General features: G+C 42.9%; 10 protein-coding genes across 17 annotated transcripts in view; 8 read left to right on the forward strand and 2 right to left on the reverse strand.

Annotated features, from left to right (window-relative positions):
* The first annotated feature begins 1,337 nt into the window (after nt 1-1,337).
* LOC120065824 (sphingomyelin phosphodiesterase 3-like) lies at nt 1,338-20,438 on the forward strand. Its single transcript, XM_039016873.1, has 7 exons — nt 1,338-2,708; nt 11,796-11,871; nt 15,794-15,952; nt 16,115-16,204; nt 17,179-17,242; nt 19,663-19,822; nt 20,337-20,438. The coding sequence occupies exons 1-7, from the start codon at nt 1,338-1,340 to the stop codon at nt 20,436-20,438; spliced, it is 2,022 nt and encodes a 673-aa protein (XP_038872801.1).
* A 5,314-nt stretch (nt 20,439-25,752) lies between these two features.
* Nucleotides 25,753-27,493, forward strand: LOC120066655 (C-C motif chemokine 4-like). Its single transcript, XM_039018086.1, has 3 exons — nt 25,753-25,926; nt 26,138-26,258; nt 26,973-27,493. Exons 1-3 carry the CDS (start codon nt 25,857-25,859, stop codon nt 27,085-27,087), a joined length of 306 nt encoding a protein of 101 aa, XP_038874014.1. The 5' UTR covers nt 25,753-25,856; the 3' UTR covers nt 27,088-27,493.
* Nucleotides 27,494-28,380: 887 nt separating this feature from the next.
* On the forward strand, nt 28,381-53,810 carry LOC120066192 (septin-7-like). 2 transcript variants are annotated; one of them, XM_039017383.1, is made up of 13 exons: nt 28,381-28,675; nt 36,381-36,477; nt 43,088-43,194; nt 44,656-44,756; nt 44,941-45,075; nt 47,687-47,804; nt 47,888-47,980; nt 48,153-48,249; nt 50,837-50,888; nt 51,008-51,136; nt 51,383-51,518; nt 51,643-51,788; nt 51,919-51,958. In XM_039017383.1, exons 1-13 carry the CDS (start codon nt 28,637-28,639, stop codon nt 51,956-51,958), a joined length of 1,290 nt encoding a protein of 429 aa, XP_038873311.1. In that variant the 5' UTR covers nt 28,381-28,636. The 2 variants fall into 2 exon arrangements, with proteins under 2 accessions (XP_038873311.1, XP_038873310.1); XM_039017382.1 differs by having other exon boundaries at nt 28,637-28,675; nt 36,378-36,477; nt 51,919-53,810.
* A 347-nt stretch (nt 53,811-54,157) lies between these two features.
* LOC120066531 (C-C motif chemokine 4-like) lies at nt 54,158-54,888 on the reverse strand. The gene is made up of 3 exons (XM_039017956.1): nt 54,825-54,888; nt 54,480-54,600; nt 54,158-54,290 (listed from the first exon to the last, which is right to left on the reverse strand). The coding sequence occupies exons 1-3, from the start codon at nt 54,886-54,888 to the stop codon at nt 54,158-54,160; spliced, it is 318 nt and encodes a 105-aa protein (XP_038873884.1).
* Nucleotides 54,889-61,918: 7,030 nt separating this feature from the next.
* On the forward strand, nt 61,919-80,422 carry LOC120066193 (anillin-like). 6 transcript variants are annotated; one of them, XM_039017384.1, is made up of 25 exons: nt 61,919-62,016; nt 62,241-62,338; nt 62,643-62,819; nt 62,967-63,062; nt 63,175-63,350; nt 63,581-63,673; nt 64,669-64,758; nt 66,404-66,518; nt 66,676-67,554; nt 69,382-69,698; nt 72,524-72,618; nt 72,768-72,897; nt 75,330-75,465; nt 75,696-75,887; nt 76,127-76,253; nt 76,570-76,618; nt 76,749-76,805; nt 76,911-76,943; nt 77,062-77,083; nt 77,175-77,284; nt 78,059-78,112; nt 78,401-78,487; nt 78,611-78,718; nt 79,026-79,171; nt 79,369-80,422. In XM_039017384.1, the coding sequence occupies exons 2-25, from the start codon at nt 62,248-62,250 to the stop codon at nt 79,478-79,480; spliced, it is 3,492 nt and encodes a 1,163-aa protein (XP_038873312.1). In that variant the 5' UTR covers nt 61,919-62,016; nt 62,241-62,247; the 3' UTR covers nt 79,481-80,422. The 6 variants fall into 6 exon arrangements, with proteins under 6 accessions (XP_038873312.1, XP_038873313.1, XP_038873315.1 ...); XM_039017385.1 differs by having other exon boundaries at nt 66,407-66,518; XM_039017387.1 differs by having other exon boundaries at nt 62,643-62,813.
* Nucleotides 80,423-91,256: 10,834 nt separating this feature from the next.
* LOC120066196 (anamorsin-B) lies at nt 91,257-104,327 on the reverse strand. The gene is made up of 9 exons (XM_039017393.1): nt 104,139-104,327; nt 93,325-93,487; nt 93,000-93,143; nt 92,828-92,907; nt 92,572-92,740; nt 92,406-92,482; nt 92,196-92,317; nt 91,907-91,988; nt 91,257-91,781 (listed from the first exon to the last, which is right to left on the reverse strand). Exons 2-9 carry the CDS (start codon nt 93,479-93,481, stop codon nt 91,671-91,673), a joined length of 942 nt encoding a protein of 313 aa, XP_038873321.1. The 5' UTR covers nt 93,482-93,487; nt 104,139-104,327; the 3' UTR covers nt 91,257-91,670.
* LOC120066194 (ubiquinone biosynthesis protein COQ9, mitochondrial-like) lies at nt 104,168-107,672 on the forward strand. Of its 2 annotated transcripts, none has more exons than XM_039017391.1 (9): nt 104,168-104,292; nt 104,808-105,069; nt 105,244-105,379; nt 105,489-105,631; nt 105,761-105,845; nt 106,156-106,356; nt 106,627-106,782; nt 106,940-106,993; nt 107,259-107,672. In XM_039017391.1, exons 1-9 carry the CDS (start codon nt 104,235-104,237, stop codon nt 107,292-107,294), a joined length of 1,131 nt encoding a protein of 376 aa, XP_038873319.1. In that variant the 5' UTR covers nt 104,168-104,234; the 3' UTR covers nt 107,295-107,672. The 2 variants fall into 2 exon arrangements, with proteins under 2 accessions (XP_038873319.1, XP_038873320.1); XM_039017392.1 differs by having other exon boundaries at nt 106,156-106,260.
* Nucleotides 107,673-108,099: 427 nt separating this feature from the next.
* LOC120066197 (DNA-directed RNA polymerase II subunit RPB3) lies at nt 108,100-114,223 on the forward strand. Its single transcript, XM_039017394.1, has 9 exons — nt 108,100-108,296; nt 109,978-110,027; nt 110,150-110,218; nt 110,310-110,362; nt 110,471-110,599; nt 110,698-110,749; nt 110,864-111,032; nt 111,143-111,217; nt 113,789-114,223. Exons 1-9 carry the CDS (start codon nt 108,211-108,213, stop codon nt 113,931-113,933), a joined length of 828 nt encoding a protein of 275 aa, XP_038873322.1. The 5' UTR covers nt 108,100-108,210; the 3' UTR covers nt 113,934-114,223.
* A 3,783-nt stretch (nt 114,224-118,006) lies between these two features.
* Nucleotides 118,007-121,249, forward strand: LOC120065825 (diacylglycerol O-acyltransferase 1-like). Its single transcript, XM_039016874.1, has 11 exons — nt 118,007-118,137; nt 118,234-118,321; nt 118,436-118,476; nt 118,558-118,643; nt 118,760-118,812; nt 119,439-119,448; nt 119,607-119,710; nt 119,981-120,022; nt 120,110-120,154; nt 120,912-120,974; nt 121,073-121,249. The coding sequence occupies exons 1-11, from the start codon at nt 118,007-118,009 to the stop codon at nt 121,247-121,249; spliced, it is 840 nt and encodes a 279-aa protein (XP_038872802.1).
* Nucleotides 121,250-122,143: 894 nt separating this feature from the next.
* The window catches only part of LOC120066199 (NEDD4-like E3 ubiquitin-protein ligase WWP2), a 41,370-nt gene continuing 22,055 nt past the window's right edge, over nt 122,144-141,458 (forward strand). The window contains exons 1-10 of the mRNA XM_039017395.1: nt 122,144-122,210; nt 123,247-123,328; nt 124,077-124,230; nt 124,382-124,503; nt 124,876-125,013; nt 132,225-132,306; nt 133,516-133,661; nt 133,851-134,070; nt 134,185-134,274; nt 135,778-135,952. Coding sequence (XP_038873323.1) covers nt 123,259-123,328; nt 124,077-124,230; nt 124,382-124,503; nt 124,876-125,013; nt 132,225-132,306; nt 133,516-133,661; nt 133,851-134,070; nt 134,185-134,274; nt 135,778-135,952 — 1,197 coding nt within the window. The 5' untranslated portion in view covers nt 122,144-122,210; nt 123,247-123,258. The remainder of the gene's footprint in view (nt 122,211-123,246; nt 123,329-124,076; nt 124,231-124,381; nt 124,504-124,875; nt 125,014-132,224; nt 132,307-133,515; nt 133,662-133,850; nt 134,071-134,184; nt 134,275-135,777; nt 135,953-141,458) is intronic.

Consider the following 141,458-nt stretch of genomic DNA (forward strand, 5'->3'; position numbering starts at 1 on the left):
TTTGGCATCAGTCCTAAAAGGACTCACTAACTGCTTTGTTATCCTAAAAAGTCCATTGACGGGGACTGCAAAGTCCATTGACAGGGACTGCAAAGTCAATTGACAGGGACTGCATAGTCCATTGACAGGGACTGCATAGTCCATTGACAGGGACTGCATAGTCCATTGACAGGGACTGCATAGTCCATTGACAGGGACTGCATAATTCATTGACAGGGACTGCATAGTCCATTGACAGGGACTGCATAGTCCATTGACAGGGACTGCATAGTCCATTGACAGGGACTGCATAGTCCATTGACAGGGACTGCATAATTCATTGACAGCAGCTGCACTATTCTTTCTGTTTCGTGAAACAATGACATTTTCATATGATCCTGATCGATTCAGAGCAGCATACATAATGGTCATTTATACAGTGTTTGTGACACGGTCTTGCCCCAGGGTCACGGTGGCACACTGTCCAGAGTGATATTGCTGTTTGCTGTGCTGAATATGGTTTGGTGGCTCTGGGGTTAGGCTAAGGCCAGTGGCCCTTCAGTGTTTCAATTCATGAATTAACAATTCATGATTTATTTATATTGTGTGGATTTCTTCACTTTCCACTCAACCCTATATTTATATAAGGTTACCCCACTGAGTGCGTCCTGTGTCTGATCATCGTTTACAGCAGTGTTATTTGCTATGAATTCTGCCAATTTATGAACCATGTTTTGGCACTAAACCCATTTGGTGTTTTTGTTGTGTTATGTCAAAAACAAGTCTGATTTTGACTGTTTAAACACACGGAGAATCTATCAGAAACTGTGTATCACATGTGATGCAGTATTTCTAACCATTGGGGGACATTAGGGATATGAACAAGGCCCATTTTGCTGACCACACATTTTCATCACAGTGAGTCATTGCACAGCTGATGCCCCTTCCCTTTTTTCTCCCTCTCTCTCTTCGACTCTCTCTCCCTCTATCTTTCTGTCCTCCCTCTTCTCTCGGCAGGTTCTGAAGCTGAGATGGTACTGAGATTCACATCTTCATAGATCCGCCTTCCTGGTGTCCATGGGTTCCTTCTGACTACAGCAGCTAGTTCTACGTCATCAAGATGATCTCCACCCAGAGACTCTAGTTCCTCATTCCTCCATTGGAGGGCCACTGTGGTGAGGGGAGGGGGAGGGTGAAGGAGCCTCCTGTCATCAGGCAAATAGCTGCAGAGCCTGCTGGTGAAAGCGAAGGGAACCATGTAGTGTTCATTTCTCCACCCAGGGGGGAGGGTAGATTTGAGTCAAGTTTGTTTTCCATTGATTTTAGTGTGAGAGTGTTTTATGTGAGCCAGAGAGGAGATGGTCCTCCACACCTCTCCCTACTCCAGTGCCTTCCTGCAGTGCCTCACTAGCCTGTCATGGGGCTTTATCTTCCCTTGCTACTGGCTGCTGGACCGCCTGCTAGCCTCCTGTGTGGCCACCTCTCTGGAAAAGCGCCGGCGCTCCCAGGACCCCTGCTCCTTTGTGACGCTGTATGTGCTGGTGTCCACTCCGCTCTACCTGCTGCTCCTCTTGGCCTCGCTGCCCTTTGCTCTGCTGGGATTCCTGCTGTGGGCTCCCCTGCAGGCGGCCCGCCATCCCTATCTCTACACCCACCGCCGCCCGAACAAGCACCAGGCCGAGCAGGGGGGCGCGGCATCACTGGCCGACTGGAGGCCGCAAGGCCGCAGCTTCTGCTTCGGCAGTGCCAACGTGTGCCTACTGCCAGACTCCCTGGCACGCTTCAACAACCTGTCTGAGACCCAGCGCCGTGCCTGCGAGGTGGGAAAGCGCATCCGTAACGGGGCCAGCCGGCCGCAGATCAAGATATACATCGACTCCCCGACCAACACCTCCATCAGCGCCGTCTCCTTCAGCAGCCTGGTCACGGGGTTCCCACGCACCTCCTCACTGGACCAGCGGCCTGACAACACAGCCGAGTCCGAACCCCTCACTGAGTGCCCTGTACACAATGCTAGTGCAGACTGCCCAATACACACTGCCAGTGCAGACTGCCCCATACCCACCGCTGGTGACGACTGCCCCATACACCCAACAGGGGACCAGAGCTCCTCAGATTGTCCCGTCCATGTAGCTGGTGGAGAGAAAACACCAGAGTGTCCGCTTCACACTGCTGGTGCCCATAACAGCTCTGACTGCCCTGTTCACACCACAGTGGCCCAGAACTCCCCAGATTGCTCCATGCACGCCTCTGGGGTCCAGATCAGTATCAGTGCACCAGATCCAGACCCCCCAGAGGCCGAGACAGGAAACCACCAAGGCGAGGGTGACGCGGAGAGCCTGACAGGGGGGGTGCCTTCTAACAACACCCTGTCCCACCGCACCTCCATGTTCAAGAAGCACAGCGGCCGCAAGCGGCGCCAAGGCGACGACGGCATCGACCACGAGATCTCGGCCTTCTTCCCTGCCAACCTGGACTTCCTGTGTCTGCAGGAAGTGTTTGACCACCGGGCCACGTCCAGGCTGAGGCGGCAGCTGCACCACTACTTCCCCTACATCCTGAGTGATGTGGGCCGCTACGCCTGGAAGGACTGCTGCTCCCGCTTCAAGTTCCTCAACAGTGGCGTTATGCTGGTCAGCCGCTACCCCATCCTGGACGCCCACTATGAGTGCTACCCTAACGGGCGAGGGGAAGATGCCCTAGCAGCCAAAGGAGTTCTCTTTGTCAAGGTTAGGTGTTTTTTCTCTCTCTCCTAATGATAGCATTGGCAAGTGCTGTAAATGTGTAAAAGGCTGAAGGAATGATCATAATTAGGGTATCACTTTGAGTGTTAACAATAAGTTACTGCTTCTTATTGGACCAGAACATTGGTAAAGAAGCTAAATTTCCTCCAGGCTACATCCTCACATCTGGCTGCTTTTTGGGGTTGGATGTGTTTCCACTGTTGTTAGACAGATATATTCAATCTTACTGTTGCAGAAACTTTGTGAACACAACAACGTTGAATTATTTAGGCATAGTTCCCTGTACCCTTGGCTTGGGGGTAATTGAAAGTTGAAAATCTCTCTTGCAATTTTTTGCAGACACCAGGAAAAAATAAATGCCCTTTTTTTATTCAGTCTCAAATTAAATAATACATAACTGTAGACCTTATTTTTCATTTGAGGGTTGCAGATACAGGACCAATCAAAAGTTTGAACTCATTCAAGAGTTTTTCTTTATTTTTACTATTTTCTACATTGTAGAATAATAGTGAAGACATCAAAACTAGGAAATAACACATATGGAATCATGTAGTAACCAAAAAAGTGTTAAACAAATCTAAATCTATTTTATATTTGAGATTCTTCAAAGTAGCCACCCTTTGCCTTGATGACAGCTTTGCACACTCTTGGCATTCTCTCAACCAGCTTCATGGGGTAGCCACCTGGAATGCATTTCAATTAACAGGTGTGCCTTGTTAAAAGTTCATTTGTGGAATATCTTTCCTTCTTCATGTGTTTGAGCCAATCAGTTGTGTTGTGACAAGGTAGGGGTGGTATACAGAAGATAGCCCTATTTGGTAAAATACCAAATCCATATTATGGCAAGAACAGTTCAAATGAGCAAAGAGAAATGACAGTCCATCATTACTTTAAGACATGAAGGCCAGTCAATGCGGGAACATTTCAAGAACTTTGAAAGTTTCTTCAAGTGCAGTCGCAAAAACCATCAAGCCCTATGATGAAACTGGCTCTCACGAGGACCACCACAGGAAAGGAAGACCCAGAGTTACCTATGCTGCAGAGGATAAGTTCATTAGAGTTACCAGCCTCAGAAATTGCAACCCAAATAAATGCTTCACAGAGTTCAAGTAACAGACACATCTCAACATCAACTGTTCAGAGGAGACTGCGTGAATAATTGCCTTCATGGTCGAATTGCTGCAAAGAAACCACTGCGAAAGGACACCACTAAGAAGAAGAGACTTGCTTGGGCCAAGAAACATGAGCAATGGACATTAGACCGGTGGAAATCTGCCGTTTGGTCTGATGAGTCCAAATTGGAGATTTTTGGTTCCAACCTCCATGTCTTTGTGAGACGCAGAGTAGGTGAACAGATGATCTCTGCATGTGTTGTTCCCACCGTGAGGCATGGAGGAGGAGGGGTGATGATGTGGGGGTGCTTTGCTGGTGACACTTTCGGTGATTTATTTAGAATTCAAGGCGCACTTAACCAGCATGGCTACCACAGCATTCTGCAGCGATACGCCATGCCATCTGGTTTGGGCTTAGTGGGACTACAGTATCATTTGTTTTTCAACAGGACAATGACCCAACACACCTCCAGGCTGTGTAATTGCTATTTGACCAAGAAGGAGAGTGATGGAGTGCTGCATCAGATGACCTGGCCTCCACAATCCCCCGACCTCAACCCAATTGAGATGGTTTGGGATGAGTTGTCCTGCAGAGTGAAGGAAAAGCAGCCAGCAAGTACTCAGCATATGTGGGAAAAACATTCCCGGTGAAGCTGGTTTAGAGAATGCCAAAAGTGTGCAAAGCTGCCATCAAGGCAATGTGTGGCTACTTTGAAGAATCTCAAATATAAAATATGTATTTTTTGGTTACTACATGATTCCATATGTGTTATTTCATAGTTTTGATGTCTTCACTATTATTCCACCTTGCTATTCCCACATCTAGCCTACAGCATGTCTTTGATTATAATTTTGTGGGCTGTCTATTTATACTGTGACAGTATTTATTAAGTCCTAAAACAAGGGGTTCAAATGTGAATTAGCACAGGGCAACAGGAACAAATTGTAGAATATTTAATATTTTTAAGGATAATCTTTTGTTATAGCTGTTTTCGGGCATTCGAGTTGCTCCAGAACTACAGACCGCTGCTATTTCAGAACATGAATTAAGTCATATTTAGCTAGTCTAACCCATTTCCACCAGTGAGCTTCTGGCGTGCCAGCGCCATGCCGTGAGCTGCAGGTGACTGACGAGGCTCCATTGGGGAGACTGATGACAGGCAGAGCAAAGCAGAGTTTGGGTTCATTGATCACTAACCTGCGAGGTTGGGGCTATATGGCTGGGGCTGGGGCTAGGGCTGTGTGGCTGGGGCTAGGGCTGTGTGGCTGGGGCTAGGGCTGTGTGGCTGGGGCTAGGGCTGTGTGGCTGTAGTTGTATAGCTGGGGCTGCCTGGCTGGGGCTGTGTCCGGGGTTGTGTCCCAAATGGCAGCCTATTCCCTTGGTGCCATTTGGGATGCATCCCTGGTTCTGGCTGGGCTCCAGGTCCTGGAGCTCCAGGTCCTGAACCTTTTAGTTCCACCACTCTGACAACCATGTTTGATACCTCCCCTTGCTGCTTATTGATTCACATAACAAGCTCCTATGGCTTTGCCTCTATGTGCCTCCCTCCTCCGTAGGGTCATTCTGGGTCATCATCTCACTCTCTCCAGAGCTCCTGTAGGACTGACCCTTAGCTTCAGGGTCCTCGTGCAGCTTGACCCCACAGACTAGTAGGCTTTATAAAGAATGATGTATCCAAGGGGTCTTTCTCTGAAAGATTGGGAATCTTGTGACCAAACAAACATTATCAAACCACATGGTAATTTTCCTCTAACAATGTATGTTCTTAGCAGACCTACATGAAGTATAAGTGGCAGATTTCATTTGCAATACAAAGTGACAAACTCAGACATTACAAAGACATGAGCTCCGGAGGAAAAGGGAAGAAGGGTGAAAGGGAGGAAGAGATACAGGGAGAGAGGGAGATACAGGGGGTAGATACAGGGAGGGAGGGAGAGAGAGAAATACAGGGAGGGAGGGAGGGAGGGAGAGAGATACAGTGAGGGAGGGGGGAGGAAGGGAGGGAGGGAGAGAGAGGGAGGGAGGGAGATACTGAGAGAGAGAGAGAGAGAGAGAGAGATATATATATATATATATATATATATATATATATATATATATACAGGAAGGGAGGGAGGGAGAGTGGTGGGTGTGTAGAGATACACAATTAATTAAAAATGTCTCCCTGAAGAGCAACCCAGTAATTAAAGCCTTTCGGTCTCAACATTTATCCCTCTTATTATTATTTAAAACCACAAAGTGCAAGGTTGAAGGAGGAGTGTGTGAGTGAGTGTGTGTGCATGCGTGCGAGAGAGCGTGCATCTTTGTGCATGCTTGTGCCTGTTTGTGTGGAGTTTGAATACATTACAGAGAGAACCTTAAAACAGGCCCACTCAGAGTACACATTGAATGGAAATCAATGAAAGAAATAAACCTTAGCTTCTCCCTTTGCTTTTAATGACCAAGAACTCCTTTCAGTGCTGAGGTCGACTCCATTTGTTGATATAAATTACCTTCCTTCCTGGGGATAAAGGGACTTGCTTTTACTCTGCCTGTGTCGATGTGAAAGTCTATTTAAGCATTGGACACAGTAATGGGGTACAGTAGAGGTCTTGGCTCCTCTATCTAGCCTCCATGCTGAGAGAGAAAAAGGTCTGGTTGCAGGAGAATTTAAAGTGGGTCACATAAACTACATGACCAAAGGTATCTGGACACCTGCTCGTCGAACATCTCATTCCAAAATCACGGGCATTAATATGGAGTTGGTCCCTCCCTTTACTGCTATAACAGCCTCCGCTCTTCTGGGAATGCTTTCCACTAGATGTTGGAACTTTGCTGTTGGGACTTTCTTCGATTCAGCCACAAGAGCATTAGTGAGGTCGGGCACTGATGTTTAGCAATTAAGCCTGACTCGCAGTCGGCGTTCCAATTCATCCCAAAGGTGTTCGATGGGGTTGAGGTCAGGGCTTTGAGCAGGCCACTCAAGTTCTTCCACGCTGTTCTCAACAAACCATTTCTGTATGGAACTCGTTTTGTGCACAGGGGCATTGTCATGCTGAAACAGGAAAGGGCCTTCCCCAAACTGTTGCCACAAAGTTAGAAACACAGAATTGTCTCGAATGTCATTGTATACTGTAGCGTTAAGATTCCCCTTTATTGGAACTAAGGGGCCTGAACCATGAAAAACAGCCCCAGACCATTATTCCTCCTCCACCAAACATTACAGTTAGCACTATGCATTGGGGCAGGTAGAGATCTCCTGGCATCCGCCAAACCCAGATTAGTCCGTCGGACTGCCAGATAGGGAAGCGTGATTCATCACTCCAGAGAACGCATTTCCACTGCTCCAGAGTCCAATGGCGGTGAGCTTTACACCACTCCAGCCGACACTTGGTATTGCGCATGGTGATCTTAGGCTGGTGTGCGTCTGCTCAGCCATTGAAACCCATTTATGAAGCTCCCGACAAACAGTTCTTGTGCTGACATTGCTTCCAGAGGCAGTTTGGAACTTGTAGTGAGTGTTGCAACCGAGGACAGACGATTTTTACACGCTACGCGCTTCAGCACACAACGCTCCTGTTCTTGTGAGCTTGTGTGGCCTATCACTTCGCGGCTGAGCCGTTGCTGCTCCTAGACATTCCCACTTCACAATAAGAGCGCTTATAGTTTCCCGGGGCAGCTCTAGCAGGGCAGAAATGTGACAAACTGGCATGTTGGAAAGGTGGCATCCTACGATGGTGCCACGTTGAAAGTCACTGAGCTCTTCAGTAAGCCAATTCTACTGTCATGTTTGTCTATGGAGATTGCATGGCTGTGTGCTCGATTTTATACACCTGTAAGCAACGGGTGTGGCTGACATAGCCGAATCCACTCATTTGAAGGGTTGTCTACATACTTTTGTATATATAGTTGAAGTCAGAAATGTACATACACCTTAGCCAAATACATTTCAACTCAGTTTTTCACAATTCCTGACATTTAATCCTAGTAAAAATCCCCTGTCTTAGGTCAGTTAGGATCACCACTTTATTTTAATAATGTGAAATGTCAGAATAATAGTGGAGAGAATGATTTATTTCAGCTTTTATTTCTTTCATCACATTCCCAGTGGGTCAGAAGTTTACATACACTCAATTAGTATTTGGTAGCATTGCCTTAAAATTGTTGAACTTGGGTCAAACGTAGCCTTCCACAAGCTTCCCACAATAAGTTGCTCTGTCCTCCTGACAGAGCTGGTGTAACTGAGTCAGGTTTGTAGGCCTCCTTGCTCGCACAGGCTTTTTCAGTTCTGCCCACAAATTTTCTATAGGATTGAGGTCAGGGCTTTGTGATGGCCACTCCAATACCTTGACTTTGTTGTACTTAAGCCATTTTGCCACAACTTTGGAAGTATGCTTAGGGTCATTGTCCACTTGGAAGACCCATTTGCGACCAAGCTTTAACTTCCTGACTGATGTCTTGAGATGTTGCTTCAATATATCCACATAATTTCCCCCCCCTCATGATGCCATCTATTTTGTGAAGTGCACCAGTCCCTCCTGCAGCTAAGCACCCCCACAACATGATGCTGCCCCCCCGTGCTTCACGGCTGCCCCCCCCCCCCCCCCCCCCCCGTGCTTCATGGCGTTCTTCGGCTTGCAAGCCTCCCCCTTTTTCCTCCAAACATAACGATGGTCATTATGGCCAAACAGTTCTATTTTTCTTTCATGAGACCTGAGGACATTTCTCCAAAAAGTACGATCTTTGTCCCCATGTGCGGTTGCAAACCGTAGTCTGGCTTTTTTATGCCGGTTTTAGAGCAGTGCCTTTTTTCTTGCTGAGCGGCCTTTGAGGTTATGTCGATATAGGACTCGTTTTACTGTGAATATAGATACTTTTGTACCTGTTTCCTCCAGCATCTTCACAAGGTCCTTTACTGTTGTTCTGGGATTGATTTGCACTTTTTGCACCAAAGTATGTTCATCTCTAGGAGACAGAACGTGTCTCCTTCCTGAACAGTATAACGGTTGCGTGGTCCCATGGTGTTTATACTTGCGTACTATTGTTTGTACAGATGAACGTAGTACCTTCAGGCGTTTGGAAATTGCTCCCAAGGATGAACCAGACTTGTGGAGCTCTACAATTGTTTTTATGAGGTCTTGGATGATTTCTTTTGATTTTCCCATGATGTCAAGCAAAGAGGCACTGAGTTTGAAGGTAGGCCTTGAAATACATCCACAGGTACACCTCCAATTGACTCAAATGATGTCAATTAGCCTTTCAGAAGCTTCTAAAGCCATGACATCATTTTCTGCAATTTTCTAAGCTGTTTAAAGGCACAGTCAACTTAGTGCATGTAAACTTTTGACCCACTGGAATTGCGATACAGTGATTTATAAGTGAAATAATCTGTCTGTAAACAATTGTTGGGAAAATGACTTGTGTCATGCACAAAGTAGATGTCCTAACTGACTTGCCAAAGCTATAGTTTGTTAACAAGAAATTTGTGGAGTGGTTGAAAAACGAGTTTTACAGCGCTAGCTGTGCCAACAGAGACTCTGGGTTCGCGCCCAGGCTCTGTCGCAGCCGACCGCGACCGGGAGGTCCGTGGGGCGACGCTAAGGGAGGGTTAGGGAGGGTTTGGCCGGTAGGGATATCCTTGTCTTATCGCGCACCAGCGACTCCTGTGGCGGGCCGGGCGCAGTGCGCGCTAACCAAGGTCGCCAGGTGCACAGTGTTTCCCCCGACACATTGGTGCGGCTGGCTTCCGGGTTGGATGCGCGCTGTGTTAAGAAGCAGTGCGGCTTGGTTGGGTTGTGTTTCGGAGGACCCATGGCTTTCGACCTTCGTCTCTCCGGAGCCCGTACGGGAGTTGTAGCGATGAGACAAGATAGTAACTACTAACAATTGGATACCACGGAATTGGGAAGAAAAAGGGGGTAAAATTAAAAATTAAAATAAAAGAAACTTCAACTGTATAGTTTATCTTGTCCTTTGGGTTCACATTGAACTTTTACCCTGCTACTAGTTTACTCAAGATGCAAGGAATTCAGATTTTCATAATCATCATTATCATTTATTTATTTTCTAACATGTAGCCTATGTAAAGCACAAACACAAACAGCGCCCACACACCCGCACATGCACCCACACACCCGCACACGCACCCACACACCCGCACACGCACCCACACACCCGCACATGCACCCACACACCCGCACATGCACCCGCACATGCACCCACACACCCGCACACGCACCCACACACCCGCACACGCACCCACACACCCGCACACGCACCCACACACCCGCACACGCACCCACACACCCGCACACGCACCCACACACCCGCACACGCACCCACACACCCGCACACGCACCCACACACCCGCACACGCACCCACACACCCGCACACGCACCCACACACCCGCACACGCACCCACACACCCGCACACGCACCCACACACCGCACACGCACCCACACACCCGCACACGCACCCACACACCCGCACACGCACCCACACACCCGCACATGCACCCACACACCCGCACACGCACCCACACACCCGCACACGCACCCACACACCCGCACATGCACCCACACACAAGCGGTCCTAGACACAAGACCATGATTCCCTTCAGGCCTGTTGTCAGTTTTAGAGCACACACCTACCCAAGCATGGATAAGCCTCTGAAATATTTATACACAGGGACACAGGCAGAGAAAGAGAGAGAAGTGAAAGGAGAGAGAAAGAGAATGGGGAACAGGAACAGAGGGTAAGAGAGTTGGAAAGGGACCTGCTATACAGACTGGGTCAGGGAATGTACAGTGCATGTGTCAGGCCAAGTGGACAGAGGATGGCTCCAAATCTCTGTGGAGGAAAAAATGTCACAGAATGTATTATGTTGTTGTCTAAAACGTAACTCTTGCATTTCACTTTAAAGTCTAGCTAATTGGGCTAATGCTTTACTGTGGTCCCAAGCGTTTTCTATGAGGTCCTTGTCGGTGAGACCAAGCCAAGACTGCGTTCCAGTGATTGGATGACTGCACAGTGACTGAACAGAGAGCTTGAACACACTGTAATCAAATCTAATCAAACCTGCAATCGCCCTGATGACAGAGGAGATCTATTGAACGAGTCCTGAAAGGTCTTTAGATAGATCTTTTCTGACACTAGGTAATACTTCAAAACACTGCACATTTACAACCCACTCAATCGAATACTGTAGTCCATCCCTATTACCTGCACCCAACTGTGTAGTCCACCTGCCCCTGACACTCAAAAGCACCAGTCTATCCATTCAGTATAACCATTTTTGTCCCTGGCTCACAGGCCCAGTGTAATCTGCAGTAAAAGCCTCTCCATTCATTCCAGGATCATCAGTGTTTCTATGGCCATTTCGGGCCTGTAAATCGAAACAGTGGGAGGGAGGGAGGGAGGGAGGGAGGGAGGGAGGGAGAGAGAGAGAGAGAGAGAGAGAGAGAGAGAGAGAGGGAGAGAGGGAGGGAGGGAGGGAGGGAGGGAGGGAGGGAGGGAGGGAGGGAGGGAGGGAGGGAGGGAGGGAGGGAGGGAGGGAGGGAGGGAGGGAGGGAGGGAGGGAGGGAGGGTGATTGTTTTTGGATTGGGCCAATGACAGAGAAAGTGAGGAGCAGAAAGGGGGAAAGTAAAAAAAAAAAAAAGCATGTCAGATTCATATTTATGAACAGTGGCTTAAGGAACAGTGGGTTAACTGCCTTGTTCAGGGGCAGAACAACATATTCTTACATTGTCAGCTCAGGGATTTGATCCAACAACCTTTCGGTTACTGGCCCAGCGCGTTAACCACTAGGCTACCTGCCACCCCAGAGTGGGCAGCATCGAGACAGATGTAGGTCTGTAGATGTACAGGTTACATTAATATATGATATTATGTGGTATTAAATATTTTCTAATTCACTGTTCAATCTGCTTGTTGTCAGAGATATTTAACTTACTATTTTTCTCTCCCTATTCTCTACAGGTGCAGGTGGGAACCTCCCATCAGGAGCAGAGAGTTGTGGGATACCTCACCTGCACTCATCTACACGCCATTGAAGGTATTTTTATGTTTACAGTATACAGTACAGTACATGCTCACACACCAATACATTTTTGAGCTTCTTTGCTAATTGGATCCTAGCTTCTCCTGTCTGAATAGGTCTATGCTGGCGCTGAAGTCTTATATGAATATCAGAGGTAAATGGAACAAATGTTTGGGAATAAAAAAGGGTTTGAGAGTCAAATCAAATCAAAGTTTATTGGTCGGGTACACAGATTTGCAGATACAATAACACAATAATATGCACACAGCAATACAACAACAATGCACATATTATCCAAAAAGTTTTAAAACATCTGAAATATCAAAACCAGCAATGTCAGAGTCCTGAATATACATACAGTTGAAATTAAAACTAGTTTTTCAACCACTCCACAAATGTCTTGTTAACAAACTATAGTTTTGGAAAGTCGGTTAGGACATCTACTTTGTGCATGACACAAGTAATTTTTCCAACAATTGTTTACAGACAGATTATTTCACTTAATTCACTTATAATTCACTGTTTCACAATTCCAGTGGATCAGAAGTTTACATACACTAAATTGACTGTGCCTTTAAACAGCTTGGAAAATTGCAGAAAATTATGTCATGGCTTTAGAAGCTTCTGATAGGCTAATTGACATCATTTGAGTCAATTGGAGGTGTACCTGTGGATGTATTTCAAGGCCTACCTTCAAACGCAGTGCCTCTTTGCTTGACATCATGGGAAAATCAAAAGAAATCAGCCAAGACCTCATAAAAAAAATTGTAGAGCTCCACAGGTCTGGTTCATCCTTGGGAGCAATTTCCAAACACCTGAAGGTACCTCATTCATCTGTACAAACAATAGTATGCAAGTATAAACACCATAGGACCACACAGCCGTCATACCGGTTCAGGAAGGAGACACGTTCTGTCTCCTAGAGATGAACATACTTTGGTGCAAAAAGTGCAAATCAATCCCAGAACAACAGTAAAGGACCTTGTGAAGATGCTGGAGGAAACAGGTACAAAAGTATCTATATCCACAGTTAAACGAGTCCTATATCGACATAATCTGAAAGACCTCTCAGAAAGGAAGAAGCCACTGCTCCAAAACCGCCATAAAAAAGCCAGACTACGGTTTGCAACTGCACATGGGGACAAAGATCGTACTTTTTGGAGAAATGTCCTCTGGTCTGATGAAACAAAAATAGAACTGACCATCGTTATGTTTGGAGGAAAAAGGGGGAGGCTTGCAAGCCGAAGAACACCATCCCAACCGTGAAGCACGGGGAGGCAGCATCATGTTGTGGGGGTGCTTTGCTGCAGGGGGGACTGGTGCACTTCACAAAATAGATGGCATCATGAGGGGGGGAAATTATGTGGATATATTGAAGCAACATCTCAAGACATCAGTCAGGAAGTTAAAGCTTGTCACAAATGGGTCTTCCAAATGGACAATGACCCCAAGTATACTTCCAAAGTTGTGGCAAAATGACTTAAGGACAACAAAGTCAAGGTATTGGAGTGGCCATGACAAAGCCCTGACCTCAATCCTCAATATTTAATTGTTACCTGATTAAATTAATCATGTAACAATGAACTCATATGGGGCACCACGAGAGCGGTTCTTTAAAGAGTTACCATCTCCCGAATTAAACTCTACTTATCACATCTATAAACAGTCAACTTATTCATCATTAACTTTGTTAAAAGTAAATAATAAAATAAGTATAATTTATTTTTGTTATTTGTATACTCAGGTTCCCTTGATCTAATATTAGGTTTTGGTTGAAGATCTGATAACATTCAGTAATCAGAAAAGGGTCAAATACTTTTTCACGGCACTGTATACATATAAAGTGGGTCAAATAGTATGTAAACGTTGTTCAAATGACCAGTGTTCAATGTCTTTATATACATGGGGCAGCAGTCTCTAAGGTGCCGGGCAGAGCACCGTGCGGTGGCCTGCTGGTGATGGCTGTTCAAAAGTGTGGCCTGGAGATGGCCTGGAGATGGCCTGGAGATAGAAGCTGTTTTTCAGTCTCTCAGTCCCCGTCTTTGATACACCTGTCGCCGTCTGCTAGATGAGCAGGGTGAACAGGCTGTTGCTCGGATGGCTGACGTCCTTGATGATCTTCTTGGCCTTCCTATGACACCGGGTGGTGTAGATGTCCTGGAAGGCAGGCAGTGTGCCCCAAGTGATGAGTTGGGCTGAACGCACCACCTTCTGGAGAGCCATGCAGTTGAGGGTGGTGCAGTTGCCGTACCAGGCGGTAATGCAGCCTGAAAGAAAGCTCTTAATGGTGCATCTGTAGAAGTTTGTGAGGGTTTTAGGGGCCTTGACGAATTTCTTCAGCCTCCTGAGATTGAAGAGGCACTGTTGCGCCTTCTTCACCACCGTGTCAGTGGAACCATTTCAGGTCCTTGGTGATGTGCACGCCAAGGAACTTTAAGCTTTTGACCCTCTCCACTGCGGCCCCGTCGATGTAGATTGGGACGTGCTCTCTCTGCTGTCTCCTGTAATCCACAATCAACTCCTTTGTTTTATTGACAATGAATCAAATGGCCACCGCACTATTTACATTGACACCCCTCCCCTCCATTTGTTTTGTACACTGCTGCTACTTGCTGTTTATTATGTATGCATAGTCACTTCACCCCTACCGCTATGTACAAATTACCTCGACTAACCTGTTCCCCCGCACATTGACTCGGTACCAGTACCCCCTGTATATAGCCTCGTTATTGTTACTTTTTAATTATTTTTTACTTTATTTGGTAAATATTTTCTTAACTCTTTCTTGAACTGCACTGTTGGTTAAGAGCTTGTAAGTAAGCATTTCACGGTAAGGTCTACACTTGTTGTATTCGGTGCATGTGACAAATAAAGTTTGATTTGATCTTAAAGCAAGTGGGGACGACAGACTGAGATAGGGAGAGATCTGAGTGATTGTACACGAGTGTGTGAACACAATAGTAGTAGACAGATGGTGTAAGATGGATGGTGTGTGTGTAGTAGCCTACTCTGCGTTCTACCTCAGGGCAGATAAATGGACGCATCAAACCGACACACTTGCTCTGCACACATGCTCTGTTCCCATGGCGATGGGCTCAAACTGTTTTAAGAGTCAGGCCTATTCAAAGCCTCTGGTCTCTGGGTCTCGTTTTTTTCGAAGACAGATCTCCCTGCTATTTTTGGAGCATCCTACACCTCTGATAGTCTGCTCACTGGGCTAACTATAGAACAAGGGCTATTTCTAAAGACAAATGAAATATAGGGAAGAGAGAACAAGAGAGACCTTATTATGTCCTAGGTGATGCTTTACACAGTACAAATCCAATCTTTACAACGAGGCACATTCCTATTGCTGCTTGTTTTTCATGTCCCATTTTCCCCTCCCTCTTACTGCTTGTTCTGTGTGTGTGTGTGTGTGTGTGTGTGTGTGTGTGTGTGTGTGTGTGTGTGTGTGTGTGTGTGTGTGTGTGTGTGTGTGTGTGTGTGTGTGTGTGTGTGTGTGTGTGTGTGTGTGTGTGTGTGTGTGTGTGTGATTTCTGCTTTTACTTCTGTTTATTTTGGCCTTTGCTGCTTATAACCCATGTTTTCATTGTCTTGTTGACTCATAAATGATCAGCATTGAATAGATGTTGTCAAGGGTTCCAGACCACCCCTGCTCTCCCCACACACATATCTGTTTAGTAGCTTGGTCATCCTTGCTGGCCCAGGGAGCCTCCCCATTCCCCAGCCAGCAGCCCATAGTGACCAGTATGCAGTGTGCTGTAAATACTGTTTGAGTACACTCTATGTATTTTTTCTCCCTCTTTCCTTGTGCTGAGGCCAAAGTCCCAGCTAAGCCACTCACATTTTGTATTTCCATCCTCCTAACCACCCTCCTCTCTCTCTCTCTCTCTCCCCCCTATTTCTCTCTCTCTGTCTCTCTCTGTACGTCCTTTAGGAGATGCAGCTGTGCGTTGTGAGCAGTTGGATCTACTCTTGGAGTGGGGGACGGATTTCCGCAAGGCAACGTCCCGCCCCTCAGAGGAGAAGGGTCTGGAGGACCAGGTGGCCTTTGATGTTGTCCTCGGCGACCTCAATTTCGACAATTGCTCTTCAGGTAGCTGGCTCTCTGACTGTGTGAAAAGCTTCTATTCTCTGACATCCTGCAGGAATTGTGTGTTTGGGTGTTGTACCTATCATTCCATGTATCTGGACTAATGACTAGGGGATCTGGACAGACAAGCCCCTCTTTGTTTCTCATCGTATCCCTCCATTTCAGAGGATAAACTGGAGCAGCAGCATTCCCTCTTCACGCAGTACAAGGACCCGTGTCGCCTGGGGCCAGGGGAGGACAAGCCATGGGCTCTGGGTGAGTGAACAGGAGTTTGGGCTGGTACTGGTGGTAGTGGGTGTGCTTGTGTCAGGGAACTAGGCTTTGTCTCTTTGGCAGCAAATCTGGGAACACCTTGTGCAGATCAAAATAAGTACAATAGATTATGAGACATCAGCAATGCTGGCATAAACCTGGAGAATGATGGTCTGGAACTGAATCTAAAGGAGAAGGAACATTAGCAAATCAAATCAAATGTTATTGGTCACATACACATATTTAGCAGATGTTTTGCGGGTGTAGCGGAATGCTTCTCTAGGACACACAGTGATGTTTGGAAAGTGATATGTGTTGTGATGGCAGGGAGATGGTAGGATGGATGTTGGCGTATATTCAACCAAGCCAAGTTTATTGTGCACTAGAGCCAATGTGTAGATACTGTATATGGGAGTTATGTTAATCACTGTGAGTCACCAAGTTCTCCTTCTCATCTACTGCTCATTTAAATGTCGTCTCGCCCTCCTCCTTGTGGGAGACATCATTAGCTTAAGACTACGTCCTCAGAGGTCCTCATTACTGTTACTGCACATTTGTTTGCTGACCACAATTCTCTAAATTAACATTTTAGAGGTCCGGGGAGAGATCTGTTATGTCACAGAGGAGGATACTGGAGTGTTCTTTTTTTTGCCCAACTACAGTTCATCCATTTGTGTTATTGTTGAGTTTTCGAGAAATTATAGAGAGAACAGGCTTCAGAACTACAGGTTTCTATGAGCTGCCATCCATTGTCAGATTACGAAATTGGTCAGGTGAACTCAAATCCCTCCCTGTCAGCTGTTCTCTAACCCAGGTGTGTGTGTGTGTGTGTGTGTGTGTGTGTGTGTGTGTGTGTGTGTGTGTGTGTGTGTGTGTGTGTGTGTGTGTGTGTGTGTGTGTGTGTGTGTGTGTGTGTGTGTGTGTGTATATATATATATATATATATATATATATATATATATATATATTGTTAACAGGAACACTACTGGACACCAGTGGGCTTTATGACGAGGAGGTCAGTTCACCAGAGAGTTTACAAAAGTAAGTAAAACAACCAGTATCAACTCACACACAGACATAATAATAGTAACACGTAGTACATATAATACATAGCACCCAGCTCGCACCTTTGGTTCCTTGGAAATTGTGGGAACATGTGTTTTTGGTTTCACATTGGTTGTCAGAATGAAGCCATATGTTTCCTGACTGGTAAAAAATGATGTTTTTTAAACATTCTGAGAACAGATGTGAAAATGTCACCTGTTCTACGAATGTGCATCTTTAGGTTACAGGAAGGTTCTGACAACTTTATACTCTGTTTCCCTGAAAGTTTTCCTGTGTGGTTTTATTAACGCTCTGAGGACGGAAATGATAGGTTATATGAAGATAATTAAATAACATTCTGAGAACATTCTCTAAATGTTGTCAAAGTTTCGTTATGGTTATATACTACCCATCAAAGTTTTAGAACACCTACTCATTTCAGGGTTTTTCTTTATTTTTACTTTTTTCTACATTGTAGAATAATAGTGAAGACATCAAAACTATGAAATAACACATATGGAATCATGTGGTAACCAAACAAGTGTTAAACAAATCAAAAATATATTTTATATTTGAGATTCTTCAAATAGCCACCCTTTGCCTTGATGACAGCTTTGCACACTCTTGGCATTCTCTAAACCGGCTTCACCTAGAATGCTTTTCCAACAGTCTTGAAGGAGTTCCCACACATGCTGAGTATTTGTTGGCTCCTTTTCCTTCATTCTGCGGTCCAACTCGTCCCAAACCATCTCAATTTGGTTGAGGTCGAGGGATTGTGGATGCTAGGTTATCTGATGCAGCTCTACATCACTCTCCTTCTTGGTCATATAGCCCTTACACAGCCTGGAGGTGTGTTGGGTCATTGTCCTGTTGAAAAACAAATGATACTGTTGTCCCACTAAGCCCAAACCAGATGGCATGGCGTATCGCTGCAGAATGCTGTGGTAGCCATGCTGGTTAAGTGTGCCTTGAATTCTACATAAATCACTGACAGTGTCACAAGCAAAGCATCCCCACACCATAACACCTCCTCCTCCATGCTTTATGGTGGGAAATACACATGCGGAGATCATCTGTTCACCCACACCGCGTCTCACAAAGACACGGCGGTTGGAACCAATAATCTCCAATTTGGACTCCAGACCAAACAACCAATTTCCACCAGTCTAATGTCCATTGTCCATGTTTCTTGGCCCAAGCTAGTTTCTTCTTCTTATTGGTGTCCTTTAGGAGTGGTTTCTTTGCAACAATTCGACCACGAAGGCCTGATTCACACAGTCTCCCCTGAACAGTTGATGTTGAGATGTGTGTGTTACTTGAACTCTGTGAAGCATTTATTTGGGCTGCAATTTCTGAGGCTGGTAACTCTAATGAACTTATTCTCTGCAGCAGAGGTAACTCTGGGTCTTCCTTTCCCGTGATGGTCCTCATGAGAGCCAGTTTCATCATAATTCTTGATGGTTTTTGCGACTGCACTTGAAGAAACTTTCAAAGTTCTTGAAATGTTCCATATTGACTGGTCTTCATGTCTTAAAGTAATAATGGACTGTCGTTTCTCTTTGCTTATTTGAGCTGTTCTTGCCATAATATGGACTTGGTATTTTACCAAATAGGGCTATCTTCTGTATACCACCCCTACCTTGTCACAACACAACTGATTGGCTTTTAACAAGGCACACCTGTTAATTGAAATGCATTCCAGATGGCTACCCCATGAAGCTGGTTGAGAGAATGCCAAGAGTGTGCAAAGCTGTCATCAAGGCAAAGGGTGGCTATTTGAAGATTCTCAAATATAAAATATATATGTTTTGATTTGTTTAACACTTTTTTGGTTACTACATGATTCGATATGTGTTATTTCCTAGTTTTTATCTATTATTCTACAATGTAGGAAATAGTAAAAAATAAAGATAAACCCTTGAATGAGCAAGTGTTTTAAAACTTTTGACCGGTAGTGTATATATGAACATTTTCTTTACACTCTAAGAACTAAGTGTAAAGGTTATTTAAAGGTTTTTGAATAACCTGTGGGAAACATTATGCTGAAGAGCTTAAATTCCCACAGAAGAATGTTGTTTCTTAACATTCTCTGAACCGGATGGAAAGCATTCCTAAAACATGACCAAAATTGAAATGAAATGTAACCATGTTTGAGCTTTTAGGAAACATTCTGTTAAAGTAATGAAATACCAAGAAAATATACATGTTTTCCCCTGTGTTGAGAATGTTCCAAAGCCAAGCAACTATCCTGCACCATTCCCAGAAAGTGGTGGGAAGGTTGTATGCAAAATAACCATAGAACAACCCCGCTCTCACCAAGTTCTAAAAAACATATGGTTCTCAGAACGTTATGTGCAGCTGGCTGTTGAAATCGTTAAGGTGTTTTTAAGTAAATGGTTGATTGTTTTCATTGATAGAGTGATGGAGAATGAGGAGGGGAGGAAGGAATACTTGGTGTTCCCTACCAATAAAAACCAATGTCCTAATCAGAAGGGCAGAAAGATCCCCCTGAAAGGCAACGGGAGGAGGATCGACTACATCCTTTACAGTGAGGCGGTGCAGCAGGACTGGAAAGTGGTACGTTCATTGCCAAATATGGAAACCCTGGCTAAATATCCTCAAGATTCCAAGGAGGTTGAGATGTAGAAACACACAAAATAAGGAGACTGAGCATAACAGAACAACAGCTGATCAAGACCAGATCAAATAAATTGGGAAAGAAGGGTTAGGATAATGTTTTCATCACATTTTGTTTATGGATCAAAGAGGATTAGAAAACCAAATCACTTTATTTGCATAGATTGCAAATCTGTGCTCAACAACATCTCACTTTTCTCATTATGAATCATGGCACTGAACTGCCACCTTGTGATTAAATGTAGCTATGGCAAGAATTCTGAGTGACATACATTTTCAGATAAACCATATTTTCAAGGACATTATGCACAATGGCTCAGAAGATTATGATTTAAAATACGCTGTGTTGTAATCTAGTATTATGATAACGTGATATAATTAATCTGTAATCCCATAATGTTGTTTTATGAAATTATAATGATGTCATGTACCTACTCTCTGTTGCCACCTGCAGGACATTGAAGAGTTTGGCTTCATCACCCAGCTGGCCGGCCTCACTGACCACCTGTCTGTGGCCATGCGTCTGGCTGTGTCCACAGGAGAGGAGGAGCCTTAGGGCCACACCCTTTATACTGCCACGGAGGAAGAACGGGGACCGAAGAGGCAGAGAGAAGGCAAGAAACTCAGGCCTGAGAAAGACAGAGCTTGAAAAAGGAGAAGAAACGGATGGACATAACGAAGAAGAAATAAAGGAGCAGATGCAGAGGAGTCATGTGATCCAGAGAGAACCTGGTGGAGAGAGATAAGAGAGTGGTTGTTGTGTGTGCCAGAGGTCTGGACTGGGCTCAATGCGGACCTGAGGGACTGAGCCAAAGACTCACACAAACACACACAGTCTGAGGTTGACTCACACACCTACAGGTCTCCACCGTACCATGTATCACCTCTGGTCCTCGGGGTCTATCAGCTCCCTGATGATGGAGTCCCAATGATTGACTTACTATGAATAATTTCCTGTATTTAGATACTTTTATGTTTTTAGGCCTCATTTATGTCTGACCTTTTTATGTTTTTACTTTTTGGGCTCGGAAGCGTCTAAACTTTGTTCTTTATTTGATTTAAAACGGTGACATGAGACTTCTCTTTACACATGGAATATAGAGTGTAGCCTGGCTTACTGTGTCTCTGTGTTGGTGTGTTTGTTCCTCTCTTACCAATTCATGGAACCTCAGCATAATGTATTTTTTTTCTAACTCTTTCTAATGGTTTCTATGGTCAACGTACCATCTTTGTAGGGAGTTGAAACACCCACATTTAATATTTTACATTTATAATGGAGGTATTGTATGAAAAATAACATCTGAAAGGGATATTTTCGGGGCCAATCTGACCGACATCTCATGTTTCAGTGGTTGTTTGGTTGTTATGCAGAGCTGAGCAGTGAGGAACACCTGATATGATTAGATAAGAGGAACTTAGTTAGGAGGGCCTGGGTGGGGGAGTGGGGGGGGGGGGGGGGGGGTTCTGCATGGGGAGGGTAGTGAGGATATCAGATGCAATCCCTCAATAAGAATTTTAATCACAGACTGTTTGGGTTGAAAGCCTGGTCTCCAGGGCGATAAGCATGTTCCCCTGACGATGCAATCTCAAATGCTGCCAATGCAATGAGTCTGCATGAAATGCCACCCTGCCAAAACCCACAAACACACACACCTGCACACTCATTACATACACAGACACCATTGGCACTGATGCCTGCCTCATTTGTGACAACACCTTTTTACTCTCTCACCTGTTCTTATTGACACTGTTGCTATTGCTGGCTGTATCACAGGATGATAAGGGATGTGCGTATGTGTGCAGAGCTGGCTTTGGGATATTTGACGACCCCATGTCCCCCTTTAGCATGGTGCATTATTAATAGATCTTATTCCTGGTTATGGCCACAGCAGAGGCGAACGTTTACACACCTGCTTACTTGTTTCAGGTCATGGAGGGATCCTGGTCGGTCAGAATATATCTGTACTTTACTATGTATGTACTCTATGTATGCCCACCTGGCGTTTCTACTCATCTACTATCACCTGGCTGCTTTTATACGCTCTAAAGCCTCTTTATTATTATTATTATTATTAGTATTAGTATTGGTAGGGTTTATATTTGTGCTTTTTTAATACAGTACATGGCCCATCTTGCATTGATCTGTTCCATATTTAGGATGCTGCAGTTCCCTGGTTTAGTTCACAAACTCATAGAGATAACATCTCCCTTGTGCTGGTCTGCCTCTCCAGTCCCTCAGCCTCTCTGCGGTTGGGTCTGTTTTTGAGTCAGGGACTGGGGGGGGGGGGGTTCAAGGGGCAGGCAGGGGGACTGCTGTAGCTGCTTGCAAAGTGTTATGATGATGCTCCATGGCTTCTAGTCTCTCCACAGATAATGCATCACATTGCTATTCTTTTGATTTTGTTCTCTATAATAACTGATGGTCACTGATGGTTTTGTAAAATCATTTTGTGGGGAATGCTGCTTTGGGGTAGCCTCGTTATCTGAGTGATGTGGCAGGGAATTGGCTCTCTTTTTTAAGCTTATTCAACAGCTTATTTTCTTCTGCTTTAAAAAAAAATATATTTTCCCTCTTTGAATCACTGGCTCTTTGTGTCTTCATTTGAGTGTGGAGTATATGTCTGAAGGAGTCTCATTCACCAACAGTCATTCTTTGCCAAGCCTCCAGTGGAAAACACCACAGAAGCCTTCTGTCTCACTGGGACTTAGGGACTGTGTGTGTGCGTGTGCGCGTGTGTGTGACCCAAACTGACCCATAAGTGTGTGTTGTGTAGGTCTTTGTATAGCAAGCGGGCCGAATAAATGTTGCTTTAACTTTGCTGAGCATCAGATACCCAGAGGAAGAGTGATGGGTTACACAAAGACCAGCCAGCAGTGCTTGCGTACCTGTGTCTGAATTTGTTTTCACTACCTCAAGTTGTGTAACTCATGCCCATGAACATACCACAGCTCACAGCTATTTAATGAGCTTCACTGTCTATGAAAGCTTAGTGTTACACAGGTTAATTGTGTTTAGTGCCACATTATATAGGACATAGAAAGGAAATAAACAACTTCTGCATAGAAAGAGAGAAAAGTGACAAGGAAGTAAAACCTTGTGTGTACTTTCCTCGTATGACGTGGACTTCTGCTTTTTAATATCAGGGGAGAGGGGAGTTCTATGTTACACTTGATAAACAACAAAGCACTCTTCGCTGTGACAGCATTCCCTTAAATTAGCTTTTTTGAAAACCCCAAGGAGGGGAGTCCCTGTGAACATAAACCAAAAACAAATAAACAGAGACACAAGGCCAAATGTGAGATAAACATTTGGCCATTTTGGCATCTTTTGCCAACCAGAAGGGTCCATAATAATGACATTCCTCCAAACCAATATCACATGCCTTATAATTTGTATCTAATTTTGAGGTTATTATTGTTTATTCGAGCTTGATGATATGCCCTATATGCTAATGAGTTCTGCAGATTGCGTGTCCAGTCAACCGAACACATATTTGTTGCTAATAAAAAGCAACTCTCATTTATAATGACAACATTCAAGCATAACTACAGTGAATTTAGAGGGAAATCACCTGCTTGTGTAAAACAAAGAGGGGAAATCACCTGCTTGTGTAAAACTTTACATACCACAATATACTGTACGTTAGTGGTGCGTGGGTCATCTGTTTGTTCACCCGCACCCGTCTGCAATTGCTAATAACCCATCCACAACCGCCTGACTATACGTGATGAAGTGAAAATCTGAGGCCCGCACCCAACCCTAACCAGAAACACAGAAAATCCGCTATAGGCTACCGTCAACGACTGCAGAACGATTTTTTGAAAGGGGGTGCAGGATTTGTTATTGCCTGATGTTTCTACTTATAATTTCCGACATTTTGGTAGGCTGTTTGTTAGTCTATTTATCTATAATTAAATTCATGTAGCTTCTCTTCTGTCATTAAATGTTGCCCTAGAAGACTAAATAAATCCTGGCTCAACAGAATCATGTCATAGATCAATATAATTAATGCTTTAATCTAGTTGACATCAGTAAAGTTTTCTCTGTCATCTTTCGAGGAGAAAAAAACGTTTAGGGACTTGGGAGAAAATACAACAATGCAATAAAAAAAAAACAGGAAAGATTTTCTGTGCAAAATGTCTAAATGACATCAGCTTGAAAGGTTGTAAGGAAAAAGAAAGCTGTAAAAACGACCCAAGGTGTTTCTGATAAGATTTCAGTTCGGCTTCGAGGTATATTTTATGTAGTTGAAATACAATCAGCTTTTATTGTGCTTTTATTAGGAAGACAGCACCTCTACAGATGGTATCTAACTGTGCATTGCATTCTCTCAAGATGCAGAAAGAAAGAAATAATATTTCTCCACTCCTGTTCGCATAAAAATGTTGCCTACATTTGGTGTATCATTTTCCTGCAAGAAATGCTTCATTCTGCAGGAGTTATTATTAAGGCTATGTGAGAGGTTATAGACCTACAGTCAGTGTCCAAATGTCAATTTAACCCATCTAAACACTAGAATAGGCTACACTATCTGTAACAGTCAAATTTGTATAACGCCTCACAATCATCACACATAACAGCCACCAGCACCGCTATCATCCTCTTTTACAATTTGACCAAATATTTTCCAAACATTGCTTTTCTGACCCTCCCTTCTCTTTATTTTCTACTCTCCTCTCGCAGCTTTTGTCTTATTGAATTCAACTTCGACAACGTATTTTTTGCCTCCGTGGATTGACATAAAATTTTCTGCCCGTACCCCAAATAATTATTTGACAATTGGCTGTGTAGGCTATTTGGCACGCGTACAGTTAAGCCCTAAAGTTTAGGTTTATGCACTAATACCAGATAGCCTAAATATAACCTGGCACAGAATATGTATTCATTTATTTCAGCATTACAGTACATGAGATCTGAAAAAAAAGGAACGTTCTTAACGGTTCTTCCTCAGCACTTAAGATTCATTGGACAACTCTTGCCTGATAAAGAACCTTTGAGTTAAGTGTGGGTTTCTTGACATAGCATCTACGGTTCTTCCGAATTCTAAAAGGTTCTTGAAATGTATGGTAACCTGCAGATGTATCCCTTTCATACCACACAGCAAATTGGCCAGATTTAACCTCTAAAAGTCTAAGCCTTTGGGGTGGGGGGGGGTTCAGATGTCATACCAAGGATCATTTAGCTATTTGACTTCTAGTTTTAGGACCTCTATAGGTATATAAAAAAAACATTTACCATTGTGTTCGTGAAGTCTCATCTTTCCATAGAGTGGTCATATGACTTCATAGAGCTCGGGCAGGTTCCACTGCAAATGCGGAAGGCCAACATAGGTGGATGTGGTAGATTGAGACGCAGCCCATGCAAAAAAACAGATATCTCTAGTTTAAACTGACGAATTTTGATGGGGATTTTTTATTATGTTACTTAGATTGGCGCACGGGTGCATCAATAGTAAATAGTGTTGTTTTTCAGGGTAGCATTTCTAGTGTTGATTCAATAGTGAATAAAGAGAAACAATACCTTAAAAAATCCATAAATGTATACTTCTTGTGCAATTTATATAGGCTACTTTGAGGTTTTTCTTTCATTACCTAACTCTAAGAATAGTTTTGCTGATCAACAGATCAACAGGCTATAGAAATAAAAGTCCCACAAGTGATGAACTTCTGGTGTAAAAACCAATGGCGAAAAAGGGAAGTGAAATACAGACACGTCATAACGGGAGAAGACAACACACTGATGCATGGGATGAAACCCACCCACATGTACACATACTAAATGTCAATCAGATGTTAAAAAAAAAAAAAAAAAAAGGTGACCGAGACTATCACTTTCTGGATATCCCCCTAACACTCTCACCAGACTATAAAGATTGGTCCTCTGTTCCCTCCACCACACAGCAGACAAGAAAGCTAGAGACCAGTATTCACAGCAGACTTCTCCTCATCTAATCTCCACCCCACCTGAGCCAGCATGTTCACCCCTCGTCTTGCTATGCTGTCTGTGCTTGTTCTTGTACTGAGTGCCATCACATTTAGCGAAGGTAAGAGACAATTGGAATGTTTGTATGTTTGAGTGTGGAAGTGTTTAACTATATGTGTGGGGACCAGACGTCCCCACAAGAATAGTAAAGGAACACAAAATAGGATTTTGAATGGGTCACTGAATTGTGTGTCAGTTATACAAGACTGTGTGTGTGTGCGTGTGCGTGTGTGTGTGTGACCCAAACTGACCCATAAGTGTGTGTTGTGTAGGTCTTCGAATGTCAAGCGGGCCGGAGAAGTGCTGCTTTACCTTTGCTGAGCGTCAGATACCCAGAGGAAGAGTGGTGGGTTACACCAAGACCAGCCAGCAGTGCTCTAACCCAGCAGTTATGTGAGTAAACCCTATTGTACTTATGCTATTGATGTGTGTGTAAGTGGATATGTGTGTGGCGATGAGAGTTAGGCTTATTACAATTTGATTCAAACACTCAAGATGCCGTACCGTATGTAGGAATTGAAATGAATGAAATGTCAAAGAAACAGTGATATGTTGTAAAAGTAGTGTGAAATAGAGGTGTCAGACAGACATAGAGTCATTGATTCAATCATGCTGTGACTGGGATAGTTACAGGGGGTTAGGGTTACCCATTAGTTGCCGAATCCTCAAAGCAATCTGTGTTAGAGATCAATCCACAAGGAGAGACACAACAACCTCTTATCATCCAGGGGTCAAATGCAATGTTTAGACTTTTTTGTGAATTTACCTCTGTTGTAAAATGCAGAATGTGCTATATTCCTCCTTCATTTGATTGATTTTCACATTGGGCATTTTCCTCTCATATAAGCTAATTTTATTTTATTTATTTAACTACGCAAGTCAAACAAATTCTTATTTTCAATGGCAGCCAAACCTAGATGATGCTGGGCCAATTGTGCTGTAGTGACACCTCAAGCACTGAGCTGTAGTGCCTTAGACCGCTGCGCCACAAGTCACGTCATAATCTAAAAAAGGATGGCATGAGTATCAACGGTATCTTGTATGTGCATTTCCCTATGAGGTTCATACTGTTATGCTGTGCTGATAACAGTGTATTTCTATGTTCAGGTTTAAGACCCAGAAGGGGAGACAGGTGTGTGCCAGGCCCTCAGACAGATGGGTGAAGGACTACATCAACATCCTGGACGGCAAGAACTTTGGGAAGCAGACGCCACTCCTGTAACCATGGTGATGTGACCCTCATCTATGTCAACGTCAAAGCAAATCCTTCAAAACCTATTTTATTCCTCGGTTACACAAGAAGGACATGGCCAGAACTCTGCCTCAGAGAGAGCAGTCAAGGTCCTGAGCCAAAACACCACCTGGGTCTATCTGGGCAAATAGATAAGCTAAATGATCTCCATATAACTGTAATGCTATGTATACCTCTCTCTTTACCATTTGATGCCTGTGATCGATAGTCAATATTTATTTTTTGAATCCGTAAAACACATATTTGTGCCGAATGAGTTGTGCATAGTGATGATTAGATTAAATTAGAATGTAGTTCCATAGAATTTCCTATGGAACTACATTCTATAGGCCCATTCTGTTTGATTGCCTTCAATGAATTAAAAATGCATGTGGATAAACCATTCTTTGGTTTTAATGTATCTCTCTATTTTTTCATGCTTACCTGATGAAACAGGACTGTACAAATCTATCTAAACCACATTCAGTTGTAGGCTACTTAATTGTGTCTGTGTCTAACCCTCTCAGCATGAAGAACATGTTATATGCCATTTAGCAGACACTTTTATCCAAAGCAACTTACAGTCATGCATGCATAGTTTGCATATGGGTGGTCCCAGGAATCAAAACCACTACAATTGCCATGCTCTACCAACTGTGAGCTATAAAGAATCACAAAGTGGCCAGCTAATTCTGGTGCTCATCTGCTATCTGCAACTGACATCTAGTGGTGGATTTCTAACTCGTGTGTGTGTGTGCGTGTGCGTGTGCGTGTGCGTGTGTGTGTGTGTGTGTGTGTGTTTGTGTGTGTGTGACGTTCCAAAAATGCAAAAATGTGCGTGGGCCAAAATAACAATTTTACAATCACCAAATGTGCATTCTGACAGAACATAGCTAATAGGCCTAATTCAGCTACTTCAATTGCACAGCCACAAGAGAGCGCAACTAGACCGTGTACGGCGGATGTCAAAAGACAATGTGGGATTAATGTATGTTTCTATTTCTTGATCATCCTGTTGAGAATCCTAAAAAGAAGCACACATGTATGCGATACTTGACCTGTGAAATATACAAATCCAACTGCGCATTTTTGGTTTGTACGTCCAAGGCATTCGTAAAAGATTCGAGGTAAAAGGCTCGGCTGGCCACAATGCCGACAGTTCACCTTTAGAACCAATAGAATTCGGTAGGCTGTCGGATCTTGTCTGACATCACAATTTTAGATGTCTTTAGCCAATAGGCATGCAGTTCCAAAGGAGGACACAATCGCCTTTTGAGATTTGTAGCTTGGGGAAAAAAATCCCTTCTGCTGTTCATGATGTTTTGACTAGTGGTATGTGGATACCACTTACCCAATTTCATTATTTTGGGCCTGTTTAGAGGCATTAGGGGTCTGTTGCTATATAAAAACGTTAAATTGCCTGAATAGGACGTGTCTTTTGAAAGAAGCGTCTCTAACGCTTTTGTTTCGTAGTTTTCTTATTTTTTTGTATGCCTGATTTCTTCGGCTCCTGGGTGGGTGGTGTCACACTAGTACTACAATGATCGAACGACCAGAATCTACAGTTGCCAGCATTGCAGTAAGTGTTAATCTGATCACATTAAATCAATGTTGATACTCTGTCTCGTGTGAACTGGATTTAAAAATTTCCATGAATGAATTGAAACCAATGACTTTATGCAACCGACGTTGTCTCCAACGTTAGAACTCCATTATGGTCCATGGCAATACTATAAGAGAAAGAGGAATGTGACCGAAAATCCTGATTTCATATAGACTATTCCTATTCCTATTCCATATAGCTCTCGGCCAGAGTACGGGTTTATTCGAATCCATTTTCGCTTATAATTGACAAGAAGAGAAGGGTTTCGCGCCCGGTCGTGGGGAGGAATGGACATGCATACTTATGCGCGTTTGAGAATCCACAAGGGAATTTATAAGATGATGTTTCCATTCATTTTTTTGTTTCCATGCCTAGGCAATTTTTTAAATTTGCGGCCGTGATGAAGGCTATTATGTAGTCTTTGATAATGTCATTATAGGCCTAGGCTATAAAAGGTGATCTTAGTCAAATATTGATTGAACATATTCAGTTCATTATTGTATTAGAATGCAGAAAAACGTGATCACTTGACACATTTGCATTGGCTAACAGAGAATCCGAACGCAGTTGCTGTCATCCAGCTAACCCTGGTGTGCTTTTCATTCTGCACCACACACATCTTTATTCACAGTCCTCGGATCTCTCTCTTCTCATTCTCTCTCTCTCTTTCTGTCTCATACACATGTATTTATACCTATGTCAGTCCCTCTTCAAAAGGTCCCCAATAATTCTAGCTTCTACCGTCTGTTACGTGTTAACCCCAGGTGATGAGAGAGCTGAGATTACATCACAGCAAAGTTATATAACCCAGCATGGGTAGGGAGGGAGTATGGAAATTGCTTTGGGGCCATTTAAAATCACTATGTGCCTGTACACATAGTGAACTGTAAACAACAGCAAGATATCAATGTTGGATTGACGGTCATGAAGCCTTTATGTATGTGACCTTTTGCTTGGACCTGTTATTTTCCACCAATAATGTATGTGTGTAAATTGAAAAACTCTTGATTGCCACTAGGGTTGCAAAGGGTCAGAAACTTTCCCGGAAAATTTCTACGAGAAGTTAAGCCCGGGAATTTTGCTTAAATTCATCAAAAAAGTAAGCTTATAACAGTGAACCTTTTTTTGTGGGATACACATAAGGCAATTTTAGGTATTGTGGCATATTTTGGTTAAACTATCCCCAATTCAATGGAATTGCAACCCTCTGCATGCACAGTGCATTTTTCCATCATATGTGCAGCTGATTCTCAAGATCTTGCTCACTAATGAGATGCTATTGAGCCCACACCACTACACTGTCTGAGCCAAGGACTAAATGCTTTCTGGTAAGTTTTTATTACAATACTGGGTGGGGTGAATATATTTTGTATGACATATGTGATTTTTGTTAACTAGTAAATGGTAGCCTACAGCAAAGTGTGTTTAAATCATTTCTAACTTGTTAAGAATTTCTGCTAGTTAGTTTTTGCTACCAAGTGGGTTTTAGCTTGCTTGAGCCTGCTAACTGAGGAGTGTTAATTCACCTGTTTCCATACATGTTTCATTTTAAAACATTTATCTAACAAAGGAGTTGATTAATCTAACTGCTTAACTATTTATCTGTACACGGAATTGTTTTTGTTTTTTTACTAATTTTTTTTACAGGAAAATGCCACGGGCACTATCTGATGTGTGAAGACATTTCACTGCAGCTAATGTAGAAGGAAAAGCTGTGTACATTTGCAAATACTGTGCCAAATCATATGTGAAGAATGCAACAAAGATGCAGAATCATCTGGCCAAGTGCATAACGTTCCCTCAGCGCTCACAACAAGCAACCTCTGACAAAAGTCCCTCTACTTCTATTCGAGGTGAAAATGATGAATCAGACACCTTATTAATAGCAACAGCTCATGGTCCTCGAATAAAAAGTTTTTTTGACTCAATGGAGGAACGTAGTCAGAGAAATGCTGATGAATGTCTTGCTCGAGCTGTGTATGCAACTGGTTCACCTCTGATGCTCACAGACAATGTGTATAAGAAGAGATTTCTGAATGTTCTTCGCCTAGCCACCCCTCCAACCAGACATGCTTTATCTACTAATTTGCTGGATGTTGAGTTCAACAGAGTTCAAGTGAAGGTCAAGCAAATCATAGAGAAAGCAGACTGTATTGCAATCATCTCTGATGGGTGGTTGAATGTTCATGGGCAAGGAATAATTAACTACCTCATCTCCACCCCTCAACCAGTATTCTACAAGAGAGTGACAGACAATGCTGCAAACATGAAGGCTGCTTGGTCTAAAGTGAAGGTGTCCTACCCTCGCATCACACCCATTGGCTGTGCTGCTCATGCATTGAATCTGCTCCTCACAGACATCATGACACTGAAAACAATGGATACACTCTACAAGAGAGCCAAGGAAATGGTTAGGTATGTGAAGGGCCATCAAGTTATAGCAGCAATCTACCTCACCAAGCAAAGTGAGAAGAATAAGAGCACCACATTGAAGCTGCCCAGCAACACCCATTGGGGTGGTGTTGTCATCATTTTTGACAGTCTCCTGGAGGGGAAGGAGTCTCTCCAAGAAATGGCCATATCAGTCTGCCGACATGGACAGCCTTACCAAGAGGATCCTCCTGGATGATGTATTTGGGAGAGGGTGGTAAGCAGCCTGAAACCTATATCAGTAGCCATTGCACAGATTGAGGGTGAAAATGCCATCCTGTCTAATGTTCAGACTGCTTGCAGATGTAAGAGAATAAATCCGTACTGCCCTGCCCACTTCACTGTTGCTCCAAGCAGAGGAAACTGCAGTTCTGAAATACATCAAAAAGCGTGAAGACTTCTGCCTGAAGCCCATACAAATGCCGCAGTGTACATGTGGACCCCAAGTATGCTGGCAAGAGCATCCTGTCTGTTGCAGAGATCAACAAGGCCTATTGTGTCATCACTACCGTGTCTCGCCACTTTGGCCTGGAGGAGGGCAAGGTTCTTGGCAGTCTGGCAAAGTACACTTCCAAGCAAGGGCTTTGGGATGGAAATGTAATATGGCAGTCGTGCCAACATATCTCATCAGCCACATGATAGAAGGGAATTTGTGGATCTGAGGCTCTTTCCCCTGTTGCCTCCATCCTCCAAATCCCACCAACATCAGCCTCCTCAAAGCGCAACTGGTCCTTGTTTGGGAACACACACACCAAAGCACGCAACAAGTTGACCAATACAAGGGTCGAAAAATGTATGGCCATCCGGGCAAATTTGAGGCTTTTTGAGCCTGACGACGAGCCATCCTCAATAAGGTTGGAAAGTGACAGTGAAGATGAGGCCTCAGTCTGATGTTCAAGACATGAAAGCCTGAGAGGAAGACAACCAATGCTTTAGTTTCTAGACTATCATTTTACAGATGAATGTTGAAAATGTTTTTGGGATGTGCGATGGGTCATTCAATATTCCTTTTTTTTGTTCAATGAAATTTCCCATGTGAAGAGTCAATTCATTTAATTAAAGTTCAATTCGTAACAATTACAGTTGAAGTCGGAAGTTTACATAAACCTTAGCCAAATACATTTAAACTCAGTTTTTCACAATTCCTGACATTTAATCCTAGTAAAAATTCCCTGTCTTAGGTCAGTTAGAATCACCACTTTATTTTAAGAATGTGAAATGTCAGAAAAATAGTAGCGAGAGTGATTTATTTCAGCGTTTTATTTCTTTCATCACATTTTGCTACAACTTTGGAAGTATGCTTGTGGTTATTGTCCATTTGGAAGACCCATTTGTGACTAAACTTTCTCTTCCTTCCTTGAGATGTTGCTTCAATATATCCACATCATTTTCTTTCCTCATGATACCATCTACTTTGTGAAGTGCACCAGCCCCTCCTGTAGCAAAGCACCCCCACAACATGATGCTGCCACCCCCGTGCTTCACGGTTGGGATGGTGTTCTTCGGCTTGCAAGCGTCCCCCTTTTTCCTCCAAACACAATGATGGTCATTATGGCCAAACAGTACTATTTTTGTTTCATCAGACCAGAGGACATTTCTCCAAAAAGTACAATCTTTGTCCCCATGTGCAGTTGCAAACCGTACTCTGGCTTTTTTATATCGGTTTTGGAGCAGTGGCTTCTTCCTTTCTGAGAGGTCTTTCAGATTATGTCGATATAGGACTCGTTTAACTGTGGATATAGATACTTTTGTACCTGTTTCCTCCAGCATCTTCACAAGGTCCTTTACTGTTGTTCTGGGATTGATTTGCACTTTTTGCACCAAAGTATGTTCATCTCTAGGAGACGGAATGCGTCTCATTCCTGAGTGGTATGACAGCTGCGTGGTCCCATGGTGTTTATACTTACTACTACTACTGTTGTTTGTACAGATGAACGTGTTACCTTCAGGCGTTTGGAAATTGGTCCCAAGGATGAACCAGACTTGTGGAGGTCTACATTTTTTTTAAATGAGGAATTGGCTGATTTTCTTTTGATTTTCCCATGATGTCAAGCAAAGAGCCACTGAGTTTGAAGGTAGGCCTTGAAATACATCCACAGGTACACCTCCAATTGACTCAAATTATGTCAATTCGCCTATCAGAATCTTCTAAAGCCATGACATCATTTTCTGGAATTTTCCAAGCTGCTTAAAGGCACAGTCAACTTGGTGTATGTAAACTTCTGAACCACTGGCATTGTGATACAGTGAATTAGAAGTGAAATCTGTAAACAACTGTTGGAAAAATTACATTGTCATGCACAAAGTAGATGTCCTAACCGACTTGTCACAACTATAGTTTGTTAACAAGACATTTGTGGAATGGTTGAAAAACAAGTTTTAATGACTCCAACCTAAGTGTATGTAAACTTCTGACTTCAACTGTATATATGTTTTTTCTATTGGAGCGATTTAATCGTTTGCAATTATGTATACTTATGATAAGGTAAAAGGTTTATGTTTCTGTCTCCATATGATATGGTAAATATAACCAATGCAAAAAACATCTATATTTAAATGGTATTAGTATTCATTTGCATATATTCCTGTTAATTCCCATATTCCCATTGATTCCCACGAAAAGTTTCCACCTCTGAATATTCCCCAAAATGTGTAACCCTAATTGCCACAATCGATACAGATCGCATCATTTAGGTGTAGGGTGCTGTGGGTGATTACACCACTGTCACATGCTGATGCACAGACCTGATTACATGAATGTTCTGTTTTCCCTGAAGGAACATGCTATACAGTGGTAAGAAAAAGTATGTGAATCCTTTGGAAATACCTGGATTTCTGCATAAATTGGTCATAAAATTTGATCTGATCTTCATCTAGGTCACAACAATAAACAAACAGTCTGCTTAAACTAATAACGCACAAACAATTACACGTTTTCATGTCTTTATTGAACACACCGTGTAAACATTCACACTGCAGGGTGGGAAAAGTATGTGGACACTTGGATTTAATAACTGGTTGACCCTCCTTTGGCAGCGATAACCTCAGGAGGAATTTTGGACCATTCCTCTTTACAAAACTGTTGGGATGAGGTTTTACAGTTGGGATGAGGATTTGATGTTGGTGTGTTGTGCCTTTTTTCTCCACACATATTGTTGTGTGTTCCTTTCAAACAACTCAACTGTAGTTTCTTCTGTCCACATAATTTTTTGCCACTAGCGCTGTGGAACATCCAGGTGCTCTTTTGCCAACTTCAGACGTGCAGCAATGTTTTTTTGGACAGCAGTGGCTTCTTCCGTGGTGTCCTCCCATGAACAACATTCTTATACAGTGTTTTACGTATCGTAGACTCGTAAACAGACATTGGCATGTTCCAGAGATTTCTGTCAGTCTTCAGCTGACACTCTAGGTTTCTTCTTAACCTCATTGAGCATTTTGCACTGTGCTCTTGCAGTCATCTTTGCAGGACGGCCACTCCTAGGGAGATTAGCAGCAGTGCTGAACTTTCTCCATTTATAGACCATTTGTCTTACCGTGGACTGATGAACATCAAGGCTTTTAGAGAGACTTTTGTAACCCTTTCCAGCTTTATGCAAGTCAACAATTCTTAATCTCTTCTGAGATCTCTTTTGTTTGAGGAATGGTTCACGTCACGCAATGTTTCTTGTGAATAGCAAACTCCAATTTTGTGAGTATTTTATAGGGCAAGGAAGCTCTAACCAACATATCTCATCTCATTGATTGGACTCCAGGTTAGCTAACGCCTGACTCCAATTAGCTTTTGGAGAAGTCATTAACCTTGGGGTTCACATACTTTTTCCAACATACACTGTGAATGTTTAAATGATCTATTCAATATAGACAAGAAAAATACAATTTTGTGTGTTATTAGTTTAAGCACACTGTTTGTCTGTTGTGACTTAGATGAAGATCAGATCAAATTTGATGACAATTTTATGCAGAAATCCAGGTAATTCAAAAGGGTTCACATACTTTTTCTTGACACTGTAGGTAGGCAGAGATGGATATGGGCTTTGCTATAGAGCCTATTTGATGGTCAATATAGCCTAGGTGTTTTTGTCCCTGCTACTACGGATTATCTGGTTTTATAAGCCAATTCTCTGACAGGATGTGCCCTGATTTTCTCCATTGACCTGTTATAATTATTTTTTCTAGCACAGTGATTGCGCTGTTACACTGAATCTGTTAAAATACAGAAGGGGATGGTGAGGAAGGTTTCCCATCTGCCCCTTGGTCTTGTTGTCAAAAAATGGTTTGGGGGCAAGGAGTCTTAGGATTTGATTCGTCATTGTATGTGTAATAACACATTTGTTATCACATAGCCTATAACAATAACACAATATTCAATCAGGGTTAAGGCTTAAACCCCCTCAAATATACCAGCTTCTGATCGATGTGGGGTTAATAAAGCTTGAGATGTGGAAAGGATACACACAAAGATTGTCGTAGAGCTTTTTGGGTTAATACTCCACTAACTCCTTTCCTCAAATGGAAGCATTGAGGGCAATTGCCTGTGCACCTCCGACATACCACAACAATGTGTTTGCTCCCAAAGCAGCCCTGTTGTGTGTCTCCTGACTCTCCTTGTTACTATAGGAGTGAGAGGACATGTTTTCAGGGTGGTAGACAGTGTCTGACTGGGCTGTTGTGTGGGAGTGACTAGTGTGGCCCCTCTCCCTTTTCTACCCCTGTGTTGTCCATTGGGACACGCATGAGAGGTCCTGTGAACAGGGGCGAGCAGTGATCAATTGTGTTTGCCTTATGTAGCGTGAGTGACAACGCGCTGGGAGAGAGAGAGGATGAGATTAGAGTAGGCAGAGGGCGGCATGGAGAAATGCGGTACTCAAGAGAAGGAGAACACACAACTTGGGAACGCGTTGGCTGTCATCTGGTGTGAGATCCACTGTCTCCATGACGACGTCTCTCAGATGATGGATATGATGGATATGATACGACTCGTAAATAAACACAGGAGGATCAGTTAGACTACCTTACCCCCTTCTTCTCCTTTTGTACCTATTTTTTGTTGTAATTTTACTCACCTCAAACCCGTAACCCTGTTCCTGTTTTACCCCACTCTTTCAAAGGTGCTTTGTCACTCCAGGCCAGAGAAATACTAATCATGGCCTCTAAAACCAGCACTTTGTCTCTCTGTGTATCTGTGTACACAAAGTGCTTTTCTCACCCAAGGAGATTCCAGAGTAACTCTGTGTGTGTTTTCTTCCAGCAGAGGAATCTGGAGGGGTATGTGGGGTTCGCCAACCTCCCCAACCAGGTGTACAGGAAGTCAGTGAAGAGGGGCTTTGAGTTCACACTAATGGTTGTTGGTGAGTCACTTTGTCCGCTTCTCTTTTTATGTGTGGGTCTCCCTGGTCGGGTTAATTTTTGTTTGTCTATATGTGTCTGCTTGTGAGTCTGTCTGTCTGTGAAAAAGGAACATGAAGCATGTCATTTGAGGTTCCATATTTGGTTTGAATGCATTGTATGGATCAATGTGTGTTTCCTATTTTTCTGCATGGAATTTAACTAAAAATGTCACACAAAATTTCAGTGAATTTGTTCATTACTTTTTTATCTCTAGCTCTGTGAATTGGTAAACTGAGTGCATTTAAGAATTATTGAACCACAGAATTCCAATGAACTTGGAATGGAATCTGGAGATGAGAGTGGAGGAGTGATTGGTTATACCAGCCAAGTCGCTCAAGATCCACTGCGAAAGTAGACATCCGTCCAGAAAAACAGGACGTCAGGAGATTACTTCAAAACCGGCCACTAGAGGCAACGGTGAATGCTATTAGAATCATGTAGGCTTGGGTTTTGCTTTGTGGACTGTTCTTCGGGTCGTGTGTTCTATCCCAGTGCTAGGCACTTGTTTTTGATGTATATAACTTAACCTGCCTAGACGTAACCTTCGAAATTTGACATTAATGGACAAACTTCTGATTCTTCAGTGAGACTGTGAGAGCTGGTTGGTTATACATGCACAAGCACACATTCACAGACCACAATCACATGTTTATTGAATTGTTAATCTGCATGAGGCGATTGATGTGAGGAAATACAGTATTGATCATACTTCACTGATGTAAGGGCTGTCTTCCATGGGAATCAAGAGTGGATATTTTGGTTTTTGTCTTATGTATGCCAACTGTGCACTCTTGCACTTCCTTTTGACACACACACACACACACACTCTCTCTTTCTTTCTCTCACAGCCAACCAGCATGACATGTCCCACATACAGAATATCTCCCTCTGGTTTGGGTTTCCTGTTTGGTAAAGTAACACTGTGAAAGGGCTGCATGTGCCAGAGGGAGAGTGGCAGAATTCAATGTCAACAGGATTGGATTTCAGCCTTGTTACATATGGGCCTTTCTTTCCTTGTATCTCCAACCACTGCATACCCCAGCTGAGCCAAACATTACACATAACAAATGTGAAGTGTGGAAGAGAGAACAAACACAACAGTGCCTCGAACACAAAGATGAGACACTCACACTCACACAGTATAACTTTCGCATTATAACTTTTACACTTTAAGACACTACTATTGTGAAACTCTACCAGTCACTCATAAAAAGGTTAAGACTTCTGGAGCAATCTCATTCATTCCAGCTCTGACAGACAGACAGGCAGGCACCCTCTCTCTGTGAGAGTTGTAGAAAGTGTTAGAGAATGCACTCCCAGGCTCAGGGCCAGTAGAGCGAGCTGTAGCTGTAGTCGTGAGAAGATTGGCCTGTAATGGAAGCCAGCTGGGTTCACTGTTTTGACAGACTGGGGCTCTTTTTAGGAATCCGCTCGCCTGTTAGAGCCCGGTCACTTGGAAGTGTCTCCACTGTTCCAATGTCACTCTGTGAGACTGACGCCACAGGACTTTGGCTTGGGACATTTTTTTCCCTCCAAAATTCTGGAATGGAAAAAACCTGTTTCCTGGCCTTTTGGCCAGCTGGCAGAATTTCTGTACTGAACTTGGGAAAGATTGGAGCGAGCCGGGCTGCTCTACAAAGCAGGTCGTCTAAATCCATGATATACTATAGGAACAAAGTAGAGGCTAAATAGACTACTGTTACAATTCACCTCACAAGACATAAGAATTTACAACACTTGGAGCTTGAGCTTCTCTTTTATCACAGTCAGTGCCAATAGTAGATCCCAGTCTCTGTTCTCTTCTGTCAGCCATGCTGTTAATACAATTAATAGAATTCACATCGAAATCTCAATATTGACACGTGCAATATCCATATCGCAAGAGGTCCATATTGCATGGAATATTTTGAAATGCCACTCAGCCACATGTGACGTCTGTTTTTAGAGTTGACTCCGTTTGTCGTCTCTCTCCTTCTCTCCTCTCGCAACTCCTTCCCCACACACACACCAAGCCCCGCCCGGTCACTCAAATTGAACCTTTATTTAACTAGGCAAGTCAGTTACGAACAAATTATTATTTACAATGCCGGCCTAAACCGGCCGAACCTGGATGACGCTGGGCCAATTGTGCACCACCCTATTGGACTCCCAATCACAGCCAGATGTGATATGGCCTGGATTTGAACCAGGGACTGTAGTGACACCTCTTGCACTGAGATGCAGTGCCTTCGACCGCTGCGCCACTCGGGAGCCCTCAAGCAGTGCAGTTCCTCATCTGTTAGATTCACTATAAGCTTGTTCTGTTCGGTCAAATGCTTTGCTTCTTCTCATTCTATGATTCAGTTCACACAAGTGTTTTAATCTACACAGAGTGTAGAAAACATTAAGAACACCTTCCTAATATTGACTTGCACCCCCTTTTGCCCTCAGAACAGCCTCAATTTGTCAAGGCATGGACTCTACAAGGTGTCAAGTGTTCAACAGGGATGCTGGCCTTTGTTGACTCCAATGCTTCCCACAGTTGTTTCAAGTTGGCTGGATGTTCTTTGGGTGGTGACCCATTCTTTATACACACAGGAAACTGTTTAGCCTTCTACCATACCCCGTTCAAAGGCACTTCAGTCTTTTGTCTTGCCCATTCACCCTCTGAATGGCACACATACACAATCCATGTCTTAATTGTCTCAAGGCTTAAAAATCATTATTTAAAGGGGGGGATACCTAGTCAGTTGTACATCTGAATGCCTTCAACTGAAATGTGTCTTCTGCATTTAACCCAACCCCTCTGAATCAGGGGATAATAGCTTTCACCTGGATTCACCTGGTCAGTTTGTCATGTTTTGTACGCTCAGTTTATATCGCAAGTCCAATCGCAATATTTGGTCAAAAAAATTGCAATTACATTTGTTGCCCATATCTTGCAGCCCTACCTACCATTCATACTCCCCTACCACTGTCCCATCCCTGTTCCAGGATTTCCCAACTGGCGAACCACGGGTGTCTTTATTTGGCCCCTCAAGTTTTTGGAGTACATTTTGGTTTTATTGTTAGACATAAAAGACTGTAAAAACACCAGGAAATCAGCTCCAAGTAATTTTAGTTTTGGGAATCTGTTCTTGAGTATTCCAGCGCAAAAGAGAGACGTGATTGCATATAAGCAAGGTTTGAATTTATTCTGTTTTAGTCAAATATTATATCTGTTTGTGCTTCTTGTGGTCAATTTGCAGGCTACAAATGATTTGTAATTATGTTCTGGCCCCCCGACCTTCTGCTCAAGAAGAAATCATCCGGTGGCTGAATCTAGTTGATGATCCCTGCTCTATTCTATGGCAATTTATTTTCACCTATTGGTTTCCTCTGGTTCGTCTTCTTCCTGTCATCTACTGACTCTTGTTCACTGACTAAAAAGATAGCGTTACCTCAACAGCGTAGAACCACGAAAAGAAAGGATGTTTTCAGACACATATTTTCCAGGTGAAGGAAATGTCATCACATTGCATCAAGATGAGCCACTAAGAAAAGGAAATGTATTTCACAATGACTTATTCTGGCCCTTGTGCGTGAAACACAGCAGGAGCGCCTTTGTGTGTGTTTGTGTGAGATCAGTTGGACTGCTTCAGGGTGTGTGAGTGACTCTGTGTGGGGGGAGCTGCTGCTGCTGTATAATGCAGTGTGCACATGTCCTGTATGACCTCACTCGTGCTGATTCTGTCAGTTTCTGTTTAGACTCAGGGGTTCAAAGTGAATCTTCTATAGATTACCCGCTCTCTCTCACAAACATCTTGGGAAACTGACTCACATTGACTATACAGACCAGATCTTATAATAGACAGTGGAGTAGCTAGTCCATCTGTAAGCCTACCACAGTATCACATATTTCTGGTATATCATCCTCTTTATCTTCCGCCGTATAGTAGTTGAGGTATGTTTGTGTGTGAGTTGCAGATCTTTATCAGATGACCTTTGACCCTACTGCAGCCATCCCATCTCCTGATTGATAGAGCTTATCTGACCCACTTACACATCCCTTCTCACATTTCCTCTCTCCTCACACACACACACTCTCTCTCCTCCCTTCCCCTCTCTCTCTCTCCTCTTCCTTCCCCCTCTCTCTCTCCTCATATAGACATTAGTGCATGTAGACCAGATGTCTCATTTCACACTCTGTGATTCAGGCCCACATGTCTGTTAGTTAGGGGAGGAGAGCTCTGTGTTGTTTGTCAGTGGAAAAGAGCTACAGGCGTACAGACCAGAAGCACCAGGAGCCCCTTTATGTGGGGTGATGAGGAGAGGAGCAAGGGGTCTGGTGTGGCTGGGCTAAGCAGGGGAGTGTAAAAGGGGCCTGTCAGGATGTCTGGGGCCAGCTGCTACCCCAGGGCTCATTTTTGGTTAGGCATTAGTATGTTGACAGGAAGAGGGAGGAGAGATAAAAGCCCGGAATGTTAGGAATCTCCTGGGAAACATGTCCTGTGTGTCCATCTGTATGTCTGTCCCCATACCCCTGTCAATCTGTCTCGCTCTCAACTGCAGTTACTGTACTTCCATTCCCTCCCTGTCAGTTGTTTTCTCTTCACCTGCCTCTTGGTCTCTCCCTCTCTGTCCCCCTCACTTCCCCTCTTTCATAATGGGAACATTGTAAGGGGCGGGTCACCCAGCCAGCCATCCATCCATGCAGCTTTGGGTCGTCAGGGACAGGGTCTATTTATGGAGAGTGCGTTTCCAGAGATCATGCGGCCCAATATTTAATTAAAACTGAGAGGAAGGCTAATTGGGTTTGACTTGCCCTCCGGGGGTGGGGTAACTACTGCAGAGAGACTATCATTGGCGAAACTGTCGGCTAGTTTGCATCACAGAACGGCCACCATCACAACTAACTGTATGTGGTATGTCGACTGTTGCTGTCCTGTGATTTTGACCACGATGAGTTACCATGAACTCCAAGGTCAGTGGTTGTTATAAGTGGAGTACACTGCGCAGAACATTAGCTGTAATTTGGCTTTCATCCTCTTTGGAGCAGCTCTATGGTATTTGGTTAGTGCCCTGTGTTCTGGCTGGTCTGTTGTGCAGCTGAGGTGGAGTGTTTGGTGAGAAAGAGGGGGCAGGGGGTGTAATTGATCCAGGACCGCAGCAGGAGGAGGATGGAGAGAAGATGCACTGGGGGTTGGATTTTAGATGGTAGGTAAGGTGACCTTGAGTCACCTAAAATGGGTCTGGTTCTTTGTGGTAATAATGGGCCTACTGTGTAAAGGATAATAGATATATGGACTGTTATCACGTTGTGATTGATGTCCTTTCTCGTCCACGTGTTTAGTTAATCATTTCCCTTCATTTATTTTTCTAGCCAACATCAGCAGTCACCCTCAAACTAACAAAGGACGAGGAGGCTCTAGTCTAGGGACCAGAGATAAAAGTTTTTCGGCTATATTTTATACCAGGATTACAATAGAGTTCATATTGCATTTCTGCAAGATAGTTATTTAAAGTGTCCTGTTTTTTTTTTCCTAATCCAGTGAACTCCGATCCTAATTCTGTCCTTCCCATTGTCTATTTCAACCCAAAACGCAGATTAGTGTCACAGGAGCCAGACTCAGAACAGGGCCTCTATCTGAGACTTGTAGATCCATTTTGCATGCATGAGAGGCAGAGAGAAACAGGAGATCCTAGTGCCAGGTTTCAGGGCCACAGAGAGGGGCGGGAAGATGATATGTATGACTGGCTTCCATTAAAATGCCTTCATAACTGCTATCAAGCTCCAGTAATGTAATCTGCAGGCACTCTGTCTGCTCTGCTTTAGATACATGCCCCTGACCCTCTGTTGCCCTCCACCTATTCCCCCCAGAGTAGCGTAGGAGGTGCCTGCCCCTCTATCCTCTCCCCCTCCTGGTTTGGGTGACCTCCTCCAGCACAGGCCCGGTGCTGACAGGTGTACCCAGCAGACAGTGGGTGGGTTTGGTGTGTCTTATCTCCTGCTTAAACAGTGTGTTTTGAAGGGGGCAGGGGGGAACCTGTGAGCTAGTGCTGTTTGTCAGCCAGAGGTGAGCTGCCCAGCGTCTACACCTCAAAGAGAGGGTCTGTGTGAGAGGTCAAGGTTAAGAGACACACTGTCTGGAATCTGAGGATTTGACAACTGGCCAGGACAATTGGAAGCTGTGGGAGATGGAAGCTGTGTGTGTGTTTTATCCTCTGTAGACTAATAAGATCATATAGTCAAACTAACAACATACTGACTGATTCTAATGTCAGGGTGGGAAGAGAGGGTAAGAACGATTAGTGAGGGAGAGAAGGGGAGAGAAGAAATATTTTATTCACTCGGACTTAAAGCTTACTTTCTGGCAGTTAGGCTTTTGGCCTTTCCCAATGAGACAATGAATCAGCTTTTATTTCCTCTGCTGCAATTATCCGGGACAGAAATGATCTTCAAACCCTTGACTGTGACTATGCCACTGCAGGGTATGTGTATGCATGAGTTATTTTGGTGTATGCATACTGCATAGCCAGATAAAAGCCAGATTATATGCTGAATTCCACATTGTGACAATGATGTTACTGACGTCAGATCTCCTCCCATAGGTGAGTCTGGATTGGGGAAATCCACGCTCATCAACTCCCTCTTCCTGACTGACCTGTACTCCAAGGATTACCCTGGCCCATCCCTACGGATCAAGAAGACTGTGCAGGTAGCCTACACCCCCTCCCCCTTCCTCCAAATGTGGAAGTGCAACACAAGCAAAGACCAAAGAGCACACAGCTCTCAGGCCAATACAAACAAACCCAATAACCACTGGATGGTCACAGCGGCCAGGCCACAGGCAGCGCGCCCAGAGCACCAGCAGCCAGAGATAGAGCCCACAGTGTTTTGTCCTTATATGTCCTTGATTAACAGAAGAGGGACAGATGAAGAGGCTGGGGGGGGGGCTAGTTCACTCAATTGATGGGTGCACATTTTAGTTTTTTTTAGTTAAGGGTGTTTGGAGAGATTTATGTGGCCTCTCTTTAGGATGGGGACAAGAAGGGGGGGAGTTGGACTCGGGGGCTCTGGTTCCTCTTGGGGCCTGAAGGGGTCAGTAGGAGGTTAGGAATGTTCCCATGAAACAACACCCAGTGGTGACTTTCCCACCAAACACAAGACTCCCATCCCGGAGGCATCCTGGGCCTCGGCTTTCTGTCTTTGTGATGTATATGCAAAGGCACACACACCAGGGCGGTTTTTGGCTGCTATATTTGGGTTTTGTCGCCATCACACTGAGGTGGGAGTTAGTAACCATTGTGAGTCATCATTTCCTGATTTAGAACCACACTTTTGCAGAGCTGTTTTCAAGAAATTAGCTTGTTCGTAAGAAAGCGTGTGACTTCATTTTGAATGTAGACCGACGTAAGTTGTTTTTCAGATTTGTGAAGGCCTAAGATTCCTGGTTGTGACTCTGGGGTCCCCGTGGTTCCTGCTGATGTGTTTGATCCTCCATTGAAGAGTGCGTCCAATGTTTAGAAATGGAGCTGTTGGGGTTGGCCAAAGCCACAGTGTAAATGTAGAGGGGTAGACTTGGGCCCAGTGTGCTGTGTGCAGCTGTCTGCTGAGGAGGAGAGACAGGGGGAAGAGTATTTATATTCCAGAACAATCTCTTATGTCTGTCAAATGGTCACATTCTGTCTACTCAGATTTCACTCAATTGATGGGTGCACATTTTTTGTTTTTTTGTTTCTCTTTCACTGAAATGGATTTAAAAGCAGATATGCAGGCACACACACACACACTCTCTTCCGAAAGTATTTTGAGTGCTTGATATATGCCCTTTTAGAAAATAATGTGCATCTAAACTAAAGTGTTTTGCAAAGGCAAAGAATGTGTTTCTGCGTGTTTAGAGAGACTGAAAGAGGTCAACACAAAATAACTACCCTTGTGAAAGTATGCAGCAGCCGAACAGAGAGCAACTGAAACAAACCGCAGCGGGAAGCTAATTATGCATTTGTCTCCTAAACCGGGAAAAATCTACCAGCACCATATCACTGTCACAGCTGCCATTTGTTTCCCAGGACTAACATGGTTAAGCTATAGATGAGCCGTAGTGTATGGGGGAGCTGAGAGATGAAATGGGAGCTATGGAGTTATGTCTTAGAGCTACTGTGTTGCTGTTTTGCAGGTGGAGCAGTCCAAGGTTCTGGTGAAGGAAGGGGGTGTCCAGCTCACTCTCACCATCGTCGATACGCCAGGGTTTGGAGATGCAGTGGACAATAGTAACTGGTGAGTATTGGGGAGTGAATGTGAGCATGTATGAAAGATATGGTGGAGTTTGTTTGTTGTGTGGGAGTGTGACTATATGCAATATTCTCTCTGCGTCAATGATAGCCTAAATGTAGAGGTAAACAACATTTTCCTATTTTTCTCTCTCGCTCTTTCTCACCTCTCTCTCATCCCCCCCTCTCAGCTGGCAGCCTGTCATTAACTTCATTGACAGCAAGTGTGAGGACTTCCTGAATGCAGAGTCCAGGGTGAACCGACGACTGATGCCAGACAACAGAGTTCACTGCTGCCTGTACTTCATCGCCCCCTCTGGCCACGGGTGAGTACTGACAGACCTTGGGGGAACAGTCCTTTTGTGATCATGTACCAGTACTACATTGATGTCATAGGATGTATAGTATATACTCATTGATGGCTAAATATATGAAGCCTATGCTACCCACCTTTCCTTGTCTGATAAAGAGACTCGTATGAGCTGAAACACATTTTAGATGATAACAAATGTTGTAATACCATATGTGTACTGTAATTATAAAGTGTTCTCTATGCTGCTTCTGAGTTAAGAGTGGCCATGTATTTCCATGTGCATTAACTCTGTGTTATAGAAGTCATGACGTTGTGTGTGTGTGTGTGTGTGTGTGTGTGTGTGTGTGTGTGTGTGTGTGTGTGTGTGTGTGCCTTTATTGATTATCTCTGCTTGCCTATGTATGTGAGCCCGAACGTGAACATGAATGTATGAGTGGAGTGTAGGCGCATGCGTGAGTTCACATATGTGAGTGGGAAGCAAGACCGAGAGAGATGTAGGCTGCCAATGTTGTGACCTACAAGGTTGCATAACACCCACTAGACAGAGAATGAGATGGAAGCACTCTCACCATCACTGAGCCAGCCAATCAGGAGGAGGCAGCTCACTGAGGAGCCCCTGAGCTCAGAATCCCTGGGAATGGGATGCTTTATTTTCAGCTTAGAAAAATGCCTCTGTAGATAGCCTCCGTAGCAAATCAGCTAGGCCCACTTTTTGTGTTAGGATCTATCCAATCCTACATATTTTAACCAGTCAAATGGTTGCTGTAATTATATGCAGCCATATAAGGAGGACTATGGACACTGACGTGGTTGTGACATTATATAAGATCATGAAAATGTCCGTTGTTAGACCGACACAAGGTAATGCATTAAGAGATCAGAAATCCTGTCAGTCCTTGCCTCTGCTAATGTGGAGACAAATTCAGAACATCCTCTGCCAGGTCTGTCCCTGTCGCTCTCCCCACACTTCATATGCCCCCTTTACTCCTGTGACCTGTAACAGCGGGTCTGTTGCTCTGTATCTGTATATTCCTGGAATCCACAGCCCTCCGCACCACCCCCCATCACCCTTACTGCTTTGCCCCCTCCAGCTCTCCCCTCCAGTCCCTGGACAGAACTCACTCTCTCAGGCCACAGAGAAGAAGAGCCCCTTTGTCCACCTACTCCCTCATCAGCCAGAGTGAGAACATCACAGAGAGAATAACAAAGAGAATCCCTCATGATCCCACCATGACATAATTAGTAGTGGTCACTGACTGGAAAAAAGAAAAGAAAGAAAAATACACTATATATACAAAAGTATGTGGACAACCCTTCAAATTAGGGGATTCGGCTATTTCAGCCACACCCGTTGCTGACAGGTGTGTAAAAATCGAGCACACAGCCATGCGATCTCCATAGACAAACATTGGTCTTACTGAAGAGCTCAGTGACTTTCAATGTGGCACCGCCATAAGATGCCACCTTTCCAACAAGTCAGTTCGTCAAATTTCTGCCCTGCTGAGCTGCCCCGGTCGACTTTAAGTGATGTTATTGTGAAGTGGAAAGTTTTAAGAGCAACAACCGCTCAGCTGCAAAGTGTTAGGCCACACAAGCTCACAGAACGGGACCGATGAAGTGCGTAGCGTGTAAAAAATAATCTCCCCTCGTTTGCAACACTCACTACAAGTTTCAAACTGCCTCTGGAAGCAACGTCAGCTAAAGAACTGTTAGTCTGGAGCTTCATGAAATGGGTTTCCATGGCCGAGTGGCCACACACAAGCCTAAGATCACCATGCGCAATGCCAAGCGTCAGCTGGAGTGGTGTAAAGCTCGCCTCCATTGGACTCTGAAGCAGTGGAAACACGTTCTCTGGAGTGATGAATCAAGCTTCACCATCTGGCAGTCCGATGGGCGAATCTGTGTTTGGCGGATGCCTGGAGAACTCTACCTGCCCTGATGCATAGTGCCAACTGTAAAGTTTGGTGGAGGAGGAATAATTGTCTGAGGCTGTTTTTCATGGTTCGGACTAGGCCCCTTAGGGACATGTTAATGCTACAGCATACAATGACATTCTAGACGAATCTGTGCTTCCAACTTTGTGGCAACAGTTTGGGGAAGAACTTGACGGGCCTGCACAGAGCCCTGACCTCAAGCCCATTGAACACCTTTGGGGTGAATTGGAACGCAGACTGTGAGCCAGGCATAATCGCCCGACCTCACTAATGCTCTTGTGGCTGAATGGAAGCAAGCCCCCGCAGCAATGTTCCAATATCTAGTGGAAAGCCTTCCCAGAAGAGTGGATGCTGTTATAACAGCAAAGGGGGGACCAACTCCATATTAATGCCCATGATTTTGGAATGAGATGTTCGACCATGTGTCCACATACTTTGGGTTATGAAGTGTAAATAAGACAGTGTTTCTTTGGTTCCTCCAGTGTTTTCTTGCCACTGGTGGCATAATGCACTGCGGCAGTTTGAGCAGAACAAGTACTAACTACAGAGAATTATTCAGGACTGTGTCACATCAAAGCATAAGTCAGCCTTTCCTGCCTGCCTGTGTTTGTCTGACTGACTGTATCTGTTTTGACTGTGCAACAACAGAGCCTCAGAACATGTTTTTTAACTGTGTAAAATGCGTTGAAGGCTGAAGCCCCTGGACATTGAGTTCATGAAGCGTCTCCATGACAAGGTCAACGTGATCCCTCTCATCGCCAAGGCAGACACTCTGACACCTGAAGAATGCCAGCTGTTCAAGAAACAGGTGTGTGTGTGTTCATTATTTGTGTTCGCACAAACACAACATGTGTATGGCAATTACTCATGTCATTTTTACCTTCAACTCAGATCATGAAGGAAATCCAAGAACACAAGATCAGGATCTATGAGTTTCCTGACGCCGAGGACGATGAGGACAGCAAGCTCATCCGGAAGATCAAGGTAGTGTCCAATGAGAGTGAGAGAGACTGATGCGGTCATTGGTATCAGTCCACACTAGTCCCTATCTGCCATTTTGTTTTGTCCCTGTCAGTTTGGTTATCTAATAGGTTGTTGATACTGTACAGGCTCACTGATTAACTGTCACTTCTCCCTCTGTCTCCATGTGTGGCAGGAGCGGATGCCTCTGGCAGTGGTTGGCAGCAACGTGGTGATTGAAGTGAACGGCAAGAAGGTCCGAGGTCGTCAGTACCCCTGGGGCGTGGCAGAAGGTAGGTTCAGTATGGGCCTGGCTGGGTTCTCTGTTCTCTGTCTGAGATGAAACAGTGGCATGGTATTGTCTGTGGGTTGTTGTTGTTCTGGAGAATGTTATTTATTAATGTCACTCACTGTGCCATGCAAGTGGATGAAGCACGGACGTGTGGAGACCTAGTGTAGGCAAACTGCATGGCCTCCCAGGAAATCCCCCCCCCCCCTCCCCCAGAGAGTGTTTCTGACAGGGATTCTGGAAAAGGGGGACAGGGTTCTTCTACTAGGGTATCATGGTCTCTCTGGCAGTGAACACTGTACTGTACCACCCCAGGGACCTCAGAGAGAGAGACCTTGACACCCCTTTTTTCACCATTGGCCACAATGAATCGTTGTTGTTGTTCTCCACTTGATTTTCTTTTACTTTAAGTTCCCTGAAATACATTTTTTTCATTTTCAAGTGTTGCTCTGTGGTTGACCGTTGACCGTATCAGTGGTTGACCGTATCAGTCTTTCACTTTTTCATTCTTTCTTTTCTCTTTTTTCTTTCTGTCTATTCTTTTCCATGACTGACAGAGGGCATTTTTGGTAAACAAAACCATCTCTCACATTTGATACCCCTCTCCCTCAGGCCTTCCTCCCCTCTTCACTTTTTGTTGCTGCGACATTAGGTTGATGGTCAAAGTGGAGCTCGTACTAATTTAAAAACCTATAGGCTGTTCAGTGCTAACGCTTCTCCTAGAATAGAGCAACATCACCATCTAACTCATGTTAATAAGTACCTGATTATCTTAAAGGGATACTTTGGGATTTGGCTAATGAGGCCTTTTATCTACTTCCCCAGAGTCAGATGAGCTTGTGGATACCATTATTATGCGTCTGTGTCCAGTATGAAGGAATTTAGAGGTAGTTTCGTGAGCCAATGCTAACTAGCGTTAGCACAATGGCTGGAAGTCTATGGGTATCGACTAACACGCTACATAAAGGGCCTCATTGACAAAATCCTGAAGTATACCTTTTTATATTAAGTCATACCTTTTCCAGAACTGCATGATCTACCTTTATTCGTTTTAGTCATCATTTGGCCACTCGTTAACACTCAATTGTAGAACTGTTAAGAGTTACATTTGCACAAACTTATTGTATACATAGTATGTGAATGTATACATATTTTGCATGCATTATCTACGAACAGTCACTTATGTATATACACTCTGTTGCTCTAAATCCTTGCACCGTGATGCTGTTTGCTGACACTCCCTCCCTGTAGTTCCCACAGGGGGTCCATCACACATACTCCGTTGCATATTGATTCATAGACCATTTTACAATATGTTCTTTGTCATGGGATAAGACATTTTTCCCTGTTCTTGGCTCATTCAATGGAAACCTCCATGCAGGTATCATAATCTAACGACCATTAGTAGCTAAAGCACTCGGGCTTAAAACTCCTGATGGGCAGCTGACCCCATGCGATAGCAGTGATCTTGCTCTCAGTATTGCTCTGTTTTAACGGCAGAGCACTGAAAACAACAGTGAGCAGGCAACAACCATTCAGTCCAGCGTACATCAGGAGTTTTCAGCCAATTGGCCGAGGGTGTGTCTTTCCATTAGAGCTACAACCATGCTTTGTTGTGTCCCTATGACCCTGTGACCCCACCTCAACCAAACCCTCCTCCACTCCCGTCCCATCACTGAGGCTGGCCTGCCCTGCCAGCCCTCATCTCCCCTCATGTAACCCCTCGTTCAGTAGACAGTCAGGGTGGACAGACACGGGTTACAGGGGTCACCTGGGCAGGACCTGGGTTCCTGTGTACCCTCCTCCCTCCCGTCAGAAGTCACTCAGGTAGGTGACAGCAAGGGGCTCTATGCATGCACCTCACGGGTAAGGTGTCCTCCTCCTCGTCCTCTTCCTGAGATCCATAGCTGACAGCGTGACGCACGTTAGGCTTAGCCCCAGATAAGGTGGGGCCTGGGGAGAGGAGCTATGTAGTAAAGGAGCTAAGTTTTGATCAGGAAAGAGGAGGAATCCACATCCTCAGCAGCAGCAGCAGTGTCTCTGCGGTCCTTTTCCAGAATCCCATGTGATCTTTTAACCATGTGTGTGTTTAATCAGCTGAAATATATGTCTTAGAGCAGTGGTCTGTCTGGTCCGTGACATGTCTGTCTGTTGACTACTCTATGTACTGTATACTACTGAATGTGTGTGTTTGAGCAGTGGTCCAGTGAAATGTGTCTCTGTCTTAGTGATAGTTTTAACCATGTCTGTGTGTTCACTGAGCAGACACATTCTTGTTTACAGTCTGTCTGAGCACGGGTCCTTTTGGCCAATGACTTTGTTTGTTGACTGTGTCTGTGTGTTTGACTACCTACCAGTCTCATCAGGTAATTACCTGTAATAGGAATGTACACTAGACTAGCTGAGCGACCCAGTGATTTCTGGCTCCGTGAGTAGAAATTGTCCCTTTGATCCGAGAACCTTTGTAATGTTACCGGGAATTCTGGGAACTGGTGTGTATTCTACCAGTACCCAATGATTGATGGCGATGTGATGAGATCAATCTCTGTGGGTCTCTGACATCTCTCTCTCTCTCTCTCTTCCTGTTTTAGTGGAGAACGGGGAGCACTGTGACTTCACTGTCTTACGGAACATGCTGATCAGGTGAGAGACAGAGGATGCATGTCAATCCTTTTATTCATCCATTATTGTCAGTGATTATACCACGGTATTTACAGTGATATAATTATTTGAGACCCAACTTCCCCAATTCTCTCCTGTAGGACCCATATGCAAGATCTGAAGGATGTGACCAACAACGTCCACTATGAGAACTACCGCAGCAAAAAGCTTGCTGCCGTAACCTGCAATGGAGGAGTGGACACCAGCAAGACCAAGAACCAAATGACCAGGTAGGAGAGAGACCTTAATCATCAGAGGAAATACCATAGATCTGATATGTTCAATAGTAATCAGACAGACAGGCTGAGAAAGAATCTAAAATATGCTGTAAAGCTTATTTCATAGATTAACCTGATGCTTGAGTCATAATGTCATTAAGTGACAGTGACCAGACTGTATTGGTTGGGATGTGCTTCGTTAATCACTGGTCACTGTTAGTGATTCTTGATGTTTGGTCCCTCACCTTTGACCTGTAGGAGCCCCCTGGCCCAGATGGAGGAGGAGCGGAGGGAACATGTCATGAAGATGAAGAAGATGGAAACAGAGATGGAGCAGGTGTTTGAGATGAAGGTCAAGGAGAAGAAACAGAAACTGAAGGACTCTGAGGCTGAGGTGTGTGTGTGTGTGTACACCAATTGGGAGACATAAGGACAGGAGAGGTAGAGAGCCTCAGTCAATTTGGATGTGTGTATCTGTCTGTTTTATTCACAAGTAACACATTTGCCTCCCTTCTCAGCTGGAGCGACGCCACGAGCAGATGAAAAAGAACTTGGAGGTTCAGTATAAGGAACTGGAGGAGAAGAGGCGCCACCATGAGGAGGAAAGGTGCAACTGGGAGGCACAGCAACGTATACTGGAGCAGCAGAAACTTGATGCTTCTAAGTGAGTGTCTGACATATTTAATCGTCCTTGCTCTTATTCTCTCAGACAAGCATATAGTATGTTTTGTCTATTTCTCTCAATGAAATGCAATTTTGAAATATTAAATAATTCCCTTTTTCTCTTTTTACAGGACCATGGAAAAGAACAAAAAGAAAGGAAAAATATTTTAAGTTGAACCTATTCCTCCAATTAAATATTGCAAACTCGTTTTTACATCCCTTTTGATGCTCACACAATCTATGACCCTCAAACCACATATACACACACACACACACTCACGCAAATAAGCCGCGTTCACACTGCACTTAGCTCAGGGCTAAGAGGGTGTTCACGCTTGCACATTCTAAAGTGGGCTAGCTGACCATATTGTACTATTTAGACATTCCATCCCAACCTCTCTTACATGCAGTACATGTCATACATGGACCTCACACATGCATCTCGTTCTAATTCAGTACATACAACAACACAACCCAATGTCACACTCATACACCACTATATACACACACTCCCTCTTTCGGGGGTCTGCCAAAACCTTTTATTTCTATTCTTGACAAGGAGGAAATTATGTCCCTCTGATCTTTTGGAGTTTTACACATGGCAGGCACCATGCATAGCCATCCTTTATACTAGTGTACTACAATCTGTTCTCTAGTCTAGCTAGCTCACCTGTTTCTTCCAGCAGAGGCAGCTCAAGACCATTCACAAGCACACTCCATTGTGACATGTGTAAACACAATTACATACACTCGGACATTCCCTGAACTCCTGGGACATGTGCATGTTAAACACACACTTGTAGGTGATTATTAAGGGTTCGAGTCAGGTGGGAGTGTACAAGAAACAGGAAAATAATTGTTTGGAATTATGACAGTGAAAAGCCAAGTCGAGATGAAAAAGCCAGGTTCAGGAAAGGTGGTGACCTATCTTAAATGTGTGTGTACTTGTGTGTGTGCACGTGCCTGTGTGTGTACAACTGTAAACCATGTGTTTGTGTCTTCTATTTTACTAATAGAAGACACATTTAACGGTATAAACAGTAACATTGTCAGTGTCATAACATTCTCTGGATACTGAAGCAGATAATTATGTCCCTAATTATATAGATAATGTTACACAAATCATATGGGTGTCTAAAACAATGATAACCGTGATTATGGCAATGTCTTATATTGTGAAGTGATGGATTTTGTCAAAGCCCTAAACCTAAAGCCCTATCTATCCATTGTCCCCTCTCTCTGTCTCGTCCCCTGTTCTGAAGACTGTACCGAGAGCTCTAAATGCATGGGTTTGTCCCAAACGCACGGTGAGACTCTGACACTGAGACACATTGTGTGACACCTCTAAACCCTTACCTCTCTGAGGTCCGTCAAGTTTTATTTTAATATATTATGTATGTATGGTTGGACAACTATCCCTTGAATCCAGTAGGATCATTAAGCGGTTAAACAATTATTATTTTAGTGATTTTACAAACCTCTAGAATCTTAAAAGATGCACTTGAAGACATGCAAAAGGGACACAGAAAATGCACAGATAAATACAACACACATAAAACCCCTGTCATTTTCTTCTGGTTCACATACATAATGGAATTGACTGTAAATTGTTATATACTTCACAACTGAACACAAATCCCAGAAGACAACCTCTGACCTACACTGCCTTCACAAGCCACACACACACACACAATATAACTATATGCCAACTGTATACTTTCTCAGGACCAGTCTCTTGTTGCAGGTCTCTGAGTTGTAATAGTCAGAAGTTAGTCCATGGTCTGAGAAGTCTTAAAGGCTCATTTGAGCTAAGGTCTGAGACAAACTTTTCCTAAAGCATTCTTTAACCACTCCCCTATCTAATAGTGTTGAAGGTAGCCATAACTTTAGCAGTTGTTTTTGTTATTGTTTTTTTATATATCTACACTCTTCAGCTTTATTCTGTTCTTCATTTTATTATCATCTGTTCTCTCTAACTGTACATTATTAATATTAAAGATGAGAAGGTTATGCTTAAGTGAAATGTTTCCTCTCCTTTTATTAAAGCAGTGGATTCTTACATACAGTACATTAAAACACAATAACGCTCATGTGCATCTTAACACTCATATCAATTCCATATATTGCAAAATAGTTATTGCTGCATTCAAAGTGATAAACATGTCAGTTTCTTACTGTTAAGTGTTATAGGAAATAGTTCTGAAAGTTTTTATAGTAAAGTGAACATATACAGTAAAACATGGGGTAAGATGATAACCAAAAGTTTGGTGCCATCCAGTGAGCTACATTAAAACTCTGTCTCTGCTTGTATGTCGAGGATAGAGTAGTCTTCATGGAGCTGTTGAGGCTTGAGTCACGATGAGGAGGTTGTCAAGGATGAGTGGAACTCTCAATGCCTCTACCTGTGGCCACAGCTGCTGGCTGCTTGAGCCGGTTGAAGGCTTTCTGTACCCACCGCTCACTCGACCGGAAGCAAATCAATTTCCCCTTGACAGTTTTGACCCTGTAGTAGAGAAATAATGATACAAAGAAAAGGGTACTATTCAGATGGGTACTATTCCTTTTATGACTGTTGCAAGTCAGTGAAGTCACTAGTTCTTTACTCTTCCATAATTGAGACAATGCAAGGGCCTCAAACTAAGCGTTTGTGCTGTTGGACTCTGGCATCAGTGGAAGAGGAACAAACACTTACACAAATGCTGGTAGGGGGCAGCCTCTGTGAGTCTTCTGGATGGAGTCAATCTTATTGCGGGGCACTATCACTCTGAAGAAGCTGAAACAGCAGCTTTCTGGTGATGTCTGCAGTCCAAGAGCTGTGGGGGGTAAGATGGGTCAATTAGAACATCCTTGTGACTATTTCCTAGCATAAGTCATGAGGCAATCAACCCAAGATAAGCATGACTATCTTACAGGTATATAATCAGGATCATAAAAGGATAACTTATCCAAGTGCCCCTATCAAGAGGGCATATAAGCACCCACTTGGGATACATCCTTCTGTTAATGCACAATCCTTATGAAAATGTAATGAACTTACGGGTAGCATAGGAGTGGAACACTGTCAGCAGCAATAACCCAAGAGCCAAGCAGGTAGTCTTCATGATGGTTTGAGATGTCGAAGGTCTGGCTTTTGCCCTGTTGTCTTGGTTCCTCTGTAGTCTGAGTCCGTAAGAGTTACATCTCCCCATATAAATACTGTCCAGATGCATAATGGAACTTCCAGAGTTATATTAATATTTCGTTGAGGAGTATGTGCCATTACACACTACCGTTATAATCTCAAAATGTCACTACGCCCCCATAGCTTGCCAAGTTAACCACTACTGATCAATGGCTGTAGTCTTTATATTCAGTTCCTTTTTGAGAGGTAGGGGACTCTGTAAACATGATGGTGTGAAGATAAGATTCAATGCAGTGCCACCACAGTGCTTACAACTTCTCTCCAGAAACCCTCTGTCAGTGGAAAGCTGATGACGAATCTTCACAAGAAGTGGATCAAGCAGGAAGGGGTCATACTGTATGACAAAGTTTTGCTAAAAATATTTTTTCATCCTACTGTATTTCATCAGCTATTTGAAAACATGCCATCATCAAACAACATCCATTCAGCAGTCCTGGAAGAAGCTGAATCTTCAGATGTGTGACTCTGTATGTTGTCCTCCTGCATTATTTAGTTGTAATAGATCAAATATGGGTATACAATCACAATTACCACAAGCCTTAAAGCGGCAATCAGCAGAAAAAGCAATAACATGTATAGGGTTGGAGAAATGTAACCGCTCTCAAATTCATAGACAGAGCTATGTAAAACATTGGAGTAAAACACAGTTATATTTTGGGTTCTGATGGTGAGACAGTTGAACTAAGCTACATACATAAGTCCAAAAATGGATGTAGTAACTGCAGATTGCCCCTTTAACTGAATTAATATAAACAAAGTATTCACACCCCTTGACTTTTTCCACATTTTGTTGTGTTACAGCATGAATTTAAAATGAATTAAATGTCTTTTTTTTTGTCACTGGCCTACACACAATACCCCATAATGTCAAAGTGGAATTGTGTTTTTTGAAATTTTTACAAATTAATACAAAATTAAAAGCTGAAATGTCTTGAGACAATAAGTAAGTCAACACATACAATTAGCTGTAAGGTCCCTCAGTTGACCACTGAATTTCAAACACAGATTCAACCACAAAGACCAGGGAGGTTTTCCAATTCCTCGCAAAAAAAGGCACCTATTGGTAGATGGGTAAAAAAAAACGCTATTGAATATCCCTTTGAGCATGGTGAAGTTATTAATTACACTTTGGATGGTGTATCAATACAGCCAGTCACTACAAAGATACTGGTGTCCTTCCTAACTCAGTTGCCAGAGAGGAAGGAAACCGCTTAGGGATTTCACCATGAGGCCAATGGTGATTTTAAAACAGTTACGGCTGTGATAGGAGAAAACTGAGGATCAGGGGTGTAGGTAATGCTTCAGGAGCACTCCCTCACCTTTTTCAATTTGAGAATACATGGAGCTGGTAAAACTATTTCTGGAAAATGTATTCTGATTAATTCTATTAAATTACCATGAAAACCATTTAATGACAGACCAAATAAATATGTAGTCTATAGCAGCCTAGAGGTGGTAAATGGTGGTTTCATCTATGAAAATACACTTTATGAATTGATAGTTCACCTCTCTATTTTCTTTTATTCTTTAATAGGGTATATTGTAGCCATGTGTTAAAGCTAATCAAATCAAAGTGTATTTACGATACAGTGTAGTGCAGTGTGCAGTAGTGGTGCGTGGGTAAAATCACTGGGGCAGCCAAGCCCCCCCCCATAATTCATATGCCTTGCTACCATGATATACTGTATTTGCCTAAAGGCTGAGACAATAAAAAGACACAGTGGCAGAATAAATTCAACCAAGCCTTTGTTTTATCACAAAACCAGATAGCAACCTCTGTCCAGTAAAGTATATTGCATGTACAGTAACATGACCTACAGCATAGTCAAGCAAGTTCATATTTCCAACCGTTTCAGACCACAAGACAACTGTTGATTTAGAACCACAGAGTGTTACATTTACATTTGAGTCATTTAGCAGACAGTCTTATCCACAGCAACAATTGGGGTTAAGTGCCTTGCTCAAGGGCACATCGACAAATTTCACCTAGTCAGCTCAGAGATTAGAACCAGCAAATTTAGTCCAATCAATGTAAGATACATATGATGTGGCTGTCCATGGTTCAGATTTCATAGAGTATAAGCTTTTATTTTTTGTTGTCTTAGTCTAAAATGCTTGCTCGCCAAACTTCTATTCATGGGCAACGTTAGCTTCTTAACATTAGCCTTCTACATCTAGCTACATATTCAACGTCCATCCTCTCAGGCCAGGAGCACGACAATGTTTAAATTATTGGTTGGATCAGAATCACCGTTATAATCACTGGCCAGTATGGATAATTAAGTAAAACCACAAGTCCAAATCCCTATCTCCATCCATGGCTAATTTAGGAAAGGGACCATTTTAGCTAGCTGGCTAGCTAGCTACCGGAGGACGACAACAAGATGCAACAATTCTGTCAATGGCGTATGCTCTCAATGGGATTTGATAGGAGTGATGCCAAATCCAAGCTGGCTTCCCTTTACACTTTCAGGACCATTCACAGTTGAGCTCGCTCAGTTTAGCTCAACGCTGATTGGCATTTTTTTTAATACTTTTTTTTGTCAAGGGAAGCAAAGATTGTGCTTCTTGGAGAAATGTCCTCTTGTCTGATGAAACAAAAATAGAACTGTTTGGCCATAATGACCATCGTTATGTTTGGAGGAAAAAGGGGGATGCTTGCAAGCCGAAGAACACCACCCCAACCGTGAAGCACGGGGGTGGCAGCATCATGTTGTGGGGGTGCTTTGCTGCAGGAGGGACTGGTGCACTTCACAAAATAGATGGCATCATGAGGAATGAATATTATGTGGATATATGGAAGCAACATCTCAAGACATCAGTCAGGAAGTTAAAGCTTGGTTGCAAATGGGTCTTCCAAATGGACAATGACCCCAAGCATACTTCCAAAGTTGTGGCAAAATGGCTTAAGGGCAATAAAGTCAATGTATTGGAGTGGCCATCACAAAGCCCTGACCTCAATCCTATAGAAAATTTGTGGGCAGAACTAAAAAAGTGTGTGCGAGCAAGGAGGCCTACAAACCTGACTCAGTTATACCAGCTCTGTCAGGGGGAATGGGCCAAAATTCACTCAAACTTATTGTGGGAAGCTTGTGGAAGGCTACCCGAAACGTTTGACCCAAGTTCAACAATTTAAAGGCAATGCTACCAAATACTAATTGAGTGCATGTAAACTTCTGACCCACTGGGAATGTGATGAAAGAAATAAAAGCTGAAATAAATCACTCTCTCTACTATTATTCTGACATTTCACATTCTTAAAATAAAGTGGTGATCCTAACTGACCTAAGACAGGGAATTTCTACTAGGATTAAATGTCAGGAATTGTGAAAAACTGAGTTGAAATGTATTTGGCTAAGGTGTATGTAAACTTCCGACTTCAACAGTATATTAATGACTTTCCTTGGCATCCATGGATACATGCCACTGGTGTAGTGTAAGTTACACAAGCAACTTATTTAACATCATTGAGTGATCCTGGTGGGTACTCCAATCTTTTAAAATAGCACTCATCTGTTGCCTACGCCTAATAGTCCAACTCATCAAATTATAATTATTATTGCAAATAGAAGGTTATCACTTTTCACAATGGGTCTTTTCACAAAGAACTTTCTTCTGAAACTCTTCAGTCTATTCTTGTTCTGAGAAATGAAGGCTATTCCATGCAAGAAATTGCCAAGAAACTGAAGATCTCAACATCAACAGTGAAGAGGTGACTCCGGGATGCTGGCCTTCTAGGCAGAGTTCCTCTGTCCAGTGTCTGTGTTCCTTTGCCCATCTTAATCTTTTCTTTTTATTGGCCAGTCTGAGATATGGCTTTTTCTTTGCAACTCCGCCTAGAAGGCCAGCATCCCGGAGTCGCCTCTTCACTGTTGACGTTGAGACTGGTGTTTTGCGGGTACTATTTAATGAAGCTGCCAGTTGAGGACTTGTGAGGCGTCTATTCCTCAAACCAGACACTCTAATGTATTTGTCCTCTTGCTCAGTTGTGGGCCTCCCACTCCTCTTTCTATTCTGGTTAGAGCCAGTTTGCGCTGTTCTGTGAAGGGAGTAGTACACAACGTTGTACGATATTTTCAGTTTCGTGGCAATTTCTCGCATGGAATAGCCTTCATTTCTCAGAACAAGAATAGACTGACGAGTTTGAAAAGAAAGTTATTTGTTTCTGGCTATTTTGAGCCTGTAATCGAACCCACGAATGCTGACGCTCCAGATACTCAATTAGTCTAAAGAAGGACAGTTTTATTGCTTCTTTAATCACAACAACAGTTTTCAGCTGTGCTAACATAATTGCAAAAGGGTTTTCTAATGATCAGTTAGCCTTTTAAAATGACAAACTTGGATTAGCTAACGCAACGTGCCATTGGAACACAGGAGTGATGGTTGCTGATAATGGGCCTCTGTATGCCTATGTAGATATTCCATTAAAAATCAGCCGTTTCCAGCTACAATAGTAATTTACAACATTAACAATGTCTACACTGTATATCTGATCAATTTTATGTTATTTTAATGGACAAAAAAATAGCTTTTCTTTCAAAAACAAGGACATTTCTAAGTGACCCCAAACTTTTGAACGGTAGTGTATATCAATTAGATATTTCTGCATTTCATTTTCAATAAATTTACAAAAATGTTAACATTTTTTAATTCTAGCTGTAACACAACAAAACGTGGAATAAGTGAAGGGGTATGAATACTTTCTGAAGGCACCGTCTTTGCATAGTCACACTAGGTCTACTGTATGACAATTATTTTAGGAAACCCCCAAGCATTTTCTCTATCATATGTTCTTCTTTTTTTGTTTGTGTGAAAAGCGTAGGGTGCTGTTTTCCTCTTTTGCAGAAATCTGTGGTGTGGAGCTATCTGTGTCAAGTGGAGATGCTACAGACAGCAGATGTTATCAGATATTTTCACATGCATACAGTAAGATTTTTTAGAAAGTTCTTATCGGGCTGACTCACACAATCACACACATTTTCAACCCTCACCAATTTCCACAGACAATTCATCATTGATATTCTGCAATAACGCAAATGAGAGAATTCTAGACCTCACATGTATGTTCAATAAATGTTAAATGAATGCAGAGAATGTGTTTTGTTTTGGACTATTAGGTTTTGGTTGTAAATTGCAATTAGACAAATTTTACAACCAAGTGTAGACTGCAAAGCGTTGATGACACTGACTCAGGTTATCAACTAATTAAGTTAGTTAGATTAGATATGAATTTATGAAGTTCCTTGCCTCACCCTTTATGGAAGTTCATCATCTAAGATACTCACAGTAATTTTCCACCTCTCAATGTCCTAGTCTGTAATCCCCTGAAGACTTCAATCATTCTAGTTCACAATAACTCTACTGCTTCATACCACAATGGCTACCACCCTGTAGCGCTCACATCTGTAATTATAAAGTAATTTGAAAGGCTGGTTATGGCACACATCAACTCCATCACCCCATTCACCCCCAGACCCACTCCAATTTGCATATTGCCCCAACAAATCCATAGACAATGGAATCTCAATTGCACTCCACACTGCCCTCACCCACCTAGATAAAAGGAATACCTATGTGAGAATGCTGTTCATTGACTACAGCTCAGCGTTCAACACCATTGTTCCCTCCAAGCTCGTCACCAAGCTTAGCACCCTAGGACTGAACACCTTCCACTGCAACTGAATCCTGGACTTCCTGACGGGCCGACCCCAGGTGGTAGGGTAGGCAACATCACCTCTGCCACGCTGACACTCAACACGGGGGCCTCACAGAGGTGTGTGTTTAGTCCCGTCCTGTACTCACTCTTCACCCACAACTCTGTGGCCACACACGACTCCAACACCATCATCAAGTTTGGGATACAGGAAATGTGGGGGCGAGCACGCCCCCATCCACATTGACTGGGCTGCAGTGGAGTGGGTTGAGAGCTTCAAGTTCCTCGGTGTCCAAATCACTAAGGATTAAAAATGGTCCACTCACATGCACACTGTCAGGATGAAGGCGCGACAGTGCCTTTACCCCCTCTGGAAGATGAAAAGGTTTGGCAGGGGCCCTCAAATCCTCAAAAAGTTATACAACTGTACCATTGAGAGCATCTTGACAGCACCGCCCTCGTTCGCAGGACGTTAGAGAGGGTGGTGCGGACAGCCCAGAACATCTCTGGGGCTGAGCTCCTCGCCATCCAGGACCTCTATATCAGGCGGTGTGAAAGGAAGGCCTAGGAAAATCATTTAAGACTCCAGCCACCCAAGCCATAGACTGTTCTCTCTGCTTCCACACAGCAAGTGGTACCGGTGCATCAAGTCTGACACAAACAGGCTCCAGAACAGCTTCTATTCCCAAGCTATAAGACTGCTAAATAGCTAACATAATGTCTACACAGACTATTTGAGTTGACCCTTGTATTTGATTTTAGATTTTTGCACTGGCTCTATGTACAATCACAGGACTCTACATACATACGGACACTGACACTCCAACACACACATAACATGAATACACATTTATACTGACTCTACACACATACACGCACACACATTCACATACAATAATAATTTATTCTGCTGCAACTCTGTTCATCATATATCCTGATAACCTTACCGCTATACATATCTACCTCTATCATTCCAGTATCCCTGCACATTTTAAATATGGTATTGGAACTGACTCTGTATATAGCTTCTTACTTTCTCATCTTCTTATTTTTATTTCTTGTGTTTTTTCTCTGCCTTGCGTTATTTTTAGTGCTACATTGATATTTATTACTTCATTTCGGGGTTTGGCGCTTGCAAGAAAGACATTTCACTGTACTTGTGCACGTGACATTAAAACTTGAAACTTAATCTACCGTAAACACAAGAACAAAATCTTGCGCGCTCGGTCTTGTCGTTATGGTAATTTATTCACCCACCACTGACGCACTTCCAAAAACCCGCTGAAATTCAAAGTGTATTTGAAAAGGCGTCAAATGAACAGCCGTTCGAATCTTTCCGCAGTTTATGCTCAGCCGTGACTTGTTTGCTTGACCTACACGGACACTTCTGTTGAGGTAAGGGGATGTTATATCCGACACATTATAGGTAAATAGCTGAAAGTATGTTCAGCCAGCTAGCAGCAGTAACATTCAGCTATCTATGCATTCTCCAGAGTCCAGTTAGCTTGTAGCTAGCCAGCTGAGTTAGTGTAACCAACCTGCCGAATAAATCAATTAGCTAACGTTAGCTAAGTTGCGTAAACGATAGCTAGGCACTTAATTTGGTGTTTATTTCACAGGAAGATCATGGATGGGGAATTTCGAAGTGGGTTGGCGACAGCTTTGAAGAGACATAGAGATCCTTTGTCTGACACAGAAGACAATGTCCACTCGTCTGGTGAGTGTGTCAACATCACTGCGTGCGCATGAGTGCTTGTTAAACCCCCTAAGGTAGACGTCCACGCCCCGCGAAAATCTAATTAATAAATGAATTCAAAATCAAATGTCAAAATGATCTTTGATATGACCTTAAAACAATTCCATATAGCTAAGCAGACCCCCCACTTCCCTGGCTTAGACAGGTCTTAGACTCTTATTAAAGGCTTGAACAAGTATTAATTAGTCAACTCATGTCATCCATCATCAGTGCAGTGTTGGGGCATACCCATTATTATTGTGAGCTTCCCTTTCCTGTCTTACAGATGTCAATGATGTTCAGAAAAGGCGTCGCCTGGAGGTGTTGGGCGAGAAGAACGTCAGCCCTACAAAGAAGTCTTCAACTAGAGACCGCCTCCGCTGTGCAGAGCTGGTGAAGCCTGACACCCCTGCTCTCTGCTCTGTCCGCTCCAGAGTACAGCAACTAACCCAGAGACGTGAGGGTAAAAGGATAACGCCCCCTCCTAAAATTACCAACTCGCAGCCTGTATACAGTATCGATAGAACTTGAATATGGCAGTATCCGTGCAACACTCAGATCTGTAGTCATTGAGAAACAGTGACTCCAACTGGGGATGTTTTGTTTACAGGAGGGCATGTGCTGGCTCAGAGATGCCTCTCTGATCCAGGGTCTGGGGTACCATCCATTAAATTCCAGGATGGATTCAAAGAGCACCATCTTATTGGTGAGGATTCTTATACATTTACCTTCCAGCTTCTTTACATTCATTGAATGCAAGTGATAACACATCTGCACTAAAGTGGTTAAATGATAGGAGCATCTGGTCTGTTTTTCAGGTGAGGCAGAATTCAGCTCGCGGGTGGAGCGGTTTAGATCCCCCACCACTCCTCAGGCCAGCCCCCTGCCAGCCAACCGGTGGCCCCGTACCCTCTCCAACGCCGTTACCAACTTACAACTGAAACTCGAGGCCAGTGACACGCCCAGCTCCAAACAAGCCTCCCGCATACGCCAGGTCTGTGCCACACACAGGTGAAAAATCTGTCTGTGCCCTTGAGCAAGGCACTTAACCCTAATTGCTCCTGTAAGGTGCTCTGGATAAGAGTGTCAGCTAAATGACTAAAATGTATATGTGAAATGTACCAGGAGTCTTGAGGTATGCAATGCATTCTGAAATGTTGCTGTTGCACAATTCTTAAAATTCCTGTGAAGTTTCTAACGGCTTCTATTTGTCTGACCAATCAGGAGAGGGAGGAGGAGCTGCGTCTCGTAAGGGCCCAGCCAATCACAGAGAATGTCTTCCTAAAGCGAAGCTTCTCTGATTCCTCACTGACTGAGGTAAGTTGTTACCCTCCCTCTTGTGTCTGGTCACAGAATATTGTTAAGTGTTATGTTTGTGGCTTCCGCTCAGCCCAGTCAAAGCTCTTCTCTGTCTTGGCACCTCAATGGCGGAATGAGCTTCCCGTTGACACTAGGACAGCAGAGTCCCTGCCCGTCTATTGAAAATGCCTGTAACTCTACCTCTTCAAACAGTATCTTAAATTATGTGCACAAATTATGATCTGTTTCTCTTAATTGTCTAAAACTCTAAAATCATATTTTAGAACTTGTTGGCAATGGAACAAACTTTCAAGTCATGCCCGCCTGACCCATATTACGATTTATAATGGATCCTTTTTGAATTGTGTAAAGAACAGTAATTGTGTGATGGCGGTTATGCAGGGCTGTGTTTCAAATGAAATGACTACAAGTATACTTGCTCTAGTTCCTCAACAGCACAGCTAGGAGAACTCAAAAAAAGTACCTTTTTATAGTTGAACTCTTTGACATAAAATTGCTTAGGAACTGTGCACACGTTGGAAAGGTGTGTGTGTGGCCACTTGGAGACACCAGTTAGTCCTCTCACTCAAACCCTTATTTAAGTTTTATTTTGCAGATACCACACATTTTCCAGGAATAGGCTTATGTTACTAAATGTATCCAGAGTATTTTCAGATTTTGTTGTAAACAAATGTGACAAAGTACAGTAAATGTAAAATGCACAAAATCTGTTATTTTGTGTAATGTTTGGATTCAGTCCTGTCAGGTGAACTGTTGTGTACTCACCATTTGGTCTAATAATTTTCCCATTATCTCCAAACTGTTCCCTTTCAATTACTACCGTGGTTATGCATTTTCATATTTCTTAAGAAACATTTCAATATACTGTAGCAAATTCCCATGTGTGTAAAGGGTTAATCGCTCTGGATAAGACCGTCTGCTAAATTACTAAAATGTTGAGCTCAAGTACTTGTTTCCTGATAGAACAATGATATTTGTTGTGATATCATTAGAGGGCGACCCCACCCGTCTCCGCATTCTCCCCTTGGATGATGTTTAGACGTAGCAGGAGACTGCAGTGGCCACCGTTCCAACCATGGAATGTGAGTTTACTTATATGGACTTAGTGTAACTGGTTCTGAGGAGAACAGGGTGTCTTGAAATGTCACAGGTGTCACTGATGAGGTGTCATTTTCATCCTCCAAGTCACTTGACTGGTAATCGGGTATAGGGTTCACTTGGTCCTTCATATAGTGGTACAGAATCTTTATAATATATAGTGCCTTCGGAAAGTATTCAACCGCCTTGATTTTTTCCATATTTTGTTGCGTTAAAGTATGATTTAATTGTGGATGAAAAATTCTAACATTTATGAAAATTTAATGACAAATAAAACACTAATATATTTTGATTAGATAAGTATTCAATACATGTTAGAAACACCAATAGCAGCAATCACAGCTGTGAGTGTTTCTGGGTAAGTTCTTAAGAGCTTTGCACACCTAGATTGTTCAATATTTGCACATTCTTTTTCAAATTCTTCAAGCTCTGTCAAGTTGGTTGTTGATCATTGCTAGACAGCCATTTTCCAGTTTTGCCAATTAAGGCAACTGTAAATAGGCCACTCAGGAACATTCAATGTTTTCTTGGTAGGCAATTCCAGTGTAGATTTGGCCTTGTGTTTTAGGTTATTGTCCTGCTGAAAGGTGAATTCCTCATCCAGTGTCTGTTGGAAAGCAGACTGAACCAGGTTTTCCTCTAGGATTTGGCCTGTGCTTTGCTCTATTCTGTTTTTTATCCTAAGGAAAATCCCTAGTTCTTTGCTGATGACAAGCATGCACTACCCATAACATGATGCAGCCACCACAATGCTTGAAAAGATGAAGTGGTACTCGGTGATGTGTTGGATTTGCCCCAAACATGATGTTTTGTATTCAAGACAAAAGTTAATTTCTTTGTTGCAAACAGGATGTATGTTATTGGACATTTTAAAAATGTTTATTATGCACATGCTTCCTCCTTTTCACTCATTAGGTTAGTATTGTGGAGTAACTACAATGTTGTTGATCCAGCCTCAGTTTTCTCCTATCACAGCCAATAAACTCTTAACAGTTTTAAAATGACTATTGCCCTCATGGTGAAATCCCTGAGTGGTTTCCTTCCTCTCCGGCAAGGTGTATTGATACACCATCCAAAGCTTAATTAATGACTTCACCATGCTCAAGTGGATATTCAGTGTTCATATTTCTACCCATCTACTAATCGGTGCCCTTTGTGAGATTTTGGAAAATCTCCCTGATCTTTTGTTTGAATATGTGCTTGAAATTCACTACTTGACTGTGGGACCTTACATATTGTATGTGTTGGTTGCAGAGTTGAGGTAGTCATTCAAAAATCATGTTAAACACTATTGCACACAGTGAGTCCTTAAAACTTATTATGTGACATGTTAAGCACATTTTTACTCCTGAATGTATTTAGGTTTGGCATATCAATGGGTTTGAGTACTTATCGACTCAAGACATTTAATATTTTCATTTGTAAAGGAATAAAAAAAATATCCACTATGACATGGGATATTGTGTGTAGATTAGTGGCACAATCTCAATTTAATCAATTTTAAATGCAGGCTGTAACACAACAAAAAGTGGGAAGTCAAGGGGGTTGAATACCTTCTGCTGTAAATGCATAGACATGTGCATAAGAGGAACAATGTATTTTAGGGGGCTAATTTGTCTGAGTGTCCAGCAGGCAGACCTCAATGTGACTGGTGATGAACCTTTTGGGGTGAAGGACGGCAGCTTTACCGAGACATCTGTCTTCACAAAGGTCGATGGAGTGGAGCCTCCAATTCAAGACACCGGTAAGACACTGCAAGAGAAGTCAATGCATTATTACAGTTTAAGAGCATGAAGGTAGATACGTTAATGGTATATGTTGAGAGAAATCTGACTAAAATTAAGAATCTGAATTTTGTGCAAATGTCAGTGTAGAGAGGTCAGATTGTGATTATTCAACAGGTGAGGTGACCGAGTCCTCAGTTCACATGGATGTCCCACCAAAAGAGGTGAAGGGGAGACACATGGCTGAGCAGCAGGCAGAGTGCACTATGGACATTTGTCAGGGAACTTCTCGACCAGATGAACATCATGAGACAGCAGAGGGTCCTGTAGTGAAAGAGCAGCAAAAGGCAGTCTCTCCTGCTCGTGACAAGCAGGAGGAAAGGGATTTAGTCCACAGGGGGGTGAAGTTCTATGTTAATGATGAGTCCCATTTTTTTTTAGTTAATCCTGTGGCAATGGAGTCAAAGGGAGATGGTGAGGAGTTGGGTTCTTCTGTAGTTGAGGAGCAGATGGTGTCCATACAAGAGAAGGAGATGAGGTCTTCTGTAGTTGAGGTGGGGTCCCCTGTAGATGAGGAAGTGGGGTCCCTGAAAGAGGAGAACTGGGAGGTGGGGTCCTTTGTAGATGAGGAAGATGTGGCTTCCTCTTTAGGTGAGAAACATGTGGCGTCTGCTGTAGGTGAGGAAGAGGAGGTAGTTCAGTCCCAACTAGAGAAGGTTGGGGACCTATTAGGTGAGGAGATGGAGTCTTCTGGAGTTGAAGAACAAGGGAAAGCAGAAAGTATTTTAGATGACATCCAGGGTGAGAAGTCTGTTCTAGGTGAACACCAGGGGGAGTTGGGTCCAGAGCAGGGAGAGGCTGCAAACGCATCAGCTGTGTCAGACAGAGAACAGGGAGACTCTGAGCTGCTTACAGACGAGGAACAGACTGATGAACCACAGTCAGAGGCCAGAGGGTTAAAGAAAGTCACATTTATCCTGGAGCCAGAAATGATCAATGACTCAGCCCTGTCTGAGCTGGACTCTTCATCAAGCTGGAAAAGAGAAAGTATGTCAGGTGAGACACAACCACGTTGGGTTACACACACAGTTGCGCACACCTGGGCATAGTCATAAAGATACTGGTCAAATATTTCTGTCACTACCAGTGTCTAAACAAGGGATTCAATGGGTTACTGCCAACACGTTGCACCTAATCTTTTTTCTACACTATGAACAGCTAAATTATGACAGTAGCGAGGCTATATACAGGTGGTACCAGTACAGAGTCAATGTGCGGGGACACCGCTTAGTCGGGCTTTTTGAGGTAATATGTACATGTGATGTAATATATTTGTAGACTTCAAATTTAGCGCAAGAAGCCTAAACAGATATACAGTGCTTTCAGAAACTTGTCCAACCCCTTGACTTATTCCACATTTTGTTACGTTACAGCCTTATTCTAAAATGGGTTTGATTGTTTTTTTCTCAGTCCCTGCCACTGGAAAAACATCCCCAAAGCATGATGCTGCCACCACCATACTTTGCTGTTGGGATGGTGCCAAGTTTCACCCAGCCGTGACGCTTGGCATTGAGGCCAGAGTTCAATCTTGGTTTCATCAGACCAGAGAATCTTGTTTCTCATTGTCGGAGAGTCCTTTAGGTGCCTTTTGGAAAACTCCAAGTGGGCTGTCATGTGCAATTTACTGAAGAGTGGCTTCCGTCTGGCTACTCTACCATACAAGCCTGATTGGCGGAGTGCTGCAGAGATGGTTGTCCTTCTGGAAGGTTCTCCCATCTCCTCCCTGAGCCCCTTTTCCTCCTGTACCCTTCCCCAGATCTGTGCCTCGACACAATCCTGTCTCCGAGGTCTACGGACAATTCCTTCAACCTCATAGCTTGGTTTTTGCTCTGACATACACTGTCAACTGTGGGACTTTATATAGACAGGAATGTGCCTTTTTTTAAATCATTTCCATCAATTGAATTTACCACAGGTGGATTCCAATCAAGTTGTAGAAACATCTCAAGGTTGATGAATGGAAACAGGATGCACCAGAGCTCAATTTTGAGTCTCGTAGTAAAGAGTCTGAATACTTATGTATATAAGGTATTTCTGTTTTAATTTTTATAATACATATAATACATACAGCCCCGTTTTTGCTTTGTCATTATGGGGTATTGTGTGTTAAATCATCCATTTTAGAATAAGGCTGTCACATAACAAAATGTGGAAAATGTAAGGGTTCTGAATACTTTCTGAATGCACTGTAATATTTGACTAAACATAATCATTTCAAACCTTGATTACATTTGTGAACATTGTCCTGCGTAGTGTACTGTCTTTGGGACAGTAAAACGGGTGTCCTGACTTCTCAATCCCGTGGCGTTTATTGTAGGGGTGTTCACCCCGGTGTCATGGCTAAATTTCCAACCTGGCCACCTAATCATCCACCTCATTCCTAATTGGCATATATCATTCCTCACCTCTCCAACTGATAGTTGATGTGTGGTGAGAGTTCTGGCACAAAATGGTCGCCGTGCATCACTGAGGTGAGTGCTTCACATTGATGGTGGATGAGGTGCGTTTCCCCCTACTATGTAAAGCGCTTTGAGTACCTCAGTTGGTAGAAAAGTGATATATAAATCCAATCATTATTATCTCTCTCGTGTGTGGGAATACTTGAACAGATTTCCAAAATGAAAATAACTTGTTGCTGATTTCCTGGTATTTTTAGTCTTATGTCCAACAATGAAATTTAAACAATTTTATGTGTTTTGGGGGCTCAGAAAACTTTGGGCCAAATAAAACCATCGTCAATTGGGGAACCCTGTTGTAGACGCACTAGGGCAACGTTTTTTTATGTCTGGATGTAACTTGCTGCATATGGGGATTTATCCACAGAGGCTGAGCTGAGCTCTCGTGATGAAACCAACACCGCTGAGATGATTGACCTAATGTTTGATGAGGTGCTGGAGGCTGCTGCCCAGGGAAGGATGGAAGAGCAGGGTGAAGAGGACACTGAGGATCACAACAGTGGCATAGCCACAGCGATGCGCAGAATGGAGAAAACAGACACAGAGTTGGACAAGGAGGAGGATGGTGAAGACCTGGAAGAAACCAAGGAACTGGACTCCAGTGCAGATGAGCTGCTGTCCTTCCCACCCAGCTTTATCCTCTCCCCTCTCAGCAAGTCTGTGGAAGCTGTGGTCACTCCTATGGTAAGGCTCTGCAGACAGACGGTGGTGCCATAGTCACCTAGTTCAATGTGATTGGTATTTTATTAGGATCCCATTAGCTCTTGCGAAATCAGCAGCAGCAGCTACTCTTGCTAGGGTCCACACATGAAACATGACATCATACAGAACATTAATAGACAAGAACAGCACTGCATACTTACAAACGGCACACACAGCCTACATATCATTACATGCACACAATATCTAAGTCATTAAGGGAGAGGCGTTGTCGTGAGATGTTGCTTTATCAGTTTTTTTTAAACCAGGTTTGTGTTTCATTTGAGCCATATGAGATGGGAGTTTGACGCAATAATGGCCCTGTACTTTAATAATACTGTACGCTTTTTGAATTTATTCTGGATTTGGGGACTATGAAAAGACCCCTGGTGGTATGTCTGGTGGGTTGTGTTTGTGTGTGTCAGAGCTGTGTGTAAGTTGACTACGCAAACAATTTGGAGTTTTCAAAGGAATTGTCCGTTGAGCTCCAAGACAGGATTGTGTCAAGGTACAGATCTGGGGGAGGGTACCAAAAAATGTCTGCAGCCTTCATGGTCACTAAGAACACAGTGGCCTCCATCATTCTTAAATGGAAGAAGTTTAGAACCACCAAGGCTCTTCCTAGAACCGACCTCCCTGGTCAAACTGCGCAGTCGGGGGAGAAGGGCATTGGTCAGGGAGGTGGCCAAGAACCCGATGGTCACTCTGACAGAGCTCCAGAGTTCCTCTGTTGATGAGGAGAATCTTCCAGAAGGACAACAATCTCTGCAGCACTCCACCAATCAGGCCTTTATGGTAGTGTGGCCAGATGGAAATGACTCCTCAGTAAAAGGCACATGACAGCCTGCTTGGAGTTTGCCAAAAGGCACATAAAGGACTCTCCGACCATGAGAAACAAGATTCTCTGGCCTGAAACCTTGATTGAACTCTGGCCTCAAAGCCAAGCGTCACGGCTGGGGGAAACTTGGCACCATCCCTACGGTGAAGGAAGCATGGTGGTGGCAGCATCATGCTGTGGGGATGTTTTTCAGCGGTTGGGACTGGGAGACCAGTAAGGATCGAGGATCCTTGATGAAAACCTGCTCCAGAGCGCTCAGGCCCTCAGACTGTTCACCTTCCAACACGACAATGACCCTAAGCACACAGCCAAAACAATTCAGGAGTGGCTTCGGGACAAGTCTTTGAATGTCCTTGAGTGGCCCAGCCATAGCCAGGGCTTGAACCTGATCGAACATCTCTTCGATCAGGAGACCTGAAAATATCTGTGCAGCACCACTCCCCATCCAACCTGACCGAGCTTGAGATGATCTGTAGAGAAGAATAGGAGAACTCTTCAAATACAGGTGTGCCAAGCTTGTAGCGTCATACCCAAGAAGACTTGAGGCTGTAATCGCTGCCAAAGGTTCTTCAACAATGTACTGAGTAAAGGGTCAGAATATTTAGGTACATTTTTATTTCTTACATTTTTTATACATTTTAAAACATTTCTTAGCCTGTTTTTGCTTTGTCATTATGGTGTAGATTGAAGGAAAAAATACTATTAAATCAGTTTTAGAATAAGGCTGTAACAAAAAAGAATATGGAAAAAGTTGAGAGTTTACCATACAAGATAACACCATCTAATTTATTAGCCACACCAGTCATTACCAGATTCAGCTGAGGTCTGGAGCTTAGGGAATTATTTGTACCAAATACAATGCTCTTAGTTTTAGAGATGCTCAGGACCAGTTTATTACTAGCCACCCATTCCAAAACTGACTGCAACTCCTTAAGAGTTTCAGTGACTTAATTTGCTGTGGTTGCCGACATGTATATGGTTGAATCATCAGCATACATGGACACAGGATTTGTTTAATGCCAGAGGCAGGTCGTTGGTAAACTTAAAAAGGAATAGAGTGCCTAGAGAGCTGCCCTGCGGTACACCACATTTTACAAGTTTGACATTCGAGAAGCTTCCATTAAAGAAAACCCTCTGAGTTATATTAGGTAGCTCTGAATCCACAATATGGCAGAGGTTGGAAATCCATAAAACATAAGTTATGGTCAATAATATCAAAGGCTGCACTGAAATCTAACAGTACAGCTCAAACAAATGTAATAAATTTCTTTCAACCAATCATCAGTAATTTGTGTCATTGCAGCACATGTTGAGTGCCCTTCCCTAAAAGCAAAATGAAAGTCTTGTCAATTTGTTTACCGAGAATTAGCATTGTATTTGGTCAAACACAATTTTCCCCAACAGTTTGCTAAGAGCTGGCAGCAAGCTGATAGGGCGGCTGTTAGAACCAGTAAAGGCCGCTTTACCAGTCTTGGGTTGTGGAATGACTTTGGCTTTCCTCCAGGCCTGAGGATAAACACCTTCCTCTAGACTGGAGTGGCCAGTCAGCTACCATCCTCAGTAGCTTTCCATCTGTCAATGCCAGGAGGTTTGTCATTATTGATCGATAACAATGATTGTTCCACCTCTCCCACACTAACTTTACACAATTCAAACTTACAATGCTTTTCTTTCATTATTTGTTTTTTAATGCATGTATACAATGGCTCACTGTTCATTGTTGGCATTTCCCACCTGAATTTCCCTACATTGCCAATGAAGTAATCACTAAAATAATCTGCATCATCAATGGTTTTGATGAATAAGCCATCTGATTCGATGAAAGATGGAGTTAAATTCATCTTTCTGCCCATAATTTCATTTAAATGACTCAAGTTTTTTTCCCATCGTTTTTTTATGTCGTTGTTCTTGGCTTACAAAGTTTGAATGTTTTACACTTAAATGTTCCTCCATGTGTTTGTTATCCCCACAGAGACTTGCAGCCAATCAGCTAGCCAACCCTCCATCCCTACTTCTGACTCCTGAAGAGCTGACCACTCCCCCTGCTGATAGTGCCCCTCTCTACAGGTGAGTCATCTTGTCCTCTACACTTCAGGACAAGCAGAACTGACAGTGGTCAGCTAACATGAGTGAAATGAAACTCATTGACTATGACAATATATGATTGGCTTGTTATTTATATCTGTGACAACTCCAATGTGTTTTGTGATTGACAGCATCGATGCCTACCGCACCCAGAGACAGAGCACCAAGCCAGCCATTCAGAGTGTAACCCCAAGGGTGCAGAGGCATGCCGCTGAGAAGTCTCACCCCCAGCCCTGTGTCAACACCAAGGAAAGGATCATGGTCTGTAGTAGGACTGTTGGAACGGTTGAGTCTATTCTGTGTCTTCCGTGTCATGGAGAGTGACTACCTGTGTAGCATATCATCCAAACTTTGCATGTCCTTTATGTGGGCATTGACAAATGTACCACATGGATAACATTGGCTTTGGCACTGACCACGTTTACATGCACGCGCAGTATTCCGGATAGTAGCTCATACCCTGCTTAAGGTCTTTTTCAGGAGAAGCTGTTTCCATGCACCTTTTGATATCCCATTCATGAATATCCCTGTATCCATGAATACAAAATAATATTCCTTAAGTTCATGTGTGTTAACTGAAATATGGACACTGACTAAGCCTATAACCGCTCACGTAGCGTAATATTAACTCCTTACAGTGAAATTAGACACAATTAACATTTGTTGTCTTGGGAACAGGAGTGGAGAAATAATTTCTTATCGCATCTTTTGAGGAAATGCGAGTACACATGTAATGTGTTATCTTTGACACTGTTATGCAAGCAGACAGTATTTCAACCAAGATATGCACTCAAGACGAACTGAAGTTTTATCAGAAATGTATTTTGTCATTTTCTCAGGTTTTCATTTCCTTAAAACCGGTCAAACTGATGACATTTTGCACAGGACCGATCTTTTCACTTTTAGAGTTATTCCGTTTTCTCCTCAGTCCCTAAATGAAACGGTAAAACTGACAACTTTACAGATGTTAACTACTGTAGATTACTCATGCATTCATTCTATTGATGTACGACCTTATTCTGGTGAGCTTTACTTTATTTAGTCTTTTGGGGCAACAATTTATAACAGAAGAGAAGCTGCATGTTTCAAACTATAGTTGACAACCAAATGTTGGAAATGTATAATATGGCCTACCAAATATAGGAAATTATAAATCGAAATGTAATTTTAATTTATAGTAGGCTAAATTATTACGGCATTATTATGGTGGATCGAACTGCACAGGTAGTCTACTTTTTGAAGTGGTTTGTTTGACAATCCGATAACATCACACACCACCCATGATATGTGAAACTGAGCCTGCACAGACCACAATAAAGGAGATGAGATGTTTACATGTCACAGTATCCCGTCTTAAATCAGCATGTCCCAGGCATCTAATCCGGGTTTCTCATAACTGGGATACAAGCGTTTTCGGGTTATTGTGAACTGGATATGATGTTTATATGCATGAACTCAAAACCAAATACTTGTGTCCCGAATAATAACAGGATATTGGTGTGCATGGATTTGGTATTTTAGATATTTTTTTAGGATCCCCATTTAGCTGTTGCAAAAGCTGCAGCTACTCTTCCTGGGGTCCACACAAAACGTAATACAGAACATCATTAGACAAGGACAGAACTACATACATTTTTTCAAAGGCACACGTAGCCTACATATCAATGCATAAACGCAAACTATCTAGGTTAAATAGGGGAGAGGCGTTGTGCCGTGAGGTATTGCTCTGTTTTTTGAAACCAGGTTTGCTGTTTATTTGAGCACTGAGATGGAAGGAAGTTCCATGCGGTAAGAACTCTATATAATACGGTACGTTTTCTTGAAGTTGTTCTGGATTTGGGGACTATGAAAAGACCCCTTGTGGCATGTCTGGTGGGATAAGTGTGTCAGAGCTGTGTGTAAGTTGACTATGCAAACAATTTGGGATTTTCAACACCTTTTAATGTTTCTTTAAAAAAAAAAGTGATGCAGTCAGTCTCTCAACTCTTAGCCAAGAGAGACTGGCATGCATAGTATTAATATTAGCCCTCTGATTACAATTAAGAGCAAAGCGTGCTGTTCTTTTCTGGGCCAGCTGCAGCTTAACAAGGTCTTTCCTTGGAGCACTGAACCACACGACTGGATAATAATCAAGATTAGACAAAACTAAAGCCTGCAGCACTTCTTTTTTGGAGTGGTGTCAAAGCAGAGCATCTCTTTATTATGGCTAGATCTCTCCCCATATTTGCAACCATTGAATCTATGTTTTGACCATGACAGTTTACAATCCAAGGTAACGCCAAGTAATTTAGTCTCCTCAACTTGTTCAACGGCCACACCATTCATTACCAGATTCAGCTAAGGTCTAGCACTTAAGGAATGATTTGTACCAAATACAATGCTCTTAGTTTTAGATGTTCATGACCAGTTTATTACTGACCACCCATTCCAAAACAGACAGCAACTCTTAAGGGTTTCAATGACTTCATTAGCTGTGGTTGCTGACTCGTAATTGTTGAATAATCAGCATACATGGACACATGCTTTGTTTAATGCCAGTGGCAGGTCATTGGTAAAAATAGACAAGAGTAGAGGGCCTAGAGAGCTGCCCTGTGGTACACCACACACATGTAAATGTGACCAATGTAAAGAAAGAGTATTTGAATGAGTATGGCTGGTTGGAGTTAATGTCCTTTCCTCCTGTGATTGGTCAGGTTCTGAATGAGGATGCTGCCAAGCTACAGACGGTCATCAAACAGACGTTGCAGGCCCTGAGCTGCTGCACTGACGAGGACCACGGCAGAGGCTCCCTGGAGGAGGCAGAGGCTGATAAATTGCTGCTCGTCTCCTGTGAGTCTCTATCCACTCCTATCCCACCCCTAGCTCCGTGACGTTTTCTCTCCCCTCCCCTAATTTGTCTGCTGAATTAGTGTATAATCATCAACCTCATCTCTCTCACTGCTATTGCTTTTTTTCCTCCTGTATACGTTTATGCTGGAAGGTATGATGGACCTCTTGATTTGTTCCATTGCTTGATCATCTGACTGTGTCCCCCTCTGTCTTTCTCTTCTGTGTGTCAGGTGAGAAGCGGGCAGCCCTGCTGGCTGAGGTGGCCAGGCTGAAGGAGAGGGGGGGCTCAGTCTCTGAGGATCTAGAGGGGGGTGAGGGGGACTCTAGCATGTCCCAGCAGCCCTGCAGGGGCACAGTCAGCATCAGCAGTGTCCAGCTCCCCCTCAAGGTGGAGTTTGTCTGCTCTGCCCGCACACGAACAGGTACCTACAGTCAGTTAGGCTACGCGTGTTATCACCTTTGTAGTATGACGTTTGTTGCATTTATTTTGAACCATTTACTCTGCTGCTGCTTGCTGCCAAGGTGAGTTGTTTGCCTGGTCATTTGGGTTAAATGTTCAAGTAGTAAAGTACAATTAATTAATTTTCAGCTCAAGACACATTTGAAATCATACCAGGTGATTAATGAACAACCTTCCTGACTATTTCTCTCCTCCCTAAAGGTCGGCCCACTCATTATTTCTTTGTCCTGATTCGTTATGGACCCTGCAACATCGTTGCGACCCCATTGGCCACGGCAGTGGACGCCCAGAATGGAGACACCATCTCCTTCCCCACCTCCATCACCCTGTGAGTCCCGCCACTGGTTCCAAATGGAGGAAGTGAGGAGTAAAGGAGAACTCGCCAGACCGATTGTCGGTCTGTACAGTAGGGGGCTGTTCACTTGTCGACGCATGTGTTGTAGGGTCCATGTTGAATCAGTTTTGTAAATTACGGCCAGCACTCTGTTCAGAGTCGCTAAGTTCTCTCGGCAGGCAATCCTACTGGTCTGTCTTTGCCTTTTAAAGGAGATGCTTGTGTAATATCTGCTGTACTACTGCTAAAATGGCTCTCGCCCCTAGTCTGTCCAACTCTTTCTGTGACTGACTGTATTATGTCCCTTCAGGCAGGACATTCGCTCCAACTTTGAGATTGATGTGGAGGTCTACAGCCTGGTGAGATGGAACATATTACTTTATTTCTCACCTAAAACGTGTGTATTAGTAAATCTAGTAGATGGTCCGTGATAAGAATGTGTGTTAACAGGTTGTATGTATCATTTACAAACGGTCTTCTATTACTCAGTCCCATACCTCAGGGAACACCTGCAATGTGGATCTCCGCAGCTCCACCAAGTCAAGGGTGAGTGCGACATCTTCTGATTTACGAATGCTATCCAATGTTCTATGGCTAACAATGAGAGATATACAAGTCAAAAGCTCAGTTCTGATCATATTTATTTTTTAGGTCACTCCAAGGAAGCTTCTAAGCACCATCAAGGTAAATTATCTGCTTTCTTATCTGTGTAGTACTTGAAATGGTGAGGGGTGTATATTTATACCCCCTTTCCTGTTACATGTTTCTAATCTGAAAACGTTATCTTGTTGCTTTTCAACAGAGATCCAACCAAAATGTAACATGTAAGTATTATTGTCCTAGTTGCATATGATCTGAAGATGACATTTGTCCTGAGTGGTGACAGTTTGATTGGATTGAATCAACACCCCACAGCTTCTACCATGCCGCACCTGAACACCCGGCGCACCAGCAACTTCTCTCTGGTTGGTTCTCACAAGATCTCCCTGGCCTCCCTGGGCCAGAGCAAGTTCCCCCTGGACAAGGTAGGCTCATCTCACCTGGCTGCCTGTCTGTCACACCTGCTGCAGTGCACCAGCCTGGATGAGATATGTTTAGTGTACCTGCACTCCTACATTATGGGAAGATGTAGGGAGGCATGTTTTGTCAGTCCGTTCCATGGTTTTACCGTGCCTCTTTATTTTGAACCACCTGATTGCTAGATTGTATCTCACTGTCACTTGAGGATGTGTGCCACTATCTTTTAATCTATTTAGCTGAATCTACTGTATATCCTGTTACACTTTCAGTTTTTCCAGATTTTCAGTTGCGATATCAGATCAGATGGTTGTCATTTCCTCACATTACTTGTTTTTCTTCGTGGTGTTAAAGTTTTCCAGTCTGGGCTGGGTCACTTGTAGGGCTGTGATGATTATGGAATTTGGGGTAACAATTAATTGTCATGCAAATTGGTATTTATTGTAATTTCTTTGTTGACAAATATTTTTAGCTTGTAATGCATCTTTGAGAATTATCTATAACATACCTAATATATAAAACAGCTTTGGTAACACCCTTGTCTCAAACTTTACCCACTTCATAAAAAATGAAAAACGATTATTGGGTAAACTATATCTACTTGAATATGAAATTGAATCGCCCCCCCAATCTTCTAAAATTACTGTATTAAGATGTTTATGACCCCCCAAAAATTCACTCTTACTGTCGGTTTCATAATTATACAATAATTGTGCCAGCCCTAGTCACTTGGGATGTTACCTCTATCCCTCCCTGTTCTGTTTCTCTCCACTTGTGCACAGATGAAGTTTGAAGGCAAAATCAGGAGACTCCTGGGAGATGAGTTTCAGGAAAAGGTTTCACTCTCACTTTTCCGCGTTGCACACTCACTTTTACCCCTTTTCTCTTTGCGTCTCAATTTGACTCCTTTCATGCGGCCAGCCAAACTGGTATCAATAATTAGTCTTTGCTACACTGGCTATAATATCAGTGATGCAGTACTCCATAGGTAGATTTCTAAACACATTTGAATCTATGTTCATATGACTTCAATTTTTCTTTATTGCATGTTTTGTTTACCTCCCTAGCTAGATGAACTACAAGAAGCTTAACCCTGGTATCCATGTAATTCCACCTCTGTGCAGGTGCCCTTCCTGTCTCCACTAGAGGGAAACATATACCTGCAACTGGACAGCGAGAGCCACTCTAATGTCCAGCAACAGGGCTTCCTTGTGAGTTTGTTGTTGACCCAATTCGCTTCGATCTCAAGTGCATATTATCCTGTTCCTGTCCTATACTTTCTTTACTGTGATTCATCCTCCACCCACCCCTTCGTTCTCCCTTCTTCCATCCAGACGATGTTTGAGGTGGTGAATGGATTTGGAGCTTGGCATCGACGCTTCTTTGTCCTGGAGGGAAACCACATGTCCTATTGGAACCACCCCAATGACAGAGGCAGCAAGGTGGGTATTGAGATATGACTGGACTGGAGCTCTTGGTTCCAAGCTCTCAGGTTATCAGAAGGATTTTGAAAAAAGAAACTAAGGATAACAATTCCATTATGTTTATTGCATACATGATAATACACTTGATAATATTTTTGATATCTTTTCTAATATTTCTAAGTTGTCTATGTACATTTCCTGCTGCAAAATGCATTGCCTCTTGGGGACATTAACGTTTTCTCTTATCTGAATATACAAAGTCACACTAACTTGATTTAAACATTCCCTTATCGCCTCTCTACTGTTCTCTCTGTTGTACTTGCAGGCAGCAGAAGGCAGCATCTCCCTGTCTAGTTCCTCTAGTCAGAGTGTGAAGCCAGTGATGAGAGGCTCCTGTGCTCGCCCCTATACTTTTGAACTGGTCAGCAGCGTTCAGACTGCACAACAGGATGACCAGGGCGCTCTGGCCAAGTAAATAATATTACATATTTTCTTACTCCGTTATGACACAAGCAAATTAGCTTGACAACAAGTGGTCATGAATGTTTTCAATGTTAATGTTTTGTGGATGACTGACACTGCTAAAGTGAGCCTGTCTGTATCTGATAGACAGTGGTCGATTTTCATTTATCTTGTGATATTTCTCATATGTTCTCTCTGTTCTTCAGGTGCTGGTTCTCAGCAGATACTGGGGAGGATCGAGAGGACTGGATGGAGAACCTGAACCAGGTTCTCCTGGACCTGCATACCTGGACTCGCTGCCCCCCTGAACCATGCTAAAGCACAGCCCAACAACCAGGCCAGCTGTGGGAACATGAGGGACAGCAGTCTAACACACTATTATATCATATCTTTATGAATTCTTATGATTACCATTGGGAGATTATTTTAGACATGGTGATATTTTGCCTTTCCTTGGATTTGTCACTTTCAATAGCTATTTAAAATAGAGCTCCATCTTGTCCTGTGTTGCATGATATATATACTATTTACCTGAGCTTGAAGTAGATGATTTAAATGAATCCATATAATCTACAAACACTATTAAATAGGTTTGATACGTAGTGCAGAAGAGCCCTAACACTAAACGGATGATTAGTCCAATAGTGCAATTATAATTTTCATAAGACAAACAGAAAAAAGCCAGACATGGCTACTGGACAATATGATTTCACTACTACAGCATTGCTGTAATGCCCTCGAGTGTAGAAATCTGTCTCTCGGAAATAAGAAATCTGTACCTGACCTACCTAATCTAGAAACTTGTGAATTTAGTGATTCAGCTAGAATTGCAGTCAAGTTGAGTTTATAGTACTGTACTTGAAAAACTGAGCTATCTGCTACGAGGTAAATATTGACTATTTCACAAGTTAAATTCTTGCTTTCCTTAACTCAATCTATTGCTGTGTTGTGCATAACACAACAGGGGCCTGTCAACAAGATGGTACCCAAGCACTTCAAATGGACTATAGAATGATAAGGTGTATAATGTTAGTGCCTCATCTCATGATAAATCCTAGTAGGAGCCTAAAAGGTGATGAATGTATATGCTGACTGTAGTCAACCTAGTTTTTTTTATTTTCCTTCCTTGTGTTTACTGTCAATCGGTCATTCTCTTTCTGTATGTGGATGTTATCCCTATAAAATACCTGTCAACATTCTTTATATGCACTTGATTGATGAAGGTACTACCAGTAAATAATACAAATGGGTCTAATGGCATACACTGTCTGAATTTGTTTTGTGTCCATGCAGTTTGTGTCATGCTCTTCTGTAAATTTGATTTGGAAAATATTTGCAATGTTTTTGGTACACATACAATTTGAGTTTCTAAAACCATAAGCTCAAATATAGCCTTCATTGTCCCCCGTCTTAAAGCTGACATCTTCCTCCATAATATAGTGATGGCAATATTAGCATATGAATGAGTGAGCCATACAGTGTTTACAACATTGTAAAGTATTGAGGGAATGGGGGTTGGCTATGGAGCAGGAACTCGGGTCAGGAATGTCATACAGGAAGTCATGCCTGTGTTTGGTGTATACTGCTACAGAGAGAGAATTCCTGGAGCCCCTCTGGGTGGAGGTGGGGTGGTTGGTTCTCAGCTCAAGGTGATGATAGGCCCCGTGTGGCTCAGTTGGTAGAGCATGGCGCTTGCAACGCCAGGGTTGTGGGTTCGATTCCCACGGGGGGCCAGTACAAAAAAAGTATGAATGTATGTACTTGTAAGTCGCTCTGGATAAGAGCGTCTGCTAAATGACTTAAATGTAAATGTAATGATTGGAAGAGTGGCCCAGCTGTACATCCCAGGGCCCATGCCTCAGTGTCGTGTTCAGCCAGAACACTGGGCAGAGTCTTGTAAATGACACCATATTCCCTATTTATTGTATTATGGGCCCTTGTCTAAAGTAGTGCACTTTCAAGGGAATAGAATGCCCTTTTGAATGCATACTGGGCCTATAGCTAGCAGAACATTGACATGAGTGGTGAGATGCCCAGGGACGAGGCCAATGTTATAGGGGAAGTAATGATAGACCAGTGTCTTAAGTGATCCGGGTGGTCAGTGAGATACAGTAAGAACAATGGGGCACTAGTCTCACCCTAAGAGGAAATAATATCACATCCTCTCCACAATCTGTAACTGTCAATCCTGGTAAACTTGTCTTAGTCTGTTTTGTTAGATACTGTACCCTCAACCCATTATGGTACTTGGCATATGAACCCCTAAAGACATGTTACCGGAGACTTTACATCAAATAACCAATTGACCGTTTCACTGATTTGTGGAAGCTGCATCTGACTGGATTATTTTACAAACTGGAAAGAGCGTTTTAAGAAATCCCATCACACATACAAAGGCTGTAATCATACCCCCACTTGGGGCATAGTTCTGTGTTTTGAAGAGGTGCAGGAAATGGGGAGACATAAACACAGATGTGGGGAGAGGTCAGGACTTGCTGATACACAAATAAACAAGCTCCCTTTAGAGGTAGCAGTTGTGAAACATCCCTAGTTTGTCCCAGATCTCAATAGCTGTGGAAAATAAGAGGACTTCGCTCCTCAAAGCTACCGATGTTAAGGGCGGTACAGAATTCCCTACAAAGAAGGAATAGAGTTTTCCCCCTTAATTTCTAATGACAAGTACTGTAGGTATGCATTCTATCAGCAAGTATGTATGAAATTCATTTGCCCATTTAAAGAAAATAAGTTTCATACGCAGAGCGACACTTGGATAAAAGACCGCGCACCCCCCCAGCCATCTGGATTGTTTTTTTTCGACTGACGAAGGTTCCCTCTACCTCTGCCCCCCTCCCTTCCTGCCGGCCTCTCCGTAGAAGATGTGTCTGGGAGAGTGAGAGGGGAAGGCCGTCAGTAGAATGGATATGTGCCTTCTCTCCTTTCTCTACTATCTGACTCTTCATCCCCCTCTCGGTGGTGTTCTGGGCCTATGTGTAGGGCTCTCTTGGTGGTGGATGGGTGGACTGCTGAACTTATGGCAGACAGAGACAAGAATGGTGGTGACAAACCTGAAGGTACAGATGTCTACATGCTCACGTTCAAATCACTAACAACCACCACCACAGACTGTACGAGCTGACTCACACCAACACCCACTTCTCACAACAGAAAATAATACAGGGCTTTATTGTGTTTATGAGTTGGCTGTAAATGTGCATGCATCTAATTCTCTTACCTTCACCGAATGGAATTGTTTGTGTTAGACAAGGGAAGCTTATTCTAAGTGTTTCTCTGACAGCATCTCCAGCTTGCCTATATTAAGACTAGTCATATTTTCCATAGGTTTATTCTGCTGCAGAATTGATGTCATGCTTGGTCATATTTAATGCTCATGGCCACCACTGAGACAGACAGTGCTGTTTGTCTAAATGGCACATACATACACATATACATACATACATACATACATTCACACACACATACATACATACACACACACAAACACATCGTGCTGCTCCCCATTGACTCATAACTGCTCATGACCACACGCTCATACACACATACATACACACACACACACATATACATCACACACACACATAAACACATCGTGCTGCTCCCCATTGACTCATAACACGCTCATACAAGCAAAACAACAAAACTGATTCCTTCCAGAAGTACAGACAGACCTGTATACTTTTAATGTGGATCCTGTCACATATATTGTTTGATTGAATATCTGGTGAATTGAGCTTGTTTACATCTAATTGACAAATGCTGCAGCAGCGCTCTGAGGTGTAGAGGACAGAGCTTGGCCTGGGACACTGCCCTGAAGTGGGTATTGGGTGTGTTCTGTTGCCCTGAGCATTAGGACAGTACCGCAAAAGGGAATGTCTGAGGACCTCATCCATCCACTCCAGACTCAAGGTATCATGTAATTACAAACACACCTGCTCTCACTAGAAGCAATTGTCATTTCCCATGTGAAATTATATAGACTTGAGGGAGAAATTGATACCATTCCCCAGATCTGTGCCTCGACACAATCTTGGAGCTCTACGGACAATTTTTTCGACCTCGTGGCTTGGTTTTTGCTCTGACGTGCACTGTCAACTGTGGGACCTTATATAGACAGGTGTGTGCCTTTCCACATCATGTCCAATAAATTGAATTTACCACAAGTGCACTCCAATCAAGTTGTAGAAACATCTCAAGGATGATCAGTGGAAACAGGATGCACCTGAGCTCAAATCGTAGCAAAGGGTCTGAATAAATAAGGTATTTCAGTTTATTTTTAATACATTTGCAAAAATGTATGAAAATCTGTTTTCACTTTGTCATAAGGTATTGTGTGTAGATTGATGAGGAAAAACATGTATTTAATTAATTTTAGAATAAGGCTGTAATGTAAAACAAATCAGGGACAAGTCAAGGGGTCTGAATACTTACCGAATGCAGTGTATGTACACTTGTTTAATACAGTGAGAGTCAGAGAGAGGGTTGAGCATCATTCAAGAGCCCACATTGCTAACTGGAGTTTGTATTGTGTAGGAGAAAAGTGTCTGGGTGGATGCACAAGCCCTGGAGGTTGAGCTGACAGACTGGCAGAGAGACCAGGAACCAGACACTGACCATGAGGGCTGTTACCGCACCAGCCTGCCAACCATCATCACACAGGTTAACAAACATACAATCTACATTAAGGCTGCTTTAAAATGGTCAGTATATAAAATGTTTGCAATGTGGTTGTGGTAAATATTATTTTAATGCACATACTTGAGTTGTGTTGGTGATATGTTGTGGAGGATTTTGTGGCCTGTGAGTTGTTGTTAGATGCTGGAGGGGAATGCACGGGTGGCTGATGATCAGTGAATGACTTTGGGATCAGACCACACAGGTGGGGCTCTATGAGATGGAGAACCTCAATAGGTGAGTCTGTTTTTTGTGTGTGTGTATGTGCCTGCTGTGTATGTATGAGAATGGGGTAGAGAATTTGTGATACTTTTCCTATAACCTATATATCACCTATAATATTTGCTTGTGTGTGTGTAATCACTGGATCCGCTTTCTCTCTACATCAGTCTCCATGTCCAAGTCTCTCATTTCGTCTCCCTCTGTTTCCAGTTTCCGGGAGGCGCTTGTTGAATTTGGGAAGGAGCATCGCTGGGATCAAAGCACAAATAACAAGTTCCACCTCTATCTACTGGCCTCTATAAGTGACTGCATCATCCTCATCCTCTATCAACCCCTGGCTGCTTTGGACCGGATTGTGAGGATGGCCTGCCGTCTGGCGATAGGCCAACTACTGCTGGAGCTCCAGCCCTTCCTGCAGGGACTCCTGTCTCACTCCTGACTGGCCCAGGGATACATCACGCTCACTTCGAAGTTATGTGGCGTCCTGGAGCGCCATATTGAGATGTATAGTTGTGTCCGCCCACCCTGCCGGCAGGGTGGGCGAACACCCTGCCGGCAGTCTGTAGCTGACTTATACCAGTGTCCCGAGTAGCGTTTGCAGCCAGTGGCTGATGGTGGTGGAGTATGTGAGGGTGTTGATGGAGAAGAGGCTGGTGTGTCGTAATGCAGAGGAGCGACGCCAGCTGGTCCAGAGAATGGCACTGGATGCCCAGTATCTGAGGGATCTCTTCCAGGGCCTGGTTGTGAGGATGCACTTGAGTTTAGCCACAGCCAGTGACACCCAATCCAGTGGGAAACTCTGCCCAGCTCTGCTCTCTTCTCTATCCCACAGACTACACACCCAACTCACAGCCGGTCCACACCATACCCAACATACACCTCAAACCACACCCTCCTACGTTTTAATTCACTGCACCATTTTATGTACAGTTTCCATTTTCACATAAATACAAACATACTGTACACTACCAGTCAAAAGTTTGGACACACCAACTAATTCAAGGGTTTTTCTTTATTTTTACTATTTTATACATTGTAGAATAATAGTGAAGACATGAACTATGAGATAACACATATGGAATCATGTAGTAACCAAAAAAGTGTTAATCAAATCAAAATATATTTGAGATTCTTCAAATAGCCACCCTTTGCCTTGATGACAGTTTTGCACACTCTTGGCATCCATCTTCTCTGACACCCTGGTGCCTATTCCTATCATGCCATTCTGTCTGCCTACTACCATCTGTGCCTGACTAGCAATTTGCACCCTTTAAATTCACTAATCACACACAAGCTTGTGGTTTATAAGTTATATAAACTTGAAATTAACAATAATACAATTAAAATGTGTGAAATTCATGACTGCTTTATTGGAATAATATGTTGATGAATCTGATAACTTTAAGTGTTTGATCACTGCCAGAAAGAAATACAGGTAACCAAAATAAATACTTAATTAAGTGGGGGATACAAAGTATATTGAAAGCATGTTCATCTACACAGTTGTTTCTGAGTTAATTAAGCAATTAACATCCCATCATGCTTAAGGTAATTTATAAAAATGCCAAGTTGTGCATTATTTTGCCTACCATGGCTAGAAGAGATCTCAATGAATTGACTTTAAAAAAGGGGTCCCAAAAGTACATAGGAGACAGCATTTCCCACCACCTTCAACAAAACACCCAATTATGGAATCTTTCATGGAATAATGGTGTCGCATCCCTCCAATAGAGTTCCAGACACTTGTAGAATCTATGCCAAGATGCATTGAAGCTGTTCTGGTAGCCCAACGCCCTGAGAAAGGAAAGGGGGATACCTAGACAGTTGTACAACTGAATGCATTCAACTGAAATTAAGACACTATGTTGGTGTTTTTATTTTGGCATTTCCTTGGAGCAGTTATCTCGATCGTTAACTACAGCTAACTAAGCATTAATGTCATTGTTGCCTTTCCACCGGCACTGTACTGTAGATAGCCTAAATACTGTACATCTGCAACGTTGGAAAGATGGGATTCCCCGATATTAAACAGTAGCCATGTAATTGCGACAACGTTAAAACATATTCTAAGAATAGCATAATTGATAAATAACTTGCTGTGCATAGATCTCCCCTGAAACGTGAATATTTGAGGCTTATATATAAACATGTCTAGTGAGATATCTTGCTCTTAAGTAGCCTACCTTATCCAGCTGATTCCTGATTCATTGAGTTAGGGAATAATTTTATAAAGACAAAAGTATTTGGTTGTAATGTTGCACTATTTTATATCAAGTGTGGCAACCATCCTCCAGGATAGCTACTGGGTGGCAACCATCCTCTAGGATAGCTACTGGGTGGCAACCATCCTCCAGGATAGCTGCTGGGTGGCAACCATCCTCCAGGATAGCTGCTGGGTGGCAACCATCCTCCAGGATAGCTACTGGGTGGCAACCATCCTCCAGGATAGCTGCTGGGTGGCAACCATCCTCCAGGATAGCTACTGGGTGCACATGCATTTGTTCAAGCCCTGATCTAACCACATTGTAGCCTAAACATCAGCTGCTCAACAGGACCTTGATAAGCAGACTTGGGTGTTTCAGGGCTGGATCCAGAAAGAGGGTTGACCACATGTTGACAACATCTGACTAACAGTGCAGTGCTACTTTGTGTGTGTGTGTGTGTGTGGGGGGGGGTGTTAAGTGCCTTGATCAAGAGCACAACGGCAGGAGATGGTAGGCCTACATGGGATCAGACACTGCAGCCTTCCAGTGTCAAAAATGCTTACTATTTCATGTAGGGTATAATAATGGTTAAAAGTCAAGGAGAAGTCATTGAAAATGTTTATGAACCCTTTAACAGTGAATAACTAGAGGTCTCTATAGCATAATGTCATTTTAGAATTTCTGTAAATATAGTCTTTAATGGACTGACTTGGAAAAAGACAGCTCCAGCACTTCTTTCATCCAAAATCAAGCACTGACTACAACCAGTTAGCAAGTTGAAAATGTCAGTATGTGTTCACACTCAGATTACAAGGGGTTAATGCCGCATTCAAAACAACTGGGAACTCAGGAAATCTTCGACTTCAGTGCGTTCAAGACAACTGGGAACTCAGGGAAAAGAGAGCTCCGATTGGGGAAAAATCTTTTTGAACAGTCATCCGACTCGGTATTCCAAGTCGGAAACTCGGGTATCTTTCTTGAGCTCCGACCTGAAGATCACTGATGTCATGATTTGATCTCGTTTTTGTCCGAGTTCCCAGTTGTCTTGAAAGCACCATATTTTGACACCAGTGTATGACTCGGGGGATGACGTCATGTAACATGTCTGCCCCGGTTGAGGCAATGCTGTCATAATCCAATTTTGTAGGGATTGGTGTAAAAACATTATTATTCTGGAATACAATAGATACAGCATGTAAATATGCTATTTCTGTTTGTTATTTGTAATAAAATAGCAGAAATGTATTCAAAAAACTGTTTTCGCTTTTTCATTATGTGTTTAGATTTATTTTTATCAATTTCAGAATAAGGCTGTAACGTAACAAAATGTGGAAAAAGAGAAGATGTCTGAATACTTAATGAATGCACTGTAGATATGCAAGCTAGCTGACCCCGTTTTGTTGGTACATAATATCATGTTAATGTATTGCACTATGCAACGCACTAGCTACCTAATGTTTTCTGTCTTTGTCAATCACTTCAAATCACGTTGCTAACTATAGTTCAATTAGGGGGAGTTAATCTAAATGTGTGATATCCATGATCACCTGTTTGTTTCTCAGGACCTGTGGAACTGATATGCTGCACAATCACGATAGGGTGAGTATGTGGCCTGGCAGGAAACACTTCATCCAATACAGCTTGTACAATACATGGCACACTATTCTGTGAGTTGTGGAAGCTGTCTTGTTTCTTACCCTGTACGTAAACCACAATCTGTCTATCTCATAGAATGAGAAGTACTACTAGGGTATTAGTGCTGCTGTGAGCAGAGTGAAGGCATGGGGGGAGAAAGTCATAATTCTGGACATTGGCACTGGAACAGGACTGCTTTCCATGATGGCTGTCACAGCTGGTGCTGGCTACTGCCATGCTGTGGAGGTGAGAATGACAATTCTTGACTCGCTGAACCCCAGGCATCGTTGCTTAATCTATCAAAGTGCATTGACAGTTCACCGTCAATTAGAGGAAAAGGGGAAAGGTGTTCTCTGACTGTGTTTGTCTGTCTGATCCAATAGGTTTTCAAGCCCATGGCAGATGCTGCTCTCCGAACAGTGAAGATAAATGGCTTCTCTGACAATTTCAAGATCATCAATACACAAGTGACAGTTCGACCAAGTGAGTAACACACATTGTACGCACAGTCCTGTAATTTGTAGTCCACAGTTGTTTTGGTTAAAACGTTATTTTTCAAATTGCTTATGCTGCAGCAACGGTAAATCATTAATGTGACAAATTCTCTCACAGTGACCTGAAATACAGTATTTCTGAAAAATGCAGTTACATTTTTTTTCTTCGTCTGCAGTGAAACTTTTCAACCAGATCAACTGTATTTTACCATCAGAATGTTAGATGAATGTGTTGTCACTGCAGATGGAGACATGCAGACTCGAGCCAACGTCCTTGTCACAGAGCTGTTTGACACAGAACTGATTGGAGAGGGAGCCTTACCCGGCTATGAACACGCTCATCCCGAGTGGCGCAGCGGTCTAAGGCATTGCATCTCAGTGCTAGAGGCGTCACTACAGACCCTGGTTCGATTCCAGGCTGTATCACAACCGACCGTAATTGGGGGAGTCCCATAGGGCGGCGCACAATTGGCCTAGCGTTGTTAGGGTATGCCCGGGGTAGGCCGTCATTGTAAATAAGAGTTGTTTTCTTAAGTAAAAATACTTTAAAGTACAACTTAAGTAGTTTTTGGGGGTATCTGTACTTTACTATTTATATTTTTGACAACTTTTACTTTACTACATTCCTAAAGAAAATTATGTACTTTTATACTCCATACATTTTCCCTGACACCCAAAAGTACTAGTTACATTTTGAATTCTTGGCAGGACAGGAAGATGGTCAAATTCACGCACTTATCAAGAGAACATCCCTGGCATCTCTAAATAGGGGATGGTTGTCAAACTTTGTTTTTGCTTCGGGGAGAACTGTTTGGCTTTTTTGGGGGGGGGGCATGGGAGGGTAGTGTTTTTTCCCCCTGGTTTACGTTTGCTCTTCTGCTCATTCTTTCTGTATAAACAATGGTTTGACTTGATATTACCCTAATAAAGTTTATAAATGTTTGTGAAGGTTTGGCATGGTGTGGCTATTATTATTAAGCTTTAGCTACTGCAGGCCTATGATATGAAGGCAGTGCACCCTGGTACTCCAACTGATCCCCCTGATACATTTAGTGTTCAATGACAGCTGAACCATGAGGTGCACAATTATTGTTTTAGGTAAGTTATCTACGCCCCCCCCCCCCCCCCCCCCAAAAAAAATAAAATTGGCTAGAAATGTATGCATACGCTATACATCAAAACACAAGTAATAGTGTTTTTGTAATTTGTTATAGGCTGTTTTTAAGGACACCTCATTTATTGATGGTGCAGGCTATGCCAGGTTGGATCTGAATGCGTATGGATGCCAAATTTTCTTAAAGGAAACTCTGAAATGGCATATTGTCTTTATAAAGATTTTAGAATATTCAAATCTGTCACCAAATTGGATGGAAACCAAGCTAAAGAATCTAAGCTACCAGCCAAACAAGCTTGGAACAATTGTACTTGAATTATGCTCATCTAGATGTTGAGCATTTTTTAATCTCAATCTATGAAAGTGTATATGTATTTACAGTACCAGTCAAAAGTTTGACCACACCTACTCATTCCAGGGTTTTTCTTTAGTCTACAATGTAGAAAATAGTCAAAATAACAGTGAAGACATCAAAACTATGAAATAATACATATGGAATCATATTTTTTTGTTATTTACTGTACGTTTGTTTGTGTAACTGTTTTTAGTCGTTTTATACTGTATTGCTGTTGCCCTCAATTTGTATTATTGTGCTTCTGAGTGTGAAAGTGATTGAGCGTGAGGAAATGGTTTGTGATTGGATCTAAAACAATCTGATCTGTAAACGAGTAATAATTAAATGGGATATCCTGAAAAAAATGAACTTGTGGCTATGATTAACAGATTTTTATTGACTGTTAAAAAGATAGTAATATACACACGATTCATTGAACTGACAAATCGACACTTGTATGTTCCAGTTGTACTTGAAATATGGTGACTGCTCTGTGAAATCTTCACTGTATCCAGTAGCATACTGTAGTTTTCACATGGTCAAAGCCTGTAGCCTGGATTGATGCAATGATTGATGTATTCAGTCATGTTTGGATACTTTAAATTATACTCCTAATAACTGTATACAACCAGCAATAACACATTTCTGACTGCAATTCAGTGCATTAGGTCTTCATTTTCTTAAACTAAATCTGTTTTTTTGCTCTCACATAAATGAGATGTAGAACCTGGCATTGAACAAGCACCGCAGGGCATTGTTCCCTCTAAGCTGCAAGCGGGTGCGCAGTAGCCCCGAGACTGCGGAGCAAAATAAATATCAGCCCAAGGAGAGAAAGAAGCATGGGATTGAACTTCACTCAATTTTCTAGAGTTTTCCCTTTTAGTTAACAATATCAGTGTTTCCCTTTACTCTGACAATTGTGATCGAATCAACACAATATTAGCCACTTTCAATGGAACATACCGAAACAAAACAAACTATGCAAGAGATTTTGTTGTAGGCAGAACGCATCAGAGTAAGATTCTATTGCATTGACACTGCACGACTCAGCCCATACTCTACAGTCTACACAGACCAGTGTGGCATAATCAGAGCTGCAGTAGGCCTATTTGCAAATAAAACATTGCCATTTACTTTGAACTGGACTGTGTTTACAGCATGAGTGGTCGTTAGTAGATGCGCTTGTGTTGAGATCAAAGCAAGAGCCGCATGTAGCCACGTGTGCACATTTTGTTAATATACTTTGCTAGTGAGTTAAGTTAAGTAGCCAATATATAGAGGGTAGCATAATTTGTCTGTCTGTAATAATGGTATGGGAATAATAATGCATTTTATTTTGTAAAGTAGTTTCTTGCATCAAACAATATTTATTTGGTCACCTTGTCTGAAGGACAAGTGGATAAACAGGTTAATGTCAAGCCCTGCATGTTTTTTCTAAAGTCTTATAGAATGTAGGCCTACATTGAACACCACACATTAGCTGCTACTGTAGGCTGAATGATAGCTGTTCTATTTCCATGTTAAGATGTTACGGGATGCATTTTTTTCCATTGTTTTTGATGGTAGGCCACACTGATAGGCCTCCATTATGATCAAATAGCAACAGTAGCGTACTTGACCACTGTTAAAACTAACTTAAAGTGGGTACAGCCTCAGTGTTCACAGTAAATGTGAGTTTTCACAATATTCAAGTATGTGCACAGCAGACCTGAAATTTGCCCAGTGCTGAAAAAAAGAGGGAACATTGCTCCAGGGGGTGGTAGGTTAGCAGTGTGTAAGGAATGTAAATAATGTGACACTACATAAATATGTGTTCCTAGGCATCATTTAGCCCCATGTTGGCCAGGACAACCTTCTCCCCAGGTTTAAAGGCAGGCATCCCAAGATACGGACAGCTGGCACATCGGAAGGCATCACCCAGGTAACACTGAAATACAGATCAAAAGGTCAGGTCAACAACTACAAACTGGCTTCACAAAGATACATGTGCCGACACAGATAGATAGAAAGCTACAGTATGATGGTTGCATATGGGAAAAGAGTCACACTCACACTTCCACACGCTGACTTGGGCTGGCTGATCGTCTGGACACCCTTGCTTTCCTGTTCCAACTCCTCAGCAAGACCACAAGAACTACATAGGAGGAGTAATGACAAATTACAAGATAAATTATGATACAAGGCAACTATGTGTGATTATCTCCATATTTGCATAAGGGATATTCAATAATCAGTTGAACTTCATCACTCAAGTCTCTTGGTTATGACTCCAGCGGTCTTGTTGGTGTATGGATGAGCCCTCTTTTCTGTAACCGAAGAAAGGGTGAGGGGTGTTTCTCACCAGTTCTTGCAAGCTTTCTTTTTCTTGGTTGTTCCGTCACCACAGGAGGGCGCCTTGAGGGAGGCTGCATCTGGCTTCTTTAGATCATCTGCATCCAGGAGAGCATCGGAGTCTACCAGGTCCTGAAGAGACAGCGGAAAGGCATATTGAGACCATCATCGAATGCATTAAATCATATAGATCTACACACAAATACAAACAAACACACACCACATCATCATCATCCATGTCATTGGCTGACAGGGTCCATGCCTTTTCAACATTGGGGTCAAGAGCTGGTTTGTCTTCTGCAACAAGAAAAGGAATACATTTGTAAAGGCCAGAAGCAAGAGGAAACGTTTGAAATGGTAACAGAAGGAAGGAGAACTCCACATACCTGGTTTTGCTGTCTTTTTCCCAAAGGAAAGCTTCAGCTGGCTAGAGGAGCCCACCTCAAAGTTGGGTTTAGAAGCAGACATGCGCACCCTGGAGAGAGTGTTCCCCTGGAAGCCTGTAGATGTCCTCAGGGCAGACAAAGCTTTTGGGGTCAGGGGTCCTTTACTGATCTGCCAATGTTGGTAAACAAAAAATGTGTCAGCATATACAGAGCCTGGAGGAGTGGATATTTACCATTCCAGTGCTGGTTAACTCACCTCAGTGACAGACACCAGTCCAGACAACTTCAAGGCTGACATAAGTTTTTCAGCAGTCCTCACTTGTTGGTCATTAGTTCCTGAGAAAAAGGACAGGTGTCAAGAGTCAGAGTCATTTACTATGTGTCCTCAATAATGACCATGGAGACTTTGCTCTCTTCACCCCTCTTACCTGTAACAGGTTCCTCTAGCACTAGTTTCCCACCAGGTTTTATCACTCTGGCCATCTCTGCTAGCGTCTCTGAGGTGTGAATGGAAGAGCTGTCTGGGAGTAGACTTGAGAGGACCCAGTCATAAGTTGATGCTGCATGTGAAGCTGAGGAAAGGAGAGGATTGGCAGGTATTTTGGTGGCTCACCTTATCGTTAGAGTAGCAAGTACTATTTTACAATACAATGCCTTTTAACAAGTGCATAGAATATCAGACCTATAAATGCAAGAGTTTTGATATAGCATTGGCCAACTGTTGAAACAGAACTTTAGGAAAGGGTCACTCACACATTAGTAGTCTCTCCATATTCTCCAGTGACACTCGGCCCTCAGAGCCAACCATGGACCCTAGACTCTCTGCAAGCTCCTTCAGGGTTGTTGGGGATGAGGGTTGGCTCCACACCAACAGCACCTTCTCCCCTGCTTTTACACCAAGGTCTGCCATGGTCTCCTGCAAACAGAACAACAGTCAATACATTAACACGCTTACTAGCATTTTAAATTAAATCAATCCAAAGAAACCACCACAGACTGTGGACACTGCCCTCTAACTGACTCCTCCAAAAATTGAGATACCCGAGCGGACAGAACATACAGTGCCTTCAGAAAGTATTCAGACCCCTTGACTTTTGCCACATTTTGTTACGTTACAGCCTTATTCTAAAATTGATTAAATTTAATGTTTTCCTCATCAATCTACACACAAAACCCCATAATGACAAAACAAAAACATGTTTTTAGAAATCTTTGCAAATTTATAAAACATTTGATACTGAAATATCACATTTCCGTAAATATTCAGACCCTTTACTCGGTGCTTTGTTGAAGCACCTTTGGCAGCGATTACAGCCTTGAGTTTTCTTGGGTATGACGCTACAAGCTTGGCACACCTGTATTTGGGGAGTTTCTCCTATTCTTCTCTGCAGATCCTCTCAAGCTCTGTCAGGTTGGATGTGGAGTGTTGCTGCATAGATATTTTCAGGTCTCTCCAGAGATATTCTATCGGGTTCAAGTCCGGGCTCCGGCTGGGCCACTCAAGGACATTCAGACACTTGTACCGAAGCCACTCCTGCGTTGTCTTGGCTGTGTGCTTAGGGTCGTTGTCTTGTTGGAAGGTGAACCGTTTCCCCAGTCTGAAGACCTGAGCACTCTGGAGCAGTTCATCATGGATCTCTCTTTACTTTGCACAGTTCATATTTCCCTCGATCCTGACTAGTCTCCCAGTCCCTGCCGCTGAAAAACATCCCCCCAGCATGATGCTGCCACCACCATTCTTCATTGTAAGGATGGTGTCAGGTTTCCTCCAGATGTGACGCTTGGCATTCAGGCCAAAGAGTTAATTCTTGGTTTCTACAGACCAGAGAATCTTGTTTCTCATGGTCAGAGTCCTTTAGGTGCATTTTGGCAAACTCCAAGCGGGCTGTCATTTTACTGAGAAGTGGCTTCTGTCTGGCCACTCTACCATAAAGGCCTAATTGGTGGAGTGCTGCAGAGATGGTTCTCCTTCTGGAAGGTTCTCCCATCTCCACAGAGGAACTCTGGAGCTCTGTCAGAGTGAACATCGGGTTCTTGGTCACCTCCCTGACCAAAGCCCTTTCCCCCCCGATTGCTCAGTTTGGCCGGGTGGCCAGCTCTAGGAAGAGTCTTGGTGGTTCCAAACTTCTTCCATTTAAGAACAATGGAGGCCACTGTGTTCTTGGGGACATTAAGGCTGCAGAATTTTTTTGCTACCCTTCCCCAGATCTGTACCTCTACACAATCCTGTCTCGGAGCTCTATGGACATTTACTTTGACCTCATGGCTTGGTGTTTGCTCTGACATGCACTGTCAACTGTGGGACCTTGTATAGACAGTTGTGTGCCTTTCCAAACCATGTTCAATCAGTGGAATTTATCACAGGTGTAGAAACCTCTCAAGGATGATCAATAGGGGGGCGCTAGAGAGCGTGCTATGGAGTAGACGTGCTGTGCTAGAGCTCCGCTCAATTTTGAAACAAATTAGTATTTATCTTAACCTCTCACAACCTATAACTTCAAACAAATATGACAAAGGGGAAAGGCGCCAAAAAAGGGGGCGCTAAACAAGATAATTGGAATGAGATAGACAACGAACCAATTTCAACGTCGCCGACCCACGAGGAGCTAGCTGAAGAGGCTAGCTTCCAAGAGTTCCCCACAGATCCTACTCAACGTGACATACTGGCTGCCATAAACGCACTAAGCAAGAAGGTGGACACAAGGTTGGCTGATATCTCAAAGAGTATTGGGACTTTGGCCGAAACTGTGAAGGCAACTACGAGAAGGGTGCACGAGGTTGAGCAGACGACAGTCGATCACGAGGCCAGACTACAGGACATAGAGAAACAGTGCGCAACGTTCAAAAATGACAACAAAACCCTGAAGGCCCGACTGGAAATGCTCGAGTCGCATTCAAGACGCCAGAACATCCGAATATGTGGGATCCAGGAGGACACTGACAAAGGGAAACCCACTGATTTTGTCTCGGAGCTGATACCGGCATTGCTGGGGAGTGAACACTTCAAAACGGCCATCCTGATCGACCGCGCACACAGATCACAGGCAACGAAGCCGGCCAAGGGCGGGCCACCAAGGCCATTCATTGTAAGGCTGCACTATCCCCACACCAGGGATCTCATCCTCAAGCTGGCTAGTCAAAAGTTCCCCCTTAACTACAACGGAGCCAGGGTGTCTTTCTACCCAGATCTTACCTTGGAGGTGAGGAACCAACGGAAAGAGTATGATGAGGTACGCAACAAATGCAGGGCGGCCAACATCCGATATGGATTCCTCTTCCCAGCCCGGTTTAAGGTGACAGTCGAGGGATCAACACGTACGTTTGACAACGCAAAAGAGGCCGATCTGTTCTTGACAAGCAAGCTCCCCGGCTGAGGATACAGAACGGCTGTGCCAGCCGGCTAAATGGCCAAATACAGGCCAGGAATGTGTTTGAATTGAATTTCCGGTCTATGTCTTTTCGATCAGAAATTGGGACTTATAGGATAGGTGAGATGTTGTGGCTAATATAGCATTGTTTGGCATGTCATGTTTTGGCGCCACTCACCCCCTAACGTGAGAGTTAAGTTAAGTGTTATTTAATATTAGTTTATATGCGGAGCATCTATAGACGACGAGTTAGTTCAAGCTGTATGTCTAGACACCCTAAGGTTTGTGTGTTAGCCAAGGAGTGCTTCGTTTGGGGAAGTCACTCAGTAAAGGGATGGGAGGGGGGATGGGGTCTGTGTTTTATGTTCACGTTTATTAATACAGGTGGCATGACAAGCTCCCGTACGGCGGGACGTTTTTCTTCTGGGTTTTGTATGACAGCAGCAATTTGCTTTAAAATAAGAAATGCCACATAGTGACCGAGCACAGAGTAGACCAGGTGGAATAAAGATAGTCAGCTGGAACTGTAATGGATTAGGGCATGTCGTGAAACGAGCTAAGGTTTTTTCTCATCTTAAATCACTGGGTGCTGACATAGTGCTTCTTCAAGAAACTCATATTAAACGCTCGGCGCAGGCCAAGCTACGAGTCAGCTGGATCGGTCAGATATACCAGTCTAACTTTGATGCAAAAGCGAGAGGGGTAGCAATCCTGATAAGGAAAAACATTCCTTTTGTTTACTCAACCTCGATTTCAGATCCTAATGGTCGGTATATTATTGTTGCTGGTACACTGAATTCAAAACCAATAACCGTGGTCAATTTATATGGACCCAATTTCGATAACCATTATTTTTTCAAAGGGTATTTAAGGCCATACCAAATATCTCGGATACAAGTGTTATTGTTGGAGGTGACTTTAACTGTACGTTAGATCTTCTTTTAGATAAACAGCTATCAAGGTCACTTCAACAATCAAATGCCAGTGTCTGTCTAAATACATTGATGACAAACCTTAACATTGTCGATATTTGAAGACTGACGCACCCAACAGACAGGGATTATTCTTTCTTTTCATCAGTTCATAAATCATATTCCAGAATTGACTTTCTTGTTGGACTCCAAACTAATTTCAGCAGCTGAGTCGGTTACCTATCACCCCATTCTAATTACGGACCACTCTCCTCTGTCCATGGTGCTGAAACTCGACAATATGTCGACAGGTCGGCGACCGTGGCGCTTAGACGCATACCTGTTGAAAGATAAGGCTTTTTGTCAGTATTTGAAGGAGCAGATTGCCTTTTTCCTCAGAACTAACGACACGGGGGATGTTGACGACTCCACCCTTTGGGAATCTCTAAAGGCTGTGATTAGAGGTTACATTATTTCTTATACATCAGAGAGGAAGAAACGTGCCAATACTAGGCTGAGAGAAATTGAAAGAGAGTTAGGGGAACAGGAGAACGTTTTTAGGACAAATTCCTCATATACAGTCCTTGAGAAGATCACAAAGTTAAAATATGAATACAATACCATCCTTTCGAAACGGGTGGGCTCTTTACTTGCTAGAACGCAACAAAGTTATTTTGAACTGGGGGACAAACCACATAAATTATTAGCAAGACAGCTAAGGCATGTACAGGCATCTAGAGCTATTCACAAAATAAAAGACAAGAAGGGTAAAATAGTAACAGATCCGCAGGACATTAATAAATGCTTTGCGCAGTTTTACTCAGAGCTATACCAATCAAAATGCGATGCTACTGATCCACAAACTATGGAACGCTTTCTCGCTGAATGTGAACTTCCTAAACTAGACAGGGGGGCAGCTGCTGCACTCGATGCAGGGATAACCTTAGAGGAAATTAACACAGCGATAGCACAATTTCCAAACGGCAAGGCCCCTGGGCCCGATGGATATGTAATAGAATTCTATAAGAAGTACTGCGCTAGTCTATCTCCACTTATGTTGCGAATGTTTCAACAATCAAAAGAAAATGCCAAACTCCCGCAAACACTGTATGAGGCTACAATAGCCCTGATCTTGAAAAAAGATAGATTCCGTGGAGATGTCGTCGTATCGCCCCGTGTCGTTACTCCCCATAGAAAACAAGGTGTTGACAAAGATATTGGCAAACCGATTGAAAAAATATATTTCCGACATCATACACCCTGACCAGACAGGTTTTATCCCGGGCCGACATATATAGTACAATTTGAGACGCCTTTTCAACGTAATGTATCATGATCATAAAGTTGAGGCAGTGGTAATAGCTCTTGATGCAGAGAAGGCGTTTGATCAGATTGAGTGGAAGTATATGATGTCGGTTCTGGAGCATTTTGGGTTTGGAAAGGAATTTATTAATTGGATAAGAATTATTTATGCACACCCAATGGCCTCCGTGGTGACCAATCAGGAAATGTCGCAGTCATTCCGCCTGTTCAAGGGGTGCCGACAGGGGTGCCCTATTTCGCCTGCTCTCTTCGCTATAGCCATGGAACCCCTTGCTACTCGCATTCGGGCATGTCCCGATATAGCTTCTGTTAAAATAAAGGACACACAGCACAAAATTTCCCTATATGCAGACGATGTTCTTTTGTTTTTGTCCAAGCCTAAAACTTCTACAAGATAAACTGGCAAAAAAGTGAGTTGATGCCAATATCACGGCCTGTGGATATGCAATTTCTGCAATCTACCCCGTTTAGAACAGTGAGGGACAAGTTCACAAGCCTTGGCATTGTAGTGACAAGAGACCTTGATCAGCTATTGAAAGCGAATTGGGACATGAAAATATATCAGCTTAAACAAAATATAGATTTTTGGAAAACTCTCGTACGTTGGTCGTATAAACGCTATTAAAATGGTTGTCCTACTCAGGTTTCTTTACCTCTTCCAATGTCTACCCAATTTCATACCACAAAGCTATTTTAAGAAACTGGATTCAATAGTAACTCCATTTTTATGGGATAACAAGGCAGCCAGAATTGCAAAGAAGCATTTATGCAAGTACAAGATAGAGGGGGGCTTTGGCCTTCCTCACTTCAAACTGTATTATTGGGCTGCTAATCTGAACATTGTGTCTTTCTGGAGGGAAAGTTTACCTGCGATGAGACAGAAGGATATGCCTTCATGGCTTTTGATTGAGCAGACCTCCTGTCAACGCTCCTCACTCCCTGCACTTGTTAATAGCCCATCATATGTGGAAAAAGCCACTTATGACTCCAATCCAGTCATTTGTCATACGCTTAGGATCTGGAAACAGATTAGGGATTTTCTTAACATACCCACTGTTTACACAGACAGCCCGATTAGCCTGAATCATGCTTTCCACCCTGCATTGGATGATGTGGTGTTTTCACAGTGGAGGGAGAAGGGGCTCACAACAATTGGTAATCTATACATAGATGGTCAGTTAGCTTCATTTCAACAACTACAGGCAAAGTTCAACATGCCAACAACACATTTTTTCAGATACCTCCAAATCAGGAATTTTTTAAGGACACATATCCCACAGTATGGCATGAAGCCAAATAGTCCTACATTAGATAGCTTGATCCTTGTCAAACCCCATTCAAAAGGGTCGGTCTCTAGACTGTATGATGTGCTACAGGCCCACATAGAGGTATCCACAGACACCATTAAAAGGGCTTGGGAACAAGAACTTGGTTCAGAAATCTCAAATGAGGACTGGATAGAAGCTCTCAGGAATATAAACCACAGTTCAGTGAATGCCAGATACAACCTTGTACAGTTTAAGGTGATTCACAGGTTACACTACTCAAAAGTAAAACTGCATAAAATATTCCCGGACACCTCACCACTGTGTGAGAGGTGCAAGCAGGAGGAGGGGACGTTGACCCACTTATTCTGGACATGCCCTAAATTACATGCTTACTGGGCTCTCATTTTTGATTACTTATCTAAGGCCTTTGATAGAGTTCTAGCCCCAGACCCATTGATCGCTCTGTTTGGTACAGTTGATGGGAATAACCAGGAAGGGAAAGCTGTCTCTCTTTGTACTCTATTAGCCAAAAGGCTCATATTGCAATTTTGGAAATTGGAGACTGTACCTACCTTTGAAATGTGGTTACGGGATTTAGGGAATGTAATACATATGGAAAAGATTCGATACAACACCTCCAATAGAAGTCCATTGTTTTACAAAATATGGCAGCCGATACTGGATAAATGGTCTAGTCCCGCTTCATAACTGTGCTGACGATCTGCTGCTACTCTGTGCTGTACTACACTCAATATTTATTTTTGGCTTAACTACACTGCTTGTAATGACTATATGCTGTCTTCTTATACATGTACCACCTAATAGGATTTTGTTTTATTTTGTGTATGTGTGAGTTAACTTTTGTTTTGTCCTCTAAAGTGGCCATCCCATTCAACTGTACAATGAATGTCATTGTTTGTATTGCTGTCTTTTTTACTTTATTTTTATTGGAAAATAATAAACATATTATTAAAAAAAAAAGGATGATCAATAGAAACCGTATGCACCGGAGCTCAATTTCGAGTCTCATAGCAAAGGGTCTGAATACTTATGTAGATAAGGTATTCTAAAAACCTGTTTTCGCTTTGTCATTATGGGGTATTGTGTGTAGATTGATGAGGACAACATAAAATGTCATCCATTTTAGAATAAAGCTGTAACGTAACAAAATGTGGAAAAGTCAAGGGGTCAGAATACTTTCCGAATGCACTGTATCTGTTATGCTGATAAGACACCAAGTGTTGGGGACAGAGGAGTAAACTCAACCACCCAATAGATTATCGGTACCTGATAGCAGCGGTCTCATGAGTCGTAGATTCAAGATTGAGAAACAGAAGTGAAAGTGACCTTGTTCCATACAGAATGCTTTACTGACTTCTATTGGGATATCAAAATTGTTCTGAATTGGTTACTGCCAGCACCAGTTACACAGACATAAGGATTAGGGTTAGTGTAAGGTGACCAGCCCTCAGTAAGAAAAAGTTTCAATTGCGGTTGATAATCAAACGCTGTATCCATTCAGATTTGCATGTACAAATTATGTCTATCTGTACCCAACAGCACAGGCTACCAAACTTGGGTGATTCAAAAATATACGAGATAGGCCAAGATTAACAAAACTGTGGAGGGGTAATCAATTGCTGTGTTATAATTAATAAAATGACTATAGTGAAAATACATTTGTAAATATAGTTCCATGTCATTGTTTTTTTCCCACCAAGCTAGAAAATCAGATCACCTTACATTAGTGTCAGCATTTCAGAGTCCAACCTCATGAACACACGTACAGTTGAGGTTGGAAGTTTACATACACCTGAGCCAAATACATTTAAACTCAGTTTTTCACAATTCCTGACATTTAATCCTCGTAAAAATTCCCTGTCTTAGGTCAGTTAGGATCACCACTTTATTTTAAGAATGTGAAATGTCAGAATAATGGTAGAGAGAATTATTTATTTCAGCTTTTATTTCTTTCATCACATTCCCAGTGGGTCAGAAGTTTACATACACTCAATTAGTATTTGGTAGCATTGCCTTTAAACTGTTTAACTTGGGTCAAATGTTTTGGGTAGGCTTCCACAAGCTTCCCACAATAAGTTGGGTGAATTTTGGCCCATTCCTCCTGACAGAGCTGGTGTAACTGAGTCAGGTTTGTAGGCTTCCTTGCTCGCACACGCTTTTTCAGTTCTGCCCACAAATTTTCATTAGGATTGAGATCAGGGCTTTGTGATGGCCACTCCAATACCTTGACTTTGTTGTCCTTAAGCCATTTTACCACAACTTTGGAACTTTTTTATGCCGGTTTTGGAGCAGTGGCCTCTTCCTTGCTGAGCGACCTTTCAGGTTATGTTGATATAGGACTCGTTTTACTGTGGATTTTGATACTTTTGTACTTGTTTCCTCCAGCATCTTCACAAGGTCATTTGCTGTTGTTCTGGGATTGATAACATAATTGTATGGAATTTTCCAAGCTGTTTAAAGGCACAGTCAACTTAGTGTATGTAAACTTCTGACCCACTGGAATTGTGATACAGTGAAATAATCTGTCTGTAAAATTTTGGGGGAAAAATGACTTGTGTCATGCACAAAGTAGATGTCTTAATCGACTTGCCAAAACTATAGTTTGTTAACAAGACATTTGTGGAGTGGTTGAAAAACGAGTTTTAATGACTCCAACCTAAGTGTATGTAAATGTCCGACTTCAACTGTAGCTACAGAATTGTTATAACAGGATATGTGATGCTCCATACCCATTACATGGAAAGCTACGCAAGGATCCAATCACTGGGGACTTTGTTTTGTACAGTGCCCCTCCTCACCACTGTGAAGGATGGTTTTGTTCTCTTTTTAACAAAAATATATGCCTTATAGAAATAGGACATGTTAATCACAAAACATAGCGTGACTGCAGAAAAGCTGTTGTTAATCTAGGGTGTCGACTGTGCAAACCACAAGGTTGAGACAAGATGGAAAAATGCTGAATAACAAGAAGACAGGAACTGAGCAGTGTAGCCACCGACAACTCAGCTCAAACTTCACAACAAACACTTCCGGATATCTGGATCCTGTGTGCTGTGAGGCTGGGACCAGCCTGGGCACCACCGATAGGCTAGCAAGTTTAAACCACGCTAAGCCTCTACTGTCACAGGCCAACTCTAAAGTTGGAACTACATCTGTCACAGTATAAAAGAAGATGTCTGTACTATTTCAGTCAGTTCTCTACTTTACCCTGCGTGGTGATACAGTGAACCCGTATATACGAAAATTGCATTTACCATTTATCGCTTATGTTAAATAAAAATAATTAGAGTATGTTCGGTGACTCTGAATCACATTTTATCCTGATACCAGATTCGATTGACGCAACCCTTTACACCACAAATGACTTAAATGATGGCAGTCTCAGACTCTTTGCGTTTAAGACAACTGGGAACTCGGGTGGGGGGGGGCGAAGCCAAATCATGAAGCCAGTGATCTTCAAGTCGGAAAGTTGGAGCTCTAGAAAGTGCATTCAAGACAACTGGGAACCCGGGTAAAAATGAGCTCAGATTCTTAAAAAAAAAAGAAAAAATGGTTTGAACGGTCATCCAACTCGGAATTCTTAGTCTAAACTTTTTCTAGAGCTCCAATTTGGTTTCCACAGCCACAAAGTCAAAATTATCTATATCGTAAAAATGAATGAAAACAAAAAAGAATTGCTTTTCGGTTTTATTTTAAGGTTGGGGATGTGGTTAAGGTTAAGTTTAAAATACGATTTACGGTGAAAAACTGTAGAAATAGGTGGGGTTTTATGACTTTGTGGCTGTGGTAGCTAGTGACACCTTCTGACCTGAAGATCACTGACATCTTGATTAACTCGGGAAAAAACTAGGTCAAATCATGACGTCAGTGATCTTCAGATCAGAAAGTGGGGTTCTAAAAAGATGCCAGTTTCCGACTTGTAATTTCGAGTTAGATGACAATTCAAAACAAATTTTTCCAGTTGTTTTGAACACGACATGAGTAGCAGTCTCTATAGCTAACATTCCACTCCTTGTCATTGCCAAAAAGACTGGCCTTTCAGCAATTTCAACATGCGCTGGATTTACGGCAGAATTGCTTAAAGGGTTGTTGGAAATAACATGAATATTTTCCATGACAACATGTGGAGCCTCAAATATAATTTTTTTCCTTCTCTAATCTTAAACGGCACAGTCTGCATCTGGCAGAAAGGCCAGTCACTTTGGCACATGACATGGAGTACAGGGAGTAGATTAGCTAAAGAGACTGATATCCAGGCTATCAAGTGTAACTAGAACACACGTAATATGGAATATTCTCGAACTGACTAGAAACCTAACGTTTATGGCAAATTTACTGCCAGTCATACAGACATCATCAAGCCCATAATAGCACATCACGTTTAATACACTATCTTGGTCTTAACTCTTTTAGTTAAAGACGTTCAAATGTGCTTTTCTCTTTGTGACAAGTTACCAACCAGCTAAATTAGTAACTAACGTTATGTTAGTTAGCTAGTAAGCTAACGTTGTTTAACGAACAGCTAACAAAACGTTCACATCAAAATGTATGTTTTCGCTATGCAAATTCACTGCAGATTCACAAAACGTGTGTGTGGTAGTTCCACTTTGAGACTTTCTGAACGTGAAATAAGGCAAAAAGGTTTTCGGTCAATGTTAGCTGACCTGCTAACTTACCTCTCCGGTCAAAGCAATGACGTTTATTACGTGCTGCTTAAGTGAGTCGCGTAAAAATGATGCGTCTGATATCTAAATATCTGTTAGCAGCTGGATATGGCGGCGCTGCTACGAGGACTACGAGTTGGAAGGGCCCTGCGGGGTTTTGGCAGCGGTGAGCCAAGACTTGCTAGTTGGTCTTTGTCTGTAGGCATTAGCCAGTAGCTCAGGGACTTGACTTTGGTAATCGTGTACATTGATTTAGGTCTAAATCGCGAGAGAACTTGGGAACTAGCTAGTCAACCAATGTCACTTTAAGCAGAAGGTGATCATGAAGGACAGAATCTGGTAATATAATGTTGGCTACTCATTGCAATCTAAATCTCAACGCAAGAAAACACATGTAGTTATCAAAACTGCAAGTATTGAGCTCTTCGATGCAATAAACATAGTTAGCTAATTAGGCTAACCCCGTAAATTGTGACGGGGGTTACATTATCCAAGTATTTTCACAAACTGCTCACATAGGGACTCCTACCCTGAAATTACCCACCGGTCACAATTTAAGGAGCTTTAATTATTTGCCAATATTAGGCAACTTAGTTCATACTTGTGCTCAGTCAGAATACAGGATGCATCGTGTCAGTATGAACATCATTAGAGCATACTTTTCTGATTTATTTCTTGTAGTGGTAGTTCCAAAAACATCCAGTCCCCAATGCAATGGCCTGAGACGAGGCTTCCACTGTGCTGCACTTCGTCTTCAGGAGGACAAGGACAAGTCCATCCCTGTCCCCCCATCCTCTGCTGCATCCTCAACTACAACCTACCACGAGCATTACCGAGCCCCTCCATCTAAAAACAACACCGCCACATATATGCATGAAGCGCCTGCACCCGAGGCTGCTGCATCTGAAGCTGCTGCAAAGGAGGCTCCGCAGCCCAACACTAGGTTAGGTTCCACCAAACTGAACTGACACCCATTTAACCAATGCATAATAACATTACAATACCATGTTGTGGTATATGCCTCTGAAACAACATTTATGTGACATTTTGTACTTAAGTTACTTATGACGTGTGCATGCCAATGGTCTATGCTGTGTGCTCTCTATTGTCACTGCAGTTATGCAGACCAGAGTGGAGAACAAGGAGAAGAGTATGAAACAGAGGAGCAACTGCAAGCACACATCCTTAACGCTGCACTGGACTTTGTCCAACTACATGGTTGGACTCTTGAGGCCATTTCAGCAGGAGCTGAGGTAAATGAGTGGAGGGAAGTTGGATTTACTGTAGTTGTGTGGATGGAGAGATTTATCTACGTGACTAAATGTAATTGTTTCTTACCTGTTACTGTTTTCCTCGGAGCAGACACTGGGCCTCTCAGCAGCCTCCAGTGGAATGTTCCAGAATGGAGCAGGGGACCTGGTTTTGCACTTCATTGCTCAGTGCAATGCCCAGCTGACAGAGCAAATGGCAGAACAGCACAACCAGGTCCAACTTGGTCAGGCTGAGTAAGCTCCCTCACACTCTCAATTTAGCAGGTGCAAGAATAGTGCACTTCTACTGCGCAGTTAGGATTTAAACATGAATGTGATTGTTAATGGTGTGTGTGCATGTGTTAACCACGTAATTTCTTGCAGACCAAAGAAAACTGCTGAGTTTCTTAGAGATGCTGTGGAGACTAGATTGAGGATGTTGATGCCATACATCGATAATTGGCCACAGGTATCTTGCACACAACACAATATAACAATTAGACTTTAGACATCAACTAGACATGTGACAGTTAATCTCTTCACCTTAAACCAGTTCAAGCTACTGATTGGTATAAGGTAGCTTAATCTTGTAACATCATCTTGATACACTAGTAGAGGCAACCATTTATTACATCTGTGCATAGATGTGACATATAGCTTACTTGATCAAATGTATCACTTTGCCATCAACATTAGTCTCCCCCAAATTATTACATTCAGTAACAGGCATCTGTTTTTTTCTGCTGATTAAAGTATATCTTCCTTTCTCCTCTCTCCAGGCTATGAGTATCCTGCTCCTCCCACACAACATCCCAGACAGTCTGAAGCACCTCTCCACCCTGGTGGATGATATCTGGTACTATGCTGGAGACCGTTCCACAGATGTGAGTCGACCTTCTCAGCCTAAGTACCCCTCTCCCCATGTCTTCCTCACCCCCTTTCATCAGGCACCTCATACTATCCGACCAGCCTCTGCGAAGGTTACTACTCACCACCTCTCCTCACACTGCACTCTCATTGTCCTTTTCACTTTTAACTCTGTCTACCCTATTAATCTCCATTTTTTTATGCCCTCTCCTCTCATTAATTGTACATGTGGGTACAACTGACATTATTTGTCAATTGTTTATAAATCAGCCCAATCCAAATGTTTCCTTTTTATTAAGTTTTTGTCTTTCAACAACCACTTTAATAGTATGTCTATGTATCAAAATCTTTGTTATTCAGTTTTCACATTTTTCCTATATCAGTTGAACTGGTATACGAAACGGGCCGCACTGACAGGGATCTATAACACCACTGAGCTGGTGATGATACAGGACTCCTCAGAAGACTTCCAGGACACCTGGAACTTCCTTGAAAACCGAATCCAGGATATTGTCAACATGGCTGGCGCGGCCAAACAGGTACCATTTCCTTAGTCTGTGCATAGTCCCTTTAATTAGGTAACAGGTCACTAGTGATAAAATATAAATCCATTAGAAAGATCTCACTAGTATGCAATCTATATTAAGGGAACTCAATATGTGTAATTGACACCTATTTTTCTATTGTGTCCTGTAGGTGGCATCTACAGGAGAAGCAGTGGCGCAGGGGCTTATGGGAGCTGCTGTTACGGTGAGGGTGCTAGAGAGATAAAATGCACAAAACAAAGGATTATTATTACGAATTGACATTTTAAACACGTCTCCGGGCATTGTGAAGATCTGTTGTATCCGTGCAGAATATGTGTCTTAAACATATACAGCAGCATTGCTTGGAACCTTGGATTACTTTTTTTCAGAATCCTAATCCTTAATGTCATGCACTGTATTTGTTTAATTTAATACCAATTGTATTCTGTGTGTTTAGTAGTGACTGGAGATTTATTTATTTTTTTCAGCTGAAGAATCTAACAGGGATTAACCAAAGACGATGAAAAAAAGATGTCTATTTCTGTTCCACCATCCCCTTCCCTTCCCCTCTGATCTCTGCCAGTCAGTGGTTTGTGTGTGAGGCATTGAAGATCAGCTTCTGTGCTCACAGCTCAGACATTTCTTCTCTTATCTGTAATACCCTATCGTGTTGGTTTGTTTTATTGCTTAGTCGCCTTTATCCACTATACAAATATAATTGTGCCTTAGGTCTGGTATGAGGTTTCACTTTCATCCAGTTTGAAACGGTTTTCCCTCACATCTACTTCCTATCCATTTTCCTTTTGTATAAAGGATGCAAAAATATGATTGTATTTTAAATGTTTTTGTTAGGCTCCATTGAGAGTTCCTAAATAAATTACAGATCAGTTACAACAAAACAATCTTGTTTATTTTTTTCAGTTATTGATTTAGGATAAGGGGGTCCTTGGGATGAACAACACTGCATGGATTTTACCATGTAGCCATACTATGCTGTTTGTACTTTCAAGACAACTGGGAACTCAGGAAAACAATGGGGTCATGACATCAGCGATCTTCACGTCAGAAAGTCGGGAGTTCTGGAAAGGTGCCAGTTTCCAACTTGGAATTCCGAGTTGGATGAACGTTCAAGTAGATTTTTCCAAGTCAGAGTTCGTTTTTTTTCATGAGTTCCCAGTTGTCTGGAACGCGTCATAAGTATTTCACCTAGGCGCACTAAACTTTTATTTTGAAACATCTTTCTCGACGTCACGGGTGAAAGGTGTGACCCGGATGTTAAACACGCCCACCACGACTTGGTAACCAATCACAGACTTTATTTTATTTTGGCCAATGAGTAGTAGTCGTCGATTGAGGCCTTCGCGGCGTGCGCGGGGTTGGTGTTGTTTTTGAGACGGATCGATACTGAAGTTCTATTTGTGCTTTTCTCATACGTTAACAATGCCGTATGCTAACCAGCCAATCGTGAAAATCACAGAATTGACGGATGAGAATGTTAAATTTGTCATAGAGAACACCGATCTGTCGTGAGTAACCATTTAAATGAATTATCCAAACGTTAGCTTACTAGTGAACGAGCTCGTTACGTAGCTTGTGAGAGCGTAGCCAGTGCAATGAATACCTGGCGCCCGCTGACACATACTTGAAATAACTACAGCATGACATATGTCCATGTTTTAATATTTCTGTATGCAGGTCAATGATGACGCAGCAATGGAATGTTAGACCAAATCATGTGTAAAGTTACATAACTAACGCGTTAGGTCACTAGTTGGCTTGCTGGGAGACGGGTTGCCTCCCACGATGTAACCGATGTATGTACCAACATACACGGAATTACCAAAAGTATGTGGACACCTGCTCTTCGAACATCTCATTCCAAAATCATGGATATTAATATGGAGTTGGTCCTCCTTCTGTTGCTTTAACAGCCTCCACTCTATTGGGAAGGCTTTCTACTAGATGTTGGAACATCGTTGCGGGGACTTGCTTCCATTCAGCCACAATAGCATTAGTGAGGTCAGGCACTGATGTTTGGCGATTAGGCCTGGCTCACAGCTGGTGTTCCAATTCATCCCAAAAGTGTTAAATGGGCTTGAGGTCAGGGCTCTGCGCAGGCCAGTCAAGTTCTATCACACCAATCTCGACAAGCTATTTCTGTATGGACATCGCTTTGTGCACAGGGGCATTGTCATGCTGAAACAGGAAAAGGCTTTCCCCCAAGCTGTTGCCACAAAATTGAAGCACAGAAATGTCTAGAATGTCATTGTATATTGTAGCGTTAACATTTCCATTCACTGGAACTAAGGGGCTTAGTTCAAACCATGTTAAACAGCCCCAGATCATTATACCGCCTCCACCAAACTTTACAGCTGGCACTATGCATCTGGGCAGGTAGCATTCTCCTGGCATCTGCCAAACCCAGATTAGTCCGTCTGACTGCCAGATGGTGAAGTGTGATTCATCACTCCAGAGAACGCGTTTCCACTGGTCCAGAGTCCAATGGCGGCGAGCTTTACACCACTCCAGCTGACGCTTGGCATTGCGCATGGTGATCTTAGGCTTGTGTGTAGTTGCTCGGCTATGGAAACCCATTTCATGAAGCTCCCGACGAACAGTTCTTGTGCTGACGTTGCTTCCAGAGGCAGTTTGGAACTCGTATTGCAACCGAGGACAGACAATCTTTACGCACTTCAGCTCTCGGCTGTCCCGTTGTCAAATCAAATATTTTGTGAGCTTCTGTGGCCTACCACTTTGCGGCTGAGCCGTTGTTGCTCCTAGACGTTTCCACTTCACAATAACAGCACTTCCAGTTGACTGGGGCAGCTCTAGCAGGGCAGAAATTTGACGAACTGACTTGTTGGATCCTTTGATGGTGCCACGTTGAAAGTCACTGAGCTCTTCAATAAGGCTGTTCTACTGGCAATGTTTGTCTATGGAGATTGCATGGCTGTGTGCTCGATTTTTATACACTTGTCAGTAACGGGTGTGGCTGAAATAGCAGAATCTACACATTTTAAGGGGTGTCCACGTACTTTTGTATATACAGTGCAGGTCTGGGATTTTCGAGACAAGTGCAGGGTCATAGTGCCTGCTCATCACCCTGGAGGGCTAACTAGATCATAAGCTTAAATATTACATGAGACTGCTATTGGCTGAAGTTACAATGTTAATGTGTTCTTTCACATGTGTTGTCTGATTATACAGGGTTGCAAATTCCATCCGACGTGTCTTTATGTCAGAGGTTGCAACAATAGGTAAGATACTCTATCGCCTGTGCTTGTTCTTATTAATAATATTATGAATATGTAGTGGTTTGTAAAATCCATGTCCTCGCCACAATGGTTAGTGTATGTGTTAATCTCCTGTCTCATTTCAGCTATTGATTGGATTCAAATTGATGCAAATTCTTCTGTGATCCACGATGAATTCATTGCTCACAGAGTGGGTATGTAGTGAATTGTACAACTTTTGTTTTTATCCCTTCTAGTGCCTCCTGTGTTCCAATATTGCACTGATAACTATGATCACATTTTCAGGTCTTATCCCCCTCACAAGTGATGATGTTGTGGACAAGATGCAGTACTCCAGAGTAAGCATTTGAACACCTGATGAAGATGGCGGAAAGTAACATTGCCAGCCATGCTTACATGAAGATGAAACCCCTAATGCTTTGCACCTCTCTTCCCCTCTACCGCAGGACTGTACATGTGACGATTTCTGCCCAGAATGCTCTGTTGAACTGACGCTGGATGTTCGCTGCACAGAGGACCAGACCCGGCATGTGACCTCACGAGACCTGCTGTCCAACCACCCTCGAGTCATCCCTGTGAGTGAGCTTCCATTCAACCATAATTCAACGTAAACTTTCCTCCCCTTACTATTTTCTTCAGAACTGAATTGACTTCTATATTATCTGATCTTCAGGTGACCTCCAAGAGTCGAGACAATGATCCCAATGACTATGTTGAACAGGATGGTGAGCTGCTCTTCCCCATGGTCTTCTATTACAGCATTTTATTATAAATATTTGGTGTCTTACCCACATTACCTCTGTTTCTCTCTCTCGTCTCTGCCTCCTTTGTCTTGTCAGACATTTTGCTGGTGAAGCTTCGAAAGGGTCAGGAGCTGCGTCTCAGAGCTTATGCCAAGAAGGGCTTTGGCAAGGAACATGCTAAGTGGAACCCTACAGCCGGCGTATCCTTTGAGTATGACCCAGACAATGCACTGAGGCACACTGTGTACCCACGGCCAGAGGAATGGTGTGTTATATTGTAATGTTCTTTATTAAGGGAGAGACAAAGTATTCTGTGAGGGAGAGTGTCACTTATTGTTTATCCATTAGAATTGACCCTGCTATTCTCTGTCTCAGGCCAAAGAGTGAATACTCAGAGATTGAGGAGGATGAGGTGCAAGCCCCATTTGACCCCAATGGCAAACCTGAGAGGTAAATTACATGTCTGTTATGGAGCATTTAGTGTGCATCATCAGCAGAAATGGGCACGGTTATTCAAATATTCAAACAGACGTTGGTATTCGATTACTTGGGAGAGTATTCATTTTTGAGGAGAACAAATATAGGCCTATTTTAACAGTAAAAAGGCCTTTTCTAAAATGTAATCAAATTATATACAGTGCCTTTGTATAGTATTCAGACCTCTTGACTTTTTCCACATTTTGTTATGTTACAGCCTTATTCTAAAATGGATTTAAAAAAAATATTCCGTAGCAATCTACACACACTACCCCATAATGTCAAAGCAAAAACAGGTTTTTAGATAATTTTGCAAATTTATGTGATAAATTCAACTGATTGGACATGATTTGGGAAGGCACACACCTGTCTACACCTGTAAGGTCCCACAGTTGACAGTGCATGTCAGAGCAAAACCAAGCCATGAGGTTGAAAGAATTGTCTGTAGAGCTCTGAGACCACATTGTGTCGATGCACAGATCTGGGGAAGGGTACCAAAACATTTCTGCGGCATTGAAGGTCCCCATGAACACAGTGGCCTCTGTCATTCTTAAATGGAAGAAGTTTGGAACAACCAAGACCCTTCCTAGAGCTGGTCACCTGGCCTAACTGAGCAATCGGGAGAAGGGCCTTGGTCAGGGAGGTGTCCAAGAACCCGATGGTCACTCTGACACCGCTCCAGAGTTCCTCTGTGGAGATGGGGATAACCTTCCAGAAGCACAACAATCTCTGCAGCACTCCACCATTCAGGCCTTTATGGTAGTGGCCAGACAGAAGCCACTCCTCAGTAAAAGGCACATGACAGCCCATGTGGAGTTTGCCAAAAGTCACCTAAAGACTCTGACCATGAGAAACCAGATTCTCTGTTCTGATGAAACCAAGATTGAACTCTTTGGCCTGAATGCCAAGGGTCACATCTCGATGAAACCTGGCACCATCCCTACGGTGAAGCGTGGTGGCAGCATCGTGCTAGGGGGGTGTTTTTCAGTGGCAAGGACTGGGAGACTAGTCAGGATCGAGGGAAATATGAACTGTGTAAAGTACAGAGATATCCACGATGAACTGCTCCAGAGTGCTCAGGTCCTCAGACTGGGGCAACAGTTTACCTTCCAACGGGACAACAACCCTAAGCACACAGCTAAGACAATGCAGGAGTGGCTTCGGGATAAGTGTCTGAATGTCCTTGAGTGGCCCAGCCAGAGCCCGGACTTGAACCTGATCGAACATCGCTGGAGAGACCTGAAAATATCTATGCAGCAACACTCCCCATCCAACCTGACAGAGTTTGAGGGTCTGTAGAGAAGAATGGGAGAAACTCCCAAAATACAGGTGTGCCAAGCTTGTAGTGTCATACCCAAGAAGAATCATTGCGGTAGTCGCTGCCAATCGGTGCTTCAACAATGTACTGAGTAAAGGGTCTGAATACTTATGTAAATGTATATTTCAGTTTGACATTTTTTATAAATTAGAGAACGTTTCTAAAAACCTGTTTTTGTTTTGTCATTATGGGGTATTGTGTGTAGATTGAGGGGGAAACAGTTGTAATCAATTTTAGAATAAGGCTGTAACGTAACAAAACGTGGAAAAAGTCAGGGGGTCTGAATACTTTACGAAGGCACTGTATGTGACATTGCTACATAGCCTACAAGGATAGACCATAACATTCAACACATGTTGCGCCCCATAGAAAAAGTCACCTCTAGCCTACACACATTTTGGTCAATCAAAGCAGCGCTACAGTCGGTCTCCATGTGTAACAAGCGAAGTGGGAGATTAATAATCAATGCAAAATAGAATTGGCTAAATGAGAAGTAGGCGGCTACAATGCTCAACCAACAGGTAGGCCGTTTCATATGAACGGAGTTGTTGTAGACCAGTACGGGGAGCACAGCAAAATTTCCTCACTTAGCCATGCTACTTTAACTAGCTAGCTGGCTAACTTAGATGGCTACTGTAGCTGGCTAGCTTCTTTAGGTACAAAGATTTGATGAAGTCAAAACATGCACTACCAGATGGTATGATAGATATCCTATGGCAGCAATAAGTTTGTCTAACTAGCGGGAGTCGGTTTGGCTACTTTCTCTCCCTCCGTGCCCAACACAGACTGTCACACACACCGGCCCCTGCTCCTCTCTCGCCCCACCCTTCTGCTGAAACAGAGCAGATATCTGAAAAAATATACGATTTGAATGGTGGTGAAATCAATTCAAATACCCATCCCTAATCATCAGTGTCCACTGTCCTTTCCTATGAGGACAATACCAATTCAAATACCCATCCCTAATCATCAGTGTCCACTGTCCTTTCCTATGAGGACAATACCTGTATGTGATAGAGGTTTTGATTGTTACAGCAGTATGTGATGACAAAGTCAAATTTATTTATATAGCCCTTCTTACATCAGCTGATATCTCAAAGTGCTGTACAGAAACCCAGCCTAAAACCCCAAACAGCAAGCAATGCAGGTGTAGAAGCACCCAAAGAGGGTGAATAATGATCGAGAAAGACGTCACGGTTAATTTCTGTTGTCTCAAACTTTTGCAGGTTCTATTACAATGTGGAGACGTGTGGCTCACTGCGACCTGAGACCATCGTCATGTCTGCTCTGGCAGTGCTGAAAAAGAAACTGAGTGACTTACAGACCCAACTGAGCCACGAAATCCAGAGTGACGTCCTCACTATCAACTGAGACCTGCAGTTTTAGCCAGTCCTACAACATTGAGACTTGGAGAGCAGACCCAGTTGCAAATCATAAACTTTTTGGATGACAACAAACCTTGATGTAGGCAGGAAAAAAGTTTATTCAAGAGCTCGCCAACTGAAATCAGCAGCTTTTATATCGTCCACCACATTTTGTCCTTTCTCTTCGTTCTCTGCTATGTTAATATTTGTCCTTTTGTTGAAGTTGTTTGCGGGAACATGTTTTGAATTGTCGTTTATTTTGTCTACCGAAAGAATAAACTTCCATTTTCATCCAGATTGAATGTGCTTGCCTTTGAATATAAATAAGGTGATGAATGGGAGCATAGGTGAGCAGTCACTGATGTGATTTGGGACAATTCTACAAATGATATACTCTAAATGCAAACAAGCCCTATATACCTTCTCTTGCAAAGTGGTCTCAGAACATTTCGTATTCTGTATGTAAATCAGAGAGACTCCATTTAGTATGTTACAATTCATATGGTATGTATTAATAATGTTCATCCATTTCGTATGATGTTACAAATTCCAATTTCTTGTGGCTTACGTTAGCTAGGCTAGGGTTTAAGGTTAGGAGTTGGGTTATGTTAAGGAAAGGGTTTGCTAACATAGTAAGTATTGCAAACTAGCAAAAAAAGTTGTAAGTACTTGCTAAAAAGCTAAATTTATCCATGAGATTAACACGCAACCTTAGCGTTACACTCCTACCAACCACCCTCCTTTTGTTTTTGCTTTAAACTCTGGTGGCTTTTTCTAAACTAATAATAATATTGTATACTACCAAAATAAAGTACATTTCGATTTCAACTGTAAGTCCTACAAACATGGTAGTACTGTTAGAAAGGTTTCAGATAAAGGTGTCAGTGACTACTACAGAGCCTGAGATACAGCGGATCCCAAAAACACAAAGGTCATCAGTAAGCTAAGGACCCTGGTACTAAATACCTCCCTCTGCAACTGGATCCTGGACTTTGTGACGGGCCACCCCCAGGTGGTAAGGATAGGCAACAACACATCTGCCATGCTGGTACTCAACACGGGTGCCCCTCAGGGGTGCGTGCTTAATCACATCCTGTACTCCCTGTTCACCCATGACTGCGTGGCCAAGCACTACACAAACACCATCATTAAGTTTGCTTACGACGAAACAATGGTAGGCCTGATCACCGGAAGTTATGAGACTATAGGGAGAAGGTCAGAGACCTGGCAGTGTGGTGCCAGTGTAACAGTATAACTTTAGTCCGTTCCCTCGCCCCGACCCAGGCGCGAACCAGGGACCCTCTGCACACATCAACAACTGACACCCACGAAGCGTCGTTACCCATCGCTCCACAAAAGCCACGGCCCTTGCAGAGCAAGGGGAACCACTACTTCAAGGTCTCAAAGCGAGTGACGTAACCGATTGAAACGCTATTAGCGCGCACCACCGCTAACTAGCTAGCCATTTCACATCTGTTACACTAGGACAACAACATCTCCCTCAATGTGAGCAAGACAAAGGAGCTGATCGTGGACTACAGGAAAAGGAGAGCCAAACACGACCCCATTCACATCGACAAGGCTGTAGTGGAGCGGGTCGAGAGCTTCAAGTTCCTTGGTGTCCACATCAAGACAGTCGTGAAGAGAGCACGACAACGCCTATTCCCCCTCAGGAGACTGAAAAGATTTGGCATGGGTCCCCAGATCCTCAAAAGGTTTTACAGCTGCACTATCGAGAGCATCCTGACCAGTTGCATCCCCGCCTGGTATGGCAACTGCTCTGCATCCGACTGTAAGGTTCTACAGAGGGTAGTGCGTACGACCCAGTTCATCACTGGGACCAAGCTTCCTGCCATCCATGACCTCTATACTAGGCGTGTCAGAGGAAGGCCCAAAAAATTGTCAAAGACTCCATTCACCCAAGTCATAGACTGTTCTCTCTGCTACCGCATGCCAGCGGTACCGGAGCACCAAGTCTAGGTCCAAAAAGCTCCTTAACAGATTCTACCCCCAAGCCATAAGACTGCTGAACAGTTAATCAAATGGCTACCTGGACTATTTGCATTGACCCCCTCCCTTTTTTTCACACTGCTGCTCCTTGCTGTTTATTAGCTATGCATAGTCACTTTACCCATACCTACATGTACTGTTACGGATACAGGTATCCTTTATGTGTATTTCTTTGCTCTCCTTCTCCTTTTCCCTTACCCAATCACATTCCCTTTCCCTTGGTTTAAAACCCTGTCAGTTGTTTTCTCTGGAGCTCAATCTCTCTGTCTGTAGATCTCTTAGTTGGTTTTTGCAACTACATGTCACTTTGTCCCCACCTGTGAGTATTGGTTTTGTTATGGTGTTTGTTTGATGGTGGGAAAAGGGGGTAACCAGACAGGTCGCCCATGGGCATACACTACCCGTGGGAATACTTTGTATAAACACACTAATTAGAACTGGGTGGACCACCCTCTGTATTTTTGGTTAGTTAGTTAGCTGTTGTTGAAGTAGACTAGTCTAGCTTAGGGGTGTTTTGGGATATTTGTTTCTTTCCTTGGGTCCAGCTCAGCCCCTTTTCCTGACCCTTTTCTTGGCCTTCCTTTTGTAGGTGTCCTGGCTTAGCTACAACACTACTACAATACTAGTTGACACCAACTATTGTCCCTGACATGACCACTAGAGGGCTACTACATCTAGCCAAAGGTATAAACGTAAACAGATCATCAGTCCCGACCTGTTGCCTCACCCCTATGTATTTGGCCATTGAGAGGCTTTGAAGCCACCTTTTGGCCATATTGGCACTCCCCAGTAGGAGCAGTCCTTCATAGGAATCAATGGAGAATTCTACAGTATTTCAATCTGTGGAGGCCGCTGAGAGGAAGACAGCTCGTAATAATGGCTGGAATGGAATGGTATCAAACACATGAGGAAAAAAACTAACATTTGTTTGATACCAATCCATTCTGGACATTATTATGTGCTGTCCTCCCCTCAGCAGCCTTCACTGATTTGATTAAAGGCAGACTCAGCGATATGATGTAGATGCAGAGAGTAAACATCATAGTGGGTCAATTTTTGCAACAACTAAGAGTGTTGAAACGCAAGGCTCAACTTCTACGCTATTTTGCGCCCGTGGCTAACACGCTCTAACAGCCTGAAGCAAACCTGTGCGCATGCGCAGTGACTGTCTTGCATCTTGCTTATTTCAACATCTGCGGTGCTGCTGGTGGTAATGTCATTTCGCTGAGTCTACCTTTAAATGTTTCAAGAACAAAATTACATGTATTTTTTTATTGTTGTATGGGAGACCGAAACATTAGTGATCTAAAAATATACTTTAAGGTTTGTGTTATTTTACATTTTTTATGTTTAGCTCACATAATATAATAAAAAAATATGCATTAAGGTGTCTAATAGAATAAATGCATTTCTATATCTTCCAAAATATTTTTAACGGTGGAGGGAGGACTTCAGATGGAGGCACGCTGGCTTTAACCCAGCGCCCCCTATATGTCATCTAGTGTAAATATAAATCATTGGTCCAGACAAACTGTACCATCTGCATCATGATGACTTGCACGCTAACGGAATGGTGCGTGGATGGTGAACATGCAGAAAAATGGAGACGTGAGATGAGAAGATATTCATGTTCAAATGATTGCCAATATGTTTTCCACATTTCTTTGCAGAAAGATCATCAATTCGAGGCAATTGATGTCAGGTCAGAACCGACTATTATTGCATGATATCAGTCATAAAAACAGCAACAATGTTGCGACAGACGAGGAGCAACAATATTGCGTTCGTTGAACGCTGCCTCGTAATCTACAAGGTGGGGGTGGCTCATGTGCAATTTATCTTAAGCCTAATAATTCACTATGGAAATTGCTTCCCTGCCTTGACAGTAAAATGAATGTAAATTTGTTTTTTTTACTACTTGTCATTTTTATATTTATGAAGATTATAGCAACGCTTGCAAGTTGCAACAAGACAATCTCTGCTTTTTTGTTTCAGATAGATGTGGATATCTTGATGTGCCTTCAACTTTGTCTGATGTACTGATGACACATCATCAACACAGAGGCTGAGATGTCTGCAGCAGAACCTGAGGCCTGTGCCTGCTCCTCTTCTTCACTTGATGTGGAAGAGAAATGTCAGTACTATGGCAATTCCAGCTCTGATCCTCCCACTGAACCACATCCAGACATGGACATGTTCTGGTACACATTAATATTAAACCTATATCTCTATCTCCAGCTATTGCCATGATTTAATTGTTATTGACTGAATATGTTGATGTAATTTTGTCACTGCAGCTGTCACAGTGTCCAGGATTCCTTACTGAGCTCTGACAGCCGCTTCACAAACTATAGAGGGATTCTCAACTGGATCATTATCCTTCTGGTGAGTCATTCTTTCTGGATACTAAATATGATCATACTAAATGTGATCAAGTTCTATAAGCTATGCAGGGAAAGAGAAGAGACCAATATTGTTGTATTTTGTGTGTTTTTTCAGATCTTGACCCATGCTCACCTGTTCCTGGATAACTTTATACAGTGAGTACACACACACACACACACACTCGATTAGCAATTCATGTGTTTTCTTTTTTCTCTAACATACCCTCTTCTGAACAGACATGGCTTCTTGATTGACTTGAGGAAAGTCTTGGAGCACCTAATGGAGGACAATTATAACTGGCCGTCTGTCAACCTGATACTGGGTGAGGCTTTGTCACCACTGCACTATTGTCAGCTTAACTAACTGCACAAGGAATATACTGTTAATGAATTTGAGTAATAAACTCACTCATCCTTCATGCTTCTCCCACCTTTGCAGCTGCCAATATGTTTGCTATTGCTGCTCTTCTACTTGAGAGGTGTCTGGATAAGGTGAGACAGTTCTACCCTTGGCTTTTCAAATAAGAGAGGCTAGGCTATGTGAACTGTCTCACAAAGGTTGATATGTGTGTGTCGATTCTAGGGAACACTATCCCCCAGTGCAGGGCACTGTTTACACCTGGGGAACCTGGGATTACTAACACTTTTTCCTGCTGTTATCATTCTATATGATACTTCAATATCAACAGGTAAATACCGCAAGTATGATCTGCACAGATATTGACCTGTACCTGAAATTCCAGGTTGTTATAGCTCCATTGCAATAGAGTATATTTAGCTTTGTGTGGATGTGCAACCTCAACTTAAGATGATGACTCACCCTGTCTGGTGAAACTGTTTCACTATCTGCCTATCAGGGGGAGCATATTTCTCACTCTGGACCTACACTGTTCTTGGGCTCAAGCTTTATTCTTACCAAGAAACCAACAATTGGTATCGTCAGGGGTCTGTTCCATCTCCAGGTATGTCAGTGGCAACCTTTTTTTTTTCTTTGTGGCTGCAGTTACTGCTGGTTGATTTCCTGCAGTTATCACTAATTGTAATTGCTGCTTAGGCTGAAGATAATTACTCTGCTGTTTGGATTTCTGGTGTGGTGAACATCTGTATCTGTTTTCCAGGAACAGACGAGTGTGTATTACATGAGACCAAAAAACATATAGAACACTTAACTATTAAAGGTGAGTGTCCTTCTTTCTCACGCGTAATGGCTTGTGCACAATTTCTGCCTGTCTAGTTGTAGACTAAGAACACAGACAGTTAATGACATTGACTGTTCTTTCTGTCAGACCTTTACTACTTTCTCCTGGCGCCCACTTTATGCTACCAGCGAGACTTCCCCTTCACACCAAGGGTCCGTATCAACGTTCTTTGTAAGACGCTGATAGAAATGGTGAGAACCTCACCCACACAATACCTATCCCGTGTAATTATTGTGTTAATATGCATTGATTATCCACCATCTTATTTTGGGTCTCTACTTTCAGGTGGTCCTTACTCAAATTATTGTGGGAATTGTGCAGCAGGTGATATGTTTTATCTTTTAGGTTTGGTATTAAATTATCCTTCTGTTTGCAAGTCTATCTAAGATTTATTTGAAATAGCTTTATCTTTGTTACCCATTGTAATTCTATTCCGTGCGTACCTTTTGTTTTCCTATCAGTGGATTGAACCCATCTTCCAGAGATCAGAAAACTCCTTCTCTGTGAGTGAAAGCAATATCCCCTTTTCATCAAAAATGTAATGATATAATAATTTCACATTATTTCCTCTGACTGTTCCTTTCCTCTAGAATATGGACATCACTACCAGGGTGGAGCACTTGATGGAGCTTGTGGTAAGCGTGTTTGTGTTTTAGGGTAGGGGAGCATTATTAGTATGTTCTGGTGGTGTCAAACAATAGCCGTGTCAATAAAGCGGTCCATTTTCCTTTACAGGCTCCCAACCACTTCCTGTGGCTGATGTTCTCCTTCCTGTTTTCTCACTCCTACCTGAACTTCTGTGCTGAACTGTTGTGCTTTGGAGACCGCCATTTCTATGGGGATTGGTGGTCCGTTATATCATAATCTTTCATTTTGGATGACCCACTTGTATGTGTAACAGATGTGTAATAGATTCATATTTTCATCTGCAGGAATGCTAAAACACTGAAATGTTTTTGGGGGAATTGGAATATTCCTCTTCATAAGTGGCGCTACAGGTAGTAGTGACTCTTGACACCTAATAGACTTTTCCATTTTCTCTCAGAAGAGGTATGGACTGTGTGTGTAAAACTAACTTCAATCACTCTTTATCCCTCGCCTCTTTTTCTCTTACATAAAGACACTTGTATACACCACTACTGAAAAAGAGGGTGTCACAAAAGCAAGCAGATTTGCTGGTCTCCCTGATGTCAGCTGCCCTTTGCGAGGTAGGACTGGTCATAGTAGGACTGGTTGGTGTTATTATTATTATGGTGTAGATGGGTGAGTACAATCAGTTCAGTTATCCTGTGTGAAATAATGATTAGTTGCTAACTGCTTAAAGCTGTCCCATGTGCTACTATGAGACAATCCATGGTAATGGGTTATGTATTCACTTTTTGTTCCTTGCAGTATGTCATTGCTCTGCCCTTACACAGCTGTCGTCTATGGATCTTCTTCATGATGATCTTTGAGGTGAGGGAAACTGAAATACCATGAAGTATATACTGTATGTGTTTATGCAGTGTGTGTGAACATGCATGTTAGCTCATCCCTCTCTTTCCTTGTCCCAGCTCCTGGTAGATGTTTACCTTGGAGACTATTTCAAGGGTAACTATGGCAATGGGCTGGTGTGGCTGTGCTTTCTACTGGGTCCTCCGCTGGCTGTGATGACCTATTTCCATGACCACTACATGAGTCACCATGGCCAACATCCTCCTGGACTGTCCGTTGCTGAGTGTTTGTCATGATCACTGTCTTGTACACAATTGGATATAGCACTTTCGGATACCTTTGAAAGACTTATGTCCAGCAATGGACAATTTGTAAGGACAGTTGGCATATCAGACAAATTGTTCCCATTTTTGTTGAAAAACTCTTGAATTTGAATTTGAACTTGAATTTGAAAAATCTGTGGATACGTCTTGTAATGATATGAGTCAACCACACATGAAAGATATGGCTGCTTATTCACTGTATATCAACATATGGTTTTGGTTCACCCAATTTTACTGTAAGCTTATGGATTATAGCCAACTTATTTCAGACAACATTAACTACTGGGTGAAAACTATTAGTAAATCACAACATGTTGAATTTAAGTACTGTTTGAAATATGTAGCTTCCAATTGAATTGTTGTTACTCAATATGGGGAAATGTGCTCTTAAATAAACAGCATTTGAAGCTTTGTTGTCTTTGGTTTATTAAAGGGGCAATCAGCAGTTGCTACATACATTTTTGAACTTATAAATTAACGATATGTACCCATTGATTCTTGAAGAATACAACTTCTAAATGCCTCATGAGCTTAGTTCAACTGTAGTACCCCATCAGAACCGAAAATATAAGCCTGTTTTCCACCAATATTTGTAAACAAAGTAAATGTAAAAAAAACACTATTTAGCATCAAAATATGGTTAAATCTATAATGTTGATATCATGGCGGGTAAGTCATTGCCTCCATAGCTCTGTCTATTAATTTATTTGAAAGTGGTTACATTTCTCCATCCACATCCCTCAGTTTTGTACCAAAACGAGGGGGGATACCTCGTTAACTGCTGTAAAGCTGTCAGATACTGTACATGTGTTTGCATGTTGTGAACCACAATTCAATGCGCTGGCCATTAATGTGAATCACGTGACCCCGTCATTGAGGCAGGCGGAAATGAAAGTTAACTAGCTAGTTGTACCAGCGGACCACAGCTAAAAAGGTAATTACGCTAAAATTAACAAAATACGTTACCAACAATGTCAAGTAATGTAGTATTGTTTAATACATTTCTTAAATAGTACACATATCCATCTACGTTTACGAGAAAATGTGACAATTATCTTGTCCTTATGCCGACAACAAAGCTGTTCGCTAGCTTGCTAGGAGCTATCAAAATAGCTCACCATCTTCCGTGTTTTGTTTTTGTGTGCAGGGTATTTAAATACGGAGACAATGAGCCAATTTGAGTTACTGATATGTAGCTACAGTTAATCGATACGTTTAGCGAGCTAGTAGTTTGCAGCAAATGCGATGTCTCACCTTGGAACTAGCTAAGTTAGCTACATCTCTTACAGGCAGTAAATGTTGATGTTCTCGTCTTGTCGATTTCGTTGGGTTACGCTGTTTACTAGTAACGTTAGCTAGCTACGGCTAATTGATCCGCTAGCTATATGCTTTCATAGTCGACATCAGTGATGAAATTACAAGGTGATTCACAAGGACTCGGCCACGACCCAAGTTATTGGCTAAGAGATAACGTAGCAAACCTTATCAGACTAGCTAACCATCTCTTCACTGATGTATGTGATAGCTAACGTTAGCAAGGAGTTTGCTATGCTGGACGGATGACGTGTATTTTAAGACGTGATAACACCCAGATATGAGTCGAAACTATTCGAGCTACTACTGTCTACAATGACTAGCTAGATATGTAGAGGAAATACAATCCACTGCCAGTTGTCATTGTGCCAGACAGGTCTTTCCAAGGTGGTGAGATGCCTAGATAGCTAATGTATGATCATTTGGCTGTAGTAATGTAGATGGCATTGGCATGATATTGTTGGCTAGTTCATGTCTGTTGTAAGGATTCACTGAGACATGCTATTTTACTATGTATGTTGTTTACGTTGTGGAGGGTACACAGGGGAAATGCATAACTAATTGTTTTGAATTGCAGTGTGTGATTTAGGCCTACTTTACAGTTTGCCTTCATGTCGGTTATGTGTGCTCTCTGATTGTGCCTGTGTGTGTCTCAGGGCTGTGATGTCATGGCAGCTGCCAGTGTGACAAGACCTGGCAATGTCCAGACCACAGAAAAATCACAGTTGACCTTGAAAGGTAATAATCAATATGAAACTTAATTCCTCTCATCTATCACCTTCTATTGTAACCTACTCTAATACTCATCCTCCTCTTCCCTATGTATGTCTGACAATTTCTCTCATGCCAACCACCCCCAGCTCTTTTCATCATCCATTGTTATTCCAATTTCCCATTTGCTCTCCCTGCCATTTATTCCCTCCCTTTTGCTCTCTTTTCCCTCAGTGAATTTTTAATTAACTACTAATATGTCACCCATCACTCGCTCCCCCTCTCATATAATATCAGATAAAACAGGTTTAATTCACCTTGACAGTTTAAAAGAATTGGAAGATTTCTAGTCTATTGAAAAGATACAGCAGTAGCCTAACAGTTATTCGGCCCATGTTTTCATTAGCGGATATTTCATTAAGTTCAAAGTTCATTCTGACATGGATAGGCAGACAGTTGTCACATTTCACAGGCCAAGTGAGCATCACAGTAATATGGAACAATCAACAACTAATTTATTAACATAACATGCAATCCAAGGGGCAATATCCACCTTGTTGTGCATGTGTCAGCTAGAGGGCGATATTTGCATTTTTGTGTTTTCTTGACATACATTTACTTGCCATACAGTTACAAATGCAGAGTAGCTGTAATAAGAATGTTTTATTACTGTAGGTTAATGGTTGATCAGAGTTCGGTGTACCACAGTCATTCAAATGGTCTCTTTTTGTCATTTGCATTTATGTTCATCAAATTCTTTTTTTTCTTGCCGCAGTGGTCTCAGCAAAGCCTCAGTCACCTAAGCTGCCCACCCGTTCCAGACTCAGCTCTTTTGTGGAGGTGACTGCCGATGGCCTGACTAGTGAAACCAAGAAAACAGGAAAACGCACTGGACACCTTGAGCTACAGTGGAACGAGGACCTCACCCTGTGAGCCACAGCCCCCCCCCCCCCACCCCCCCACCTTCTCTCAATTCTGACACAACATGCCAATGCTATGCCGCTGTCCAGTAATACCACATGAATGTGTAATGTAGGTTTATCTGTCTGTGTAGCTGATTTTAACTTGTGTGTTGTGTAGGAATGTGACGCCTCAGAGCCACTTAGATCTGAAGTTGTGGAGCTGCCACACCTTGAGGAAGGAGTTGCTGGGAAGTGCCACCATTGACCTGCTTGACACCCTGCGTACACATGATGGCAAGAGTAAGACAATAAAAGTGTATTTTTAAAGTTGTTTTAATTTTTATGTAGGCCTGTGTCCATGGATTGTTAATAGGATTCCTAGTCATGCTACTAAAGTAGTCTTTCCAGTTGAAAATATTTGGGGTTATCCTCTTCAGAAATGAAAGATCAAATTTACACTTGTGAAACAGACTCCCTCAGGATGTTTTTTTATACAAACATGTAAGAAGAAGAGAGAAAGAACTTTGGTTGCCTTTACGCAATTGATAGAGCACATCTTATCATCTCTTACTCGCCCTAATCCTTCATTTTTTTTTCTCTCCTTCATTTTCTCTTTCTTCACACTCTCCATATATCCCTCCCTCCATTCCACACTCCCCACTTTCCCTCCAGTGGAGAATCTGCAGCTCAGTCTGGTCTTGCAGACAGAGAACAAAGGCTCAGTTGTAGCAGGAGGCGAGCTGAACGTCTGTCTGGACGGCCTGGTTGTTGATCTGGGATCTTTGCCCAATGGCAGCACAGCAACAGACAGTGAGTCCCGCCTTACAACCCACATTCACACACACACGTTAACACTTACAAAAAAAGTACACACTATTCTTAATGCAAACAAAATGCTCCCACACACACACACACTTTCACTCTTTCTTGTATTTTCTCTCTCTTGGTCTCTGGTATATATTCACACTCATTACATTTAGGGACATGTTTGTGGTGACTTCTATTTGTTCTTTTTCAGACTCCACCCAAACGAAAAGTGGGGCTCATTTGGAAAAAGCCAAAGAGTTTTTACTTTGAAAGTGTGGTGGTCTCAAATGTGATGGAATATGAGTATTTTGAGCCATCGTTGCCTGTGTGCAAGTTTGTACACAGTTTTTCACGGGTTTTGGCAGAGTCTTTCACATGTTTTGAAACATGTGGACAGAAATACTCTGTTTGACCACTTTCCACACTTTCTTGTAGGCCTAGTTGATACTCTTGCTTAACATCCACTAGGCCTATAACTTGGGGACACACTAACAGAATTAGATTTAAACAACAGTAACGGACCTGTCAATAGTTGACTACACGTATACAAACAAGGGGCGGAAAAAGAGCCCAAACAGCAGACAAACTTTTGTAAGACAAAGATTGGGCTTTTGACAAAAATTGGGTTTTCCTCTAGAGTTGTTTTTAATGAATAACAACCCATTAACTTATTTATAGGGGTTGCTTGAGTTTCCCAGTTCATGCATCTCTCATCTTTGTATAAAACAACACACAAGCCTTTTCATACTGAATCACAGAGCCAGAGTGTTTCCTAGTGAATGAACACAAGTCAGGGTTGGGTCTCTGAGCATATGGTTCATAAATGTGTCTCTGTATGTGTTTTATATATATCTAAATATGTGTGCATGAACATTAATATTGTTCTTAAAGCGATGAATAAGCTTCACATCCTCTGTTCCTTTTGGATCTGTTACTTTGGTGTTCTCCAAGCACTGTTTCACACACGCACGACATCATCACGCACAGCCATGCACACTTGCGCACATGCTTGGGAGTACTTATGTGTAATTTGCTTCTCAGAATTGCGTAATTGAGTCTTATTTCTGTGAGCTGTGCAGGACAATCAACTCCTGTGATCCAGGACCGGGGGGGGGGGGGGGGGGGGGGGGGAATAGGTGTATTAAGGCAATGAAATGTGCTTTCTGATGTCATAATGGTCTTGTTTGTTGGGGATGGTTGTTAGTGAATAGAGGTCTTGAGTGTGCCCTCTGAGGTCAGATTTTTTTGGGGGGGATGTTTTTTCCGGGATGTATGAAGGTCTGGAGTATGTGCTCTCTGGCAGGTTGGTGTATAAAGGTTCAAGTGTGTGCCCTGTTGCTGGGGGAAGGTGTGTTAAGACCCTCTGTGTTCTCTCTGAAGGCAGCTCTGTTACTTTAGTGTTTTAAATCATTTCCCCTGGCAGATTATTATTTTTTGACACGCTGACACACACTGCTACCATAAACAGGCCTTTGTGCTGCAGCCAGTAAAAAAACACACTTAGACCAGACAGTACTCACCTTTATGTACAGTGGGGCCTGAAATTGACACCCTTGATAAAGATGAGCAAAAATGACTGAATAAAATGCATATTTAAAATACTGAGCTACATGTAACTGCCAAAATAAAGGATACACCAACATAGTGTCTTAATAGGGTGTTAGGCCACCACGAGCCAGAACAGCTTCAATGCATCTTGGCATAGATTCTACAAGGGTCTGGAACTCTATTGGAGGGATGCAACACCATTCTTCCATGAGGTGTTTTGTTGATGGGGTTGGAAAACACTTGTCTCAGGAGCGGCTCCAGAATCTCCCATAAGTGTTAAATCCGGCTGTGATCTGATGACTGAGATGGCATATGGTTTACATAGTTTTTATGCTCATCAAACCATTCAGTGACCGCTCGTGCCCTGTAAATTGGGGCATTGTCATGGTTGCTAGAATAATGGCCTGGCAAGCATTTTTATACATGACCCTAAGCACAATGGAGTCTTATGATTTAGATTTCTGCCTAAATAGACATACCCAAGCATACATTATTTTCACGAGATGGCTATAAACAATTACTGGTAATGTTGCATCGTTTTAGAAAGGTCTGGAACTCACCTTTTCAAGTAGTATTTAAAAAAAATAAAAAATAAAAATTGCTGCCGTGTACTCACTTTTGAGGACACAAGCTCATTATGAAAATATGAACAATTATGACCCCCCCCAATTCAACCAAAGTTTGCCAATAGGGCTTGGAATGACTGAGATGCGTTCTAAATATAGTAGCAATCAAATAATTAACAACTTACGATAAGATTTCACATTTCTTATAACTGTAAAATAAATATGATCATACTTGGTGACAGTACAATATTGGCACTATTTCATACAACTGACGACAGAGAATTTTCTCCTTAACATCCACTGAGGGGTGCAGAGACACCATTCACATGTGTGCAGACTCGTTACAACTTCAGCTTTAAGCACAAAGTGATTCTGTCCGTCTGTGACAAAGATAAAGGGGTCTTGTTTCAGTGCTATGAAATTATTTAGTATTTCTTCATGTTGAGAGCTCTAAACCTTCCTGTAGGTTTTCACTCCAACCCCAGTTATAACTAACCTGAATCAGCTTATCAACCAGCTAATTATTAGAATCAGGTGCGCTAGATTATGGTTGGAGCGAAACCCTACAGGACAGTAGTTCTCCAAGAACAGGGTTGGAGAGCTCTGCGCAAGACTGTCAGATGGGGCTTACTGCCACTATAAGGCACGGGACCCACAGAGTGCTTTATACAATGCATTCGGAAAGTATTCAGACCCCTTCCCTTTTTCCACATTTTGTTACGTTACAAACATATTCTAAAATGTATTACCCCATAATGATAAAGCAAAAACAGGTTTTTAGAAATCTTTGCAAATTTATTAAAAACAGAAATGCCTTATTTACTTAAGTATTCAGATCCTTTGCTATGAGACACAAAATTGGGCTCAGGTGCATCCTGTTTCCATTGCTGATCCTTGAGATGTTTCTAGTTTCTAGAGTCCACCTGTGGTAAATTCAATTGATTGGACATGATTTGGAAAGGCACACATCTGTCTATATAAGGTCCTACAGTTGACAGTGCCTGTCAGAGCAAAAACCAAGCCATGAGGTCGAAGGAATTGTCCATATAGCACTGAGACAGGACTGTGTCGAGGCACAGATCTGGGGAAGGGTACCAAAACATTTGTGCAGCATTGAAGGTCCCCAAGAACACATTGGACTCTCATTCTTAAATGGAAGAAGTTTGGAACCACCAATACTCTTCCTAGAGCTGGCTGCCTGGCCAACCTGAGCATTCGGGGGAGAAGGGCCTTGGTCAGGGAGGTGACCAAGAACACGGTGGTCACTCTGACAGAGCCCCAGAGTTCCTCTGTGGAGATGGGAGAACCTTCCAGAAGGACAACCATCTGTGCAGCGCTCCACCAATCAGGCCTTCATGGTAGTGTGGCCACTCCTCAGTGGCCACTGGCCTCACTCCTTGTTTTTTTTATACAATATAGCTCAGTATTTAAATTATTTATTTTATACAGTCATTTTCATCTTTATCAAGGGTGTCAATCATCATCGGATCCCACTGTATATAATGGAAACACTTTAGTAAATCCAGGCTGAATCACATCCGGCTGTGATTGGGAGTCCCATATGGCGGAGCACAATTGGCCCAGTGTTGTCCAGGTTTGGCCGGGGTAGGCCGTCCATTGTAAATAAGAATTTGTTCTTAACTGACTTGCCTAGTTAAATAAAGGTTAAAATACACTGCTCAAAAAAATAAAGGGAACACTTAAACAACACAATGTAACTCCAAGTCAATCACACTTCTGTGAAATCAAACTGTCCACTTAGGAAGCAACACTGATTGACAATAAATTTCACATGCTGTTGTGCAAATGGAATAGACAACAGGTGGAAATTATAGGCAATTAGCAAGACACCCCCAATAAAGGAGTGGTTCTGCAGGTGGTGACCACAGACCACTTCTCAGTTCCTATGCTTCCTGGCTGATGTTTTGGTGACTTTTGAATGCTGGCGGTGCTTTCACTCTAGTGGTAGCATGAGACGGAGTCTACAACCCACACAAGTGGCTCAGGTAGTGCAGCTCATCCAGGATGGCACATCAATGCGAGCTTTGGCAAGAAGGTTTGCTGTGTCTGTCAGCGTAGTGTCCAGAGCATGGAGGCGCTACCAGGAGACAGGCCAGTACATCAGGAGACGTGGAGGAGGCCGTAGGAGGGCAACAACCCAGCAGCAGGACCGCTACCTCCGCCTTTGTGCAAGGAGGAGCAGGAGGAGCACTGCCAGAGCCCTGCAAAATGACCTCCAGCAGGCCACAAATGTGCATGTGTCTACTCAAACGGTCAGAAACAGACTCCATGAGGGCCCGACGTCCACAGGTGGGGATTGTGCTTACAGCCCAACACCGTGCAGGACGTTTGGCATTTGCCAGAGAACACCAAGATTGGCAAATTCGCCACTGGCGCCCTGTGCTCTTCACAGATGAAAGCAGGTTCACACTGAGCACGTGACAGTCTGGAGATGCCGTGGAGAACGTTCTGCTGCCTGCAACATCCTCCAACATGACCGGTTTGGCTGTGGGTCAGTCATGGTGTGGGGTGGCATTTCTTTGGGGGGCCGCACAGCCCCATGTGCTCGCCAGAGGTAGCCTGACTGCCATTAGGTACCGAGATGAGATCCTCAGACCCCTTGTGAGACCATATGCTGGTGCGGTTGGCCCTGGGTTCCTCCCAATGCAAGACAATGCTAGACCTCATGTGGCTGGAGTGTGTCAGCAGTTCCTGCAAGAGGAAGGCATTGATGCTATGGACTGGCCCGCCCGTTCCCCAGACCTGAATCCAATTGAGCACATCTGGGACAGCATGTCTCGCTCCATCCACCAACGCCACGTTGCACCACAGACTGTCCAGGAGTTGGCGGATGCTTTAGTCCAGGTCTGGGAGGAGATCCCTCAGGAGACCATCCGCCACCTCATCAGGATCATGCCCAGGCGTTGTAGGGAGGTCATACAGGCACGTGGAGGCCACACACACTACTGAGCCTCATTTTGACTTGTTTTAAGGACATTACATCAAAGTTGGATCAGCCTGTAGTGTGGTTTTCCACTTTAATTTTGAGTGTGACTCCAAATCCAGACCTCCATGGGTTGATAAATTTGATTTCCATTGATAATTTTTGTGTGAGTTTGTTGTCAGCACATTCAACTATGTAAAGAAAAAAGTATTTAATAAGAATATTTCATTCATTCAGATCTAGGATGTGTTATTTTAGTGTTCCCTTTATTCTTTTGAGCAGTGTATATATACACACACACACACACACACACACAGAGAGAGGCTTACAAACACATGCACTCTTATATGTCCAGTGCGCACACAACATCAACGGAATATATATGTTCAGAATAATTGTGAGCTGTTAAACCATATGGAAATATTGCCAATGCCAAACAGCAAACAAAATAAACTGTATTGGAGTTGGTGGGGAGGCTTGCTGCTGAGGATTGTTTTTTAGGGGAGCACATGAAATCCAAGACGCTTTGGCTCAATTCGTTGAAACATTGACTTTTGCGAGAATTTCAATAAGCAGTATTCACCAGCAGACGGTCGACCCTTTAACCACATTCCAACTTACTTTTCCTCCAGCTCCGGAAAGTTAGCTAAAGCAACACAAACAAACATACATACTTTTGTATATATAGTGTATGTGGACACCCCTTCAAATGAGCAGATTCGGCTATTTCAGCCACACCCTTTGCTGACAGGTATATAAAATCGCGCACACAGCCATGCAATCTCCATAGACAAACATTAGCAGTAGAATGGCCTTACTGAAGAGCTTAGTGACTTTCAACGTGGCACTGTCATAGGATGCCACCTTTCCAACAAGTTGATTTGCCAAATTTCTGCCCTGCTAGAGCTGCCCCAGGCAACTATAAGTGCTGTTATTGTGAAGTGGAAACGTCTAGGAGCTTCAATGGCTCAGCCGTGACGTGGTAGGCCACGAGCTCACAGAACGGGACTGACGACCGCTGATGCGCATAAAAATCATCTGTCCTTCGTTGCAACCCTCACTACCAAGTTCCAAACTGCCTCTGGAAGCAACGCCAGCACAATAACTGTTCATCGGGAGCTTCATGAAATGGGTTTCCATGGACGAGCAGCCGCACACAAGCCTAAGATCATCATGCGCAATGCCAAGCGTCGGCTGGAGTGGTGTAAAGCTCGCCGCCATTGGAATCTGGAGCAGTGGAAACGAGTTCTCTGGAGTGATGAATCACACTTCACCATCTGGCAGTCAGACGGACGAATCTGGGTTTGGCGGATGCCAGGAGAACGCTACCTGCCCAAATGCATAATGCCAACTGTAAAGTTTGGTGGAGGACGAATAATGGTCTGAGGCTATTTTTCATGGTTCGGGCTAGGCCCCTTAGTTCCAGTGAAGGGAAATCTTAGCGCTACAGCATACATTACATTCTAGACTATTCTGTGCTTCCAACTTTGTTTCCACAGTTTGGTGAAGGCCTTTTCCTGTTTCAGCATGACAATGCCTCCGTGCACAAAGCGAGGTCCATACAGAAATGGTTTGTCGATTTCAGTGTGGAAGAACTTGACTGGCCTTCACAGCGCCCTGACCTCAACCCAATCGAACACCTTTAGGATGAATTGGAATGCTGACTGCAAGCCAGGCCTAATCGCAAAACATCAGGTTCCGACCTCACTAATGCTGTTGTGGCTGAATGGAAGCAAGTCCCTGCAGCAATGTTCCAACATCTAGTGGAAAGTCTTCCCAGAAGGGTGGAGGCTGTTATAGCAGCAAAGGGGGGTCCAACTCATGCCCATGATTTTGGAATGAGATGTTTGGCGAGCAGGTGTCCAAATACACTACATGGACAAAAGTATGTCTCATGTCTCTCAGGAGGTATATGCGGACAACAGCTAGACTATGACGAGCTCTGTTATTATTGGATGATGCATTCAGAGCAATATGACACAATGGTTTCTCCCCAACTAGACCGATATGGCCTCTCACAAGGCCTTTTCAGATGGGTGAAACAGTAGCATTCCCTGGAATTTTGATCTGGTGTGATTTCCTCTTCAGATATTGGATGGTATATTATGAAGTTTGATATATCAATGTTGTGTCCTTTGTCTGTCCTGTTTGTACAGAGATGCTGCAGTCGGACAGACAAAACCTACGCAGGACCCAGAGTGAGGAAACCCCCAGTACAGCCAGCGGCCCCCACGGCAGGTGAGCAGCAAACATGCACATTTTAATTGACCTGTATACTATTTATACTTTGTTGTATTCATACCCCTACAGAGTACATACTGTATGAACAAACACTTTCACACAAATGGTCATATAGATTCATTTCACAACTTAGATGTACAGAGACTCACTTTCTCTACCCTCTCACACATACACACATACACACATGCACTCACTCACACACACAAACTCTCAGAAGTCTAACTTCAAATACACTTCTTTGAGGGTAATGTTCAGTGCAGTGATCCAACACAGAGGTGCCCTAATCAAATCAATGATAAGGTTCAGATGGGGAGCGCGCCCACGTGTTAGACACTAGTCTGCTCTACTACAAAGCACAGATGGTATTTTATGGTATTTCCCTGAAAACATTATAGGGCACTGCTCTGGACCTTTTTTATTTATTTTATTTATTCGAAACCGCATTCAACGGCTCCATCCATCTGCCCCTAAATAGGAGAGGAGTAGGAAGGGTGGTGTAGATGGAGGAAGGAAGAGACAGGAGTGCAGAGTTTTCTATGTCGTGTTCTTTTGTTACTTCTGCATTCTCCCATGACGAGAACCATGCCCTCCCCCCAAGGGGGAAAAGGCTTCAATGTCGGGTGCTCAAAGTTAATATTTTCTCCTGTCCTTTTCCAAGCGGCTGTTCCTCTGTCCCTCTTTTAGTATAGGTAGTTGGTTAATTTCTTTTACGGCAAAGACGGTTTCAGAAGCTTTCTAATAAAGTTTCCATTGATAATTATCTAATTTTGTATTCAGAATTCCAATGTCTGGGGGGTAAAAACCGACATGTTTTCATTGTATAAAAACACTTGTATGAAAGAAAAGCTGTATTTAGCTTCAGGAAAATTAGTATATTTTGAGAGGAAAAGGAGCTCACACTGACACCTCTTTGTGCGTGTGTGCATGCATGTCCCGGCGCCTGTATGTGTGTGAGCTGTGCTTGGCTGCTTTTTAAAGATTTTCTTAATCGTTTGGGTCATTCCTAAGCAGCACTCCAAAGAATCAACTGCAAACCAATTCTATATCTTTTGCAGTAGAAATGCACATTTACATAAATAGCTTAGGTTTACATCACATTCATATTCTGTTCATTGTCACACAGTGTGAGTTGAGAGTTCAAGGGTCATTTTGTGTGTTGTGAGTGATCCTGACCCCTCCCCTGTTTTCTGTCTGCGTTCTGGTCAGGACTCACAGACACTCTGCAGGGGGTTCGCGAGGGTGTTCCCCGGGGGGCTCTCTGACTAACGGAGAGCTGAGTGAGGAGCAGAGTCCTGGGGCTTCTGGTCACCCCCGCTCGGCCAAGAACTCCCACAGCAGCCCTGGGAGTGCAGGTACGATAACCTTGGAGACATGAAACCATTTTTCTGTCTCTCTCCATTCACTTGACACTAGAATTGGAACAGTTTTATAAATCAGCTGTGAACTTCCATACTAAATACCAAGTTTTTTAAATCATTATGACATGTAGCTTTTTGTTCCGGTGTGGATCAATCAACTCCTTTTAACTACCCACCCCACAGGTAAAGTTGAGCTGACTGCCAACGGGCTGGAGAATGGCCGGAGCGGTCTGGCTCCTCATACACCCCCACCCTCCTCCCCGTCGGTCCGGTCCCCAGCCCGCAGCAGCAGCCCCTCTCCTGGGCCAGACAGCACAGTCCTTCCCCCTCCTACAGAGGCACCCCCTGCCGGCAGCAACCCATCCACTGCTGCAGAGCCTGTTCCAGAATCACTACCGAATGGGTAAGATTTTGCATGTGTGTTTGTGTGACAGATGATTGGGGTTATGTTCAATCTCTCTTTCCTCACCTGTAACTAGACATGACCAAATATGCCTCCTCTGTCTCTCTCTGTCAGCTGGGAGCAGCGAATCCTGCCCCATGGCAGGGTGTACTACGTGGACCACAACACAAAGACCACCACCTGGGAGAGACCTCTTCCACCTGGGTCAGTCGGTGGAAAATGTTGAAATCCCAATGTGGCCCTTGAGTCAAGATTACTGCCCACCCCTGGCCTACACACGTTGACCTCTCCTCCTCCTACCATCAGAGAAGAGTGACCACAGTTAGCCAGCCCAGTGCATGATGGGAATGTCTCTCTGTGGAGGGGAGATGTTGCCGACTTGTGAACATTCCCTGTGAAGTGGGCCCAGCAGGGAGTGACAGAATCCCCAACTTAGACTATACTATCCAAGTAGAGGAGTCCTTTACTTACAGTATATGCGTGTCAGGTCTTTAAGTGTGTGTTTTATGTGTTTGGGCATCCATACATTAGTGATCTCTCATCTCTTTAACAGGCTCTGAATCACGGGCACTGATTATTTGAGTCCAGTGGTGTTTCTCACTGTGTGCTGCGGAAACCCAGCTCTCTTTTGGGGTTACCAGAGCCAAGCCTTTTATTGCCTTTTTATTTCTGTGAATATTTATTGATTTTCGCTTCCACTGTGTTTGAGGGAAAGGTCACTCCCGCCCCATCTCACTTTTTCCACTGGAGGGAACGGGACGGAAAACAAAAGTCCTTTCTTAGAAAGAGCAGATGTATGCAGCGCTGCGCTGAGCCCATCCTGAGGCTCCATTAGCTGAGGCCGGGCTGGCTCTGTCTACAGCTGCAGGGTTTGGTGCTTAGATCTTTGGCTGCGTATCTAGTCTGTGTTAGCATGGTGCTGCAGCCCATCGTAGTGCAGCTCAGATGAAAGGCGTGTGGCGCGGGGCTGCATTAATGGGCCTTGGGCTGAGCTCTTCTCTAGCAGTGTTGGGTTTAACTGCTCTCAGGTTCCCCCTCTAAGGACAGACTGTATGGGAGCTGTAGTACTGCTCTGTTTGATATAGGACGAGCCATAGTACTCCTCTGTAGGCTAGAGGCTGGCACAATTATCATATAACCCTGTAACCGATGGTTATGAAAATATAATGACCGTCATATCCGTAAAAAGGATAGGGGAGCCATAGTACTGCTCTGTAGGGGACCTGTTCTCTCAGGGGAACAGCAGCACGGGGAACAGGGAGGGATTTTATGTTGTAGCTATCAAAGCTCTTTTTTGAGGAATTTCTCCTTTTTGAGTTCTGAGCTGTGTGTGTCTGTGTGTGTGTCTGTGTGTGTGTCTGTGTGTGTGTCTGTGTCTGTGTCTGTGTGTGTGTGTGTGTGTGTGTTAGCAAATGGAACTCTTTGCTGTTTTCTCTTCCAAATTCTGTTCTGGTTGAGTCAGAGATATGAGAATAGCAACAGCAGCCTCCACACTTGAAAAAACACTGCTGCACTTCGCTGGAAATGTGCTCATGTGTTGTTTTTACGTGTGTGTCTGTGGGATAATGCATATCTTAATCTTCTGTTTGCATATCCAGCCTTGTCTGTGTCCGTGATGATATATGTCTCTCTGTCTGTCTCTCTGTCTGTCCATTTGTACATTCGTATGAGTCTCACTCCTCTCTCTCCGTGTCTGTCCCTCTCCAGTTGGGAGAAGCGTGTGGACCAGCGAGGCAGGTTCTACTATGTGGACCACAACACCAGAACCACCACGTGGCAGCGGCCCACGGAAGAATCAGTCCGGAACTATGAGCAGTGGCAGTCCCAACGCAGCCAGCTCCAGGGGGCCATGCACCAGTTCAGCCAGAGGTTCCTCTACCAGGTAACTCAAACTCAACATGAAATACTGTACTGTCTGAACTTCCTCTTTAGTCCCTTTAGGTGTGGCCCTCTGAATGCTTCCCCTCAGCAGAGCGTTCTTGGTAAAATGCAAGGGTACAGAAAGGCGTTCGTTGAGATAAAAATAATGAAGCTGAAATGGGCGTTCCATGGTTCAAACAATTACTGAAATGAGCCTCACTGTCATTGGGTTCTATTAAACCTGCCTGCTCCCACCCAGGCTGCTCGACAAGCACAGTTCTGAGTCTCTTTCAAAATAACATCCACCTCCTCGTGTATTCTGAGTAACAATGGGTCTCTGAGAACTGGATAGCATGTCTGCTTCTGATCAGTGTTTCCACTGCGCAATGATGCAAAAAAAAGTTTTTATTTTTTTATTTTTTAAATAGTTATTTTTTTACATCATAGTTTTTCTACCAGACAATGCACATTCACTTTTACTCAGTAAATAGAACATCTAAAGATGATTTATCTCTTTGTGCCACTGTGGCAGCCAAACCTGCCTGCGTGCAAAACACAGTGCACCGTCCTCGAGAGAGACCCAGAGAGCCAGCATGACACTCACTGGTTCAGAATAAATATTAGGAACTTCATCATTCCTGTTCCTCAGATCTCACCCCTCACCTAGTCAAGTCTCACCCTTCCTCCTCAGCCCTCACTCCTCCCCTAGTCAAGTATCAACCAGTGGCTTAGAGCAGTTTCGCGAGGCCCCTCTCAAGGTTCCGAGCAAAGTATTATATACTTAAAAGATATTTAGTGGGTAGATCAGCTTTAACATTGCAGATTGATTGTGGCTTCAATGTAATTGTCAGCATCATTTCCAATCCCCCATTTTTTTGTTAAATATATACAGTATACATTTATTTTTTAGAATGTTCCTATATTATATTCCCCTAACCCTACCACCCCTCTCTTAATTGAAGTAAACTAATGGACAACAACACTTAAGCTTCTACTTCCATCTTATATATACTGTATACATTTTACAGGAAAAGTATATTTTACAATAGTTATCTTTTGTTTGTTGTTAGTCCCATCATTCAGCTACCCTCAACTCCTCCCATCTATCTCTGAAGACCATCCAGTTTTGATTTATATTTGCCACATATTTTTCAACTTTGCTGTTTCACAAAAGTTCTGAACCAATATACATTTTACAGACACAGTATATTTTACACCATACCGTTTTCTATTTGCCATATATTTTTCAACTGTGCTGTGATGTTTCACAAAAGTTCTGAACCTTTCTATTCTCATAGTTTCTACAGATTGTAAAAAATGTTTTTGTTAAAAGTAATATTATATTATTGATCGTTTGACAATTACTTTTCAAATCACCCAGCAGTGCTATTTGCTGATTTAGCTCCAGGTAAATGTTTAAATTCTTTAACCATTCCTGAACCTGCAACCAAAACAAAAGCTACATATGGACAGGACCAAAACAAATGATATAATGATTCTGTCTCTTTGCAGCAGAATCTGCAGAGCTGGTATGGTTGTATTCCCCATATATATATAACATTCTATTGGGTGAAAGAATTTGGTAAAATAATTTAAATTGAAAAACTCTAAGTTTTGTATCCAGCATCGTTTTGTGTATCAGTTCATAAACCATGTGCCATGGAATCGGTACATCGAAAATCTCTTCCTAACTATTTTGCAATCTATATGGCACAGCTGTACATTGTTTGGTCCATAAATGAAACTGGTATACTTTTATTATTTATGACAATTTTCTTGAACCAATTTAGGTCTTTAATGCTGGGCCGACAGAAAGTTTCTTACTTTCTCCCCCTTCCACTTGCCTCTTCCATTTTTGCGGTATTGCTGCAATTAGTTGGTTGTAATTTTGGGTAGAGCAGACATTTCCATATACTTTTGTTAGCTGCATGTGTTACATAACTCCACCAGCCCTATTTATGATATAATTTACAAAGATTATACCGTTTTTTCCCCATATTTTTCCATAAATATTTATATATTTTTAAATAAATGACTATATTTCAGTTTAACCATAATATTTGTTTGTTCTGTCTTTTCTGGTGGATTAAACTGAAATTGCAACCAACTTTCTGTGACTTGTTTTAAAAATAGCCATATTTTGGAGATTATTTCATTTTCAAATAACTGAAAGTGAGAGGGATAACAAGAAAAAGGCCATTCTTGAACCCGGGGTGAGACGTTCTTACTAATCTGCTGGAGAACAATTTCGGATTTAACTTTTGTCTGAAGCCTTTAGTGAGAGGTTTAATGCTTTAATATGTAATCATTTATTCCCTACAATTTCATATTCATTATATAAATAGGCCCATTTCGTCTTGCTTGCCGTTCCAAATAAAGTGGAATGTATTTTGCTCATATAATTTAAAAAACAAGTCGCTAGGTGTAGGCAAAGCCATAAGCAAATAGGTCAACTCGGATATACCTAAAAAGTTCATCAGGTGATTTTCCCACAAATATTATATACTTCTTGCAATTCTACACATTTTGTCTGCAAGGCTGAGCCCCTCGGGTGCGTGCTTAATCCCCTGTACTCTCTGTTCACCAACGACGCTAACACCATCATTAAGTTTACTGATGACACGACGGTGGTAGGCTTGATCATCGACGACAATGAGACAGCCTATAGGGAGGTCAGTGACCTAGCAACAACCTTTCCCTCAACGTCAATAAGACAAAGGAGCTGATCGTGGACTACAGGAAAAGGAGGGCCAAGCACGCCCCCATCCATATCCACATGGCTGTAGTGGAGTGGGTCGAGAGCTTCAAGTTCCTTGGCGTCAACATCACTTAGGAATTAACATGGTCCAACACAGTCACAGGGATTTTTTTAATCATAATGGGGATTAGGTGGTGGGTGTGGCGTGTGCGTGGCCAATAGCCCAAAATTTAGAGGCCCTCCTGTTGGCCGCAGTGACAAAATGTAGCTGTTTTAAAGCTGATATGCTGCAATTCTACACATTTTGCCATGGCTTATGCTATCTGAGTGACAAAACAAAACATTACTCCTGAATGCATAATTTTTAGATTATTAGATCTTCCCTGACTGTCTACCTTTTTGATTTTGATAATTGTTAGTCTTCAAAGATGATCGTACAAAAAAATATATAGGTCCGTTATCTTTTCTACTTACTTAATATCTGGTTTTAGACGTTTACGATTACACTGAAAAGTTTTTCCATCCCAAATTGAAAATGTAAAAAAAAATATGAGGTATTATTAGGTACACCCATCTAGTACCAGGTCAGAACCCGCTTTGCTTTCAGAACAGCCTGAATTCTTCAGGGCATGGAAACCTTGCTCAATTGATATCAAGGGACCTAACGTGTGCCAGGAAAACATTCTCCACACCATTACACCACCAGCAGCCTGAACCATAGACACCAGGCAGGATGGGGCCATGGACTCATGCTGCTTATGCCAAATCCGGACTCTGCCATCAGCATGACGCAACAGGAACTGGGATTCGTCGGACCAGGCAATGTTTTTCCATTCCTCAATTGTCCAGTGTTGGTGACCGCATGCCCACTGGAGCTGCTTCTTCTTGTTTTAGCTGCTGGAAGATAGGACCCGGTGTGGTCCTCTGCTACAATAGCCCATCCGTGACAAGGACTGACGAGTTGTGCCTTCCGAGATGCCGTTCTTCATACTACTGTTGTATTGTGCCGTTATTTGCCTGTTTGTGGCTCGCCTGTTAGCTTGCACAATTCTCTTTCGACCTCTCATCAATGAGCTGTTTTTGCCCACAGGACTGCCGCTGACTGGTTGTTTTCTGTTTGTCGCATCATTCTTGGTAAACCGTAGACACTGTCGCATGTGAAAAGCCCAGGAGGCCAACCGTTTCTGAGATACTAGAACCGGCGCGCCTGGCACTGACAAACATACCACGCTCAAAGGTCGTAGGTCGCTTGTTTTGCCGATTCTAACATTCAATCGAGCAGTAACTGAATGCCTCTGTCTTTTATATAGCAAGCCACAGCCACGTGACTCACTTTCTGTAGGAGCGAACCATTTTCGTGAACAGGGTGGTGTACCTAATGAACTGTGAATGTAAATACACAGTCTACAAAATATTAAAAACACCTTCCTAATATCGAGTTGCGTTACCCCCTTCTACCCTCAGAGCAGTCTCATTTCGTCGGGACATGAACTCTACAAGGTGTCAAGTGTTCCACAGGGATGCTAGCCGATTCTGACTCCAATGCTTCCCACAGTTGTGTCAAGTTGGCTGGATGTCCTATGGGTGGTGGACCATTATTTATACACACGGGAAACTGTTCAACATGAAAAACCCAGCAGTGTTGCAGTTCTTGACACAAACCGATGCGCCTGGCACCTGCTACAATAAACCGTTCAAAGGCACTTAAATCTTTTGTCTTGCCCATTCACCCTCTGAATGGGCAAGACAAAAGAATCTCCCGGGTGGCGCAGTGGTCTAGGGCACTGCATCGCAGTGCTAGCTGTGCCACCAGAGTCTCTGGGTTCGCGCCCAGGCTCTGTCGCAGCCGGCCGCAACCGGGAGGTCCGTGGGGCGACGCACAATTGGCATAGCGTCGTCCGGGTTAGGGAGGGTTTGGCCGGTAGGGATATCCTTGTCTCAGTATGTAAAAATGTAATAAAATGTATGCACTCTACTGTAAGTCGCTCTGGATAAGAGCGTCTGCTAAATGACTAAAATGTAAATGTAAATGTGAATGGCACGCACACACAAATCCCAATTGTTTCAAAGCTTAAAAATCCTTATTTAACCTGTCTCCTCCCCTTCATCTACACTGATTGAAGTGGATTTAACAAGTGACTCACTCACACACTCACTCCACTCCATGTCAAAAGTTTTAGAACACCTACTCATTCAAGGGTTTTTATTTATTTATTTACTCATTTCTACATTGTAGAATAATAGTGAAGACATCAAAACTATGAAATAACACATGGAATCAATTAGTAACCAAAAAAGTGTTAAACAAATCAAAATATATTTGAGATTCTTCAAATAGCCATCCTTTGCCTGCTTTGCACACTGTTGGCATTCTCTTAACCAGCTTCACCTGGAATGCTTTTCCAACAGTCTTGAAGGAGTTCCCACTTATGCTGAGCACTTGCTGGCTGCTTTTCCTTCACTCTGCGGTCCGACTCATCCCAAACCATCTCAATTTGGTTGAGGTCGGGGGATTGTGGAGGCCAGGTCATCTGATGCAGCACTCCATCACTCTCCTTCTTGGTAAAATAGTGAGTTGGGTCATTGTCCTGTTGAAAAACAAATGATAGTCCCACTAAGTGCAAACCAGATGGGATGGCGTATCTCTGCAGAATGCTGTGGTAGCCATGCTGGTTAAGTGTGCCTTGAATTCTAAATAAATCCCTGACAGTGTCACCAGCAAAACACCATAACACCACCTCCTCCATGCTTCACGGTGGGAAATACACATGTGGACATCATCCGTTCACCTACACTGCGTCTCACAAAGACACGGCGGTTGGAACCAAAA

Source organism: Salvelinus namaycush, chromosome 21, assembly GCF_016432855.1.
Source record: "Salvelinus namaycush isolate Seneca chromosome 21, SaNama_1.0, whole genome shotgun sequence".
NCBI lineage: Eukaryota > Metazoa > Chordata > Actinopteri > Salmoniformes > Salmonidae > Salvelinus > Salvelinus namaycush.

Excerpts from the sequence above, each read along its gene's own strand:
- LOC120065824 (XM_039016873.1), top strand. The coding sequence starts at position 1,338 with ATGGTCCTCCACACCTCTCCCTACTCCAGTGCCTTCCTGCAGTGCCTC. Across the intron at positions 2,709-11,795 it reads AAGGAGTTCTCTTTGTCAAG|GTGCAGGTGGGAACCTCCCA; the intron begins GTTAGGTGTTTT and ends TATTCTCTACAG. Across the intron at positions 17,243-19,662 it reads TCACCAGAGAGTTTACAAAA|AGTGATGGAGAATGAGGAGG; the intron begins GTAAGTAAAACA and ends TTTCATTGATAG.
- LOC120066655 (XM_039018086.1), top strand. The coding sequence starts at position 25,857 with ATGTTCACCCCTCGTCTTGCTATGCTGTCTGTGCTTGTTCTTGTACTG. Across the intron at positions 25,927-26,137 it reads TGCCATCACATTTAGCGAAG|GTCTTCGAATGTCAAGCGGG; the intron begins GTAAGAGACAAT and ends TGTGTTGTGTAG. Across the intron at positions 26,259-26,972 it reads TGCTCTAACCCAGCAGTTAT|GTTTAAGACCCAGAAGGGGA; the intron begins GTGAGTAAACCC and ends TTCTATGTTCAG.
- LOC120066192 (XM_039017382.1), top strand. The coding sequence starts at position 28,637 with ATGATCGAACGACCAGAATCTACAGTTGCCAGCATTGCA. Across the intron at positions 43,195-44,655 it reads GGATCAAGAAGACTGTGCAG|GTGGAGCAGTCCAAGGTTCT; the intron begins GTAGCCTACACC and ends GCTGTTTTGCAG. Across the intron at positions 48,250-50,836 it reads CCCCTGGGGCGTGGCAGAAG|TGGAGAACGGGGAGCACTGT; the intron begins GTAGGTTCAGTA and ends TTCCTGTTTTAG.
- LOC120066531 (XM_039017956.1), bottom strand. The coding sequence starts at position 54,888 with ATGAAGACTACCTGCTTGGCTCTTGGGTTATTGCTGCTGACAGTGTTC. Across the intron at positions 54,601-54,824 it reads GTTCCACTCCTATGCTACCC|CTCTTGGACTGCAGACATCA; the intron begins GTAAGTTCATTA and ends TACCCCCCACAG. Across the intron at positions 54,291-54,479 it reads TGCCCCCTACCAGCATTTGT|GGTCAAAACTGTCAAGGGGA; the intron begins GTAAGTGTTTGT and ends TCTCTACTACAG.
- LOC120066193 (XM_039017384.1), top strand. The coding sequence starts at position 62,248 with ATGGATGGGGAATTTCGAAGTGGGTTGGCGACAGCTTTGAAGAGACAT. Across the intron at positions 64,759-66,403 it reads CACCGTTCCAACCATGGAAT|CAGGCAGACCTCAATGTGAC; the intron begins GTGAGTTTACTT and ends CTGAGTGTCCAG. Across the intron at positions 67,555-69,381 it reads GAAAAGAGAAAGTATGTCAG|AGGCTGAGCTGAGCTCTCGT; the intron begins GTGAGACACAAC and ends ATTTATCCACAG.
- LOC120066196 (XM_039017393.1), bottom strand. The coding sequence starts at position 93,481 with ATGGCAGACCTTGGTGTAAAAGCAGGGGAGAAGGTGCTGTTGGTGTGG. Across the intron at positions 92,908-92,999 it reads GCTAGAGGAACCTGTTACAG|GAACTAATGACCAACAAGTG; the intron begins GTAAGAGGGGTG and ends CCTTTTTCTCAG. Across the intron at positions 92,318-92,405 it reads ACATGGATGATGATGATGTG|GACCTGGTAGACTCCGATGC; the intron begins GTGTGTGTTTGT and ends CTGTCTCTTCAG.
- LOC120066194 (XM_039017391.1), top strand. The coding sequence starts at position 104,235 with ATGGCGGCGCTGCTACGAGGACTACGAGTTGGAAGGGCCCTGCGGGGT. Across the intron at positions 106,357-106,626 it reads TCCGACCAGCCTCTGCGAAG|TTGAACTGGTATACGAAACG; the intron begins GTTACTACTCAC and ends TTCCTATATCAG. Across the intron at positions 106,994-107,258 it reads TTATGGGAGCTGCTGTTACG|CTGAAGAATCTAACAGGGAT; the intron begins GTGAGGGTGCTA and ends TATTTTTTTCAG.
- LOC120066197 (XM_039017394.1), top strand. The coding sequence starts at position 108,211 with ATGCCGTATGCTAACCAGCCAATCGTGAAAATCACAGAATTGACGGAT. Across the intron at positions 110,219-110,309 it reads ATTCATTGCTCACAGAGTGG|GTCTTATCCCCCTCACAAGT; the intron begins GTATGTAGTGAA and ends TCACATTTTCAG. Across the intron at positions 111,033-111,142 it reads TACCCACGGCCAGAGGAATG|GCCAAAGAGTGAATACTCAG; the intron begins GTGTGTTATATT and ends TCTCTGTCTCAG.
- LOC120065825 (XM_039016874.1), top strand. The coding sequence starts at position 118,007 with ATGTCTGCAGCAGAACCTGAGGCCTGTGCCTGCTCCTCTTCTTCACTT. Across the intron at positions 120,023-120,109 it reads GATCAGAAAACTCCTTCTCT|AATATGGACATCACTACCAG; the intron begins GTGAGTGAAAGC and ends CCTTTCCTCTAG. Across the intron at positions 120,975-121,072 it reads TCTTCATGATGATCTTTGAG|CTCCTGGTAGATGTTTACCT; the intron begins GTGAGGGAAACT and ends TCCTTGTCCCAG.